Source organism: Mobula hypostoma, chromosome 7, assembly GCF_963921235.1.
Source record: "Mobula hypostoma chromosome 7, sMobHyp1.1, whole genome shotgun sequence".
Taxonomy (NCBI): Eukaryota; Metazoa; Chordata; class Chondrichthyes; order Myliobatiformes; family Myliobatidae; genus Mobula; species Mobula hypostoma.
The window spans coordinates 124,750,437-124,894,615 of record NC_086103.1 but is presented as its reverse complement, the minus strand read 5'-3'; the positions used below and the strand labels follow the sequence as shown (position 1 = coordinate 124,894,615).

Sequence of the window (144,179 nt, the reverse complement as noted above, 5' to 3'; positions counted from 1 at the left end):
GAGTCAATGAGAAACACCTCTAATTTCATAGTTATTGTTTATTTCAACCAACAAAATGCGACTTATTATTCAAGTGAGTCATCGAGGAATTATTCTACAGAGTTAATACAGTCGCATAAACAGTCAAATTCAAAGGAGAGTGTAATCTGGAGAAAGGCAATTGCTACTTTTTATTAATATTTAGGCCCATTTTAAATGAATATTGTCAAACCACAAAATGTGACTACACTGCCAAACTGTTTATCCATCCACCAACCACTGCCCCCTCTTCCATCCCGCCCTAAAAAAGATCTGGGACCAGCTTCAGGTGTTCACTTCTTGCGCATGGTTCACCTTGAGCAGGTACCACTTGTTTTCACATTGGAAACCTCTCGCTTTATTCTGTATACCTGTTTTTTTTTCGGTTGATTTCTTAGCTGGAGGCGCAAATACACATTCCCATATCAGTGGGAATTTTTCCCAGCTTGACAAGTATTATGGTTAGCCTTTGACGTACAGCCGTAAGGGTCTAAATAGAGTCTATTCTTCCCTCGCCTGAAAGGACGCTTTGTGCCAAGGATTCATTAAAACTCACCACACAGCTCCGTAAATGGTGCTAAATAATGAACAGTCGATTTAACTGAAAAAGCTTCTGGAGCTATTAAATTAAAGGAGAAATCCAGTTCGGGCTCAATCTGCCAGAAGAAAATTTGATCTTAAGGCGCTTCATTTTAATTTAATAGGAAATAGCTTTCAACCTAGAGAGAACATAATGTACAAGTTGGAAACTGTCGAAACAGATTCCAATGGAGGCATCGACTAAAGCACAGTAATGCGGTTCCAATCGCTTTAATGCTTATCTCCTATGGTGTTTAATGATAGCGCTGGGTAAAATCCTGTAAATGTGATCTAATCGCCAATAGCTACGACTTGGCAAGTGGCCGCTTCCCACCTGGTGATAACATTATATAAACAGCTCTATATTTTGGATAAAGCATCGATTTGTTTTTCCCAAAGGCCTAGGTATCCCTGCCAGTACATGGTAAGGTGATGCACTGAATTATTCACTGTGGAAGAAAGTAGTACATTTAAAGGGAAACAGCAACCTGCATAAACTGCCTTTATCATGTAAATGGAGGGAGAAAAAGGACAGTGAAACTGATAGCACTGATCTAATTATCTGAGCCCAATACAGAAAAGCTACTGAAAGAGACTCAGAGAAAGGCTGACCTTCGAGCACAAAAACTGTGAGAAAACAATAAGAACCTTAGCAACAGTAAAAAACGCGCTTCGTTTTCCTCCACAAAGGACGATTTTATGAGCGTTTTAGGTTCGCATTTGTATAGGCGATTTTTAGAGTGTGATTTATCATGACAAGCCGACTAAAATATGATAGTATTAATTTAGAATCAATTAATTTATTGTATTAACTGTTATTAAATTAAACGGCAAGGTTTAAAATAATTGACATATGTAAATGTGGTTTATTGGAGATTTTCTCACTCTCTCTCTCCCTCTGTGCAATTGATGATTGTGACACCCGTAAATAAATACGTATTGTTTATGCAAGAAGACTTGCAGTGAGCATCTTCTTCGTGGAAATAGTCTGTTTCGAATATTTTCTTGCCCGAAGAATAAATAAATTTCCTTTTTGTTTTATAGACTATGTAAAACATGTCTTTGCTGCTTGTTAGTGCCTTCCCATCAATTCTGACTGGTTAAAATGACATCATCAGCGAAATAGCTGACATTTTGGCAGCTCTAAATTCAAAGTATGCTCTGCATTGTACTGAAGGGCCAGAGGTGACTGACACTTACAGACAACTGCCAAATGCTACAGGAGGCATCAAGTTGTTTTCCAATTCAGAAAAGCGCGCTTTTAAGCAACTAGGAACATCATTTAAGGACAGAGGGGTCTTTTATAGTTGCCTTCAGGTACACGGTTTAAACCTCCTCCTCTTTTTATCAGGATCAGTGGTCATCTATCCAACCACCACTGCCCCCACCCCCACCTCACCACACGCAGTCTTCTTTACCTTAATTATGCAGGTTACCCTGCACCCCCGATCACATACCGTTCTTGCCACAGTTACAGATTCGCGAAATTAAAGGGTTAGAAAACGAGGAATTCGGGCAGATGTCCAACATTTGCAAAACATCAGCTCGAGTCCCGGTGTAAAGCAATCAATACATTAAAGTTGTCCGGTCCTTTGAAGTTAAGAAGCCGGCGTGAATAGTCTGTCATCGTAATCGTTCGGTTTAGGGAAAATCTTTCGAGTTTTGACTGTCAATTAATTCGAGACACGGAATAATAATGTTAATTTACCAAACAGCTCAGTCGGTCAAGTGCAAGGGCTGTGGTTAAGAAGAGAAGCAAACAGCTTATCAGAATCATTCAGAGAGGAAGGCTGAGCGAGTGGTTCACCGAGTAAAGAACGGGGCTTAGATCGACTTAAACGACATTGTAGAGCCGAGTTTAGGAGCTAACACTGGAAGCTGGTATCTTCCTTAGTGCAAGGTATCTGTGTGTTTATAGAGTGCATTGAGAATCAGCTGCAGAACTGACTGGTTGTAGAGGTTCCCCCATCCCCCTCCCAGCGCCCCTTGATATACAGACATAACGGATCCAATATTACTCGGGTCAGACCGGGGTGAACACGGCGGGAGGGCTCAATATTTGCATGATTCGAATGAGCGCTTTGGGACCAGTGTCTGATTCCCGCCAGACCGGTCAACGCTGGGTTTGGCCGGTGGACGCCCAGCTCGCTCAAAGTCTCCCTTCTCTGGCAAAACTTCTTTTTTTAATGTTGAGGCGGTGGACTGGGAATTCTCAGCCGCCTGTCTGTGGGACCAGACCACCGCTCACTGAGAGCAGGGGCTGTTATGTGTGATCAGATCTCCGGGACTGTAACCTGCGATTCGGCCGCTGGCTTCATTGTCCAGCACAGACAAAGTGCAGGAGGAACTCAGCAAGCCAGGCAGCATCTATAGAAGGGAAGGAATAGGCGGTGCTTCGGGCCGAGACTCCTCACCGGGACTGGAAAGGAGGGGGAAGAAGCAGAATACGAAGGTGAGGGGAGGGAGGAAGGAATATTATCCGGAAGGTGATAAAAGCCTCGGGTGCTCAAAGCCTGTGCCCCTCAGCTATGTGGAGTACTTCGCCATGTATTTAACATGAGCCTGAGGCTCCGGGGGGTTCCTGTACTGTGGAAGACGTCCTGCCTCGTCCCTGTGCCGAAGACGCCCCGCCCCAGCGGCCTCAATGACTACAGACCGGTGGCATTGACCTCCCACATTTTGAAGACCCTGTAGAGACTTGTTCTGGAGCTGCTCCGGCCTATGGTCAGGCCACACTTAGATCCCCTCCAGTTCGCCTACCAGCCCCGCCTAGGAGTTGAGGATGCCATCGTCTACCTGCTGAACCATGTCTACGCCCACCTGGACAAGCCAGCGAGCACTGTGAGGTTCATGTTTTTTGATTTCTCCAGTGCTTTCAACACCATCCGCCCTGCTCTGCTGGAGGAGAAGCTGACAGCGATGCAGGTGGATGCTTCCCTTGTATCATGGATTCTTGATTACCTGACTGGCAGCCCACAGTACGTGTACTTGCAACACTGTGTGTCCGACAGAGTGATCAGCAGCACTGGGGCTCCACAGGGGACTGTCTTGTCTCCCTTTCTCTTCACCATTTACACCTCGGACTTCAACTACTGCACAGACTCTTGTCATCTTCAGAAGTTTTCGGATGACTCTGCCATAGTTGGATGCATCAGCAAGGGAAATGAGGTTGAGTACAGGTCTACGGTAGGAAACTTTGTCAGATAGTGTGAGCAGAATTATCTGCAGCTTAATGTGAAAAAGACTAAGGAGCTAGTGGTTGACCTGAGGAGAGCGAAGGTACCGGTGACCCCTGTTTCCATCCAGGGGTCCGTGTGGACATGGTGGAGGATTACAAATACCTGGGGATACGAATTGACAATAAACTGGACTGGTCTAAGAACACTGAGGCTGTCTACAAGAAGGGTCAGAGCCATCTCTATTTCCTGAGGAGACTGAAGTCCTTTAACATCTGCCGGACGATGCTGAGGATTTTCTACAAGTCTGTGGTGGCCAGTGCTATCATGTTTGCTGTTGTGTGCTGGGGCAGCAGGCTGAGGATAGCAGACACCAACAGAATCAACAAACTCATTCGTAAGGCCAGTGATGTTGTGGGGATGGAACTGGACTCTCTGAAGGTGGTGTCTGAAAAGAGGATGCTGTCTAAATTGCATGCCATCTTGGTCAATGTCTCCCATCCACTACATAATGTACTGGGTAGGCACAGGAGTACATTCAGCCAGAGACTCATTCCTCCAAGATGCAGCACAGAGTGTCATAGGAAGTCATTCCTGCCTGTGGCCATCAAACTTTACAACTCCTCCCTTGGAGGGTCAGACACCCTGAGCCAATAGGCTGGTTCTGGACTTATTTCATAATTTACTGGCATAATTTACATATTACTATTTAACTATTTATGGTTAATTACTATTTATTATTTATGGTGCAACTGTAACGAAAACTAATTTCCCCCGGGATCAATAAAGTATGAATATGACTATAAATGAGACTGGCTGAGGCGAATAGTGAATGTGTGGGGGAGGGTGAAGTAAGAAGCTGGGAGTTGATAGGAGGAAAAGGTAAAGGGCTGATGAAGAAGGAATCTGATAGGAAAGCAGAGTGGACCATGGCAGAAAAGGAAGCAAGAGGAGAACCAGAGGGAGGTGATGGGCAAGTGAGAAGGAGGAGAAGGGTGAGAGAGGAACTAAAAGGGGAATGGGAAAAGAGGGGGGGGGGATAGATTATCGAAAGTTTGAGAAATTGATGTTTATGTCTTTAGGTTAGATACTACCCAGGCAGAATATGAGGCATTGCTCCTCCAACCTGAGTGTGGCCTCATCCTGTAGTGGACTGACATGAAATGGGAATGGAAAGTTGAATTGAACTGGGTGGCCACTAGTAAATCCCACCTTTTGTGGAGGACGGAGCAAAGGTGCTCGACGAAGTGGTTTCACAATCTACGTTGGGTCTCACCAATGTAGAGGAAGCCGCGTCGGGAGCACTGGATACAGCAGATGACCACGACAAACTCGCCAGTGAACTGCCGCCTCATCTGGAAAGGCTGTTTGGGACCCTGAATGGTGGTGAGGGAGGAGGTGTAGGGGCAAGTGTGGTACTTGTTCTGTTTGCAAGGTGCAGGGAAAGATGCGTTTGGTAGTAAGATCCTGTTGTAGATGGTGGAAGTTACGGAGAATGATGTGCTGGAAATGGAGACTCGTGGGGTGGTCGGTAACGACAAGAGGAACTCTGTCCCTGTTGTGGCGGCGGGAGGATGGGAAGAGGGTAGCTGTGCGGGAAATGGAGGAATGCGGCATCGATGGTGGTGGAAGGGAAACCCGTCCTGAGGACAACTCAGATGTTTTAGAATGGAAAGCATCGTCCTGAGTACAAATGCGGCAGAACTGAGGTAATAAGGAAGGGGGAGTGACGGTGGGATGGGTAGAGGTATATTCAATATTGTTTTGAGAGTCAGTAGGTTTATAAGAAATAATATCAGTGGGTGTTCTGTCACGAGAAATAGGGTTAAGGGCAGATGTCACTGAGACTACCAGATTACACATTAGACCTGACACTATCAATTATTTGAGAGACAAAAAATAACGAGTATAATTCTGAAAGAGTGTAAAAGTTTGCAAATGAAGCAAATCTTTGTTGAAGTTTAGATCTCATGTTCCGGCAAGGGCATAAGTAGTGATTTCTCACCATAATGTTGAGGATTACCACAGAGACTCAGGCCTAAATCTCGACTCAGCAAAGGAGTGTGCTGGCAGAGGTGGACTTCCCGGTTTAATAGTACAAGTTGAAGTCTAAGAATAAATGCCAGGGTTCTGATGAGAACTACCTTCAATGAACAAGGAGCACTTCTACTGTAGAGAGTGTACCCTGGGGAATGGATTGTTCCTTCCTTCATATTCCACACTGATGCTTCTGCTATCCAATTTGTGCTAGTAATATTTACATATCACACACCCAAATTATATGCGTGTTTTTTTGCCTTTAGCTCCAATAAGTTAAGACTCTCTTGTGATAGCCTCATCCCTATCATTATGTGGTGCTCTTTGAAGAGCAACATTATATATTAGCAACCAAGTCTGATTTTACCAACCTAAACACCACAATCACCTCTGGGTATATCTGTCTCCTGCTAGAAAGACTCTCACCTGTCCCACCATGATCATTTTTTTAAAATCATGGATATATCCTCTCTGACATCATTGCTGTTGTGCTGTGTCATCATACCAGCAGAGTGCAATCCGAGTCATTCTCAGACCAAAATCAAAATGATGTCTTTGACAGCAAGGATTACATTGAGGGAAAATCAATACTGATAGTTTGGTTCTGTTATTACATGTGTTCTCTCCTTCTGAACGAGAAGCGTCTCCACTCACTTTGGATCCTGCTACCACCCAAAGTACTAAAGACACTGAAATCTGAAATAAAAGCAGAAAATGCTCTATGGATTATTCGGAGCCAAGATCATATTGATTTCCAACATCTGAATTGCTTCAGGGTGTAAGGCTGCACTGCAGGCATGCTGAGAATTTCATGTTTTCCAACAGTCCATTACATGCTGCTAGAGGTCACTGCAATAGCACTCTGAATATTGTAGCTATAGTATCAAGTATTCATTGTAAATCCAATTAAACAGTCAATAATGTTTAATAATCCAATTATTCTAATCCTGCAGTTACAGTATTTAGTTTCTCATCTGTTAGGTGTCCAATTTGTTCAGTTTTAACAGAGGTTAATATTCTTTGTGTATACCTGTATAATTTCCCCTCTAATCCCACATTTCTCATTTACCGATGTTTTGGGAAATCCATTCCATTCAGTGATTTCTTCTGTTATCTACGGTTCCTGTTTCCATTTGGCACACATTATTTCAATAGCTCTTCACATTGACTTTTTCAAAATATGTCTTTGTTTGGTATGTAAGCTACCTGGATGCTTCGAAGATTTTTCAAAAAATGGGCAATATTCTTTCTTTTGTAATTGTCTGCAAAAAAAAAATTAGGCATACCAGTAACAGCAATAAATTACATCTAAAGAACACTTTTAAATTATTAAAATGACTTAACGTCATTTCATAAGGAACTTTGGTTCAACTTTGGTAGACTTCACTCTACAGATGCTTATTGGTTAGTCACTATTGAGATCAGTATTTCTCAGAAGACCACATATGGTTTCCTCAGCAGGCCACCTGCATTGCCTGATTGGCTTCTAATAATAGTTTCAATTTTTTTTGTTCCCTCCTTGAATTAGCTGAATTATTTTGTGTATCACAAAAAATAAATCCAATCTTAATTGACCAGCAAAAATATTTGAGGAACATAATTTAAAATAAAAAATACAAAAGATTCTCTTTCAGGGTTTACCAAAAATATAACATCATTCCTCAGTAATAATTCAAAGGTGATGAGCCCCCAATATGAAGTACTGTCATTGCAAAATCAGTTTTGCATAACTTAGCTCATGATGTTAATAATATACACTCTTGAAAAGATTGTAAAATTTCAGCCTTTATTTATCTGCATTTTCAGTTGCCAGAAAATGTTTTGAGTTCAGTGTCAGGGACTAGAGTCAGTGAGCTGTGTAAAATAAAAAAAATAGAAGTAGTGCTAGGATTAGCTTAATTTTCATTGATGTACAGACCACACAATCAATAAAGGAATGAACAATAAGTAAACTGCACTTGCCATAATGCCCCACATGAACTGGTTATTGTAGATTATATAATCATTCCTTGATGTTCTCTTGTGTTTTAAATCAGTGACTTGAGAATACTTCTAATATCGACTCATGCAATATTACATTGAAGAGGCAGTCTTAGAGTTTAAATCTCATATTTGGGACAGTCTTTCTATGTCTTGGTAATGTAAGACACATACTGTGATTAATAATATAGATGGGCAAAACTGAAAATAGAATCCTGTTAAAATTTGCTTGTTACTTCACGTGGATAGGCTCAGAATATTACATGATTAGAATTATACTATACTCAAAATGGGCACTTATAGTTTTGAATGTTACCTCAAGAAATGCAGATTTGGTTAGGACTTCTTTATAAGCAGGATTAAAAAGTGGCCATCCTTGAACATAGTTATATAAAAAAAGAAAAGTAAATAGAAAATAACAACACAAACAGAAAATGCTGGGGACAGCAAGCATATCTGGAAGCATTTGTTGAAGGAGAATCCATCAATATTTCTGGTCTGGGTCTCTTCAATAGAATTGCCAGAAGTGAACTGTTAACTATTTCTTCTTCTACAGACACTGCCTGTCTAGTCAAGTGTTTCCAGTAATTCTTGTTTCAGATTTCCGGCATCTTCAGTTTTTGATTTTCTTTTACTAAGGAAAGTAATGAGATATATTTATTCAGGAAGGTTATTGCCATGATAAAATATGTTTAAAAATATCCTTGTCCACTCTCATTCATCTTCATATCTTCATCATCTTCTGATGCTACCTTTGATTATCACGTCTTCATTTAATGTTGATTACATCAGTTATTTATTTCTTTTTGTTTGTTTTTTTCATCTATTGTCCATTAATTCATAATTTTTGTTACTTATAAAGCTGTGGATGCTTTATTCATTTATGGAGTGTGGGCATCGACGACAAGGCAACATCAGACCCAATAATAATGCATCTTTATCATATAGAAATCTAATAGGGATATTGCAAGTTCCTTTAAAGTTTTAATCTGAATGAGTTCAATAACATTTGGCTATTTTTAAATCTTGGAATCAAGCCTGACTGCTCTGTAAAAGGACAAATGAATCAGCCCAAATACAACAGTGGTCATGTTCGCCTTTGAAGTCCCTCTGTGGCTATTTGCAAAACTTGGTATTACAGGGGTGGCTTCTTCCCAAAATAGAAGTGGTGAGATCAGGAGCTTCCTTTAAAAGGGCCCTTTAAACGGGCAGAAGTCATTAATTAACTAACACATTATTCAGCTGACACTTCCATCAATCAGCTTTCTTATTAGTATTCTGCTGATCCCCTGACCCTGTGTCTCTGTACTGTCTGCATGAAGCTGCAGAAAACAGACCACACACCAGAGGAAGGAGATTATTCCTTATTTTATCCTGTATGGACAAGGGAATGAAGTAGAATGCATGGGGGAAGGGCAGACTGTATTTGTTTTTCATTGAACTCCAATGAGCATCAGCTAACAATTTCTTTTGCTTTCATTCTTAAAGTTTAAGGTTGCTGTTTAAAATCTGCTGCTTGTCTGATTTGCCATTGTGAATTTTATATTATAGAAGTTATAAACATTAATAGATGCATTCTGTTAAAGACCTATTCTTACAAAAAAACTCAAGCTTATACTGTAAGATGAGAGAAATCTCAGATATTCTTAAGAAAACTGATTTATCTTGTAAAAATAATTCTAGATTGAATTAACCAACAAATGTTTATCTCCTGACTCTAGTACCAGCCTGTTGTCTCCTGTAAACATTTAGCATTAAGCAATAATTGTTGAAACATTATACTTGATCCTTTTTGTTTTATTGTGATAGATGTGAAGAATAAAATTTTAGGCTATGAAAGGATAGCACTAGAGTGATTGGATGAAGACAGGTATCAAATACAGTTCAGTTCAGAAAATTATGAGATGTTGCATTTGTAGAGAGAAAGTAAGCAAGGGAATACATGATAAGTGGTAAAATACAACAATGTGCAAGGGAGCAACAGAATGGTGGAGTGTGTTTCCATATATTGCAGAAGGCATTAGTACAGACATTCAAGGTGGCTAGAGGAGAACATGTGTTACTTGTCTTTATTGGCTGAAGCACAGAATGATGACACTGTAGAAGATATATTAGAATTCTGTAAAAATTAGACGACAGCTAGATTATCCAAAATGAGTACAGGAGCAAAGGCATGCTTCATATCAGCTTGCTGTTCTCCACAAAGAGAGCATTACGGCAGTGTCTTTTTCTGATTAAGCAGACAGGAGCCGTCCATGAGCAGATCACTCTTCCTGAGGAGCAGCAATAGGCCTCTTCCCATTCACACACCACCACCCCTTGTCCTGCTCCAATAGTGCAGACAAAGGAAGATGTCAGAGCCTAAGTACCCATTTCTCAGGATCCATTAACTGATACAGCTATGGATCTGGAGAGTGGAAGGATAGTTATCAGGACTAGGTGCAGCTGACCAGCAGATCATTGTCTACCCAGACCCTATTAGGATACTGCACTCCCTGATTCTCAACCCCTTATGACATCAGCTTCTTAGGCAACTCCAGCATTCGCAGTCATCCCCATTGCCAGTTGTCCCAGACTGCCATCTCAATTGATCAGTCCAATTGCAGCAAGAGTGTACCATGTATCAGAAGGACATCTTTGTGCATCCAGGAAAAAGGATCCAACTTCCAACAGCTACAGATAGAGCATGTGAAGTAGCATCAGACCATCAAAGACAAAATTGAACGGCACAAGGAAAATTTACTTGAAATATAAACTTAAATTTTCATGTCAACATCATCTGATTTCACATTGTTATATATAATTTTCAGCATACATGTAGCTTTAAAAGGGGTCTGCATTTAGGACACATGATAGAGAGGGAAGTCACAGTGATCTAGCAGCTTTTGACATTAGTGCACAAATGATGATGCCTTACTTGGTGACAAATCGTAACTATGAAGTTCAGTTCACACATGATGTGATCGTATTTGACTTTTGCTCGTCATTGGGATTGGAATAGGTTTATTATTGCCACGTGTACTGAGATACAGCGAAAAGTTTGACTTGCATACTGTTCATACTGATCAAAGCATTACACAATGCATTGAGGTGGTACAAGGTAAAACAATAACTGAATGCAGAATAAAGTGCAACAGCTACAAGAAAGTGTAGTGCAGGTAGACCATAAGATGCAAGATTATATTAGTGTTGAAGCAACAGAGGTGCAGATTGTTTTCTAACTGGGGAGCAAATACAGAAATCAGAGGTACAAAGGGACTTGGGAGGCAGAAGACTGGAAATTATAAGCTGTTAAGCGTGACTTCAGTGGTTGGTAAAATTCTAGGATACATTTTAAGGATGTTGTTTCAGGATACATGAAAGCACATGATAAAATAGGCCAAATTCAACATAGTTCCCTTAAGGGGAGATCTTGCCTGACATTTCTGTTGAAATTCTTTGAGGCAATATAAGCAGGATAGACAAAGCAGTGTCAGCGAATGTTGTTTACTTGGCTGTTCAGAAGGCATTTGCCAAAGTGCTGAATGCTGTTTACTTGGATTTTCAGAAGGCTTTTGACAAAGTACTGAACACAAGACAGCTAAGCAAGCTAGGAGCCCACGGTATTGCAGGAAGGGTATGAGCATGTATAGAAGATTGGCTGACTGGCAGAAGGCAAAGAGTGGGAATAAAGGGGCCTTCTCTGCTTGGCTGCTGGTGACTAGTGGTGTTCAATGCATGTTGGTGTTGGAGCTGCTACTTTTCATGTTATATATTAATGATCTGGATGACAAAATTGATGGCTTTGTGGCCAAGTTAGTGGATGATTCAAAGACAGATGGAGATGCAGGTAGTGTTGAGGAAGCAGAAGAACTTAGATAGGTTGGAAGAATGGACAAGGATGTTCCAAATGGAATACAGTATATGGAAGTGTATGATCATGCACTTAGAAGGAATAAAGGTATAGACTTTTCTAAAAGGAGAGAGAATTCAGAAATAGGAAGTACAAAAGAACTTGAGCTAAATGGCTCAATTCTTCTCCTATGTCTTAAGGTATTATGATTGTAGTTTAAGGTTGTCAAACAGAATGTCAAAACTCCCAGTTAATGCAGCCTTTGAAAACTTGATCCCAAGAACACACTGGTCAGCAGAAAGTTGTGTCTCTAAGGACTGTGGTAATAATCTCTTCATCATGGGCATTGTTGTGCCTCCTGCCCTATGATACTCTTTTTACCCTTGAATCTGTTCAACAACAGCCATTTTTTTGAAACTTCGATCTCCAATTTAGATCAGAAGGGGTTGAAATATGTATGTGTTGTACAATGGCTGACAGCATTATGTATGATACTGGGGATATATCATCTTAAGTGAAATGCCATCAGAATTGCTCAGTCTAATTTCACGGTGCAGTTTCATATGGAAATAATCTCTTACATGATTTACTCCAGGTAAAATCATGTTTGTATCAAGTAAATCTGAAAAAGAACAGCAATTTTCAAACTCATCTGGAGGATCATTCCTCTGATTGTTTACTGTTTTCCAGGTCAGATTCACTTCTTGAACAAACTTCTTTGCAGTTGTTTCAGCTACATTCCACTTCCCTTTAGGATCTGCAGGCTAACCTTAGTTGGAGCTGGGTCCTTGGAAAATAGATCAGTTTCATCTAACCAGTCAACATGTGGTTAGCATTGGCTAAAGGTCAAATAATTAAAATGATTAAATCATCAAGTTGGTATGGTGCCTGCAATTAACAAGTGTAGGGCTAACATACATTATGATCACCTCAACTGTTTTAGGATTAGCAAAGTTAGCTTCTATTCATCCTTAATGAGGATCAACCATTGACGCCTCACCTTATTTACTTGTCAATGTTGGGACTTTCATCTTTAGGCACGCTGTTTGAAGGTTGACATTTCATCTTGGGCATAAAGTCTAGGATGATGCTTCATAGTGGAAGGGACAAATCTACACTGTTGGAAGTGCTTCACTTTGGACAAGGCAGTAAGCCAGATCTCACGTCTCCCCTCTGTAAGCAATTCATCCAAACCGTTGAAGAGCAAAGGGAGTTGCTTAATAACTTGATCCATATTTTTCTCTCATCAGCACTGGTAAAAATTTTGATTATCTGGTTATTTCCTTTATTGTTGTTTATGGATCGTCTTTCAGTATAAATTAGCTACAGTGTCCCTACATCAATAAACCTATTTCAAAAGTTTTTTTTAAGAAGGCCTGTAGGACTCCTAAAATCATGAAATAAACCGGATTGTAAAAGACTGAAGGAATAAACATGCAAATTAGACAGATATCTATTTAAGATTACAAGGCCTTCATAACTGCATTCCTGCAATGGGCTGGCACAAGTAAAAGGCTATATGAATCATATGGAAAGAAGGCATTCAGACATCTTACTTAAGAGTCAAAAGTTCCCAGATGTGGAAAAGCCTTGTCAGTAGACTTGCAGCATTCCTCAATTTTATTTCAACAAATGATTAGCCCATGCCTACATGCAACATATCCTAGACAACACTCAGGCACGAGCTGATGACATACAGACCTCAAAATTGATAGCAATAATCATCACCAACAGGAATTAATCTAATCACCTGCTCTTAATATTAGAATTACTGAGTTCCCAACATTAGAGTCATAGAGCACAGAAACAAGACCTTCAGCCCATCAAGTCCTTGCCAAACCTTCATTCTGCCTAATCCCATTAACCTGCATTCTCTATGCCCCTCTGATCTATGTACTTATCCAAATGTATCTGAAATGTTGCAATCAAACCCACATTCACTATTCCCACAATCAGCTTGTACCTCACTGGCACCACCCTCTATGTCAAGACCCTCCCCCCACCATGTTCCCCTTAACCATTTCATTGATCACCTTTAACCTACAGTATAACTTCTAGTTCTAGACTCACCCGACACAACGGAAAAAAGCCTGCTTGTCTATGCACCTCATGTCAGGAAATGTAGAGGAGACTTATCCAAATGCAGAGCAGCAGAGATGATTTAGTGGTGAGCAATAACTTTCACAATAAACTGGAAGATAACAAGCCACAAGGAGCCACAAAATGAGAGAATGAATTCTTAACAAAAAAGACAACAAGATAACTGAAGGCTAGGGACAACTAGTTGAAAAAGGTTGGCTCGATGGTTAAGCAATGACTGGATGAGAGCCAGGTTTAAATAGGCTGCAGGTGAGGATTTGAATAGAAGTTTCAGGAGACTATTAGCTGTGTGGAGACTGGGAGGGACCTGCCTGTGCAAGACCCCCACCCTCACAGCAATCCATTCAACAGCACAGGATGATCTGGGTGGGTCCGGTGAAATTACAATGAGCAATGCATCCAAGACAAAACTGAACTGTGCTTGACTTCTCCTCTGGGCTGTTTTCTTCTCAGTCAACCAGATAGTACACACCCTATCCACCGTGATGTGAATCTATCAACTGGTGAACTATGAACGTTCCACCATCCTATATTCCAGAGGTACAGGCTCAAGTGGGTTGTATGGTCCATGGTGTCATCCACAAATTTGCTGATCCAGTTAACCACATTATCATCCAAAATGTTTATATAGATGACAGACAATAATGGACCCAGCGCCATTCCCTACCGCACTCCTCTAGTCATAGGCCTCCAGTTAGAGAGGCAACCATCTGTACCACACTCTGGATTCTTCCATAAAGCCAATGTCAAATTCAATTTACTACATTATCCTGATTACCAAGCAACTGAAGCTTGTTGACCAGCCTCACATGAAGAACTTTGTCGAAGACCCTGCTAAAATCCATGTACACAACATCCACTGCCTTTTCTTCATCAACTTTCCTGGTAATCTCCTTGAAAACTCTATAGGATTGGTTAAACACCAACTACCATGCCCAAAGCCATGTTGACTCTCTGTAATCAGGCCCTGTCTATCCAATAACTTATATATCCTATCCCTAGAATACCTTCCACTAAGTTACCCACTACTGATGTCAGGCTGAAAGGCCTATAGTTTCCTGGCTTATTCCTAAAACCTTTCTTGAACAACAGAACAACATTAGCTGTCTTCCAGCCCTCTGTTACCTCATCTGTGGCTAAGAATTTTTAAATACCTCGACCAGAGCATGTACAATTTCTGCACTAACCTCCCACAAGGTCTGGTGGAACATCTTGTCAAGCCCTGTGGACTTACCCACCCTAATCTGGTTCAAGACAGCAAGCACCTCTAGTAATCAGGATACGGTCCATGCCATCACTACTGTTTTGCCTGTGTTACTAGACACTAGACTACTACAACACAGTACAGGCCCTTTGGCCCTCGATGTTGTGCCGAACCATATATTCCTTTAAAAAAAAGTACTAAACCCACACTACCCCGTAACCCTCTATTTTTCTTTCACCCATGTGCCTGTCCAAGAGACTCTTCAATACCCCTAATATTTGTCCTCCACCACCATCCCTGGCAAGTCATTCCAGGCACCCACAACCCTCTGTGTAAAAAACTTACCCTTGATGTCTCCCCTAAACTTCCCTCCCTTAACTTTGTACATATGCCCTCTGGTATTTGCTATTCATGCCCTGGGAAACAGGTACTGGCTATCCACCCTATCTATACCTCTCATAATCTTGTAGACCTCTATCAAGTCCCCTCTCATCCTTCTACGCTCCAAAGAGAAAAGTCCCAGCTCTGCTAACCTTGCCTCATAAGTCTTGTTTTCCAATCCGGGCAACATCCTAGTATATCTCCTCTGCACCCTCTCCATAGCTTCCATATCCTTCCTATAATGAGGTGACTAGAATTGAACACAATACTCTAAGTGTGGTCTCACCAGAGATTTGTAGAGTTGCAACATGACCTCTCTACTCTTGAACTCAATCCCCCTATTAATGAAGCCTAGCATCCCATAGGCCTTCTTAACTATCCTATCAACCTGTGCAGTGACCTTGAGGGATGTATGGATTTGAACCCCAAGGTCCCTCTGTTCATCCACACTCTTAAGTAAACAACCATTAACCTTGTACTCAGCCCTCTGATTCGTCCTTCCAAAATGCATCACCTCACACTTATCCAGATTGAACTCTATCTGCGACTTTTCTGCCCAACTCTGCATCCTGTCTATATCCTCTTGTAACCTTCGACAACCTACAGCTCCATCCACAACTCCTCCAATCTTCGTGTCATCTGCAAACTTGCTCACCTATCCTTCCGCCTCTTCATTCAGGTCATGTATAAAAATCACAAAGAGGAGGGATCCCAGGACAGATCCTTGCGGCACTCCACTAGTCACCGACCTCCAGGCAGAATACTTTCCTTCCACTACTACCCTCTGCTTTCTTCCTGTAAGCCAATTTTTTATCCAGACAGCCAAGGTTCCACTGATCCCATGCCTCATGACTTTCTGGATGAGTCTGTCATGGAGAACCTTGTCAAATGCCTTTCTAAAATCCATGTAGAACACAGCTACCACCCTACCCTCATCAATTTCTTTTGTTACCTCTTCAAAAAACTCAATTAGTCTCGTGAGGCACGACCTTCCCTATACAAAGCCATGTTGACTATCCTTGAGTAGACTATAAACTCTGTGCCCATCTCTCCCCAAGTAAGTTCTACAGACTCTGTGTGCATTTCCCAAGTATCTTTGAATCAACGTCAAACTGACACTCAACTGGGACTAAAGAACAGTGAAAGGGATGGGTACTGTATGACAAATGACTCATATCCTGAGGATCCAATGCCTTTCCACCATTTCAAGGCACAAGTATGCTGTAATAATCTCTGCTTACCTGGATGAGCTCATCTTCAACAATTCTGAAAAAGCCTAACACCTTCAAGGATAAGCAATACTGCTTCCCTCATTCAGCATCGTAAACAAACATTCCGTACATCATGGACACACGGTGTTTGCATTGTGTTCCATCTAAAAAATTCACTACAGTTATTGAGAATGGCTACTTCAACATCACCTCCCAAATCCATAATCTCTATCACCTGTTTTATACATTGGGATGGATGATAAATGCTGATCTTGCCTGCAAAGCCCAGAACCTGCAAACTGAATAAATAAATACCTGAAAATCTCCTGCAAGGCTGCAAATCATAGGCACTGAAGTTGGACTTGAAACGGTTTTGTTTTAAGACGAATAGAACAGCAATATCAATAAATTTAACAACAGGTCTGATTGGCCATCCATCATTTGCCTTTTGCATTGATAGGCTAACAGAAAAAAAAGAAATCCATAAATAAGTTTCAATAGCGCTGGATTGATAATTGACCATATGCGAAAGAAATTATTATTTCAGGATTGAATAAATAACTGTAGACCAATGAAATAGAAATAAATCTCAATTAATAGTCAGGCTTGATTGGCCTTGTCCACTCTCTTGTGGGTATTCATGAATGCTTCATTGTAGTTCCCTACGAACTGTAAATTAAGCTGCAGGACAATTGAGTCTAAGCTGTTTGTATCTGGAAGGCCATAAAAATAATTAATGGTGTATATCCTAGTATATTTAAATATGAATGTGTCACATACAGTTATAGGTATAACACACATATCATCTGCAACATCTGTGTATGTGCAAATACTAAATGCATTCCATTGCTAGGTCGTTATCACTTTCAAGATGATAATGCCAGTCAGTGTGCTAGTGCCAAGCTATTGATCCATTTGCTGGCTCAGTGAATTGTGTTCCTGCCCACAGTAATTCAATCCCCAATGACCGAACATACTTTGACATGTAATGCAAATTGTTTGATTGCCATGAAGTTTAAACTCCCAAACGTAAAAAAGATTGTGTCAATTATAAAATTTTATTTTGAAGTGTATTATTTGATGTTATAGAACGTACCCTACCACAAAGCAGAAAACGTATGACCAGTAAACATGCCATTTAATGGACTTACTTGCTTAAAAGGGGCTTTCACTCACATACTGATTCATTCCTCATAAATTCAATAATGCTCGCTTAATGGAAAACAAGAAAATTAGGAACGATGAAGAGAGAAATATTTTCTTGTTTGAAGGAGGGAAGTAACAGTTTCCACTATATGCTGATATTAATATTTGGTCTCACAAGTAGTCCTATACACTATTGTAAATGTTTTTATCCTATAATGCTGCTGTCAGTCACATACAGACTTCGACTTTTTTTTTAATACAAGGCAATGACGCTGATTGGCTGTGGCAGCAAGAAACACCCCAGCTGTTTATTCCAAGGTTCCTGCAGAGGCATCACTCCTTTGCTCAGCCACTATAAAAGGGAGAATTAAACAAGGATGATTTCTCAGCCACAATAATCCAATGCACATATTGTTATTGGTAAATTAGAAGTCATGGGAGCCCATACAAATTATCAATTTACAGAAGGCCAAATCATTTTGTGAGTATATTTAGATGCTCTGTTTTTGGAATGCTATTTCATGTAAATACAGGCAATATCACTGCAAAAAATTAACCTTTCCAAAGGTTGAGAAAACTCCCTGAAACCATTGTTTCCTGCTTCAACTAAAAGATGACACTGATAAGATTCAGGTTCACATGGAAAAATAAAACTCAGAATAGTTGGGTTTATCACAAATTTAAATGATAACATCTAAAATGCATGTGTGTATTATCAAGTGTATGTCTTTATTGAACTGATGGTGCCATAAACTTGTATTTTTCAAAGATTCAAAGATTCAAAAAACTTTGTTGTCATTCTAACCATACATCAGCTCTGCAGGGCAGAATGAGACAGCGTTTCTCAGGGGCAGTGCAATCATAACATAACAAACGCAACACTAAATAATAAACATAACAATAAATAGTAAAACACAACAGCCACATGTCAGTTAAAATCAGTTATAGGTGTCCAGTGCAAGTTAAAAGTGTCCAAAGCTGAGTCAGGTGGAGCAGCTAAGCATAATTGTGATATAGATGATTTTACTACAAAATTATATGACCACTGTAAACTTGCTGGTGTCCTGCCATATCCATATCCTCTGGAGGGAGGGAGAGAGAGAGAGAGAGAGAGTAGATTCCTCAATAGAAGGCACGAAATAAACCATTCTATCTGCTACAATAACTGAGGCAATAGGATTTCACCATGGGGCTATATAAAATAATCATTTTCCACATTTTCTGGTAAGAACTCTTGCTGAATCTTTCCAGTGTATGCTTTTATGATAACCTTTTCATGCAGTTAATACCATTTGCTCTTGAGGCATGGGCCATTCTCAACTTAAACAGCCTGACAGTACTTTTGATAATAATCATATCGGGAAGCACAAAACAAAGAACAAAATATTCAGCTCTGTTATGTTGCTCCCAATCCACCCTATTCCACCTTATGTATTTATTCTCTTGTGTAAAAGAATCATGGAGAAATTTTTGGAAATCTTTAGGAATTTAGAATGCCCTAAACCTTAAATTCTAGCAAATCTGTCATATTGAAGGGCCTTCTCCAAGGAGGCGCAGTTAATCCATGACCTTTGACCAAATGGCTGTCAGGCCAGTGGAGTGCTCCTCCTGCCAGGTGTGGGAAGTCAGAGAACCTCATGGTTTCCCTGATGTCTACACCTGCGGGATGTGCACCTTGCTGCAGCTTCTGACTGACCAGATCAAGGAACTGGAGGTGCAGCTGAATGTTCTCAGGATCGTCTGGGAGGGATGAGAGTTTTAGTAAGGTAGTCACTCCTCAAGTGTAGCCTGCTGGTAGGTGGGTGACCACCAGAAGAAGTAACGGGTGTGAGAAGCCTGTGCAAGATTCCCCTGTGGCCATTTTCCTCAGTTACAGGTATATCCTTTTGGGGGGTTGACCTTTTGGAGGCCAGAGCAGTAGCTAGGTTACTAGTGATACCCAGCTCTGAGGGAAAGAAGTGAGGCTGAACTGAGGAAGAGCGATAGTGATAGGGGACTCAAAAGAAAGTGGTGCAGGGAGACATTTATGTGGCCTCAATCAAGACTTCATGATGGGGTGTTGCCTCCCTGTTTCCAGTGTCAAGGATGTCTTGTAATGGATACAGGGCCTTCAGAGAGGGAAGGGTGAGCAGCCAGACATTGTGGTCTATAGAGGTACCAATGACATAGGCAGGAGCAGGGATGAGGTGCTGCAAAGGAATTTTATGGAGCTAGATATAAAGTTACAAAACAGGACTCCCAGGGTTTATAGTTTCAGGATTAATGCCCGTACTATGTGCTAGTGAAGTGAGAAATAGGTTCATAGTTCAACTCAATGCATGGCTGAAGAGTTTGTGCAGGATGGCAGGTTTCAGATTTATGGATCATTGGACTCTTTCTCCAGGACAGGTTGCAAAACAGTCTGCATATGAACGAGAGGGGAACCAATATCCTCACTGGGAGGTTTACTAGTGCTACTCAGGGGTGTTTGAGGGAGGGTGGGAACAGGGCTGTGGAGGGACATATAGGTGGAAAAATTGGGAAAAGGTGCAGAAACAACAGGATTGTTATACTGGGGAACTTTAACTTCATTGTTGAGTAGTTCTCTCTTACTACTAGAAGCTTTAATGGGGTAGGACTTTTTCAATTTATCCAAAAGAGGTTCTTGAAACAGTGCATGGCAAGTCCAACAAAAGGAGAAAACATACTAGACCTGCTTTTGGAAAATGAGCCAGGACATGTGAAAGATTTGATAGTGGGTAAACATGTTGGGGGCAGTGACTACAACTCATTTTTTTTTAAACAGGTAGTTATGAGCAAGGATAAAACTGGATCTTGCAAAAAGGTACTAAATTGGGGAGGACAAATTAAAAAGGAGTGTTGATTAGGAGAAGCTGCTGGTGGACAAACCCACGTATAACATGTGGAAGTCGTTTAAGGACCAGCGTATCAGAGTCCAGGAAAGGCACGTTTCTATAAGACCATAAGACCATATAGACCATAAGACAAAGGAGCAGAAGAAGGCCATTCGGCCCATCGAGTCTGCTCCGCCATCTTATCATGAGCTGATCCATTCTCCTATTTAGTCCTACTCCCTCGCCTTCTCACAATAACCTTTGATGCCCTGGCTACTCGGATACCTATCAATCTCTGCCTTAAATACACCCAATGACTTGGCCTCCACTCCTGCCCATGGCAACAAATTCCATAGATTCACCACCCTCTGACTAAAAAAATTTCTTCGCATTTCTGTTCTGAATGGGCACCATTCAATCCTTAAGTCATGCCCTCTCGTATTAGACTCCCCCATCATGGGAAACAACTTTGCCACATCCACTCTGTCCATGCCTTTTAACATTCAAAATGTTTCTATGAGGTCTCCCCTCATTCTTCTAAACTCCAAGGAATACAGTCCAAGAGCGGATGAACGTTCCTCATATGTTAACCCTCTCATTCCCGGAATCATTCTAGTGAATCTTCTCTGTACCCTCTCCAACGTCAGCACATCCTTTCTTAAATAAGGAGACGAAAACTGCCCACAGTACTCCAAGTGAGGTCTCACCAGCGCCTTATAGAGCCTCAACATCACATCCCTGCTCCTATACTCTATTCCTCTAGAAATGAATGCCAACATTGCATTCGCCTTCTTCACTACTGACTCAACCTGGAGGTTAACTTTAAGGGTATCCTGTACGAGGACTCCCAAGTCCCGTTGCATCTCAGAACTTTGAATTCTTTCCCCATTTAAATAATAGTCTGCCCGTTTATTTTTTCTGCCGAAGTGCATAACCATACACTTTCCAACATTGTACTTCATTTGCCACTTCTCTGCCCATTCTTCCAATCTATCCAAGTCTCTCTGCAGACTCTCCGTTTCCTCAGCACTACCGGCCCCTCCATCTATCTTCGTATCGTCAGCAAACTTAGCCACAAAGCCATCTATTCCATAATCCAAATCGTTGATGTACAATGTAAAAAGAAGCGGCCCCAACACTGATCCCTGTGGAACACCACTGGTAACCGGCAGCCAACCAGAATAGGATCCCTTTACTCCCACTCTCTGTTTCCTGCCAATCAACCAATGCTCTATCCACGTATGTAACTTTCCCATAATTCCATGGGCTCTTATCTTGTTAAGTAGCCTCATGTGTAGCACCTTGTCAGAGGCCTTCTGAAAATCTAAATATACAACATCCACTGCATCTCCCTTGTCCAGCCTACTGGTAATTTCCTCAAAAAATTGTAATAGGTTTGTCAGGCAGGATTTTCCTTTAAGGAATCCATGCTGAGTTCTGCCTATCTTGTCATATGCGTCCAGGTACTCTGTAACCTCATCCTTGACAATCGACTCCAACAACTTCCCAACCACCGATGTCAAGCTAACAGGTCTATAATTTCCTTTTTGCTTCCTTGCCCCCTTCTTAAATAGCGGAGTGACATTTGCAATCTTCCAGTCTTCCGGAACCATGCCAGAATCTATCGACTTTTGAAAGATCATCACTAATGCCTCCGCAATCTCCACAGCTACTTCCTTCAGAACACGAAGGTGCATTCCATCTGGTCCAGGAGATTTATCTACCTTTAGCCTATTCAGCTTCCTGAGTACTTTCTCTGTCGTAATTGTGACTGCGCACACTTCTCTTCCCTGCCACCCTTGAGTGCCCAGTATACTGCTGATGTCTTCCTCAGTGAAGACTGATGCAAAATACTCGTTCAGTTCCTCTGCCATCTCCTTATCTCCCATTACAATTTCTCCAGCATCATTTTCTATCGGTCCTATATCTACTCTCACCTGTCTTTTACTCTTTATATACTTGAAAAAGCTTTTAGTATCCTCTTTGATATTATTTGCTAGCTTCCTTTCATAGTTAATCTTTTCTCTCTTAATGACCTTCTTAGTTTCCTTTTGTAAGGTTTTGAAAACTCCCCAATCCTCTGTCTTCCCACTAATTTTTGCTTCCTTGTATGCCCTCTCCTTTGCTTTAACTTTGGCTTTGACTTCTCTTGTCAGACAGGGTTGCATCCTTTTTCCATTCAAAAATTTCTTCTTTTTTGGAATATACCTGTCTTGCACATTCCTCATTTCTCGCGTAAACTCCAGCCACTGCTGCTCTGCTGTCTTTCCCGCCGGTGTCCCTTTCCAGTCAACTTTGGTCAGTTCCTCTCTCACGCCACTGTAATTTCCTTTACTCCACTGAAATACCGACACATCAGATTTCGGCTTCTCTTTTTCTAATTTCACAGTGAACTCAATCATGTTATGATCACTGTCTCCTAAGGGTTCCTTCACCTCAATCTCTCTAACCACCTCCGGTTCATTACACAATACCCAATTCAGTACAGCCGATCCTCTAGTGGGCTCAACAACAAGCTGTTCTAAAAAGCCATCTCGCAGACATTCTACAAATTCTCTCTCTTGAGATCCAGTGCTGACCTGATTTTCCCAATCTACTCGCATGTTAAAATCCCCCACAATTATCATGACACTGCCCTTCTGACAAGCCTTTTCTATTTCCTGTTGTAATTTGTAGTCCACATCCCTGCAGCTGTTTGGAGGCCTATAAATAACTGCCATCAGGGTCCTTTTACCCCTGCTATTTCTTAGCTCAACCCATAAAGATTCTGCACCTTCCGATCCTATATCACCTCTTTCTAATGATTTAATATCATTTCTTACCAATAAAGCCACGCCTCCCCCTCTGCCTACCTTCCTATCCTTCCGATACATCGTGTATCCTTGGATGTTCAGCTCCCAGAGACATGCATCCTTTAGCCAGGTCTCAGTGATGGCCACTATATCATACCTGCCAATCTGTAGCTGTACGACAAGATCATCCACCTTATTCCTTATGCTGCGTGCATTTAAGTACAACACCTTAAGACCAGTATTTGATACTTTTTGATTTGATTTCACTGCAACTTTATTGCACTGCAACTCATCCCAGTGGCTACAAATTTGCCCCATCACCTGCCTGTCTTTCCTGACATCTTATCTGCTCACTATCTTAGATTTATTTCTGTTTTCCCCTTCCTCCGCTATATCATTCCGGTTCGCAACCCCCTGCCAAATTAGTTTAAACCCTCCCTAACAGCTCTATTAAACCTTCCTGCCAGGATATTGGTCCCCTTCGGGTTCAGGTGTAACCTATCCTTTTTGAACAGGTCACACTTCCCCCAGAAGAGATCCCAATTATCCAAGAATCTGAACCCCTGCCCCCTGCACCAGTCTCTCAGCCACGCATTCATCTGCCTGATCCGACTATTCTTGCCCTCACTAGCATGTGGCACAGGTAGCAATCCCGAGATTACTACCCTGGAGGTCCTGCTTCTCAGCTTCCTTCCTAACTCCTGGAAATCTCTCTTCAGGACCTCCTCCTATAAGGAGTAAGGAACAGGATTGTGAAGTAAGCGAACCCTGGATGACCTGAAAGGTCCTGAATTTAGCCAGAAAAGAAAAGGAAACATACATAAGGATAAAAAAGCTAAAATCGGAAAATCTGCTTATAGACTATAAATATAACAGAAAAGGTTCAAGCAGGCGACTAGCAAGGCCAAAAGGAGCCATGAAATGTTGTTGGTGAGCAGGATCAAAGAGCATTTTATGGATGTATTAAGAGGGTAACTAAGAAGAGGGCTGGTTCACTCAAGGATAGAGGGGGAAATGAGTGCAAGCAGCTGAGGTATTAAATGAGTGTTTAGTATTGGTAGTTACCAAGGAGAAGGATTTGGAGATAAGCGAAGGCAGAGTGGGGCATGCTAATGTGCACCTCTCAGTTTAAGGAGGAGATAGTACTGGGTCTTCTGAAAAGCATTAAGGTGGATAAATCCCCACAGCCTGATGGCATATTTCCCAGAATATTGAAAGAAGCAAGTGAGGAGATTGTTGAGGATTTGACAAAGATCTTTGTATGCTCATTAACAATAGACAAAGTCCCAGAGGACAGGGGAGTAGCAAGTGTTGCACCTTTGTTCAAGAAAAGAAATAGGGATAATCCAAGTAACTATAAACCAGCAAATGAAACCAGACAATTTGGTGGAGTTCAACAGGCTTCTAGATAGACACATCAATACGAAGGAAATAGAGGGATATAGATGATATACTGGGAGGAGGACTTTTAATATAAATGGCATTCAGTCTGCAGAACATCACAGCCTGTCTAGTGCAGTACTGCTCTATGTTTTGTGTTCTATTCTGCTTTACTGAGATTTTTGTCGTGTTTTGTTTATTTAGGTATAAAGCAGGGGACAAAGTGGACGAGTGAGATATATATGTTTAAGGTGGAAAGTGATGTGTGTAGCCTGTCAGTTTAACAAGGATTTTAACATGTACATTTCTATCTCATTGACTTCTTTTCTAATTAGCACCTCGTAACAGACAACATGATGAGTGGATGATTCCAACAAACCTTAGCATCGTGGAGTTGCCTTTGCACATTAAATAAGATTAAAAATATTCCATCCCAATGTTTTCTAAAGAGAAAGGAGCTCATCATGGGAAAGAACTGCACTTTGATTCAGACTGCCCGCTGGCTATTTTTATTCTCCCAACCTGATCTTTAACAGCCAGTGGCTGAAGTAAAAGGCAACAACGCAAAGTGCTGTGTATCCCACAGAGAATGCCTGAAATGGTAGTTATTGGCTGGCTGGTTTCACAAGTCCCTCACAATTGTACAAGTCATAAAGCCATGCAAGAGACCACCTAACATCTTTTAAAATACTTTCTCCCATCACGTTTTTCAGGATGTATTTTATACTTTCTGCACTTTCTTCATCTCCTGCTGACTGTAACTACATTATTAATATTACTCTCAGCAGGGCACCATACACCAAGGGGTCCAAACTTGTCTGGAAATAAACTTAATGACATTAGACAACTTCTGTAAATTGTTTTGTGACCCAAGGAATTCAGCAGGTTACCCATAGTTCCAGCATTTATTCCAGTTCATTGCTCCTGCCCCCTGCAGACCACTATACAATGGTCAAAGTCCAAATATAGAGCTTCATGCTTTTTATTGTTATTACTTCTCCTTACACATTTAGAACATGGAAAACTTGCTGCTCCTTGAAGATACGGATGAACTCTGAAAAATGTTTTCTGAAGGAAACTCATGGCACAAATTAGTGAGATTAATAAATGTTCTAGGAACATTACTGCTTAAGTAAACATATATAACTCACACAAAAGATAATCATTTAGTTTTTTAATGAAATATGAAGCAAGCTAGGAGATTTTCATGATGAACAAACTTGAGAAGATGTTTCTTCAAGTGCCATCAATATAAGTGTGTGGAATTTGTTTTAATTGGTTTGCTTTATATCAGAAACCTTCAGTCAAAATTTTCTTGTCACGAATGAGGTCTGATGCAAAATAAATAATCATTATTACTAGAAGGATTCAAAATACATTTTTTATCAAAGTATGTTTACAGTATACAACTCTGAGATTTATCTTCCCCACAGACAGACATGTAGCAAGGAAGAACCATGGAACCCATTCAAAGAAAAGAAATATTAACCCCAACCCCATGCACAAAAAACAACAAACTGTGCAAACAGCAACAAAAAATCAAGCAGAAACTCAGGATATAAAACAGAAAATCAAAAGACATAGCTCAGTTCAGCTCAATGTTCATTATCTGCAGGCCACCCCGATTCAAAATTGGCCAAAATAACAATGAAAAAAAGAGCTACCAGAAACTAGAACGTATTATAAAAGCGAATTAGAGGCCAAAATCAATCCACAACCACCTTGATTAAACCTTGCTCCGGCACCACCCTCCGACAGCATGGAGGGAGAAAGAGAGAGATCATTGGAATTGAAGGACTTTCCCTCAGGAGCAGTAAGCGAGAAGGAGAAAGAGGCAGTTATATGCAGACACTCTCCTCTGGCAGCAGTGAACAAGAGGTTAATAAGCAGTGTTGAACACTCGCTCGCCCGCTGCACCCGCCTTGATTATTTCAATCTTCCTCAGCACTTTAATTGGTGAGATTGGCAAGAAATGGAGTCAATCGTGGGCTCGGGCCCCATCTCCATTGTATTTATATCTTTCAACAAAGATGGAACAAGAAATTTTGCACACACCAGCATCATCATAAACTAAAACTATAACTAATGCTATAATTAATACAATTTATAAGATACTATTAATGAATCTCAAATGTACATCAGCACAATTCCTAGACTTATGAAAACATTATAAATAGGTGCTTGTAAATAACTGAATTCTCATGATTTTTGTATTTATGCAACACTTCCTCTTTCAATGCAAGTTCTCTAGTTTACCAAGTTCAAAATATAAAATACATGCACTGCAGTTTGTTACAACATCATAATGGCCTTTTGAAATAAATAGAAACTATCAATTTTGTAGCAATTGCTAAATTGTTGAGAGATGAAAGTGCAAAAGAAAAATAGAACACTCAATTGCAGAGTTTTGCATAAATTTCAAAGACTCTAATTGCAGAGCCAAAGGCAAAAGTGGCAAAGACTGTTAAGCAGCTATTCCCAAAGATTAATAGATGTTCCAACCCCATCAGTAGGACAGAAGCAATCAGTACACAGATTGAACTGTTATGCAATGGTTTTGGAAGCATGTTGGAAGCACAAAATGAAGAGTACAAAGAAAGTATCAAATTCATTGGATAAACAGAAGGAAAGGAATTACAAGCGTTCTTGTGGAGAGCAGAGGCACTTTGGAGCTGCAAGAGAGTTTCAAAAGAAAAAATGGCAAACAGCCTTATGAAGTTGAGCCAGAGATTCAAGGTTTGAAATTGCTTAATGTAATTTCTAGTACACAAATGTAAAGGAGAACAAAATAAATGTTACTCCACATCTGATGCAGCACAAAAAATACACAATACGTTAAAGAATACAATAACAATAATAATAACATGATAAATATAAGTACATTAATTATGATGAATATTATATGATAATGAACTACTGCATATGAATATATAAATACATGAACAAATCATTGAATTTTTCCCACAACCTGTGGACTCACTTTCAAGGACTCTTAACTCATGTTCTCAATTTTTTTTGTCTATTTATCATTATTATACTTTTTTGTATTTACAGTTAAATGTCTTTTGCACATTGGTTATTTGGCCCTCCTGTTGGGTGCAGTCTTTCATTGATTCCATTATGTTTCTTGGATTTACTGCGTATGCCCGCAAGAAAATAAATCTCAGGTTTGTATATGGTGACATATATGTACTTTGATAATAAATTTACTTTGAACTTTGAACAGAAGTTATTATATATGTATAGAGAGAGAGAGAGAGAGAGAGAGAGATTGATTGTATGTCCATAAATTGACACTAGTGCTGATGAACTCTGTTAACAGCAACATTTTAAAATATATATATATATTATTCATAATATCTTGCATTTTTATAGTAGCTTTAATATATAAAGACAGTTATGTTTTATCAAGCCATTATGCAGTAAGTAATAATATATTTGTCATCTCAAAATCAGGCAAGGCAACCAAATATTTGTCATGAGAGGTAGATTTTAAGAAGGAGAAAGTTATAGAGTTTGAGTTTTGGGTACAAGATTCCAGAGTTTCTGTGCAACATAGTTCGAAACAGTTATTGGGAGTTGAAAAATTCAAGTTGAGGGTGCAGGGAAAGGCATTGGTATGTGTGAATCTGTTGTGATTTACATTAATAGGAAGGAGGAAGATGAATAAGTGATCTGAAAACAAGGAAGATGATATTAAAACTGAGTTGATATGTTGGGAATTGGTGCAGATTCCCATGTACGTGCTGAAGAGAGAGCAAAATTTTGCAAGTTAAGCTACTGGTAGAAAAATTCTGGCATTATGAGATTATGTAGAATGTGTACAAGTATCGCCCAAAGGATCACTGGAATGGTTAAAATTCGAGGTAAGTAAGGCATGAATTAGGGTTTCAGCCACAGATATGCTGGAGTGGAGTTCGATATGGGTGATATTAGAATGATGAAAATCAGATCATTGTACAAAAGTGTGAATGTCAGGCTGAACTCGGAATCAAATAAGGGTTTATGTATCCAACGAGGTAGCAGGATGGTGACCATTGAATGGTTCAGGTGAGTTTGGGCTGGAGGGAAAGTGAAAGAAAGTGGTGAAAAAAGCTGAACATATCGTCTCAATATTTGATCCAGAAATTGTCCAGGAAATCCTATTCTGGAACTCATTTTGGAGGAGGCATGGGACGGATTTAAGATGGGGTGTCTGTGTAAAAAGGAGCCAGTGTCACCATTCTAGGATAACTTCTGAGCAGTGCAAGATTTTAGTAATACAAGATTGAGCCTAACAGTGCTACATGAGATCTGGCCAGATCTGGTGATGGAGGTATTTTTATAATTCCCACAAAAATATACAAATTGGCATCCCTTGGACTTCAGAGAGTGAAAAAGAATAAATAACATGAGTGAGCAAGATCAACAATTTTAAAATGGATAAGGTCAACAAAAGACAGTGAAATGAATGCAAATTAACACAAGAAAAACCATAAACCACTAACACAATAAGCAACCAACTACCATCATGTCATAAGGAAGTGGCTGGGAACGGACCCAAGTGCAAGACACAGACACTGAAGTACTAGGGACAGGACTAGGATACAGGCTGAGGGCAAGGACATGGACATGAAAACCGGGAACCCGGAACAGCACTGGACAAGAGAGCTAGGAGCCCGGACTTGGACTCCGAGCCAGAGACTGGACAAGGACCCAGCACCTGGGTCTTGCCTCTGGCTCGGACCCCAGAACTAGGCAAGGATGAGGCTTGGCAGGTAGGCAGGATGAGGCTGGAGTCTTCAGGCTAGAGGCGAGGCTTGGCAGGAGGCAGGAGGCTGGAGTCTTCAGGCTTGAGGCTAGAGGCTAGAGATGAGGCTTGGCAGGAGGCAGGAGGCTGGAGTCTTCAGGCGAGGCTAGAGGCTAGAGACGAGGCTTGGCAGGAGGCAGGAGGCTGGAGTCTTCAGGCTTGAGGCTAGAGACTTGAGGCGAGGCTTGGCAGGAGGTGGAGGCTGGAGACGAGGCGAGGCTTGGCAGGAGGCTAGAGGCTGGAGACTTGAGGCTTGAGGCTGGGGACTAGAGGCGAGGCTTGGCAGGAGGCAGGAGGCTGGAGTCCAGGCTTGAGGCTAGAGACATGAGGCAAGGCTTGGCAGGAGGCAGGAGGCTGGAGTCTTCAGGCTTGAGGCTGGAGACTAGAGGCGAGGCTTGGCAGGAGGCCGGAGGCTAGAGGCTCCTCCTGGGCAGGGCATGGTACTCCTGGGCAGGGCACGGATCACCACCTGACAGAGGCAAGGGACCAGAAGGGACAGAACCAACCGCAGGTAATGGCAAGACAGCCTGGCTTACCCGACGGAGGCAAGGGACAGGAAGGGACAGAACCAACCGCAGGTAACGGCAAGACGGCCTGGCTTACCTGGGCAGAGGCAAGGGACAGGAAGGGAGCTAGGTACAGGGTGGCTCCAGGAGAAGACTGCAGGCAAGACGAGGTGAGAGTTACCAGCAAGACAAGGCAAGGCTTCAGGCAATGCAAGGCAAGACGAGAACTTTAGGTGAGACGAGAGTTACCGGCAAGACAAGGCAAGGCTTCTGGCAAAGCAAGGCAAGACAAGAACCTCAGGTGAGGCGAGAGTTACCGGCAAGACAAGGCAGGGCTTCAGGCGAGGAAACAGAAGGTAGAGGAAGGGATACAAGGAGTAAGGACAAGAACAATCCAGCAGCCACGCCCTGGTTTCTGAAGGTATTTATGCAGCCAGCCCCAATGAGCATCAGCTGCCTCAAGTAGAGCTCAACAAGAACAGAAACAGGGTAGACAGGAAAACCCAGAGCAAGGGTCGATGGACCAGACCGTGAACCAGAATATGGACTTCAAGGACCGGACCATGACACATCTTGCCATCCAAGGACAACATCCCCAGGGTCAAGACTCTGATTACACATGGTGAGCTGCAATAGATGAACCGCATCATTCATAAATTTGGCATTGCACTTCAAGCTCTGTCTCACCCAGAGATTTCTAAGATGAAAAAGACAACACTTCAGTGATTCCTGATGAAGGATCTCAGCCGGAAACCTCAACTGTACACTTATCCATAGATGCTGCATGGCCTGCTGAGTTCCTCCAGCATTTTGTGTGTGTTACTTCAATGATTTTCTCAAAAAAGCCTTGACAGAAATGTAGTTCCCATAAATGAATGCATCTGGACAGTTAGGTCAACATCTCCTATCTCGGCTGTGACAGATCCCACAAAGACCTCATCAACCCACAAAGTAGGGTCACAAGCAAGACTCTAAGACTGGCTAAGAAGGAGCTGTGCACCATAATGAAATGTTGTATGGCACTAGATAGATTTGGAACAGACATCAAGATAGATCATTCTATTGGCTACCTGGTAGCTCGGTGCAGAAACTCAACCCAACCTCAACACTGGCGTCCACGTGTTCCAGACTTCCAGACCTGCTTCCCCAATGTGGAAGAATGGAGTACATTGCTTCTAGATGTGGGTTTATCTGACCTCCCATTTCACCCCTGTTCCCACCACTGTCTTCTTAGGGGTTCAGTTACACTGTGTATGTAGTCTTACATCAGCCGTTACTGAAACATCCCATGTGGCTGCAGCCATTTAAAATGGTTTGCAGGTTTTCATTAAAATGATAAGTTGGCTCAGTACTATTTTTACTTCTCTATATACTTATGGTTAATTAATCATAGTAGCTCAATATTTTAATGATTTTATGATTTATTGTTTCTATTCTAATTATTAAACATGGAGCATAGACATAAAACATAGAAAACCTACAGCACAATACAGGCCCTTCAGCCCACAATGCTGTGCCAAACATGCACTTACTTTAGAAATTACCTTGGGTTACCCATAGTCCCCTATTTTTCTAAGATCCAAGACTCTCCTAGAAGACCCTATTGTATCTGCCTCCACCACCGTCGCCACCAGCCCATTCCACGCACTTACCACTCTCTGTGTAAAAAACTTACCCTGATATCTCCTCTGTACCTGCTTCCAAGCACCTCAAAACTGTGCCCTCTCCTATTAGCCATTTCAGCCCTGGGAAAAAGCCTCTTACTATCCACACAATCAATGCCTCTCATCATCTTATACACCTCTATAAGGTCACCTCTCATCCTCCATCACTCCAAGAAGAAAAGGCCAAGTTCACTCATCCTATTCTCATAAGGCATGCTCCCCAATCCAGGCAACATCCTTGTAAATCTCCTCTTTCTATGGTTTCCACATCCTTCCTTTAGTGAGGTGACAAGAATTGAGCACAGTACTCCAGGTGGGGTCTGACCAGGGTCCCATACAGCTGTAACATTCCCTCCCGGCTCTTGAATTCAATCCCACGGTCGATGAAGGCCAATACACCGTATACCTTCTGAACCACAGTCAACCTGCGCAGCCTGTATTGTCTACAACAGACAATAGATTTAGCTTGATTACTGATGTTCAAATTGCCACAAAGGGATGAAAATTACTTTTGACTATATTGCCTCAGTGGCACTAAAAAATCTCGCATCCATTTACTTCCTATTTTATTCAAGGCAGTGATTAATTAATTACATGGAAATTAACCTTGTACAACTGCAATTTGCTGCCAGCAGTTAAATTGGCATTCTTTATCATCCAGCTACTATAGAAACTAATTTTCATTTCCATTCAAATTTGGATAGTTTTTATAATGATGATGATTCAAAACTTCAGGCTAACACTTGGGTAATACCTTGATGGTTAATAGAGCAAAGAGAGGCCTGAGCCCTGGATTCTAAAGCATTTGTGTATTTATACTTGCTGCAACAAATTCTATCCGATGGTGTTCGGAAACAAATTTACATATTTGGGTGCTCTCAGCGATGAGTCCCCACACTTTTAAAAATTTGTGGCTATCCTTGAGGGAAAAGGGGGAGGAATCAGTCACTCAAAAACATTATAAAGGAAAAAAGATCATGAAGTCACACACAAATTCTAAGTATTATTCTAATTCTGATGACTTGCAAATCAACTGGCTCTTCAGAAACATTTGTCTTAATAGTGTTTTGGTGGTAAGGGTTATGCAATATAAATATCATGTCTAGGAAACCCGTCAGAAGTTGCTAGTGTTGGTCAGAAGGGTCTTCATCAGATAGTTTCTATTAGTTGTTTGACAATTGCCCGAGTGTCAGAGACAGGAGTGATGTAGTCTAGTTTTGTTCCTTAAGTTGCACCCACAGCTGACTGATCCTGGTGCATGCAGTGGGCTGCTGATGGTTACAAAGAAAGCCAAGGTAATATTCTCGCCAGCTGAACAAAAATGTAATGACACACAGTCTGCAAAGAAAGCTGAGAATGGCGAAAAGCAAGAACTTGCGTTATCAGAATTAGTATAAATAGTGTTGATTTGAAAATATTTCTCATTAATAATATCACATTATCCTCCACAGTGTTCTAATTTAACTGATTCGCATTCCCCTAGTTTCACTTTGGCAAGATTCATATTTGTTCAGCCAAGTTCAGCTTCATTATTCATGTGGAATTAAATTATTCAGTTTGCTCAACACCGCTCATTTAAATCATGATAAAGAAACATAAATCAGATTCCAAAGCTGATGCTACCCTTTGAGATTAGCGTAACAAAGTTTGGAGAATGAATCTCTGATTAGTAAAAATAATCTTCTGCTTTAATTATACATAAGCACAAATGCTGCATAAATGTCTTCATAAAGCTAGCAATCAAGGAAAAGAAATCTACAAGCTTCCAATTTAATCAAGAGCTCCAGATTTTGCAGTCGCTGAAAAAAACTGAAGGGCTTTCTTCTTTTGGCTTATAATAAGAAGTCTCTATACAATGTTGTGCCAAAAGAGAAGGGAAACAAATCCTATAATTTTTAAAACTAAGCGCGATTGACTTTAAGCACAATGTCAGTCAAAAATAACAATGTATCTTTCCACATATATGGTTTATCAATAACATAAAAATCAAGTTGTAGTGCAAAGATGATCAGAATGTGAAAACATACTTTATAGCAACACACTGATGGCAGTCTTCCCAGCTGTGAGACGCTGCCAAGATAACTGAAAGTGTGTGTTGTCTAAATTGGCATTCAGTGGATCGTATTCATGAAGTCATCATAATTGCAACAGTCGGAGCTGAAAATTATGTTTTGGAAAAGAGAAGGGTTTCTGTCCTCTTCCGTCTGAATTGGTCATCCTGTTTATTTTTTTGACTTAAACCATTTTGCTTTTGATTTGATGACTCTTTAAAATCTCATGTTTTCAGAAGAAGAAGGTCATCAGGATTTTAAAACTTTCCCTTTGGAATCACCTTGGTAACCAAGGGGTGTTGGAAACTTGATGATTTACCTCTGCTGCCAACCAGAAGATTAGGTCACCATTGTTGTGAAAGAGAATTAAACCACCTGTAATTGTTTTTTAAAGTGTCAAATATTTCAGACAAGCAGATTATAGTATCTGCTTGTTATTGTAAAATAAGACAACACACTTAACACATTTCTCTAGTTGAGTTTTAAACATTCTTCTTTGACTAAAAGATAACACAAATTTTGGTGAATCTATCGAACTGAATAGCATGAGATCTTTCACACAAGCTTTAATAATATAGACCAGCCTGTGGAGTTTTTGACTTCTTGTTGCCAGCCTGCTGAGCAAGAGAAAAGACTGAGTTGAAAGCTGAAGGCATCCAGCCAAATATTGTAATGAACAAGGTAAAAAATCCAAGTTGAAGCAGTCAATGCCTATCGCTTAATATACTCAGTGCTCACTTATTTTTGCCCATAGCTGACTAGTTTTCTTGGCATTGAAGACATCCAGTCAATTCATTTTTGGGGAAAGTAAACAACGTAATACTTAAATCACATGACGTGACACCAATGCAATCATGCAAATTTTGATCATATTGCATTATCACACTCTTTCAACTGATTACTGACAGGACCTAATTTGCTCTTAGCTTTTTTGCTGGTCTTTATACCCATAATTATTTTCTCCTTCTTTGAATGTTTTGTTTTTTGATCTTGTTTTAAAATAACCTCACTTAAAAACAAATAAATATTTCCAGTTTTGAAAATAACATTTGACTTATTTAAATTGCATATTTGAATAAACATTTTCATCCCACTATTCAAACTTGATGGCTTGAGGTGCTAACAAGCATGTGGAACTAGATCAATCCTTATGGAAAGATTGTAGGGAATAACCATATTTCAGGGAGAAATGTGCTTTTGAACAAATTTGGAATCATGATTCTGAGCATTGGACAGATTACTGACAGGACCTGTTTTGTTGTTTTCTTTTTGGCTGGCCTTTATACCCATGATGCTTTTCTTCTTTTATGTACTGTATGTTTTGTTTTTTGATTTTACTTTTAAATAACCTCACTTAAAAGTAACAAAGAAACACAAAGCATGAATTAAAATGTTGTTCTTGCCCAGAATGCAATGCAACATTTGTATGGAGTGCTAGCTCTGGATGGTCTGGAGAGTTCCAGTAGGCACTGTGTAATCCATAGGAAGGCCTAGTTTTAGCATAACTTTAGGATGCATGAACTCTCCTGCCAATGATGGCTCACTGCCTGGACCTGTGAATGGCCAGCCAGAACACACTACCAAGGAAATTTCACCCCCCCCCCACTTCCACCATCAAATGTGAGATCAGGGAAGTAAGGCTTATCAGTAGCTGAAATATTAGAAGTCCCTTCCTGTATTCAAAGTGGGGCGGCAGCTTCTCACATTTTTTTACATATAATGCAGACTCAGCGAGGCATCATTAGTTACAAAGGGTCTGGAAATGTACAAACCTAGTTAATTATGTGGGACTTCTGCAGGAGAATTTATAAGCTTGAGTCCACTGACCAAGTGAGGATCAGTTTGGTCAGGACTGTTCCATAGTTCGAACCAGAGTGAGCAGGAGGACCCGGGCTGCCTCTCCGCTCAATCTGCTACCAATCCAGTCTGTCTCAATATACAATTACCTTGACAACCAGAGTTCCTTTCACAAGCGGCACACTGAATAAAGGTGACCATGTTTCAAATTCCAAATAGATCCTTCTAATAAAAGGTAACTCCCTCAGGACATGATCAGTGCTTGCCCACTGGAGCTGTGTGTCATCCTAAATTAATGCCTTGAAATAGAAAGTACATTGCCAGCAAACCTCCTGGCTTCTGTGGACAGATAGCTCTGCAGGGTTCAAAGGTAGACAGTCACAGCCTGAGAACTGTCAGGTTGCCCACAAGAACACTCTGGCGCCTGGGTCAGATTGCCCACAGTGTCAGTCTGGAGTCGGGGGGAGGGTTGTTGGGGAACACTCTATTGCCTCAATCAGATTGTCAGATTGCCTATAGTGTTACTCTGGGAGAGGGTGGGCAATACTCTGGCACCTGGGTCAGACTGCCCACAGTGTTAGTCTGGGGGATGGACTGCACTGGGAACACATTATCACCTGGGTCAGACTGCCCACAGTGTTAGTCTGGGGGATGGACTGCATTGGGAACACATTATCACCTGGGTCAGACTGCCCACAGTGTTAGTCTGGGGGATGGACTGCACTGGGAACACATTATCACCTGGGTCAGATTGCCCACAGTGTTAGTCTTGGGGGTGGGGGGTTGCTGTGGTGAGCAGTGACAGGCAGATGAAAGGAACAGCTTGCAGTCCTGGATATGGTTATCCACAGGACCAGGGACAGGCTGATGAGAGAACCAGCCTGAACCAGGAGTAACTTGAGCAACGTAAACACGAGGAAATCTGCAGATGCTGGAATTTCAAGCAACACACATAAAAAATACTGGTGAACACAGCAGGCCAGGCAGCATCTATAGGAAGAGGTACAGTCGATGTTTTGGGTCGAGACCCTTCGTCAGGACTAACTGAAAGAAGAGCTAGTAAGAGGTTTGAAAGTGGGAGGGGGAGAGGGAGATCCGAAATGATAGGAGAAGACAGGAGGGGGAGGGATGAAGCTAAGAGCTGGGCAGTTGATTGGCAAAAGGGATATGAGAGGATCATGGGACAGGAGGCCTAGGGAGAAAGAAAGGGGGAGGGGGAAAGCCCAGAGTATGGACAAGGAGTATGGTGAGAGGGACAGAGGGAGAAAAAGGAGAGCGAGTGAAAAAAAACTAATAATAATAAAAAATAAATAAATAACAGATGGAGTACGAAGGGGAGGTGTTCCGCCTAACTTGAGTTCCACTGTAACTTGAGCAAGTCTAGCATAATAAACATTTGATTGATTAGAGCAATGAACACTGGAGAGGTACTGGTTGAACTCCCGGGATCTGTTTTGAATCTAGCCTAAACTGAAGAGGTACAAATATCTTGAGTACAGAATGGAACCAAGTCTACCAAGCTGCCACCATGCCACCTCTGGTGAGCACAGCTCCACATAACAAAGGTTATCATAGTTTGGTAACTCAAAGATCACTACAGGACAGAGGATTTGAAAAATACGATGTCGTAATGCAGCATTTGCCACAGCTGAAAGGAACGAAAAAATTGTAATCATTGTCAAGTCATTTTTAATCTAACTTGAGAGATTCCATCCAGATTGACTGCCTATAAATAAAAGGAAACACAATGATGCTTCAATGTTTAATAAAACACAAAAAATAGTTCCGTTTTTTGGAATATTCACCTTAAGAAATGGTTGTTGTTTAAGTTCCTGGTCTATCAGGAACCATTAAAATCCTTGGCATAGGCAGCTGCAGAAAGAAGTCACACCACTGTAAATGAATCATTGTTCCAAGCCCATCCATGCTCCAGCACACTCCCAGCCAATCCTGTATGTCCATAGGAAAAAACAAACACAATAAGTAACGAAAGGGAAACATAAATACCAGATTTGCAATAGGTCTATGAAGGTTCGCAGTCATCCAGCTCATTGGATATTCACACCTCCATTCATGCAAAGATAAGACTAATGACCCTCTCATTACTTCTACGACTCTTAACGACCCTCCAACCCTCATGTGATTGCTATACCTTTAAACAGCTCACAGAGTTTATAAACTGGAAAACTAGCCACCATGGTTCAGAACTGAAGAAGCCTCAAGGATGAGTGGTGAAGCAGCTTTTAGACAACACAGCATGTCCAGTTGCTTTGACTTACTACTGCTTGATACAGATTTGCTATATTTTAATTGAAAATCACAAAAAAATCCTTTATTACCCCTCAACCATTAGACTCTTGACCAGAAGGGATAACTTCACTCATCTTCGTTCACCCTATCACTGAAGTCTTCCAACAAACTCTGGACTCCCTTTTAAGGACTCTTCATCTCATGTTCTCACTATTTATTGCTTATTTATTATTATTATTATTTCTTTTACAGCACTTGTCCCACTTCCATCAATGTTTGGGGCTGCACAGGTTTAACTGGGATATAACAATGAAGCCTCAAAAGTCCATCAGGATCAACAGACTCCAACATCACCCTTTCCAAATCTTTGTTCATTTGATGCTACGTGCAGTTTCAAAGTATGGAATACTGGCAACCTTAACCCAGATTCTGACATGAAATATTCATTCTTTTTCTCTTTCCACAAATGCTGCCTGACCTGCAGAGTGTTTCTAGCACTTCCTATTTTTCTTTCAGATTTCCAGCATCTGCATTATTTTTTCATTTTCATGACATGCACAACTTACACCCATGCACATCAAAAATCAATGCATAAACACAAATTTATAGCATGTGAAGAGAACATTCAGTCTGTAATTTCTATTGCACCCCAAACTGGATTACAAACATGAGTTACTATATATATGGTATACTTATGTATAACAGATATTGCCTAGTGGTAAGCGCAACACTTTACAGAACCAGTGGCCCGAGCTCAATTCCCGCTGCCTGTAAGGAGTTTGTACGTTTTCCCAGTGACTGTGTGTGTTTCCTCCGGGTGCTCCGGTTTCCTCCCACAGTCCAAAGACATAACGGTCAGTCATTGTAAATTTTAAATTATGAGGGGGATAGATAGAGTTGATGTGGATAGGCTTTTTCCATTGAGAGTGGGGGAGATTCAAATAGGAGGACAGGAGTTGAGAGTTAAAGGGCAAAAGTTTAGGGGTAACATGAGGGGGAACTTCTTTTACTGAGAGAGTGGTAGCTGTGTGGAACGAGCTTCCAGCAGAAGTAGTTGATGCAGGTTCGATGTTGTCATTTAAAGTTAAATTGGATAGTTATATGGACAGGAAAGGAATGGAGCGTTATGGGCTGAGTGCAGGTCGGTGGGACTAGGTGAGAGTAAGAGTTCAGCATGGACTAGAAAGGCCGAGATGACCTGTTTCTGTGCTGTAATTGTTATATGGTTAAACTGGGAGTTGCTGGCCAGCAGGGCCTATTCCACGCAGTATCCCAATAAATAAATTAAATAAATAGAAGGCCTGGATTAAAATGTAGATGGGTTAGATGGGTGGGTTAGTAAACTCACAGACGATACAAAAATTGATGATGTTGTGGATAGTGTAGAGTATTTCCACAAGTTACAGTGGACATAGATCAGTTGCAGATACAGGCAGAGAAATGGTAAATGGAGTTTAATCTGGTAAACTGTCAGGTATTGCGTTTTTGGGAGAGCAAATGTGAAGAGATAGAACCCTGTTAACGGCAGGATCCCTAACAGTGTTGATATAGAGAGGAATCTTGGGGTCCAAGTGCACAGCTCTCTGAAAATGTGTGCACAGGTTGATAGGGTGGCACGGCATGCTTACCTTTATTGCTTGAGGCCTTGCTGTCTGGAGTCAGGAAGTTACGTGGCAGCTTTATAAAACTCAAGTTAGACTGCATTTGGAATATTGCATTCAATTCTGGTCGCCCTGTTTCTGGAGGTACGTGGGGGGTTTTGGATACGGGACAGAAGAGGTTTATCAAGATGCTGTCAGGATTAGAGGGCATGTGTTATCAGGAGAAGTTGGACAACTTGGGTACTTTTCTTTGGATTGGTGGAGGTAGAGGAAAGATCTGATTGAGATTATGAGAGTAATAGGTAGAGTAGGCAGCTAGTATCTCTTCACAGGGTCAAAATGTCTAATACTGATGGGTACCCATTTAAGATGAGAGTGGGTAAGTTCAATGAACTGCACAGGTCAGGTTTTTTCCACACAGAGACTGCTGAGTGCCTGAAGTGCACTGCCGGGGATGCGGTGGAGGCAACTGTGATAGAGGCACTGAAGAGCTTTCACATAGGCTCATGGATGTGCAGAGAATGGGTGAATATGGACGTTGTGAGGGACGAAGGGATTAGTTTAGTTAAGTATTTAATAACTAGTTTAATTAGTTCAGCACAACATTGTGGACCAAATGGCCTATCCCTGTATTGTACTGTTCTATGTTCTATGTTCTAACCCCACTCCAATCCTGCCACTAATTTATATCTACAAATCCCATTTCCAAAAAAGTTGGGATATTTTCCAAAATGCAATAAAAACAAAAATATGTGATATGTTAATTCATGTGAACCTTTATTTAACTGACAAAAATACAAAGAAAAGATTTTCAATAGTTTTACTGACCAACTTAATTGTATTTTGTAAACATACACAAATTTAGAGTTTGATGGCTGCAACACACTCAACAAAAGTTGGGACAGAGGCATGTTTACCATTGTGTTACATCACCTTTCCTTTTAATAACACTTTTTAATCGTTTTGGAACTGAGGATACTAATTGTAGTAGATTTGCAATTGGAAATTTTGTCCATTCTTGCTTGATATAAGACTTCAGCTGCTCAACAGTCCATGGTCTCCGTTATCTGATTCTCCTCTTCATGATGCGCCATACATTTTCAATAGGAGATAGATCTGGACTGGCAGCAGGCCAGTCAAGCACACGCACTCTGTGTCTACAAAGCCATGCTGTTGTAGCCCGGCAGAATGTGGTCTGGCATTGTCCTGCTGAAATAAGCATGGACGTCCCAGGAAGAGACGTCGCCTTGATGGCAACATATGTCTCTCTAAAATCCTAATATACGCCTCAGAGTCAATGGTACCTTCACATACATGCAACTCACCCATGCCGTGGGCACTGATGCACCCCCATACCATCACAGATGCTGGCTTTTGCACCTTTCGCTGATAACAATCTGGATGGTCGTTTTCATCTTTGGCACGGAGAACCCGACGCCCATTTTTTCCGAAAACTAGCTGCAATGTGGACTCATCTGACCACAGCACACAGTTCCACAGTCTTTCGGTCCATCTGAGATGAGCTCGGGCCCAGAGAACTCGCCGGCGTTTCTGCATAGAGTTGATGTATGTCTTCCTCCTTGCGTAATACAGTTTCAAGTTGCATTTCTGGATGCCGCGACGGACTGTGTTGAGCGACAATGGTTTTCGGAAGTACTCCAGCACCCAGGTGGCTATAATTGTCACAGTAGCATGACGGTTTCTTAGGCAGTGCCGCCTGAGGGCTCGAAGATCACGCACATTCAACAGTGGTTTCCGACCTTGCCCTTTACACACTGAGATGTCTTTGAATTCTCTGAATCTTTTCACAATATTATGTACTGTAGATGTTGAAAGACCTAAATTCTCTGCAATCTTGCGTTGAGAAATGTTCCTTTTGAACTGACTAACAATTCTCTCACGAATTTTGGCACAAAGGGGTGAGCCATGACCCATCCTTGCTTGCAAAGACTGAACCTTTGTTGGACGCTACTTTTATACCCAGTCATGATACCTCACCCGCTACCAATTAGCCTGCTTAATGTGGAGTCTTCCAAACCAGTGTTACTTGAATATTCTGTGCACTTTTCAATCTTATTTTAACTCTGTCCCAACTTTTGTTGAGTGTGTTGCAGCCATCAAATTCTAATTTTGTATATGCTTACAAAATACAATTAAGTTGGTCAGTAAAACTATTGAAAATCTTTTCTTTGTACTTTTGTCAGTTAAATAGAGGTTCACATGAATTAACATATCACAGATTTTTGTTTTTATTGCATTTTGGAAAATATCCCAACTTTTCTGGAAATGGGGTTTATATATCCCCTAGTGATTGATGTTTGTACTGAGAGAAATATGTCCTTTTAGTTCAGCTTGCCTAAGCCTCTCCACTCTGGCGATCTCCTCAGCACACTTTCTGCATTGCTCCTGCACTGTGGTAATCACAGAATTCTAGCCATGGCCAGGCTAAATGGTTCACACAGTTCCATCACAACTTCTCTTGGATTCTGTATTTTGCCACCAAGAATCCCCTGCAATTTCTTAACCCTTTTATCTGCCTGCCCTGCTGCCTTCAAGAATTGGTGGACCTCTTTGTTCATCTATACAAAACCCTGTACCTGTATCATGATGAGTCTCGACTCTTCAACACTCATTAATACTAAACATTAGCTTTCTGGCATAGTTCCCAATGCATCAAGAAATTTTTTTTCTGGAAATTCATCACCTTTCTTCCACAGTTGGTCCTTATCCATGTCTTAGCTCCAGTGTGGCCAGCATTATGGGTAAGGGTTGATGAATCTAGAGCATGGATCAGTACATGGAACAACGATGTTGTAGCCATCACTGAAACTTGGTTGAGACGGGGGCAGGAATGGGTGATTAAGGTGCCAGGTTTTCGAAGTTTTTGAAAAGATAGAGGAGAAGGTAAATAAATGGGGGTGAGTTGCACTTCTAATCAGGGACAACATCACAGAGGGGACATAATGGGGGGGGTGATGGTCAGACACTGAGTCTATTTGGGTAGAACTCAGGAATAGGAATGGTGCAATCATACTGATGAGGATGTACAACAGACCCCCTAACAGCCACTGGGTCATTGAGGAACAGATATGTAATCAGATTAAGGTAATGAGTGAAAATAATAGGGTTGTTGTCATGGGGGATTTCAACTTTCCCAACATACACTGGGACTTTTAGTGCAAGGGGTTTATAATGGGCAGGATTTGTTACGTGTATCCAGGAAGGTTTCATAAATCAATATGTGGACCGTCCGAGAGGCGGGGCCGTACTGGATCTGGTGCTGCATAATGAGCCTGGCCAGGTGACTGACATTTCAATGGGTGAACAGTTAGGGAACTCCTTAACTTTCAGGATAGCTATTGATAAGGATAGGTATGGCTCTTGAGGGAGAGTTTTAAATTGGAGTGGGCCAAACTATGAGGGCATTTGGCAGGAACTAAGAGGCATAAATTAGGAATACTTTTTCTCTGACAAGTCCACATCAGACATGTGGCAGTTGTTTAAAGATCAATAACACAGAGTACAGGAAAGGTAAGTTCCTGTTAGAAGGAAGACAGGGATGGAAAGAAAGGAGAACCTTGGATGCCCAGAGAGGTAGTGAATTTAGTCAAGAAGCAAAATGGAAAGTATGTAAAGCTTTGAAAGTTAGGATCAAGTGAAGCACATGAGGAGTATAAAGAAGACAGAAAAGAAATAAAGAAGGGAATAGCAAAGCCAAGAGTGGCCATGAAAAATTAAGCTGAATCCCAAGATATTTTATACATACATCAAGAGCAAGAGGGAGAGGGTGGTAAAACTCGGGGATAAAGGGGCAACGTTTGCTTGGATGTGGAGAATGTGAGTGAAGTACATAATGAGAACTTTGCTTCAGTATTTACCAAGGAAATGGATAAGGAGGACCAGGAGATCAGTGCTAAGTGTATAAATACAAAAATACACAGTTTGGAGGTAGAACTAAGTTAAGATGGCACTAAATGGTGTCTCCTTTGCTTGCATCTTCAGAAACAGCTCTATTTCTATCTTTGATATCTCTCTTTTCCTTTTTCAGTGTTCTTTTGAAGACCCTGACCTGGAGTTACACTCTGACTTTGGTTCTCTGCAGGAATGAGACCCACTTTCAGGACCTCAGGACCGGCCGCTTTTTGATATCCCAAGGACAGGGCCTGGAAGACCAGTGCATCTTCAGGGTTCCGGATTTTCATGGCTCTGGAGATGGGCTGGTTCTAGGCCAGTGCCCCTGACTGAAGCGATGCAGGAGAACATGGAACATCGGGAGCAGCAAGTTAGCTGCCGGGGGTCGTGTGCCCGGAGAGATGCACCTTCCTGGTTCCGATTCTCTGGGCGCAGTGCTCGGAAAAAGTGAGTGCAACAGACTTCTAACATTGTAAATCAGCGAGTTGTTTGTTATGTCTCCCCTCTCACTGTGAAGTGGGGACATCCCTTTTCCCCTTATTAGGGAGAGGGAGAGAGCCTGCAAATTACCAGGTGAACAAGTAGTCTTTGGAGTACTGCAAGTCTGTGTCTTTATTGATGCTTTGCTGCATGCTTGAGTGCTCGGTGAAAGGTACTGATGCTTTCTTGTTGGTGGGGGAGGGGGGTCATTGCCTTGCTGCTGCTTGTGCGTGGGAGGGAGGGGGAGATGGGGGCAGCTTTGGGGTTCTAACATTTTAACTGTCAATCATTCTTTGGGGCACTCCTCTCTTTTTGTGGATGTTTGCGAAGAAAAAAATTTTCAGGATGAATATTGTATACATTTCTCTGACATTAAATGTACCTATTGAAACCTATTGAAACATTGGGACATTTAGAGGTCAAAGGAGCAAGTGTCGGGCCTCCTAATGAGTATTAAGATGGGTAAGTCCCCAGTGCCTGATGGGATTTACCCCAGGTTATCGAAGGAGGCAAGAGGTGAGACTGCCGGGGCCTTGACCAATAACTTCATGTCCTCTCTAGCCACAAGTGAGGTCCCAGAGGACTGGCAAGTGGCTAATGTTGTACCTCTCACGCCTTACCAACTTGATAGAGTTTTTTTGACAAGGTGACAAGAGAGATTGCTGACAATAGGGAAGTGGATGTTGTCTACATGGATTTTAGTAAGGTATTTGACTAAGTTCTTTGTGAGAGGCTAATCAAAAAGATTAAGTTGAATTGAGTCTGTGGCAGATTGGCGGTTTGGATTCAGAACTGGCTTGTGCATAGAAGACAGACAGCAGTAGTTGAAGTGACTTATTTGAGCTGGAGGTCTGTAATTAGTGGTGGGATCTCTGACGTTTGTATATAAATGACTTGGATGAATATGTAGATGAGTGGGTTAGTAAGTTTGCAGATGATACCAAGATTGGTGGAGCTGTGGATAGTGTAGAAGACTGGCAAAGAATACAGCACAATATAGATCAGTTGCAGATATGGCCCCAGAGAAATGGCAGATGGAGTTTAACCCAGATAAATGTGAGGTGTTGCACCCTGGTAGGGAAAATGCAAGGAGACCATTAAGAGTGTGGTGAGCAGAGAGATCTTTTGATCCAAGTTCATTGCTCCTTGAAAGTGGCTACACAGGTTGATAAGGTGATTAAGAAGGCTTATGGACTGCTTGCTTTTATTGGTTGAGGCACTGAGTACAAAAGTCAGGAGGTTGTGTTGTAACTTTATAAAACTTTGGTTAGGCCACATCTGGAGTATTGCATACAGTTCTGATTGCCCCTCTATTGGAAGGATGTTGAGGCTTTGGAGAGAGTGCAGAAGAGGTTTACCAGGATACTGCCTGGTTTAGAGAGAATGTACTATCAAAAGAGGCTGGATAAACTTTAGTTGTTTTCTCTGGAGCACTGGAGGCTGAGGGGATAGCTGAAAGTTTACAAGATTATGAGAGTCATAGATAGAGTGGACAGAGAGTGCCTGTTTCCTGAGTTTGAGATATCTAATACCAGAGGACATGTGTTGAATGTGAGAGAGGGTAGGTTCAAAGGGAATGTGAGAGGTAAGTTTTTTTTACTCAGAGTGTTGTGGATTCCTGGAAGGCACTGCTTGGAATGGTGGCAGAGGCAAATACATTAGAAGCTTTTAAGAGATGTTTGGATAGGCACATGGATGTAAGGAGGATGAAGGGTTATGGACATTATGTAGATAGAAGGGATTAGTGTTTGGGTGCTTTTTTGCTGGTTCAGCACATCATGGTGGGCCGAATTCCCTGTTTTTGTACTATACTATTCTACGTGATATTGCCCTTCATTGAACTGGTTCTTACATTACCGTTCCTCTTGCATCACTGCAAACCTCTTCCCCTATTTTCACACCATGTTCATGTTCTCAATCCCATTCTATCCTCTAAATCTTGTACAATGCACATGCCTGAGTTGATAGCTGCAGTGGTTTCATGCTCTTAAATTCCACCTGGCACTCTGGAACTGTGTACTTGGCTCTGCCAGACAATCATAGGGCAAAAACTGGAAAATTGCTTCATGGGATGCTTAGCTACAGATGATGCAGCTCCAGGTTGCTCCGAAACCATGAGCTGACAGCACCACTGAGCGAGCTGCCATCTGTCCCAGTTTGGGCAAACGTTCACTAATAACGTTATAGGTCTGGTGAGCAGGAACTCGCAGCAGCATGCCGGAGGTTACACCACTGTCAGACCTCCCTGCGGCCACTTTGGTGTGAAGTGCATTCTGAGCCAGGCTGAGAGGGGAGATGCAGACAAAAGAAAGGCAAGCAAAGAGAGACTATGATAAGTGAGTGAAGGTTAACATAAAAATAACTCTTCTATGGGCATGTAAATGGGTAGTAATATACAGGGTGGGGTCAGTTAAATTTAGAGATGAACTATGCAGAGCTGAAAGATCGATTGAGCCTGTTGGATTAGTTGTCAGGTAAGTGGGTGCAGCTAAGATCTCAGCAAACGAGGTGGTGGTGGAGATAATGGATGGGCTAAAAATTGCTAGGGGGTTACCAAATAGATTGTCTCTATTGGTCTGAAGAAGATGCTTGTCTGGTTGCTGAGGGAGATGAAGACTGCTGAAGGTCAGACTTTAATTTTTGAATTATTCTTGAATACAATAGAAGTACTACAAGATTAGAAAATGGCAAAAGTAACATCCTTGTTCAAAAAGGAATACAAGGACATGCCAGGCAATTACAGGCCAATTAGTAAAAGTACTAATGAGGGAAAAAAACAAAGAGAACAAATATAAAGCACATGGAAAAGTTTAAGGACAGCTACAATTAAGGGCAAATCATACTTGATTATCCTGACTGAATTTATTTATTGAGGTATCAGAGATAATTGATGAAGGAAATACAATAGATGGCACCTGAATGGATTTTTAAGGCATTTGATGAAAAAGAGCAGCCAGCAAAATATAACCCCAGGTAATTAAAGGACTGTTATCAGCATGGATAGGAAATTTGGTTTAAAAGTAGAAAGCAGAGAATAATGATAAATGGATGTTTGATAGATTGGAAGATGGCACACAGTGCTGTTCTCCAGCAGTCATTGCTGTAGTCACTTAGCTATTGGGATACAGGGTAAAATCTCCAAATTTGCATTGAGCACCAAACTTGAAAGTGTGCTAATGACGGGTGAGTTATTTTAATAATCCTTTTCAAGAAGACGAGATTAATAGGCAGACAGTGACAAATGAAATTTATTATGGAGAAGTTTGGATGATAAATTATAAGGACAGATTATATCAACTAAAATACACAATTCTAAAGGATGAAGAACAAAGGGATTGGAGTATATGTGTGCATAAATCCTTCAAAGTGGCATGCCACATTGAGGAAATGGTTAGTAAACTATATGGTTAGTCTCTTTTCTGGTTACAAGTTAAATCTCAGTAAGAGTGAACTTTTCCCGATTAATAAGCAACTTCCCTTGTATCATAACCTTCCATTTAAACTGATTAATAATTATTTTTCATATCTTGGGATTAAAATTACTTGTAAACACAAAGATCTATTTAAGACTAATTTTTTACCCTTAATTGATCATATTACTCAACCTTCATTTAAATGGTCTCCATTATATTTAACTTTGATCGGTCGTATTAATGCAGTTAAGATGTTTATTCTGCCAAAATTTTTATATATATTTCAGGCATTACTGATTTTTGTTCCAAAATCTTTTTTTGATAAAGTTGACTCTAAAATCTCTTCATTTATTTGGCAAAATAAAAACCCGAGACTGGGTAAAATACATTTACAGAAAGCTAAGAGAGATGGAGGTTTAGCATTACCTAACTTTAGATTCTATTATTGGGCAATTAATATTCGACACATGAAATTTTGGTTACTTGACCAGGATACACTATCCATTCCTAAATGGGTAGCATTGGAATTACAATCTGCTCAAGGTTATGCACTTGGCTCTATTTTAGGTTCTTCTCTTCCTTTTGATTTGAAACGCTACAAACAGGTCTGCAACCCGATAGTTAAATATACCTTACGTATTTGGTTTCAATTCAGAAAATTTTTTGATCTTAACCAATTTGGGCTAGCGATCCCTATTTTAGGTAACATATTTTTTCCTCCCTCTTTCACGGATCGTGCTTTTCAAATTTGGAAGACTAAGGGTATTTCACGGTTTTTGGATTTATTTTTAGATGGTTCCCTTATGTCTTTTGAACAATTATCTAATAAATGTAGTTTAACAAGAATACATTTTTTTAGATATCTCCAAGTTAGAGATTTCCTAAGTATTATACTTTCTTCCTTTCCAATGCTCCCTCCAACATATATTTTAGATACTATAATTAACCTTAATCCATGTCAGAAAGGTGCAACGGCTATTATTTATAATATTATTATGAAACTTAGGAAAGCTCTATTTGATAAGATTAGGTCAGATTGGGAACAGGAATTGGGTTTTATTATTTCCGTGGATGACTGGGGGCAGATTTTACAAATAGTCAATACTCCCTCTATCTGTGCTAAACATTCCCTAATTCAATTTAAAGTTGTCCACAGAGCACATATGTCCAAAGATAAATTAGCTCATTTCTATTCTCATATTAATCCTTTTTGTGATAGATGTCAGGGGCAGATAGCCTCTTTAACTCATATGTTTTGGTCCTGTCCTACTCTGGAAACTTTTTGGAGAGACAGTTTTAATATTATCTCAAAGGTATTGAATATAGATATCTCTCCTCATCCTATTGCTGCTATCTTTGGATTACCTAAATTTCTTTGGATTACCACCTTTTCTCCTTCAGCCCGTAGAATGATTGCATTTCTTACTTTAATGGCGAAAAGATGTATTTTACAACATTGGAAAGAGACTAATGCTCCAACTACGTTTTTTTGGTTTTCCCAGATGATATTATGTTTAAATTTGGAGAAAATTAGAAGTAATCTTTATGATTCTTCAGTTAAATTCGATCAGACCTGGAGATCTTTTATTCAACATTTTCATTTAATGTAATTTTTTTTCTCTCGGTCCATATTTATATTCCCTCCTTGTTTTTTTTTTAACTGTTTTTAAAGGAGGTCGGGTTTGAGGACGTGATTTTAAGTACTTTAACTCTACTTATTTCCTAGTTAGCCCATTGCTTTGCTTTGCTTTTTAGTTTAGTTGCACGGTGGGGTTTTTTTGTTTTCTTTTTCTATTGATTTATATAAAAATTAGTATACTATTATATTACCTTGTTATTTTATGTTTAAATTGCACTGTTTGTATTAATTTTTTTCTGTATTAATATTTCCTGTAATATATTATATTCTAACAGTGTATTAGTGCCTATATGGCTTACCTTCTGTGTACTTATTCAATAAAAAGATTTTTTAAAAAAAGAAACTATATGGCATCCTGGGATTCACAAATAGAAGTTTTGATCACAAAACCTGGTAATCTGTAAAAACAGTAGTTGATCGACAATTGGTGTATTGCATCCAACTATGGTCAGTAGCTTCAGAAAGAATGGGAGACCCAAGAAAGTGCATAGGATAAGTTCACTAAAATGGTTCCATGGATGAGAGATTTCAACAATAAGACTGAACTAGAGAAACTGGCGTTGATCACTCTGGAGCAAGGAAACGTGAATGGAGATTTGATAGGAACGTACAGCTCATGGTTCATTTAGATGAAGGAAACTGCTCACCTCAGTGAATATTTCGAAGATAAAATATATAGTCCTTGAAATTTATCTAATTCAGGGGCCGGTTGGTGGCGAAATTACATCGGCACCGGACCCAGGAGCGGAGGTTCCCGGGTGCGAAACTAGTCGGGTCCGCCCCCAAGTATGCTTTCCATCCGTGCCGGGTTGAGTGTCGAGATCGCAACTCGACGTCGTAAAATAAAGGGAAAATACTGCAAAAATGTCTGTGTGAGGAGTGGCCCGCCACGCAGTCTCTCTCTCGCTCCACGCCTTGTTAATGACATCATCACGGACGTATGCACGGATGCACGCACAGACACGCACGCACACACACGGACTCGCACGCAGGCAGGCACACGCCAAAAAAGAAGAAATTTATCTAATTCAGAAAGTAGTTATTTTGGGAATTCACTGTCAGCAAGGGTAGTTGAAACAAAATGTTTTGGAGACTTCATAAGCAAATTGGGTGGGCTCTTGAGAGAATGATTGACAGGGCTTTGGGGAAAGAGTGGTATAAATGACACCAATAGGATTGCTCCACTAGGGGCTGGCAAAGATGGCTAAGTGCCCTTCTGGTGTGCTGTAACAGTTCTCCACTCTGCAAGTTATGTGATGTGGGTGCATACTGAGCATAGGCAGTTTGAATGTCGAAGATTGCTGTTTAGTGAACAATGAATTCACTAAAGTCTGATTCACTTGCAAGGATATGACATTTAATGATCTTTACAACTCATGTGTAATCATTGAATTTCTGCTGGATCTGGATGCTCAACTCCTGCCATTCATATCCTAAAACGAATACACCTACTGAAATCTCCGTGCTTATGAAGAGGCTCCCAGGGCTTATTTACCCCACTCCCATTGTCTTTTTTCAAGTGTTTCAGCTAGGAGAGCAGCTGCCTTACAGCTCCAGTGACCCAGTTCAATCCTGGCTTACAGAGCTGTCTGTGTGCAGCTTGTGTTTTCTCTCTGTGACCACATGGGTGCTGTAGATTCCTTCCACATTGTAAAGCTGTGTGGTTTAGCAGGTTAATTAGCCAGTGTAAATTGCCTTAAGTGTGTAGGTGAGCTGTAGGAACTGGGGAGTGTAAAGGGAATGTGGGGAGAATGAAAGGGGTTCAGAGGAGTATTAGGTAAGTGGCATTTGATGGGTTGTGTCAAATTGATGGGACAAGGAGCTTGTTTCTGTGTTGTTTAACTCCAAAGTAGTGCCATGGAATATTTTATACCCATCTAAAACAGGCAAATAAGGCACTAGCTTAATGAGTCACCTAAGACAGAACCTCCAATGATGGAATATTGCTTCAGTACAACTGAGAATTGTAGAGGTATACAAATTATGACAGTGGGAGTTCGAAATGTCACTCTTCAGTACTTCAGACCCATCAGTTCTGTGTACAATCTGAGTTGCCTTAATTAACTAACAGTTATGTTAAGCCCAGGTATCATTTGTAAATTTAATTGCATTAAATTATATAAACTATGAACAATATTACACCTCACTATGTGGAAGCACATCCACCCAAAATGATCCAACCAGTGATCCCACGAGGATTGAATATGTTTTGTTCTATGGCTACTCAAATAAGGAAAAGGTGAGGTGTAAACTTATGTACCAGTGACCCTGAATTACGGTTGGCATGAGTATTAGCCATAACACGAAGTCATGTCATCAGAGCATCAAGCAATAAAAGCTGAAAAAAATTGTATTTACTTACTTATTTTTTTATATATTGCTGCAATTTTATATTGTATGTCAAATATTTGGCTAGTGAATTGTGAATGCTGTGAGGGCAAATTTCCATTATGGAACATGGGTGTGGCCTGTACTCCACTTTGCCCCAACAAGACAAACGGATTTTGGAACTAAGTAATAACAACATAGAAAGCAGATGATCAAATGATATAATCCTTAAAATGGTACAACCTAAAGAGAAGATTATGTATGATAAGAAGTAACAAGTGTTACAATTAAAATCTGACAAATGCAGTCAATGTGATTGGGATTGATACTGCTCTGTATACCTGGTAAAACTATTAACCTCCATGCTTTCTAGACCGAAAGTAATCCAGTTCTGGAGAGGATTGATATTTACTTGTATAATTAGCTTTGAGACATTCAATTCAGCACTTCATATTGGCTACTCAACCTGAAACATAAGAATTTAATTGAGAAATTGATCTTAACTAAAGTGATTTTGTACATTCTTATTAAAGATATCAGTAAACCTGGATGAAAACTAAAGAATACAAAAACAAAATAACATTCATCTTTGTTTCAGATAAATATAAGTACTCATTTACTAAGCACCTACTGAAAGTAAATAATATACAGTTTACTGGTGTTCTGTAAAAGCAAAGATGCAGTTTTGCATAATAAAATTAAATATTCTGGTTAAACAATGAAAAGAGCTACCAGGTCTTGGCAATATACCCAGTAGTATTTCATTGGGAAAATTCTAGGCCTCAAAGCCTCTCTCCGGAGCTTTTGTACTGCGTTGAAGAAAAAGGCCAATGGGTGACTAAAGCTGCAAATATTCCCTGCCTCCACAGACGAGTGATTTACACCATAAAACAGCAATTGCTCCTTGGAGCATCTTCCGCCCACATTAGAGAAGGGATTAAGCAGATACATTCAGTTCTGCCAACAGATTTCTCTGCTCTAAGCCCTCAATAGCCCTCTCATAGTCACTAAGATAATCACATTAGTTTTGTCATTAAAGAAGCTTCTCTGTTAGACGGTGTTTAAACGGCTTAAACCACCCATAGAGGTGGCATATATTAAAAATATAAATGAATATCTGTATTTTATACCAAGCAGCGTTCATTGCTACTTTCAAAAGTTCAAACTAATGTAACAAACAAACTATTTTAATTTCTGTTATTACTAACTTTGATTACATAATAGGATCAGAAAGTATATATTTTAATTGAGTATACAGAATTTCTCTTTCTTTTTCAATCTTTTTATTAGTTTCATAAAATATAAACATAACATAATAATAGTACAAAGTTATTGGGAATACATTGTTGCGCTTAACAAAATACACAGAATTTCTATCTCATCACGTCCCTCAATGTTACTGTTTTAGTGGGTAATTATGAATCTTGCACATTTTAAGGGATGAAGGTCCTTACTGATCAATAGATAATCTCTGATATAAAGTTACATTACCTAGACTTTCACAAAGCAATTAAAGTGAAATCATTGTCCTAGAAAATTGAAGTTATTGTTCGTGCTCGTCAACACAAAGTGCACTGCACATTTAACAGGGAAGCGGCAATGTGGATTAATTTATGTGTTGGGTTTATCAAGGAGTCATTCTTTTCTCCATTAGGTTGTAGAGATGGATTGCATAACTTCAAAAATCACATTTTACCAATGAAACAAACTCAAGTGGTCTTACCTGAATGACCTTTTCTCACAATTGTGACACATGTTGAAAATATACAGTGCCAAGGATTGTATTTATATTTACATTAAAATAGTTGAAGTTCCTTCAATTATCTGAATCAAAAACAAATGATTTCTGATAAATTAAAATTCAGCAGTGTTTGATGAAGACTTTGCAAAAAATATTTTCTGGTTACCTTTCCGAGGACAGGTTCCAGTTTAGTTCATGTATAAGTAGTCCCTGGTGTTTGAATAAATGATATTGCTACCTAAATGTGCCATTCTCTTGCTACCTATTGCCAGGAATAAATAGGAATAGAACTATATTCTTCTTAATAATGGAACATATCTAAGATAACATCTGAGGAATTATTAGTTAAAAAGTTTTAATGAAGGAATCTCCTACCTTCAATTAAGTCAAGTAGATGTTGAGATGAAGGGCTTAACAAACAATGTATGAAAACCACTGTGAATTATATATCATTTTATAGAGTCCACAAAAGCATCAGGAAAGAGACACGATTTGATTATTTTGTGTGATCTGCACAGAATCCATTTCTCTTACTTACGCCAGTCTTGATTTATGATTTGATTTCAGCTGCTTGCTAGTGATTGCAAAAACAGCAATTGTTAGAAATTTACAATTAACTCCCAAATATGTAACAAACCTTGTTTCAGGTGCTTCACAAAGACATAATCAGAAAATAAAGGATCAATGGCTGAAAATGTGATTTTAAGCTTAGTTAAAGTGAGTGTTGCTGTAATAGATTAACATGGAGGGACAGGGGGATTTAAGCAGGGAATTAAAGAAAATCAAGTTTAGTTAATTGAAGGCATGGCCATGAGAAGTAAAACAAAGAAAGGAAAGAATCACAAGGAAAAGTGTAATTAAACATACCACATAACAGCACACACTGTGTAAATGAACCAAAGTAGGTGCACATAGAGCATAGCTGCTCAAAAGTAAAACAGCATTTCATCTATAACAAAATATAATTGTCCTATTTATAACTACATGTACATAAGTGATGATGTGTACTTTGTGAAGAATCTCTCCACCCTGAAAATTTACAATTAAGTTACATTCTTCTTCTAATAGATATAATTGATCTTTCAGAAATTTGCTCTTCTCAATTAAAATATTCTACCAACTCTTAAACCATTACATGACAACTTGTGCATGTCTTTGAATACAGCTGTTCTGGGCTCTCCTCCATTGCCACATTAATGCAACCAGCTGCTACTCCTCACTAACTTCAATTCTAATTTTGGTTTGTATCTTACAGTAACTGGAGCCGTGGGATATCTGGAAAAATTGATAGGTGTATGGGGAGTTTTGTTCAAAATTCATCCATAGTATTTCCCTACAGTAAATCACTATATTGTCTTCACATATGGGCATAGCATATCTTCTCAGTTAGGTAAATATTCTGAAAAACTGAATTTTGAGATGTATTGAAAATTAATACAAACACTTTAGCTTAACATACTGTACCCCTGAAGCAAGAATCAATCTGCCATACACCTGTTAAAATGAAGAAGACGAGACTTAAAGATTAAGAAAAGAGAACTAATTACATCTTACCTAACATCTCAGTGGAAAAAAATACAGAGTCTCACAAATGATTCATGCATTGATGGTTAAGTACAATTATGTTCATGCTTAGTCCTGGCAGGTATTTACTCATGGGGCAATATCAAACCTGCACACCTTTATGTACTATTATTTCATATAATGACTTCAGATAAGGAAACACAAAAATAAGGCATGAAAATTATTTTGTGAACTGGTCATCTAAATAATTTTTAAAATCACAAATAAACTAATTTCATGCTTATTTTTGTCATTTCATGATGTAACAATGTTGTTATTACTTTCTTAAAGTTATAAACCCCTGGAAGGTTACAGATCTCAATCTGTAAGGATTTGTTGGTTGCACTTTGACTTATACATAAATGAATTGTCTATGAATTCTGTTTTTAAAAAGACGGTAATGCTGGAAATCTGAAACAAAAAGAGAAAATAATGGAAATTATCAGAAAGGTCTTCATCAGAACAAAAGGCTGAGATTTTCCATCATTTCTCTTTCTACAATCTCCAGTATCCTTGCACAACCCAGTACACTTGGGTTAGGGGCTAATTAGACAATGTAAATTGCCCAATTGTATTGGCGAACAGTAGAATCCTAAAACGGTTGATGAAAAAGTGATAAGATTAGGTCACAGGAAAATTAGACTGAGGAAATGGGATTGCTCTGAGAGTTAGTATAGTCTTGATGTAACCTCCCTCTACTTGTAAAAAAAGCATATTGCTTATTTGTAAATATTTATTTTTAACTTCTTGTTCCAAGCAGCTGTGATTGTTACTCTCCTCCAACTAGTTTTGTTATATGTTCAGTTGTGAAAACAACTGTGGCTTTCACGTAGCGATGAGCAGATTGGAAAAGGGCAGTATGTGTAAAATCCCGGCTGATGGGATACAATAAAAGTACCACAGACTGCACCTGAAGGAGATTATTCCAGATCAGAAAATCTAAAAGCTGTAAGTTTACAATTTTAATGGAACAGCTACACAGTTCTTAACAGCACGGTGATCCGTCCTGGAACAAGATGATTACAGCTGTATTCCAATGTGTGCTCTATCATGACAATTCACTGAACTGGTAAATCCAGAGAAATTCATTTTACTTACCCAACACACAAGATACATAAAAAAATTATCAGATTAAAAAATGCCATAACATACAGATTAGGTTAAAATATACAAAAAAAAGAGCAAATGAGTCATTCTCATTATATCCATTTGCTGCTAATTGTATTCAAAATTAGTTGAGCTTTTCCAATGTGGGAATTTGGTTTTAGAAAGATAAACAAGCATCTGAAATCATTCACACTTTCTATCATTCGTTGTTTTGTATGTGATTTTGACTCTGGGCTGTAACATGCCACCTAGCGGATTACCTGAGAGCCAGCAAGTGGTGGGGTGGATTTCGGAAACTTTTCAGTTCGTTCTAGAATCCAACAGCTGAATTATAACATTCCGGTGCATTGGAAAACTGGGTGGAGATTGAGGCGAAAGGGTGTGAGTTTCTTAATGGAAAAGGACCGAAGTTCCTGCTGCTCATCTGTCTCTGTCTTTTAGCCGTACAATGTGTACAGTATTCTGCGAATACATGGCTCCTCCGTAGAGAGAACTACGTACTCCAAGTTTCTGGAAGTTCACATCATGGATGATCTCAACCTGCGTCCTGACAATTTGCATCTCCATCCGGTATGGAAGCAGCCGAGCATCAGACCAGAAGTCCCTACAGAGAACTGTGAGAATAGCTGAGAGGATCATACGGGTTTCCCTTCGATTCATCGGGGGCGTTTATCAGGAGCGCTGCATACGCAGGGCGCTTAGTATTATTAAGGATTCCACCCACCCATCCGTCCAGCATCCTCCTTGACTTTCTACCATCAGGCAGGAGACTCCGACGCATCAAAACAAGAACAGTCGGGATGGGGAACAGTTTCCTGCGTCAGGACATTAGGCTTCTGTATTCCCTGTCGTTTTGCATTCGAAGTGTCACTGGTTAATCCCTTCCGTACCTTACAACATTTAATTTATGCACTTCAGTTTGTTATTTATGTGTAATTCATATGTAGATTGTATCCTTGCCTTCATAAGTTATCGTGTGTTATGTGCACTATTGTGCTTTACACCCTGGTTCGAAGAAACGTCTCGTTTCTATATTCATTATATGGTTATACAGTATACTGTATATAGTTAAATAAACTACTTAATTACATTACACTATATGTAGCTAGTTTTCCAGACTACTCTGGTTAGCTACATGTGATGACTCAATTTCCGTTTCACTATTTAAAGGGACACTGCCATTATGACATTCAGTATTTTTGTGATGTTAACTGTGCGGACAAAGAGAACAGAAAATGCAGACAAGCCATCTAGATGTAGTAACTCGACTGAGGACATCATGCAGAGTTAATAACATTTCCACAGAAAGAATCTTTATCTCTGCTATTGAGGTAAAAGATGGTGTGAACGCCACGACTTTTCTCATAAAGAACATATGACAGAACTAATTGGAGGAGAGTAACAATCACAGCTGTCTGGAACAAAAAGTTAAAAATAATGATTTTCTCACAGCTAGAGGGAGTCCACATGGGTCATCAAGACAATGCTGGCTCTCAGGGCAATCTCATTTCCCCCATTCTTATTTTCCTGATAACCTGTTCTCCTGGTTCCTTAAGGTTATCATAGCCAGGGAGGGATGAGTTGGGGGGTGGGGGTTGGGGGTAATGGGATGAGCTCCCACTACCAATTAAATGCGTCACAAATAGCCTGACCATCCTTGCTCCTGGGCTTAGCTACAAAGCCCAGCAGAACTGCTTCTATTGACAGGAGACAGGGCAAAGGCAGGTTACTTGTGTCTTAAAACCAGTCGATCTGGACAGATGGGGTTTGTCAGCGATGATTGGCAGCTCATCTAAGAGAAGAAAAACTCTGCTCTCAAACCTCAGCTGCCTTGTGGCTATACCCACCCATAGGGGCGGCTTTGGGAGTAAACCCCGAGGAAAAATCTGGAGCTGGAGTCCCAAAAGCAGTCCAATGCTAATTGGCAACTCCTGCTATGGTGCCAAGCTATATTGGTCTCTGCCATTCCTTTGGATTCATCAGCTGTGTGGAGTGGGAGGAGCCAGCTGCATGGGCAACAGCTTGCTCCCCATATCATACCGCCCAGGCAATCTAAGACAGAATATGCATAATCGACCTTTACAACAGAGAGCCTCCTGAAGGCCTCAGTCTCCTCACTTCCATCAACTCCCTTCAGATTTTCTGTGAAGTGAACAACCTATGGCTTTAGGCGGTTACAGGAACTGGAAATGGAAGCGGAGTTCCTTTATTGCTGTCACATATACTAAGATAGAGTGAAAGGTTTGTCTTGTATACGGTTCATACACTGAACGGCACAATAGCATAGCACGTTGTTTCACGGTGCCAACAACCGGTGTTCAATCCCTGCTGTTGTCTGTAAGGAATTCCTGTGTTCTTCCCATGACCACGTGAGTTTCCTCCGGTTTCCTCCCAAGTTCCAAAGACGTGTGGGGTTAGTAGGTTAATTGGTCACATCAGTGTAATTGGGCAGTGCAGCCTCGTTGGGCCGGAAGGGTCTGTTACTCTAAATAAATACCTTTACACAGTGCATTGAGATAAAACAATGACAATACAGGATAACGTGCAACAGGTACAGAGAATGTGCAGAGAATAAGGTGCAAGGTCATAGTAAGGTAGATTGTGAGGGCAAGAGTCCAATTTGGCATGCTGCGGAATTATATAATCGTCTTCTAACTGTTATGATTTGTAACTCCAAAACATAATCTGAATTGAAAGAAAAACACAGAGCTGGGGATAACTTGTGTGCTTTCATCTTATTTTTAGTGAGGAGCACACTTATGACATGGTGGCATGATGATGTACTCTATTCAAGTATTTTTATATGTGACCCATAATGAATTATGTAAACAAACAAAGAGTGTTTAATTAAACAATATATTTACAATATTACACAAATATTCCTGAAATATTGAATCACAGCACTCTTCTCTGCTTAGCTATAAACTCCAACTCAATATAGAATGTATCTCAATTCAAGTATGTAATGCATTGCTGTCTAGTTTATATATACCGCATACTATATAATACAGGAGATATCTCTTTCCTTCCAGTCCTGATGAAGGGTCTCGGACTAAAACATCGGCTGTTTACACTTTTCCATAGATGCTGCCTGGCCTGCTGAGTTCCTGCAGCATTTTGTGTGTGTTACGTAGTGAGGTGTTGGTTGTGGAGTGTGCTGCATTGCGATATGCAAGAAGGAAATTGGTGAGCTTCTGATTAAGCGTCAGCGTAGTGCACTATGCTGACATTGCTTCCAGTGCTTTCTTTAGATTCTGGACAAACCTTTCTGCCGAGAGATTTGTAGCTGGGTGGTACAGTTCCTTGTTCCATACATTCTCTGGAATGACTGAAACTGTTCCCGCGCAAACTGTAGTCCATTGTCACTGACTCAGCGTTCTGGAACACCAGTGCTTGAGAAGAAGCTTCTCAGCACATCAGCAGTGTGTGAGGCCACAGTGGAGGCTATTGGGAACGTTTCTGGCTACTTCATAGCTGCATCCACTGCTACCAAGAAATGTGTGCCCATGAATGGTCCAGCAAAATCCATATGAATCCTCTGCCAGGGCAACACAGGCCATTCCCAGGGATGGAGAAGCTTTCCTCTTGGCATCTTCTGGATATGTTGGCATCCCAAACAGTGCATGGCACTCTGCTCGATCTGCTGATCTAGTTCAATCCACCAGATAAAACTTTGAGCCAAAAGTTTCATTTTGACCACATCAAGATGACAGGAACGTATATCCTCCAACACTTCAGCTCTCAGTTTGGATGGTACAACATTTTGGGTTGCCATGTAGCTCTGAAACTGTGTGGTGTCTTTTCTGATTTCCAATTGGTTCATCTCAGCCGTAACAGGGAGAATTTTGATTTACTTTAGGGATAATACATTAGAGGAGTGTCTTAGCCAATCACCACACTCCTGCTTTTACTACATACAAGCCCAACATGGCTTGTTGGTTGTTGTATTTCATGCTACCAATATCATTCCCACAGGAATGATCTTTTCTACAGAATAAGTTTGATATCTGCAAACTTCAGATTCTCTGAAATGCTGTTCAAATGCATTTTGTGGAATGACTAAAACACCTGAGCCAGTGTCCCATTTCATTTTAATTAATTTGCTGTTCACTTCTGGTACAATCCATATTGCTTGTCTATTTAAAAAAGGAAACACGAGGAAATCTGCAGATGCTGGAATTTCAAGCAACACACATAAAAATTGCTGGTGAATGCAGCAGGTCAGGCAGCATCCCTAGGAAGAGGTACAGTCGACGTTTTGGGCCGAGACCCTTCATCAGGACTAACAGAAAGAAGAGATAGTAGGAGATTTGAAAGTGGGAGGGGGAGGGGGAGATCCAAAATGATAGGAGAAGACAGGAGGGAGAGGGATGGAGCTAAGAGTTGGAAAGTTGATTTGCAAAAGGGATATGAGAGGATCATGGGACGGGAGGCCTAGGGAGAAAGAAAAGGGGAGGGGGGAAGCCCAGAGGATGGGTAAAGAGTATAGTGAGAGGGACAGAGGGAGAAAAAGAAGATAGAAAAAAAATATATATATATATAAATAAATAAGGGATGGGGTACGAAGGGGAGGTGGGGCAGCAGTAACGGAAGTTAGAGAAGTCAATGTTCATGCCATCAGGTTGGAGGCTACCCAGACGGAATATAAGGTGTTGTTCCTCCAACCTGAGTGTGGCTTCACCTTGACAGTAGAGGAGGCCGTAGATAGACATATCAGAATGGGAATGGGACATGGAATTAAAATGTGTGGCCACTCGAAGATCCTGTTTTCTCTGGCGGACAGAGCGTAGGTGTTCAGCAAAACGGTCTCCCAGTCTGCGTCGGGTCTCACCAATATATAGAAGACCGCATCGGGAGCACCAGACACAGTATATCACCCCAGCCGACTCACAGGAGAAGTGTCGCCTCATCTGGAAGGACTGTCTGGGGCCCTTAATGGTGGTAAGGGAGGAAGTGTAAGGGCATGTGTAGCACTTGTTCCGCTTACACGGATAAGTGCTGGGAGGGAGATCTGCCATGCATCTGCCCACTCACCCAACCCGTCCAAGTCACCCTGCATTCTCATAACGTCCTCCTCACTTCTCACACTGCCACCCAGCTTTGTGTCATCAGCAAATTTGCTAATGTTACTTTTAATTCCCTCATCTAAATCATTAATGTATATTGTAAACAGCTGCAGTCCCAGAACTGAACCCTCCGGTGCCCCACTAGTCACCGCCTGCCATTCTGAAAGGGACCCGTTAATCACTACTCTTTGTTTTCTGTCAGCCAGCCAACTTTCAATCCATGTCAGTACTCTGCCCCCAATACCATGTGCCCTAATTTTGCCCACTAATGGGCCCCCTTTCCTTTTGATTCCATTTATGAAACCTAAAGCATTCTGGTTTGGTTGGAGCAGTGAAACCTCTAAGCAAACTGTTGTAGGAGTGGCAGCAAAAATCGACATGAATGTAATTACTTCTAACGTACACTTTATTCCTCCCACCAACAAATGGCAATGTCATGTATGTATGTATACTTATTTATTTATAAAAGAAAAAACACTGCCCCCAAAATGTAATAACATACAGTGTAACATATACCATACAAGGTGAACCTAGCCCTTAACATTCTGGGTGAATTCTGCCTAATGAAATTATGGAGTCCTTACACTGTATAGTTTTCCAACTGTTACACACAGCAAAACTGGCACTTGTTTTTCATTAGCTATTTCATTTACGTTAAAATACTGCTCAGTTTCTTCAGATACAGTACCCAGTTATCTCTTGTGCAATCAAACATATCTATCTTTCCAATATAGCCAGCCATTTTGGCTTTTGTTTTATTTGTGATTATTATCATCCAGTACTCACTGTCTATGAACCCATGAATTTCATCCATTTTCTGCCTTTTCTTTTAACTTGATCATCTTTCTCCTCCTTCTGAAGAAAAAACATGCTGCCATTTTTTATACTCTAATATCTCGATGCACTTCAACGGGTAGGTAGTCATCTCGGGTTTGTTTTAAAACTTACCTGTATTCTCTATTACGTTTTGCAACTCCAATACATAAAACTAATTGAAAGAAAACACAGAGCCGGGATATACATTCATGTACATTCAGTTTTATTTTTATTGAGCCACACACTTATGATGTGTGGCGTGTTGACGTATGCCATTCACATACTTTTACATATAACCCGTAATGTATTATTTAAACAACAGAGAATGAATAATCAAACAATATATTTATAATATTACTCAAATATTACTGAAATACTATACATGACAATATCAGTGAGGTAGAAGTTGTTCTTGAATCCTATGGTACATGCTTTTGTATCTTCTGCCTGATGGAAGAGGGGAAAAGACAGAAGGTTTAGGGTGGATGAGATCTTTGATAATGCTGATTGGTTTACTGATGCAGCGAGAGGTGTAGACAGAATACAAGGAGGGGAGGCTGGTTCCCTACCTTAGAAATAAGCAGAAGGCATCTAAATGCCATTGCAGGATTCAGTCCCACAATGACCTTATCAGATCATGAGTACAACAGCACTTTTCCCTACTCCAAACCCAATTAAACACTGTAAATGCCAATTCATGTTTCAGGTACAGACATCACTTTCTGTTAAAGCATTCCTTCACATCTTCATCATTCCTGCCAAAGTTCATACTCACTCTCTATGCAGAGGCAAGCCTCACTACGATCAGTAGTTTTATTCTATTCAACCACTCAACACATCATAATTTGCACCTGGATCGCTTTATTTTCCTCTTTTAAGGAGAAAACACAGAACACTGGGGAAAGGAAATTGGAGATTGCTCAATGCAGTTATCACCTCTTGTGCTGATAGAGTAGCCGCTCTGGAAAGCACAACAAGCGGATTCAAATGAGGGTGAAGGCCTGCACAGTAATGCACCTCCCAGTCTCCAACCAACAGGAATCACCTGTCGGTCGTTTCCAGTTCATCATCTGCATCCTATTTAAAACCAGCTCTCATCACAGTCCTTGTTCTCTTATATGAACCAGCCAGTTGCTCCGAGCCTTCAGTTACCTTGTTGTGTTAAAGTATCTATTCTTTCTTGCTTTGTGGCCCCTCGTAGCTTGTTATTCTGCAGGTTACTATTAAAGAGGTTGCTCACTGGTAAACATTTCCATTGCTCTGTGTTTAGGCCAAGCCTCCTCTACAATTTCTGACAGGATGAGTGAACCAGCAGAGTTTGCTCATCTAAAGAAAGTCATCTGCCAACATGATCCAGAAGCAGCAGAAAAGCATTGATCATCTGCTTGCCGCTCTCAACCAACTCTCCATCTCATACCAGCAACACCACTCCAATCAACCTCCTCCCTCAGAGCCACAGATTCTGATGCATGAACGTTTTGACAGATTCCTAAACTGATGCTGCAAATTCCTTTCCTTGCACTTGAAGTATCTTGCACTCGAGTTCAGGTCATCTCTGTATTTTACAGACTGAACCAAGATTGCCTTTGTCATCTCCCTCTTAACTGGGGTGGGCTCTGACCAGAGCCATCTCTAAGAGAGATAATAACTATTTTGTTATTATTTAACTATAACATTTGCAACAGATATAAGGATTTCACTGCTGAGATGGCTGGGTTTTTGACCATTCGGGAAGTGGAAGGGAGACAGTGAATCAGATATTTCACTTGCATCAAGGCTCACACTTGGTGCTGCATTACACCATGGAATTCAGAATCTTTGTGGCAGAACGTGGCTGGAATGTGGACATGCTGCTAGCCCATTACCATCAAGGCCTCACAGCGTGCTTGAAAGATGAGCAATCTACCCAGAGAGGCCCACCATTCATCATTCTGATGAAGCTTCATCATTCTGGCCCTCCATGTTGACAAGTGTCTTATGAAACAATCCTCCAGATCACCAGCCGGAGCAGTACTTCCAATCCCACAACCATTCCAGGCAACACCAACCTTATCAGCAATGCATCCAGAATCCTAAGGTGGACAACCTGTCATAGTAGTTTGGCCCAGCAGAAACAGAGATTAACACTCAGCCCATCATTCCATCCTTCCAGATCTTTGCCCTGATCATTCAGGATCTGGAGAACCAGATCCACCAGACCCTACAGCTCATACCTGCTCTGGACAACACACCTGACAACTGCATGTACATGCAGCTGTGCACTCTGAGGTACTCCAGGGGCCCATTCTTTACCCCTCTCCGTGCATCCAGGCACACGGCAGACTCTGGATTTCCTGCAACACCGGTTCTGATGGTCCACCATGATCATTGCTGCCTGCCCTCAATGTGCCCAGTCCATCTTCTCCAACCAGCAGCTGTTTGGGCTCTTGCCCTGTTGGTCCCTCAACGACCATGGTCCCACATCATCATAGATTTCATCACATGTTTGCCTCCTTCTGATGGGGCTATGGTGATGTGACAGTGGTGGACTGGTTCTCCAAGGTGACCCACTTCATTGCCCTCCCCAAACTTCAGTCAGCCACTGAGACAGTGGACCTGGTTCTCTAACATCCAGCACCCCCACAGTTTCCTCCAGGACATTGTGGTGGGCCAGGGCCCGCAATTCATCTCCCATTCTGGCAAGCCTTCTGCTCCCTCCTCCACACCTCAGCGAGCCTGTGCTCTAGATATCTTCTGCAGACCAGCGGTCAGTCAGTGGGAGAAATTTCTGCCATGCTTCACCATTTCTAACCCTTCCACGTGGAAGAAGTATCTGCTCTGAGCCCAAGCTGTCCCACCATCTACACAGCTCCTCTGCCAGTGATATATCACCCTTTGAAGTGCTTCATGGCTACTAAGCCCCACTGTTCCCTGCAGAGGAGACAATGGTAGAGGTCCTGTCCTCCAGGGCTATGATATGGGGTAACCAGAATGGTTGGAAGAGGGCACAGAGAGCCATCCTAGCTGCAAACCATGCCAACTGCCGCCATGCCAATTGCTGGCAGCACCAATTCTCCAGTGTAGGGACCATGTCTGGTTGTCCACCCGACATCCGCCCCTACGCACTGACTCCTGCAAGCTTCGTTTCAGTTCCTTCAAAATCACCCATTGCATCAATTCAGTCACTTATCATCTCCAGCTGCCACTGTCCCGCTGGATCACACCTACCTTCCACATGTCCTGCCTCAAGCCCATTGTCCAAGGACCATTCAACCCACCTGAGACTGCACCTCTGGAACCTGGGATGGTGGCAGGTAATCCAGTGTACACAGTCCACCGGTTGATGGATTCACGGCATCATGGATTGGCTGTGCAATACCTGGTCAACTGGGAAGGGTACAGCCCAGAGGAGAGGTCATAGATGCTGCCAATTTCATCTTGGGTTCTTCATTCATCGAAGAATTCCATCAGACACATCCTGATCCCCCTGGACCATTGAATGCCTACCGTAGGGGATGGGCTGTCAAATCTGCACAGGCAGGCACCTACCAGTCTCCACCCAGCTAACAGGAATCGCCTGTCACTCGTTCCCAAATCATCAGCTGCAACCTATTTAAACCCAGCTCTCATTCATGGTCCTTAGTCACTCATACTAACCAGCCATCCCTGGCCAGTTGCTCCCAGACTTCAGTTACCTTGTTGCCTTGTTGTGTTAAGTATCCATTCTCTCTTGCTTTGTGGCCCCTCGCGGCTTGTTATTTTGCAGGTTATTATTAAAAGGATTGCTCACTAATAAATGTGTCTCCGCTGCTCTGTGTTTGGGTCAGACCACTTCTACATTTCCTGACAGATACAGCAATGCCACCATGGTGGGGATGCATACAACACTGAGTTGGACTTGAAGACAATTGAGAATGGGAAATGAGTGTTTCAATAATTATAACTGTCATACTTCTGATTGATACAACAACATAAGATATGATCATAAGAGTAGACAGAGTAAGTCATTAGGTACCAAGTGCCTGATCCATGTTTAATAAGACTGTGCTTGATTTTCTACTTCAACAATGCTTTCTTGTACAAACTCCACATCCCTCAATGCTCTTAGTATTCGAACAGCTAGTTACAGTGAGTGTCTTGTGAAAGTATTCAGCCCCCAACCCCTGTTCACATAAATGAGTATTAGAACCAGGGATTTTGATCAATTTAACTGAGATTTTTATTTGTAAATCACATGCTCCTTTTTTCACAGTACAGCCCAAAAAGCAGGGAAAATTGTAAAATATGAAAATCTAAAAATTCAAAAACTGAAATGTCAGCAGTTTTAAAGTATTCACCCCCTTTGCTCAGTATGTAGTTGAAGTGTTTGTCACAGCTGTACAGCCGGTAGTCTTTTTGGATAAGTCTTTATTAGCTTTGCAGCATACAATGGCCATTCCCCCTGCAAAATGGCTCAAACTATGCCAGGTTAGCAGGTTAGTTGGGGAACAGTGGTTGGCAGCAATCTTGAGTCTTGGTGTTCGATCAGGTTAAGACTGGGACTCTAACTGGGCCAAGCAAGGACATCAGCTTTCTTCATCTGAAGCCACTCCGTAGTTGCTCTAGCAGTGTACTTTGGGGCGTTGTCCTACTGAAAGACAAACTTCCTCCTCAGTTTAAGCTTTCCGGCAGAGGCTAGCAGTTTTTTATCCAGGATCCTTCTGTATTTAGCAGAATTCATCTTCCCGTAAATCCAGACCCTGCTACTGTAAACATTCCCTTAGCATGATGCTACCTCCACCATGTTTTACAGTAGGGATGGTGTTACCTGGCTAATGTGTAGTATTAGATTTAAACCACACAAAACGGCTTAGTTTTGAGGCCAAAGAATTATATTTTAGTTTCATTCGATCATAAGAGCTTTACAGTATCTTCTAAGTGACACTTTGCAAAGTCTTTAAGTGCAAGGGCATGCTTTTTTTTAGTCAGGGCTTCTTCCTTGCCACTTTTCCATAAATACCCATATTGTGCATGGCCCTAGGGATTGTGAAGCCATGAAACTCCACTCCAGTTGCAGCCACTGACTTCTGGAGCTTACTCAGAATGACAGTTGGTGTCACAGTGAATTCTTTTACAAGTGCCATTGCTCGCTGGCAACTAAGATTAGAAGAACTTCCTGACCTAAGCTGTGATTTCATATTTTTTCTTTTTCACAATGGACTGCACTGAGTTCAGTGCCTTTGAGATGGTCTTGTCTTGTACCCTTTCCCCGATTTGTGCTTCCCTATTACATTTCCCTGACTAGTCTTGAATCTCATCTGTCTTCATTTTGGTTTGTTCTGTTGAAAATCTACCGCACTGTTGGACCTTACAAAGAGAGGGAGTATTTACAGTATTCTTAAGAATTCATTAAAAACAGTGATCCTCCAATTCTCTACATCAACAAATTGGGTGAGTTGGTAAGGTAATATGTTACTACTGAGGAAAGTTAGCGTAGTAATTACAAAGGGGATGAATACTTCCTCGGCCTCACAATTTTGTTTTTTTAATTTTTAGTAAATTGTTGACAGGCTTTGGAATCTTTTGATTTGACATGATGCAAAATGTTTTGTAGATTAGATAAAAAAAATCCATGTGACTATATTTTAAATTTAGAATATGAGACAGGAAAATGTGAAAATGGTTGTGGGGCTGAATACTTTTCCAAGGCACTGTATCTTTGACCTTGAACATAATTGTTGTTTAAGCCTCCACAGTCCTCTCACATACTGGAATGAAGAGAGGTGACAGCGTGATTCACTTAGAGTTTGTCAGCAGATATGTGGAAGCTCATGTATTTTTGACTGAGGAGCCACAGGTTGATGTGTAAGTGTGGAGAGAAGAACAGATTCATGGGTGAAAAAAAGGGAACAATGCAGGAATAGCAAGAGGAAACCATGACTGTCACTCTCTACCTTCAGCTGAATAACAACTGAATGTGACCTCAGGTGAAATGGGGATCAGGAGACACAAGAGACAACAAAGAGCAACATCCAAGATGCTGGAGGAACTTAATCAGGCACCATCTACAGAGGGAAAGGAGCAAGTTCCAGATGAAAGGTGGCATTCCAAAACATTAACTGCTCATTTTACTTCATAAATGTTCCCTTAGCAGTTTAGTTTCTCCAGTGTCTAAGTATGAGTGAGGTTAATGCTTTCACTGTATCCCACTGGTTCCAAACCTTTGTTTGTTAAATAAATTAAATTTTAAGACCCATAGATGCATAAAAGATTTGTTTGAATTAAGGTGGATACAACACTGCCACAGCTAGAATACCTTGACCTCAATTAACCACAATATCAAAGTGGCTAGGTTCAGAATGAAGACATAACCCCTACCATCCAAGCCATGCTCTCTTCTCTCTGCTGCCATCAGGAAGAAGGTACAGGAGTCTCAAGTCCCACACCATGTCAGGATCAGTTGTGACCCCTCAGCAATAAGGTTCTTGAACCAGAGGGAATAATTTCCCTCAACTTCATTCACCTCGACAATGAACTGTTTCCACAATCTATGGACTCATTCTTATGGATTCTACAAATCATGTTCTCAATATTTATTTCTTGTTATCATTTTTCTCTTTTTTATATTTGCACAGTTTGTTGTCTTTTGCACACTGGTTGTTTGTCCGTCTTTGTGTGTGGTTTTTCATTGATTTCATTGTGTTCCTTTTGTACCTACTGTAAATGTCTGTAAGAAATATGAATCTCAGGCGAATATATGGTAACATGCATATACTTTGATAATAAATTCTCTTTGACTTTGATAAAAGGCTGTTGGTGCTACAATCAGAGAAATAAAAACAAAATGTGCTGGAGAAACTCAGTGGGTCAGGCAACTTAATTGAGAGGAAAGAAATTGTTGACGCTTCAGATCAAAACCCTACATGAGGACCTAGAGTGGAGAAGCAAAGTGGCCAGCAGAGAGGAGAAGGGCAGCAGTAAGAAAGATATCTGGGGTGATTGGTGATTGGGTGCAAAATAGCAGGCAGGTCGTGTCAGGGATGGAGGTGAGCCGGTCTAGAGTTGGAAGACTGTGGCAGGTGAATGACAGACAGAGAAAGGGGAAATACAATAGATGGAGCAACTTGGGAGGGGAAGTGTGAAGATGGGAGATAGCTGCTGGCAGGAGATAAGCAGGAACATAAAGTGTGAGCAGAGCTGGATGTGGATAAATAAAAGAGGTGAGATGGGCATCATTAGGGGAGAGAAGAATAACATTTGGAATCAGATGGGGTGGGGGAGGGGTGATGGCTTGTAGGTGAATGGAGCCAGGAGGGGGAAGGGGATAAACATGGGTGAAGAAGGGCCATAGGACATGTGAGAAAAGAGACAAAAATGGGAGGTCCATAAAATCAGAAGGAGAGTGGAGGGGTGGGGGGGGGAGGGGGGGAAAGGAAAAAAATAGAAAAGGGGAGTGGTTACCTAAAACTGGAAAGCTCAATATTCATGCCATGTACATGTAGGCTACAAGCAGAATATGAGGTTTTGCTCCTTCAGTTTGCATTTGGTTTCATCCTGGCAGTAGAGAAGGCCAAGGATGGACAAGTCAGTGTGGGAACAGAAGGGGTGTTGCAGTGGTCTGCAAATGGTCTCACATCTTCACGCCCATTGGGAAGATCTCAAAGCCTTCCACTTCTTTCTACAGCAAAGATTCAACTAATTCCCCTCCACCAATACTCTCATCTGCCTGGCGGAACTTGTTGTTACCTTATATAACTTCTCTTTTGAATCGCTCCTTCCACTTTCTACAAATCTAAGGCGTAGTCATGGGCCTAGGCTTCAGCTACATCTGCCTTTTCATTGACTACATGGAACAGGGAAATGTAATCAAGGTGAGCACCTATGAGCACCCATGGGATCTTCTGGTAAGATGGAGATGCATTCGGATGTAGCATCCTCTTGGGTGCCAACCAAAGGTGTTTTGTCTTGTTTAAATGTCTTTTTTTATGATCACAGGACAATACTGGACATTAAGAACTTCAGGTACTGCAGATCTACCCCATCAGTGAGCTTCACATTGGTGGAGGAGCTGGACTTGGTACGGACCATGTTACTGCCTGCTACAGGAAGGCATTGGAGTTAGTTCGCGGTGTGTAGTCTAACTGTAAATGATTGTCTAGATGTTTCTCTTGCAGATCCTGATGGACACTGATAATGTAAAATGCTGCGGAGTCCACTTTCCTTGTTTATTGGTGAGACAGACAGTGGGGGTGGTACAGGGGGGGCAACGTGGCCTTGGCCGTAGCAAGGAATAGGCCTCAAGCCACGGATTTGTCTGTTGCAGCATTTCAGGAGCGGAGACACTGGAGGCGGTGTAGAGTGGCGTCCATTCTGATTGGGGATCAGGACTCTCCCATTGGTGCTGCCCTCCAGTGTTCGATCAGTGGAATGACAGGGTGGATTTCATGCACGCATGCATACATTTGTCTGTGGACTGCTGAGAACTGACTGCACTTGCCGTTAACATCAGTTTACAGGACATGTTACCCAGGGACTTGGGCTATAATACATATATATTTTTAGAGTGACTGTATGTTTTACTGCTATCATATACATGAGCAATATGTGCCTTGCGCCGTGCATGACTGCTGGTACTGAATTTTGCACCTTATTCCCAGAAGAACGCTGTTTTTGTTCAGCCATGTTCACGAGTGTTCATGTATGGTTGAATGACAATTAAACTTGAACTTGAGTTCTCATTAGATTTTCTCTGTCAGATTCTTTTGAAAAGGGGACAGTAGAAATTCCAGGAACCTTGACAGTGTTCATTGGCTACACAGCCATGACATATAACATAGGTTTGTGGATTACATTCTTTCCACAGGATATTTTGTTCCAGCTTGTTTAAGAGGACCACATACTGTAGATGCCACATATATGTGTCTTGGCTCCATGATTTAACCAGAGAGAGTAGAGGTTGTTCATGTCCAAACACCAATAGAGCAATCCCTTTCTCAACTATTTAATGACACTGACTAAAATAACTACATCCACAAAACACTTCTACCCACATACTATTCACTTTATCTTGGTTCAGAAAAGGGACCCATAGGACAATGTATAAACGTTTCTTCAGAAACAAAATATCAAGTTGATAAAAGCAAAACACACAAAATGCTGCAGAAACTTAGCAGATCAGGCAGCATCTATGGAAGTGAATAAACTGTCGACATTTCGGGCTGAGACCTTCTTCAGTACGAGAAAGGAAGAAAAGGTTAGGGTGAAAATAGCTCAAAGGTGATAGGTGAAGCCATATGGATAGGAAAGGCAAAGGGCTGGGGAGCAAGGAATCTGATAGGAGAGGAGAGTGGAACACAGGAGAAAGGGAAGGAGGGGGAGACCCTGGGAGAGGTGATAGGCTGATGAGAAGAGGCAAGAGGCCAGAGTGGGGAATACCAAAGGGGGTGGGGATTTTTTTACCAGAAGGAAAAATCAATGTTCATGCAATAAGGCTGGAGGCTACCTAGACAGAGGAGGATGGCCTCATCTTGACACAAAAGAAGATCATGGACCGACATGTAGGAATGGGAATTGGAATGAATGTGTTTGGCCACAATGAAGTTCCACTTTTGGTGGGTGGAGCAGAGGTGCTCAATGAAGCAGTCTCCCAATTTATGACGGGACTCACTAATGTAGAAGAGGCTGCATCGGGAGCACCGGACACAATTGAAGACCCCAGCAGATTCACAGGTGAAGTGTTGCCTCGCCTGGAAAGATTGTTTGGGGTCCTGAATGGAAGTGAGGGAGGAAGCGAATGGGCACATGTAGCACATTGGCGACTTGCAGGGATAAGTACCGGGAGGGAGATTAGTGGGGAGAGATGAACAGATGAGGGAACTATGGAGCGAGCAAGCTCTGTGGAGAGTGGGAGGGGGGAGGTAAAGGTATGTTTAGTGGTAGGATCCCTTTGGAGATGGTACAAGTAGCATAAGATGCTGTATTGGATGCAGAGGCTCATGGAGTGGTAGATAAGGACAAGAGGAACTCCATCACTGTTAAAGTGGTGGGAAGATGAGGTAAGTGCTGATGTTTGGGAAATGGAGGAAATGTGCGAGACAGCAGAATCAAGGATGGAGGAAGGGAAACCCCATTCTTTGAAGAAGGAGATCATCTTTGATGCTCTGGAAAGGAAAGCTGCATGCTGCGAACAGCTGCAGCAGAGATGAAGGAACTGAGAAAAGGTAATAGTATTTTCAAAGGAGACAGGGTAGGAAACATAGAAACAGAAAATAGGTGCAGGAGTAGGCCATTCGGCCCTTCGAGCCTGCACCGCCATTCAATATGATCATGGCTGATCATCCAACGCAAAACCCCGCCCCAGCCTTCCCTCCATACCCCCTGACCCCCGTAGCCACAAGGGCCATATCTAACTCCCTCTTAAATATAGGCAATGAACTGGCCTCAACTGTTTCCTGTGGCAGAGAATTCCACAGATTCACCACTCTCTGTGTGAAGAAGTTTTTCCTAATCTCGGTCCTAAAAGGCTTCCCCTTTATCCTCAAACTGTGACCCCTGGTTCTGGACTTCCCCAACATCGGGAACAATCTTCCTGCATCTAGCCTGTCCAATCCCTTTACGATTTTATAAGTTTCAATAAGATCCCCCCTCAATCTTCTAAATTCCAGCGAGTATAAGCCTAGTCGATCCAGTCTTTCATCATATGAAAGTCCTGCCATCCCAGGAATCAATCTGGTGAACTTTCTTTGTACTCCCTCTATGGCAAAGATGTCTTTCCTCAGATTAGGAAGAGTTATAGTCAAGATAACTGTGGGAATTGGTAGGTTTATTAAAGATGTTGGTCGACAGTTTGTCTCCAGAGACGGAGACTGAAAGATTGAGGAGAGGGACCGGTGTCAGTAAAGCACCGAGAGAATTTAATGGCAGAGTGGAAGTTGGAGGCAAAGTTGATGAAATTGACGAGCTCAGCATGGGTGCATAAAGCAGCACCAATGCAGTCGTCAGTGTAACGGAGGAAGAGTTGGGGAGCAGTGCCAGGGAAAGCTTGGAACAGGTACTGTTCTATATAACCAACAAAGAGGCAGGTATAGTTGGGGTCCATGGCTACCCGTCAAGTTCAGAGAAAGTGGGAGGAGCCGAAGGAAAAATTCCTGAGGACCAGATCTGTCAGATGGAGGAGAGTGGTGGTAGAGCGGAACTGATTGTTTCTTTTATTGAGAAAGAAGCTGAGACCTTTGTGGCCTTCTTGCTGGGGGATAGAGTGTATAGGAACTGGACATCCATGGTGAAAATGAGGCTGTCAGGGCCAGGGAATTGACAATGGTGGAGGAGATCGAGAGCATGAGAAGTGTCATGGACATAGGTGGAAAGAGACTGAACCAAGGGTGATAGAATGGAGTCGAGGTATGAGGACATAGGTTCATTAGAGCAGGAGCCGGCAGAGACAGTAGGCCTACCCGGACCGTCAGGTTTGTGGATTTTGAGTAGGAGGTAGTAGCGAGCAGTACAGGGTAAGGGAACTATGAGCTTGGAGATAGCGAATGAGAGTTTTCCCAAGTTGATGAAGTCTATGATGGTATCAGAGACAGTTTTATGATAATCTGGAGTGGGGTCCTCATCAAGATGTAGGTATGAGGGGGTGTATGAGAGTTACTAATAACACTTTCAAGACACTCTGATGCATACAATTCAAAATACATTCACACCGGCTAAAATCTTTTACACAACATATCCTAACAAAGAGAAATACAATAAATTCTCCTCTGACTCTTCCTCAGAAAGTCAAGCCCTGTTTTCCATCTATTTAAGCCTCAACCACAACTCACTCACCTACTCGCACTCCAAAGAGTTACTGCACTTGCACAAGTCCCTACAGTACACAAGTTTCTACATTACGTGCACTCTGAATTATTTAGTATGTTGCTAACTTGCTTCATTTTAGATTTTGCAGAAAAAAATTGTACTAAGTTTAACTATTTGAACAGCAAATTTAGCTACAGTTTTTGTTCAAATACTTTCTTAGAAGTTTGTGAAGATTCAGCATGTCATCCAAAACTTTGACAAGCTTCTATAGATGTGTGGTGGAGAGTATATTAACTAGTTGCAACACAGCCTGGTATAGGAACACCGAAGTCCTTGTACAGAAAACCCTACAAAAAGTAGTGGATATGGCTCACTCCATCACGGGTAAATCTTCCCCACCATTGAGCACTGTCACAGGAAAGTAGCATCCATCATCACAGACCTCCCACCATTCAGGCTATGCTCTCTTCTCACTGCTGTCATCAGGAAAAAGGAACTGGAACCTCAGGACCACACCACCAGATTCAGGAACAGTTATTACCCCTTGAGGTGCCGCACATGAGGCTGCTAAACGAGATAAGAACCTAGGGTATTACAAGAAAGAAACGCACAAGCACGGATAGAGTATTGGCTTATTGGCAGGAGGCAAAGAGTGAGAATAAAAGAATCCTTATCAGATTGGCTACTGTTGACTAGTGGCATTCCACAGGGTCTGTGTTCGGACCGCTTCTATGCATGTCAACAGTTTAGATGTTGGAATAGATGGCTTTGTTGCCAAGTTTGCAGATGATACGAAGATTGGCGGAGAGACAGGTAATGTTGGGGAAGCAGAGAGGCTGCAGAAGGACTTGGACAGATTAGGAAAATGGGCAAAGATGTGGCAGATGGAATACAGTGTCGGGAAGTGTATGGTCATGCACTTCGGTAGAAGGAATAAAAGCATAGGCTATTTTCTAAATGGTGCGTTTAGGATCATTATCCTGTTGAAGAAGCCATCCTCTTTTCATCTTCAGCTTTTTTACAGATGGTGTGATGTTTGCTTCCAGAATTTGCTGGTATTTAATTGAATTAATTCTTCCCTCTACCAGTGAAATATTCCCCATGCCACTGGCTGCAACACAAGCCCAAAGCATGATCAATCCACCCCTGTGCTTAACAGTTGGAGAGGTGTTCTTTTCATGAAATTCTGCACCCTTTTTCCTCCAAATATTCCTTTGCTCATTGCAGCCAAAAAGTTCTATTTTAACTTCATCAGTCCATATCTAAACAAGCCTGATGCATTTTGGAAACAAGTCCTGTGCCACATCTCAAAATCCATAATGGACTACCTCAAGAGGCGCAAGCTGAAGGTTTTGCCATGGCCCTCACAGTCCCCTGACCTAAACATCATTGAAAATCTATGGATAGACCTCAAAAGAGCAGTGCATGCAAGACAGCCCAAGAATCTCACGGAACTAGAAGCCTTTTGCAAGAAAGAATGGGCGAAAATCCCCCATACAAGAATTGAAAGACTCTTAGCTGGCTACAAAAAGCATTTACAAGCTCTGATACTTGCCAAAGGGGGTGCTACTAAGTACTGACCGTGCAAGGTGCCCAAACTTTTGCTTCAGGCCCTTTTCCTTTTTTGTTATTCTGAAACTGTAAAAGATGGAAATAAAAAAGTAATCTTGCTTAAAATATAAAAGAAATGTGTCATCTTTAACTTTCTGCCTTTTGGAAATCAAGTCATCTTTTACTTGCTTAGCTATTCACAGTAACATAAATTTTGACCGGGGGTGCCCAAACTTTTGCATGCCACTGTAGATGGACCAGGTGGGCTTTTTTTGGGGGGGGGGGGGAGGGACAAGGAGCTGGGATGAGTGGGATTAGTACCAGTGCCACTGAAAAGGAGCTGATGCTGACAGAATCTAATAGGAAAGGAAGTTGGACCACAGAATAAAGGAAGGGAGCCAAGGGATGGAGATGGGTGCAGAGGGGGAGAGGAACCAGTGGAAGGAACGTGGGTGATGGACAGGATGAAGGGGAAAGAGAATCTTGGCCTGGAAACACCCTCCCAGGTGAGGAAGTGTTTCAGATTAATCTGGTACTCCCGTTGTAGCCTCCTCTACATCAGTGAGACAGAATGCAAACTGGGCAACCATTTTATCGATCATCTTCCTCCATATGATGTGGACACTCCATCTCCTGGATGCCAGACATTTTAATTCTTCTTCCCATTACCACACAGACACGTCTACTCTCTGTCTCCTCCACTGATTGAGGTTAAATGCAATTCAGAGAAACAGGGCTTCAGATTCCATGCAGGTAGTCCACAACCCAGAACCATAAACATTGAATTCTTCTGGTAACTTCTGGTAACCAGCAACACCCCACCCCCCCCCAGCCCTTCTCTCTCTCTCTCTTCCTGATTTACCTGGCCCCCATCTTCTCCATCATCCTCTGGTTCCCCTCCCCCACTGTTCACCTCTGTTCTCCACAGCTCCCTTCATCTATCCCTTGCTTCACCTTCCTCTTCAGCCCTTTATCACCTGCACTTATCACGTTCCCCCCCCCCCCCGGTATCTGGCACTACTCTCAGACTTAGATCCTCACCCCCATATCACTGGATCCACCTAGCATCTGCCAGCTCTTGCTCCACCCCTTCCCATCCATTCCAGATTTCCAGTCAACTCTTATCATGTACTGCATAGCAACATTATGCTAGACCACAACATTTCTATGTTCAGTATCACAAAAGCACTGTAATTTAGGTTTTGCTCTCCCCTCCCCTATAGCAATCTCAGCATTTGCTTGGCACCCCAAGAATGTCATGGACTATTTCCCAATTGATTGGAAGAACGAAGCTACAGCTTCTCATGAAGTATTGGTTGTAGTTATGCTGCATCTCTGATGAGCAGTTCTACACCAGCACCTTTCAAACTCTCCTGGAAGAACTAAGTGAGAGGCACAAGGGAGCCTCACTGCCTGCAGATTTCTTCCGGATCACACAGCAGTTGCAAATATAAAACCTTCATTATTCAGCAATCCTAAACCAGCAGCCATGTGGGAGTCCCATCAACATACAATTCAAAAAGGCAACATACCAACATCTTTTCAAAATCATTTTAGAATGACCTTGTCAGCAACCGAAAATATAAAAATACTCCAACTGCAAATCGGATGATGCACAAGCTGCTTAGAAAATGTCGCAAAATTGAATGTGAAAGATATGAATGCAGCAAGCTGGACTAAATACATGACATGCAGAAACTGAATTTAATTTATTCAGAGGTACAGCATGGTATCAAAAGGACAAATGATAACAGGATAAATGTAACATTGAAAGGCACTGGGTAGAATATTAAAAATTATAATAGTAAAAGATGTGCATTTTGAGTTACAAGTCTTAAAATGGCAAGGTCTGAGCCACTGAAACTTGTTTTACATCATTTTCAGTTTTCAAACAATGGAAATGTTCACAAATCCAGCAAAATACAATTTAAATTTGAAATCAAGATCTGACCAGCAAACCACAATTCACGAAAGCAAATTAATACAAAATAATAATGAAACATGTTAATGGTTATATCGGCACATAAAAGGTAACAGATTAACAAAGCCCAAATGGGATTAAAAAAACTAGATTGATACTTCCTCTTGGTTTTAGACTAGTATCACTCAGTTATAGACACAATTACAAAATATAAAATTTCTTGTAAGGAATATCAGGATCCTGATAGGTGTAAATTACCCCACAGCAAACTCCAAAAAGGAACTATTGTAAATCAATTGAGAAATCAGCAAACTTTAAGAACTTTATTCCACGTTCATATAGAACTGTAGCTGCCATGTGATTGAAATTTTGCTTCTTTTATCCACTTTTTAAAATAATTAAGTTCCAGAGATCGTGCTTTTCGGACCGAGGAAGGATCCTGTTTATTACTGGAACGTAGATCTAAATGATGAGCTCCTTCAGGAATAAAAATAGCAGGCAAGGTACTGGAGATAGATTTAGTCACACCTCCACTTGACCAAGGATCCAAAGCACCATTGCTGTCAATAGAAATCAATGTTTACAGCTAGCATAGCTCAAATACGTACATTTAAATTTAACCTGTAAACTATGCTTCTCCTATGATGTGTGATAAATGTATCACTTTATTTTTGACCCCTTTCATTCAAAAAACATCAAGGCAAAAGTTTTTACATGGCTCAATTATATAAGAGCTGAGTTTTGATGACTAAGCTTTAAGATTATTGTTAAATAATTCTCTTTACTTAACCCAAATGTATAACTTTTGCCATGTGCTGGAAAACAAAAGTATCTAGACAAAAATAATTACTGAAATATTTTTGTCTTGTGAATAATCCACTAAGTGCGTTCTGATAAGAAACATTAAAATATTTGCAAATTCAAAAACCAACGACTGGTGATGTATGCAATTTATAATCCAAAAGTACGTGAAATGTATTAAATGAACATTATTTCAAATCAGAACAAGCAATAATAAAAAAGGCTTTTGTTTTATGTTGGTTTTTGCCATTAGATGGAAGAAACTAGCTGCTAAACATATAAACAACTCATTCTACAGAAGCATGAGATGGTCTTGGTGAGCAGGATTTAGATTAGACATGGCAAAGTTACTTCCCATGGTAGGGGAGTCTAGGACAAGCAGGCATGAATTGAAGGACATCCATTTAGAACAGAGATGTGGAGAAATTTCTTTAGTCAAAGGGTGGTAAATCTGTGGAATTTGTTGCCACAAGTGGCTGTGGAGGCCAAGTCATTGGGTGCATTTAAGGCAGAGATAGATAGGTTCTTGATTAGCCAGGGTATCAAAGGATAAGGGGAGAAGGCAGCAGAGTGGGGATGACTGGAAGAATTTAATCAGCCCATAATTGAATGGCAGACCAGATTCAATGGGCCAAATGGCCTATTTCAGCTCCTATATCTTATGGTCTTAAAACCTCCAAGGCATTCTACACTTACGTGAAGAACAGAAGCACGCCCAGAGTGAGGGTAGAACCAATCCAGGATATAAGAAGTAGTATGTGCTTGGGAGTCAGAGGAGGTAGGGGAGGTCGTTAATGAATGTTTTTCTTCAGTATTTGCCAGTGAGATGAACCTTGATGTCTGTGAAGGCCATGTAAAAGAGGCTGATATGCCTGGGCATGTCAACATTAAGAAAGCGAATATGCTAGAACTTTTGAAAAACAATAGGAGAGATAAATCCCAGGGGAAGGATGGGATGTGTCACCAGTTGCTACAGGAAGCAAAGAGAGAGACTGCAGCACCTCTGGCGATGATCTTTGCATCCTCACTGGCCATAGTAGTACTACCAGATAATTGAAAGGTAGCATATTTTATTCCTTTGTTCAAGAAAGGAAGTAAGCACAACTCTAGGATTATCACTAGTGAGGCTTAATTCAGTTGTGGACAAAATATTGGAGAAGGTTCTTAGCCACAGGGTTTACAAGCATTTGGAGAAGCATAGTCTGATTAGAGGCTTTGTGAGGGGCAGATCATGCCTAACGAGCCTGATTTTCTTTGAGGATGTGACAAAATACATTGAAGGTAGAGTAGTGGAAATGGTATATATGGATTTTAGTCAGATGTTTGATAAGGTTCCCCATCAAACATCTGACTAAATGGGAGGCTCATACAGAGAGTCAGGAGACATGGGATCTTAGGAAACTTGGCTGTGTGGATTATTTGGCTTGCCCATTAGAGGGTGATTTTAAACGGAGTTTATTTAGCGCAGAAGTTAGCAGCCAGTAGTGTTCCACAGGGATCTGTTCTGGGACCTCAGCTCATTGTGATTTTTATAAAGGGGAAGATCTGTGAGTAAGTTTGCAGGTGACATGAAGGTTGGCGGTGCTGTGGACAGTGTAGAAGGATACAACAGAACATTGGCAGGATGCAGAGCTAGACTGAGAAGTGACAGATGGAGTTCAGCCTGTTAAAGTGTGAAGTGATTCACTTTGGAAAGCCAAATTTAAGGTTAATGGTAGGATTCTTAACAGTGTGGAGAAACAGAGGGATCTTGTTCATTCATCAGGGGAATTGAGTTCAAAAGCTGCGAGTTAATGTTGCAGTTCTATAAAACTGTTGTTAGACCACACTTGGAATATTGTATTCAGTTCTGGTTGCCTCATTATATGAAGAATATGGAAGCATTAAAGAGGGTGTAGATGACATTTACCAGGATGCTACCTGGATTGGAGAGCATGTCTTATGAGGATAGGTCTTATAAGGACTTCTCTCTTTGGAGCAAAGGAGGATGAAAGGTGAGTTGATAGAGGTGTACAAGATATAGATGCACAGATTGAGTGGACAGCCAGAGATTTTTCCTCAGGGAGGAGATGGCTAATATGAGGGGTTTAATTTTAAGGTGTTTGGAGGAAAACATGGGGAGGATGTCAAAGGCAAGTTTTTTTTTTAAACAAAGTGTTGAGGTGTAGATCACATTGCCGGGGTGGAGGCAGAAGCAGATATGTTGGAGACATATTAGATAGGCACAGGGATGATAGAAAAATGGAGGGCTATGTGGGAGGGAAAGATTAGACTGATCCTAGAATAGGTTAAAAGGTCACCACAGCATAGTGGGCAAAACAGTTATGTTCTATGTTCTAAACAACCGTCTGTTCTGCATTTGCCAGAGTATATCTGTTCCCGATTTATGCTCCCAAATTCCTGCCTAATAACATAATTCTCCTTCCACAATTAAATGCAGTTTTATAAAAACTCACCTGAAGATAATATTGCTGTGTGAACTGATATTTTTCCCACCATAAACCGTGGTGATCCAGTTAGGTCTTGGGCGCACTCCCCAGGTCTTTTTGCAGATGTCAGAATACAATTTGAAATCCCATTCCATTGGTTCAAACATATCATTTACACCATCTGTACATAAAGGCATCACCATTTCTGTGCAACTCTAACAACAAAGAACAAGCAACTGTAAATCAGAGACAAAGGATATTTTCTTAAAATATTCATTTACAGTATTAGAATATTCAGACATCAGAGAATGAATGTTATCAAAATCTTTTTGGAAAAATATGCTTACCCTACTGGAACAGATAAACCTAAAGGTAAATCTAAAACATCATGGGTCTTTACATTACCACAAATGGAGAAATATGGATGACTTACAGAGAACTTTCTCTTAATTATACATATCCACATTGTATTGGAGAAAAAAAGACCTTACAATTAGAACAAGTTAATCAGGGTTGTTTATTAGAACAATTTACAGTTACAAATATTCTTCCTCAATAATGAACTTAATATTGCCATTTTTGAGCTTTCTTTAGTCATTTAATGGACTAAATTGGTTTAGTCAGCCATGACAAAATTTGGATAACGTTATTGCATTCTTTTGCTCAAGTCCCCAACTAGCACAAAAAAGTTGTCATGTGCACAAGATCCTACAACCAGCAATGAGATAAATTAATAGATATCCAATTTATGTTAATTGAAAGATAATACTTGCAAATTCACCAAATAAACTCCCAAATTCCTCAAAAAGTACAAGCTAAAATAGTGAAAAAAAGACCCTTAGGATTATACTTCAAACAAAAGGCAGCATCGCCCACAGTACAAAACTTTCGGTATTACTATACTTACCTCAAGATTGAGACACGATATTCCAACCTTCAGACTTGAAAAGCAAGGAGCAAAAGGCAAGAGTCCTACTACTATTGTTTAATCATTCACCTACATTATTTTAAATCACGTCAAACTCTACTGACTCAACCTTTGCTGTGTTTTGCCTGCAGTTGTCAAGTTGTAAATGCTATCAATATTCAGATCTTCTAAGCTAACATAGGACTAGAAGGGCCGGGAGATAACAGTTTCTCAATAGCAAAGACAATCTGAAACACTGAAAGTCTGTGTAAAATGGCAAAGCCAGGGGCTGGTTTTACTGACATTCAGAACTCCCCCACCCCCAAAAGAATGTTCAGGGTGGAACTTATTTTGATTGGTTCACAACATCCAATGGGGTCAGTCAAGACCTTGTCACCACTCAGCGATAACTGGCTTCAGGGCCACCACAACCAGCAAACAGCAAGAGAAGGAGAAAGCCACCTGGCTGTATGGCTTCCTTCCACACTGAAACAAAGAGAAATGAGATACAAACAAATGGCATGAAATGTAAAACGTATTTTTTAAAGTTAGAAATTCCTCAGAGATTGCTGCAAAGATGAAAGTCATAATGTCATAAAATTGTGTTCCAGTGTGTCTTACTCTTATCTATAAAAGGCTAATCTATACAAGGATTATGACAGAGAAAATAGTTTAAACTAATATTGATATAAGGTTCTGAAGATACATTTCAAATTTTCCCTTCATATTTCTTCTTTTTGTTCAAGATGTTGGAGAACTACAGCACAGAAACAGGCCCTTCAGCCCATCTGGTATGTGCTGAACTATTATTCTACCTAGTCCCTTCGACCTGCACCGACACCATAAGCTTCCACATCCCCCTTACCATCCATGATAGCTTTAGAGGTTATACCTTAATTTCTTGTAAAGGTCAGAATCACCTGATTTGAACACCAAAGTCATAGACTTTAGTAAGGACTGGATCTCCCAGTTTCCTGTTGGAAAATCCTGGACTGTCCACCTCAGTACACTATCTTCAACACACTTGCTAATAAAATCTGTGATGGTAGTGATATGCTCATATGCCCAGGTTGGCTGCTAGGTCTCTATACATGGACCAACTAGTCTATTGACGCAAAGCAGTAGTGTTCAAGCTTATCTATGTTCTCAGCATGGTCTTTTATACTGGCTGCCCACTTTCAGCTTGCTTGCATGCAGGGAGGTGGAGCTCAGCCTGGTGATCCGATTTACCAAAGTATGGGCAGGTGGACTCAGTAGGTGTGTTTGAAGATTGTATAGCCATGTTAGGGTGTTTGGATCCCCAGTAGGACAGCAGATATGTCAATAGTACTGTGGGAATACTCTTGGAAATTGGCCTGGTTAAAGTCACAGGCAATGATGAAAAGGTCTCAGAGTATCCTGTTTTAAGACTACTGACCACAGAGTACAGTTCATTGATTGCCGGCTTCACTTCTGCCTGGGATAGAATGTAGACTGCTGTCAGGATAACTAGAGTGAACTCCCATGATTTGCAGCATGGGAAAGATATTCAAAGCTGGTTGAGCAAGAGCTGGCCTGAACCATCATATCCAAGCACTCTGAGACATTGATTACGAAGCAGATCTCTCCACCTCCAACTTTGCCAAGGATGCCATTTGGTCCATCCAGTGAATAGTCAGGAGAAGCAGGTGTGAACCAAGTGAGACACAGCACAAGAATCCCTGGTTCTCTTTGGTGGGTCAGATAAAGGGATTTTTTCCCCCTCTCATGATAGTATATTAAGTTTTTCAATCAACACAAAAAGCTAATTCACAAAATAATCTATCTGCTGCTGAACTCCAGGGAAATCACGCCTATATAAATGTGGAAGAAGATAGAAAGGAATATGGATAGCAGGCTAAACATGTCTACAATGATCTTTCAGGTTAATTCATTTTTTAATTGAATAGTCAAATAAAGTTCCCGCATGCAATGGATACTATGTCATGGGACATAGGAAAGCCGAGGAAGAGAACTTAACTTAGAGTGGAGAAATGCAGCGAGTACAAGAAAGAAAAGCTCCTTACATATAAATTACTATTAGATGTCACTGCAGTACAGAAAACATTTTGTTACAATACATTTTTAAAATACTTCCATTGCACGGTGCACCAACTTCACATAATCTGCACATAACTGTATTCACCTGGTAATCCCAACCTTTATCATCAAGGGTGGAAGTTGAAGTCTGGGATATATTCAGACATTTAGCAGTGCCAGTGTAGTTATAATATATATTCACAGCCTGATAGATATTTTGGAGCAATGACTTCACAGGGAGTGAGGGTATCTTAAGAAAGCTGCAAACCACCTAAGGAATAAATTCAAAAGGTTATCAACATGTCCAACGTACATTAAAAATGTTTGCAGATACATCTTTGATAAGATTCCCATAATCCATGGATAAAGGAACAAACTTTAAAATTTGTCTACTTAAGCTCCTATGAGCCAGCTTTTCTACTGAGCTGTAAGATGCTAAATGATTTTAACCCTTCATTATCTAAAATTTGTTTTCTTTGGTTTTAAAGCTACTGAATTACCTCAGCTGCAATTAAGTGCACAGTTACATCTAAGCAACACACATCAAAGTTGCTGGTGAACGCAGCAGGCCAGGCAGCATCTCTAGGAAGAGGTGCAGTCGACGTTTCAGGCCGAGACCCTTCATCAGGACTAACTGAAGGAAGAGTGAGTAAGGGATTTGAAAGTTGGAGGGGGAGGGGGAGATCCAAAATGATAGGAGAAGACAGGAGGGGGAGGGATAGAGCCAAGAGCTGGACAGGTGATAGGCAAAAGGGATACGAGAGGATCATGGGACAGGAGGTCCGGGGAGAAAGACAACGGCGGGTGGGGAGACCCAGAGGATGGGCAAGGGGTATATTCAGAGGGATAAAGGAGAGTGAGAGAAAGAATGTGTGTATAAAAATAAGTAACAGATGGGGTACGAGGGGGAGGTGGGGCATTAGCGGAAGTTAGAGAAGTCGATGTTCATGCCATCAGGTTGGAGGCTACCCAGACGGAATATAAGGTGTTGTTCCTCCAACCTGAGTGTGGCTTCATCTTTACAGTAGAGGAAGCCGTGGATAGACATGTCAGAATGGGAATGGGATGTGGAGTTAAAATGTGTGGCCACTGGGAGATCCTGCTTTCTCTGGCGGACAGAGCGTAGGTGTTCAGCAAAGCAGTCTCCCAGTCTTTTAAATGTGGCCTTTTATATATTGGTGAGACCCGACGCAAAAATTGCAGATGCTGGAAATCCAAGCAACACACACAAAATGCTGGAGGAACACAGCAGGCCAGACACCATCGATGGAGAAGTGTAAACAGTTGATGCTTCAAGCTGAGATCCTGCATCAGGACTGGAGAAAAAAGCTGAAAAGTTAGTAAAAAAAAAGAGAGGGGGAGGGGTGAAGTAAAGAACTGGGGTGTCCACACACACACACAGAGTTAGAAAAAAAAAGTTTGTGAACCCTTTGCAATTACCTTGGTTTCTGCATTAATTACTCAAAAAGTGTGGACTGATCTTCACCTAAGTCACAATAATAGACAAACACAATCTGCCTAAACTAATAACACACAAACAATTGTACTTCTCATCAATATACACCACTTAAACAGTCACAGTCTAGGTTCAAAATAGTAGGTGAACATCTAGTGTTAGTGTGCAAAATTAGAGCAAATGGTATTGGGGTAAGGTACTGACTTGGATAGAAAATTGGTTGGCAGACAGGAAACAAAGAGTAGGGATTAACGGGCCCTTTTCAGAATGGCAGGCAGTGACTAGTGGGGTACCGCAAGGCTCGGTGCTGGGACCGCAGATATTTACAACATACATTAATGATTTAGATGAAGGGGTTAAAAGTAACTAGCAAATTTGCAGATGACACAAAGCTGGGTGGCAGTGTGAAATGTGAGGAGGATGTTATGAGAATGCAGGGTGACTTGGACAGGTTGGGTGAGTGGGCAGATGCATGACAGATGCAGTTTAATGTGAATAAATGCAAGGTTATCCACTTTGGTGGCAAGAACAGGAAGGCAGATTACTATCTGAATGGTGTCAAGTTAGGAAAAGGGGAAGTACAACGAGATCTATGTGTCCTTGTTCAACAGTCATTGAAAGTAGGCATGCAGGTACAGCAGGCAGTGAAGAAAGCTAATGGCATGCTGGCCTTCATAACAAGGGGAATTGAGGATAGGAGCAAAGAGGTCCTTCTGCAGTTGTAGAGGGCCCTGGTGAGACCACACCTGGAGTATTGTGTACAGTTTTGGTCTCCAAATTTGAGGAAGGACAATCTAGCTATTGAGGGAGTGCAGCGTAGGTTCACGAGGTTAATTCCCAGGATGGTGGGACTGTCATATGTTGAAAGATTGGAGCGACTGGGGTTGTACACACTGGAATTTAGAAGGATGAGAGGGGATCTGATTGAAACATATAAGATTATTAAGGGATTGGACACGCTAGAGGCAGGAAACATATTCCCGATGTTGGGGGAGTCCAGAACCAGAGGCCACAGTTTAAGAATAAGGGGTAGACAATTTAGAACGGAGTTGAGGAAAAACTTTTTCACACAGAGGGTTGTGGTTCTGTGGAATGCTCTGCCTCAGAAGGCAATGGAGGCCAATTCTCTGGATTCTTTCAAAAAAGAGATAGAGCTCTTAAAGATAGCGGAGTGAAGGGATATGGGGAGAAGGCAGGAAAAGGGTACTGATTGTGGATGATCAGCCATGATCACAGTGAATGGTGGTGCTGGCTCAAAGGGCTGAATGGCCTACTCCTGCACCTATTGTCTATCTGGGGTAACGCTTTCTACAAAAGTTTTTTTGGAGTCAGGCGTTTCAATCAATGCGATGAGATTGGAGGTGTGGGTTGTTGAGGTACTCCTCCCCTATAAAAAAGACACACAAGCTCAGGTTATGTATGAAGTTGGAAAAGGCTACAGAAGCACTTCTAAAGACCTGAGTGTTCATCAGTCCACAGTAAGAGAAATTGTCTACAAACAGAGGAAAATCAGTACTGTTACTACTCTCCCTAGGAGTGGGCATCCTGTAAAGATCACACCGAGAGCACAATGTGCAATGCTGAAGGAGGTGAAAAAGGACCCAAGGGTAACAGCAAAAGACCTGCAGTAATCTCTAGAACTTGCTAAAGTCTCTGTTCACGTGTCCACTATAAGAAGTATACTAAACAAGAATGGTGTTTTGTGGAAGGACACCAGAGGAAACTACTGCTCTCCAAAAAAAAACAAACAACATTGCTGCACATCTCAAATTTGCAAAAGACGACCTGGATGTTCCACAATGCTTATGGGACAATGCTCTGAGGACACAAGACAAAAATTGAACTTTTTGGCAGATATGCACACTGCTGTACTTGGAGGAAAAAGGGCAATGCACACCAACACCAAAGGCTCATCCCAACTTGAAGCACAGTGGCGTGGGGCTGCTTTGCTGCCTCGGGGCCTGAACTGCTTGCAATTGTTGAGAGAACCACGAATTCAAAATCGTATCAAGAGATTTTATAGGACAATGACAGGGTAGTGGTCTGTCACCTGAAGCTTAATAGAAGTTGGATCATGCAACAAGACAACGATCTGAAACACAAGAGCAAATGAACAGCAGAGTGGTTTGAAAAGAAGAAAATTTGTGTTTTGGAATGGCCAAGTCAGGGTCCAGACCTTAACCCAATTGAGATGCCGTGGCATGACCTGAAGAGGGTTGTTCATGCAAGGAATCCCAGAAATATTGATGAACTGAAAGAGTTTTGTATGGAGGAATGGTCTGAAATTCCTCCTTGTCATTGTGCAAGGCTGACCAGCAGCTACAGGAAATGTATGGTGGAGGTTATTGCTGCTAAAGGAAGTTCTACCAGACATACAAGGGTTCACATTTTTTCCAGCCTGGACTGTGAATGGTTAAACACTGTGTTCAATAAACTCATGAAAAGTACAATTGTTTGTGTGTTATTAGTTTAGGCAAATTGTGTTTGTGTACTATTGTGACTTAGATTAAAATCAGACCACATTTTATGAGCAATACAGAAAAACAGGTAATTGCAAAGGGTTGAAAATATATATCTCAATTCATTATGAAATCAGTTACGTACAAGTAGAATATTCATGTTTCAAAGTGCAAACTTTTCTTCAACTAGGAAAGTTCTAGAATATTTCTCCAGAATTGAGATTTACATCAATTACCTTAACAGGCCAGGCAGGAAGAGGTTCTAAAAAGTTGGCTTCATAAGGATAGTCCACCATGGCTAGATTAACCCAAGTTTCAATCAGCCACATTTTGAACAGAGCCACATCAGCTGCTTGTAATGGTGAACAAAGATGAAAAGTACTTGAAAGAAACTTCAATCCTTCTGCTAAAATAAACAAACACAAGTATTTAAATGTTACATGGATTGACATAATTATAGCTTTAATCATGAACTGATCTAATCTTCCAAGTTATTACTAGTTTGCCATTAAAATGTGTGGCTACAGGGTGAAGAAAATCAATTGGGACCTTAAAAGGGCCAACAGAAAAACCAGGAAACCCATCAACGAGGAGGAACCCATTGCTACCGCCTGTTTTTCCAATATTTCCATGGTTTCTGGAAGGACCACCAGGATCCTGAAGAAATAAGATATTAATACCATCCAACAAACCCATAAGGAAGCTCAAATCACCGTTTATGCAAGTCAAAGATGACCTAGGAATCAGGACGACTGGTGCAGAGCAACACATGTCAGCCAGGTGGAACACACGGTGTAGACACACATCAAGGAGCACAGGAGGTGTATCCATTTGGGTTACCCGGAGAAATTGGCAGTAGCGGAACACTGTATTCACAGCGACTATAGGGTTGACTTCAACGCCACAAAACTACTATGCCGCAAGCTACAACTACTATACGCAAGCTGGGACAGCAGAAACCTGATTGGATGCCGGCTAACCAATTAGGAGAGACAGACAACAGGGGTACTAATACCATCGGACTAGACACACCCAGGCATCATCCATGATGGAGATGGCAGAGTCCGTCATCGAGACACCAGTTAGAATCAATACCTGTACCCTGCTGGAGGCCCAAGAAGAGTTTATTCATCGTATACACTGGGAAAGCACTAGATCCTTTTTCACTTGTAAAAGACATTGCTGGCTAGTCTATAGCCTGAGATGGAGATATCCAGAAAGGGAACTAGTGATGGACCACAAATGTGAGAGCAGGGTAGAAACTAGAAGCAACAAATGATAAAAATGGAATTGTGTATCTAGAGAATGCAACCCTCATGCAATTGGAGAAAGATGTTGAGTGTGGTCCCAAATAAGCCTGCAGCAAAGATCGTTCCACATATCCAACCAAAAAACTGGCATAACTAGAGCAGGTTCTCATAGCTATACCACTACTCTGGAGAAAGTGAGTGGAGAAGGAAGTTGTTCACTGCAAGTCCAAGTTCCACAAATCAGAAAGATATTTCAGATGGTGAAGGGAAACAGGCTCATCACTTTTCAAGGAAGAAACAGGAACCTCAAGTGTTCCTGATTTAAAAGGGGTTCCCAACTTTTCTTTTTATGCCATTTACCAATGCCATTAAGTAAGGGGTCCACGGACCCCAGGTAGGAAACCCCTGGATAAAAGAGATTGAACAGAATGCCCCACTTAGATAGTGAGTTATGGGATTCTGACCCAATAATGTAGACATTTCCTGGTCAGGATGGCATGTGACTTGACAGGAGCCTGACCAATCTTGTCTTTCCCAGGAGTGTTTGCATGTTTAAGGGATGATACTAATAGGCCTGATGTTTAAGGGATGATACTGAATTGCTGCAATGAGCTGATTATGCACGCAGTAAATGTTTAATTGGGTGTTAATCAAGTTAATGAAACCAACTTAAAAAAAAAGATTTTTTTTCAGCATTGGCATGTTCTGGAAAGGAGGAAGGGGTAAGAACAGAGACTTGGATGGTGATGAAAGAAGTTTTCAGAAAGAGAGAAAGCATATGCAAGGTTAAAGAAGCTAAAAATCTAATGGGGTGCTTTAGAAATATAAAGCAGGGGATTAGGAGAGTCACAGGGGCCATGAAATGTCCTTAGCAAACTGAATTAAAGAGAATCCCAAAGCATTTCATATTACATTAAAAGCAAAAGGATAACTAAGGAGAGGGTATAGTCAGCCGAGGATAAAAGAGGGAATTTGAACATGGAGTCAGGAGGTGGGCTAGGTACTAAATAGGTATTTTGCTGGTTTTCACCAAGGAGAAAGTCATGGACAGTAGTGAGTACAGTATCAGGAATGCTAATGTACTAGGTCAGTCATTCCCAAAGTGGGCGATATTGCCCCCCAGGGGGCTGTGGGAATTTTGAGAGGGCAATAAAGATAAAGGCAGCGGGGGGTGGGAAGCAGAGGGATTACAGGCTCAAATTCTGAAATGAATTACTTATTATAAGCATTTGATCCTCAGTGCCTCATATTTGCTTACAATGATCACAAACCAACTCATCTCATGTTCTCTTAAAAACTTTGCTCGAAGTTCATTATAGTTGTTGAAAGGCAATGTGACACTTCTGTATATGGCATATCATGAGAAATCAGGTCTGAAGAAACAGTGTTATTTCCGGGCACATTATTGCCATTCACTACAGTAGTACAGTGTTAGCTAGTATGATCCCCATACTCTAACCACACAGTGAGCAATCCCAGCGAATTCAATGGGGTAAAGTTCAGAATCTGCCCTTTCGGATGGTCTTGACCATACTTCTCTAGCTCACAGTGCAGCTGAGATATCACTGCCCTACTTCAGGCAGAGTCAGTTTTCGACTGAGCTATGATAATGTCATAACTTATTCCTTTATTGTTCACAGTGCATGGGGTTGAACTAAAAACAAAAGGGATTGACCATGGTCATTAATCCATAACAAAAATAGCAGAAGCAGACCAAACAAAAAAAATTAGACGATGGTATAGTGTGGAGTATCTGAAATATGGATTTATACCAGCACTGAGCAACCAATGTCAGCCAATGTGTCTGTTGTGTCAAACAGCTTTTTTGAAATGAGGCAATGAAACCATAGATCGTCCTTGAACGTTACAAGAGAATACACTGATAAAGAAAACAAGAACTTGGCTTATTTTTAGTCACTTTGAAAACTTTCAGAAACAGAAAACACTTCAAAATATGTTTGCTAGCACTTCACAACAAAACAGTAATGGTTTGCGTGCTTCATACATTTCAGTGTTCATTGCCAAATCTGGAAAGCCCTAAACAATTTGAGGAGAACTGATTCTGCCAGCAGTAAGGGAATTTCTGAGTATAAATTTACATAAATCACCAGACCAGACAATTAAAGTGTTTCCACTCAGCGACTATTCAGTTCAAAGAAAATAGATGTAATATCTGAGAAAGTGGAAGGCACATTATGCAACATACTTAGGGCAACAGAATTTGCTCTGCAGTTGGATGAGTGAACTTTGCCAGGCAACGAATCTTTGCTTCCTCATTATGTTCAGTTCAGAAGAGATGAAAATATGGTTCGCGAGTTACTTGTTAAGAACTAAAAACAGATAAAGAGGGAGACTCAATATTTTGGGTTGTTGAGAAAATTTTCAAAGGACTTTCCACTCAACAACATTCTTGCTTATTCAACAGACAGGATGTCATCTTAAACTTTGACAAACTTCTATAGATCCACGGTGGACAGTATATTGACTGGTTGCATCAAGAGACTGGTATGGAAACACCAATGCCCTCAAATGGAAAAGCCTAGAAAAAGTAGTGGATACTGTCCAGTCCATCACGGAAAAGCCTTCCTCAACACTGAGCATGTTACACAGACAGCATCCACCATCAAGGACCCCCACCATCCAGGCTATGCTCTGTTCTCTCTGCTGCCATAAGGACGGAGCTGGAGGAGCCTCATCACCCATAACACCAGGTTCAGGAACAGTTATTACGCTCAACCATTAGGGCTTTTGAGCAGAAGCGATAACTCCACTCAGCCCATCACTGAACTGTTCCCATAACCTATGGACTCACTTTCAAGGACTCTTCATCTCACGTTCTCAATATTTATTGTTTAGTTATTTGTTTGTATTTGCATAGTTTGTTGTCTTTTACACAATGGTCAGCGGCAGTCTTACATTGATTCTATTGCATTTCTTGATTTACCGTGAATGCCCGCAAGAAAATGAATCTCAGGGGTCTATATGGTGACCTATATGTACTTTGATAATAAATTTATTTTGAACATTGAACTTCAACAAAAATGGTAGATTACAGAGCGTCAGTCATACAAGTAAAATATAACAACCATAATTGGGAAATGAACCTGGTCAGGTGGCAGGTCTCTCAGTGGGGGAGCATTTTGGAGATAGTGATCACAATTCAACCTCGTTTACCACAGCACTGAAGAGGGATAGGAGCAGACAAGTTAGGAAAATGTTTAATTGGAGTAAGGGGAAATATGAAGCTATTAGACAGGAACTTGGAAGTATAAATTGGGAGCAGATGTTCTCAGAGAAATGTATGGCAGAAATGTGGCAAATGTTCAAGGGATATTTGCGTGGTTTTCTGCATAGGTATATTTCAAAGAGACAGGAAAAGGATGGTAGGGTACAGGAACCATGGTGTACAACGGCTGTTGAAAATCTTGTCAAGAAGAAAAGCTTATGGAAGGTTCAAAAAACTAAGTAATGATAGAGATCCAGAAAATTATAAGGCTAGGAGGAAGGAGCTTAAGAATGAAATTAGGAGAGACAGAAGGGGCCATGAAAAGACCTTGGCAAGCAGGATTAAAGAAAACCCCCAAGGCATTCTACAAGTATGTGAAGAGCAAAAGGATAAGACGTGAGAGAATATGACCAGTCAAGTGTAACAGTGAAAAAGTGTGTATGGAACCGGAGGAGGTAGCAGAGTTACTGATTGAATACTTTGCTTCTGTATTCACTATGGAAAAGGACCATGGCAATTACAGGGATGACTTACAGTGGACTGAAAAGCTTGAGCATATAGACATTAAGAAAGAGAATATGCCAGAGCTTTTGGAAAGCATCAAGTTGGACAAGTCACCAGGACCGGACAAGATATACCCCAGGCTACTGTGGGAGGTGGGGGAGAAGACTGGCCATGATCTTTGCATTATCAGTGGGGACAGGCGATGTTCCGAAGAACTGTAGGGTTGCAAATATTCTTTCCTTATTCAAGAAGGGGAGTACAGATAGCCTAGGAAAACACAGACCAGTGAGTCTTACTTCAGTGGTCCTGAGAGGCAGGATATATGAATATTTGGAGAAGCACAATATGATTAGGAATAGTCAACATGGCTTTGTCAAAGGCAGGTTGTACCTCACGAGCCTGATTGAATTTTTTGAGGATGTGACTTAACATATTGATGAAGGTCGAGCAGTATATGTAGTGTATATGGATTTCAGCAAGGCATTTGATAAGGTACCCCATGCAAGACTTATTGAAAAAGTAAGGAGGCATGGGATCCAAGGGGTCCTTGCTTTGTGGATCCAGAATTGGCTTGCCCACAGAAGGCCAAGAGTGGTTGTAGACAGGTCATATTTTGCATGGAGGTCAGTGACCAGTGGTGTGCCCCAGGGATCTGTTCTGGGACCCGTTCTCTTCGTGATTTTTATAAATGACCTGGATGAGGAAGTGGAGGGACGGGTTAGTAAATTTGCTGATGACACAAGGTTGGAGGTGTTGTGGATAGTGTGGAGGGTTGTCAGAGGTTACAGCGGGACATCGATAGGATGCAAAACTGGGCTGAAAAGTGGCAAATGGACTTCAACCCAGATAAGTGTGAAGTGGTTCATTTTGGTAGGTCAAATTTGAAGACTGAATATAATATTAATGGTAAGACTCTTGCAGTGTGGAGAATCTGAGCGATCTTGGGGTTCGTATCCATGGGACACTCAAAGCTGCTGCACAGGTTGACAGTGTTGTTAAGAAGGCGTATGGTGTGTTGGCATTCATCAACCGTGGGATTGAGTCCAAGAGTTGGGAGGTAATGTAACAGCTATATAGGACCCTGGTCAGACCCCACTTGGAGTACTGTGCTCAGTTCTGGTCACCTCACTACAGGAAGGATGTGGAAACTATAGAAAGGGTGCAGAGGAGATTTACAAGGACGTTGCCTTGATTGGGAAGCATGCCTTATGAGAATATGTTGACTGAACTTGGCATTTTCTCCTTGGAGCGATGGGGGATGAGAGGTGACATGATAGAGGTGTATACGATGATGAGAGGCATTGATCATAGAAACATAGAAAATAGGTGCAGGAGTAGGCCATTCGGCCCTTCGAGCCTGCACCACCATGTATTATGATCATGGCTGATCATCCAACTCAGAACCCCGCCCCAGCCTTCCCTCCATACCCCCTGACCCCTGTAGCCACAAGGGCCATATCTAACTCCCTCTTAAACATAGCCAATGAACTGGCCTCAACAGTTTCCTGTGGCAGAGAATTCCACAGATTCACCACTCTCTGTGTGAAGAAGTTTTTCCTAATCTCGGTCCTAAAAGGCTTCCCCTCTATCCTCAAACTGTGACCCCTCGTTCTGGACTTCCCCAACATCGGGAACAGTCTTCCTGCATCTAGCCTGTCCAATCCCTTTAGGATCTTATACGTTTCAATCAGATCCCCCCGTCAATCTTCTAAATTCCAACGAGTACAAGCCCAGTTCATCCAGTCTTTCTTCATATGAAAGTCCTGCCATCCCAGGAATCAACCTGGTGAACCTTCTTTGTACTCCCTCTATGGCAAAGATGTCTTTCCTCAGATTAGGGGACCAAAACTGCACACAATACTCCAGGTGTGGTCTCACCAAGGCCTTGTACAACTGCAGTAGTACCTCCCTGCTCCTGTACTCGAATCCTCTCGCTATAAATGCCAGCATACCATTCGCCTTTTTCACCGCCTGCTGTACCTGCATGCCCACTTTCAATGACTGGTGTATAATGACACCCAGGTCTCGTTGCACCTCCCCTTTTCCTAATCGGCCACCATTCAGATAATAATCTGTTTTCCTATTTTTGCCACCAAAGTGGATAATTTCACATTTATCCACATTAAATTGCATCTGCCATGAGTTTGCCCACTCACCCAACCTATCCAAGTCACCCTGCATCCTCTTAGCATCCTCCTCACTGCTAACACTGCCACCCAGCTTCGTGTCATCCGCAAACTTGGAGATGCTGCATTTAATTCCCTCATCCAAGTCATTAATATATATTGTAAACAACTGGGGTCCCAGCACTGAGCCTTGCGGTACCCCACTAGTCACCGCCTGCCATTCTGAAAAGGTCCCGTTTATTCCCACTCTTTGCTTCCTGTCTGCTAACCAATTCTCCACCCACACCAATACCTTACCCCCAATACCGTGTGCTTTAAGTTTGCACACTAATCTCCTGTGTGGGACCTTGTCAAAAGCCTTTTGAAAATCCAAATATACCACATCCACTGGTTCTCCCCTATCCACTCTACTAGTTACATCCTCAAAAAATTCTATGAGATTCGTCAGACATGATTTTCCTTTCACAAATCCATGCTGACTTTGTCCGATCATTTCACCGCTTTCCAAATGTGCTGTTATCACATCCTTGATAACTGACTCCAGCAGTTTCCCCACCACCGACGTTAGGCTAACCGGTCTATAATTCCCCGGTTTCTCTCTCCCTCCTTTTTTAAAAAGTGGAGTTACATTAGCCATCCTCCAATCCTCAGGAACTAGTCCAGAATCTAACGAGTTTTGAAAAATTATCACTAATGCATCCACTATTTCTTGGGTTACTTCCTTAAGCACTCTAGGATGCAGACCATCTGGCCCTGGGGATTTATCTGCCTTCAATCCCTTCAATTTACCCAACACCACTTCCCTACTAACATGTATTTCACTCAGTTCCTCCATCTCACTGGACCCTCTGTCCCTTACTATTTCTGGAAGATTATTTATGTCCTCCTTAGTGAAGACAGAACCAAAGTAATTATTCAATTGGTCTGCCATGTCCTTGCTCCCCATAATCAATTCACCTGTTTCTGTCTGCAGGGGACCTACATTTGTCTTTACCAGTCTTTTCCTTTTTACATATCTATAAAAGCTTTTACAGTCCGTTTTTATGTTCCCTGCCAGTTTTCTCTCATAATCTTTTTTCCCCTTCCTAATTAAGCCCTTTGTCCTCCTCTTCTGAGCTCTGAATTTCTCCCAGTCCTCAGGTGAGCCACTTTCTCTGGCTAATTTGTATGCTGCTTCTTTGGAATTGATACTATCCCTAATTTCTCTTGTCAGCCACGGGTGCACTACCTTCCTTGATTTATTCTTTTGCCAAACTGGGATGAACAATTGTTGTAGTTCATCCATGCAACCTTTAAATGCTTGCCATTGCATATCCACCGTCAATTCTTTAAGTGTCATTTGCCAGTCTATCTTAGCTAATTCACGTCTCATACCTTCAAAGTTACCCCTCTTTAAGTTCCGAACCTTTGTTTCTGAATTAACTATGTCACTCTCCATCTTAATGAAGAATTCCACCATATTATGGTCACTCTTACCCAAGGGGCCTCTCACGACAAGATCGCTAATTAACCCTTCCTCATTGCTCAAAACCCAGTCCAGAATAGCCTGCTCTCTAGTTGGTTCCTCGACATGTTGGTTCAAAAAACCATCCCGCATACATTCCAAGAAATCCTCTTCCTCAGCACCTTTACCAATTTGGTTCACCCAGTCTACATGTAGATTGAAGTCACCCATTATAACTGCTGTTCCTTTATTGCACACATTTCTAATTTCCTGTTTAATACTATCTCCGACCTCACTACTACTGTTAGGTGGCCTGTACACAACTCCCACCAGCGTCTTCTGCCCCTTTGTGTTACGCAGCTCTACCCATATCGATTCCACATCTTCCCGGCTTATGTCCTTCCTTTCTATTGCGTTAATCTCTTCTTTAACCAGCAACGCCACCCCACCTCCCCTTCCTTCATGTCTATCCCTCCTGAATATTGAATATCCCTGAACGTTGAGCTCCCATCCCTGGTCACCCTGGAGCCAAGTCTCTGTGATCCCAACTATATCATAATCATTAATAACAATCTGCACTTTCAATTCATCCACCTTATTACGAATGCTCCTTGCATTGACACATAAAGCCTTCAGGCGCTCTTTTACAACTCTCTTAGCCCTTATACAATTATGTTGAAAAGTGGCCCTTTTTAATGCTTGCCCTGGATTTGTCGGCCTGCCACTTTTACTTTTCTCCTTTGTACTTTTTGCTTCTACGCTCACTTTACACCCCTCTGTCTCTCTGCACTGGTTCCCATCCCTCTGTTGTGAACTAATCTCCTCACGCCTAGCCTCTTTAATTTGATTCCCACCCCCCAACCATTCTAGTTTAAAGTCACCTCAGTAGCCCCGCTAATCTCCCTGCCAGGATATTGGTCCCCCTAGGATTCAAGTGTAACCCGTCCTTTTTGTACAGGTCACGCCTGCACCAAAAGAGGTCCCAATGATCCAAAAACTTGAATCCCTGCCCCCTGCTCCAATCCCTCAGCCACGCATTTATCCTCCACCTCATCGCATTCCTACTCTCACTGTCGCGTGGCACAGGCAGTAATCCCGAGAATACTACCTTTGCGGTCCTTTTTCTCAACTCCCTTCCTAGCTCCCTATATTCTCCTTTCAGGACCTCATCCCTTTTCCTACCTATGTCATTGGTACCTATATGTACCACTACCTCTGGCTCCTCACCCTCCCACTTCAGGATATCTTGGACACGATCAGAAATATCCCGGACCCTGGCACCAGGGAGGCAAACTACCATCCGGGTCTCAGGACTGCGTCCACAGAATCGCCTATCTGACCCCCTTACTATCGAGTCCCCTATCACAACTGCCCTCCTCTTCTTTGCCCTACCCTTCTGAGCTACAGGGCCAGACTCTGTGCCGGAGGCACGGCCACTGTCGCTTCCCCCGGGTAAGCTGTCCCCCCCAACAGTACTCAAACAGGAGTACCTGTTGTTAAGGGGCACAGCCACCGGGGTACTCCCCATCACCTGACTTTTCCCCTTCCCGCTCCTAACCGTGACCCACTTGTCTGCCTCCCGTGGTCCCGGCGTGACCACCTGCCTTCCACTCCTCTCTATCACCTCCTCGCTCTCCTTGACCAGACGAAGGTCATCGAGCTGCAGCTCCAGTTCCGTAACGCGGTCCCTTAGGAGCTGCATCTCGATGCACTTGGCGCAGATGTAGACGTCCGGGAGGCTTGGAGACTCCAGGGCCTCCCACATCCGACACCGAGAACAGCAAACTGCCCTCACAGTCATAATGCCCCTCTCCTCAAATAGCAACAGAAAATGAATGTCAAACCTTCCTCGCCTCGCCCGCTTCCGCCTAAGCCCGGTGAGCCGAAGCCCTTAAGTCTTCACTCTGCTCCCGGCTCACTCCGCCGCCCGCAAACTACGCTGCCCGCTCTATGAGGCTTTGTTCCTTCTAAATCTGCCGCGCTGCACTGCCCGACGTCACACGCCTGCGCAGTCCCGCCTCTCAGAAAGCCGTTGGAGAAAAAAATAACGAAAATTTCAAAAATGTCTTTCTCGGCACTCCCACTCAGACTCTCAGACTCCTTCTTCGAATCAAACCCGAAGCAGGATGTCTGCCCTTTTAAATCTGCCGCGCTGCACTGCCCGACGTCACACGCCTGCGCAGTCCCACCTCTCAGAAAGCCGTTGGAGAAAAAAAATAACGAAAATTTCAAAAATGTCTTTCTCGGCACTCCCACTCAGACTCTCAGACTCCTTCTTCGAATCATGTGGGTAGTCAGAGGTTTATTCCCAAGGCTGAAATGGCTAACACAAGAGGGCAGAGTTTTAAGGTGCTTGGAAGTAAGTACAAAGGAGATGTCAGGGGTAAGATTTTTTTTATGCTGAGAGTGGTAAGTGCGTGAAATGGGCTGTCAGCAACAGTGGTGGAGACCGATACAATAGAGTCTTTTAAGGGACTCTTGGATAGGTACATGGAGCTTAGAAAAATAGAGGGCTATGGGTAACCCTAGGTAATTTCTAAAGTAAGTACATGTTCTGCAGAGCATTGTGGGCCAAAGGGCCTGTATTGTGCTGTAGATTTTCTATGTTTCTATAATGTTATTTTGATTGACAATTGAGCCAACTACGGTATACGGTTCTTAAAAGAACACTCAAATGTATGAAGACATACCCAGTTACAAACACACAGTCTCATCAGTCATAGCTAACAACTACATTGCTGCAGGCATATAATTTTGTGCACAACTGGGCCTGTACTTTAATCAGTGAATTATAGTGATGTGTGTGTGTGTATATATATATATATATATACACACACATACATATAAATATTAATTTCTACAGAACTACAGCCCAAGGTGAGAAATTCCAAAGTAAAACAATTGAAAATCGCCATGAGAATATCTTAAACCAATAATCAATTACATTTTTTGTCAATTCTGGACAGAGCTTTATTACCTTCGGATGAGAGTTCATTTATCGCATCCCAAGAACGTCTGATGCTTTCAGCACAGCCTTTTCCACTCTTTGAGAAGTCTTTAGTTACAATAGCATAGAAAGTTTCACATGGGGTTAAATCTTCAAACAGCCATATTGGAGCAGAAGCAGCAAGAGCTCTGGTATATACACAAATAGATTAAAAGTTAATGGTGCACGCATTAAACACTGTTAGTGTTTTAACATTGAAATTGGCCACTATTTCAACAATGTGATAGTAAAACAAGAATTAAGTTAATAATTTAAAAAATGTTCAGAATCCAGCATAGAATGGGAAAATGTGATTTGATTACTAAAGTATGGTTCACATTAAGAGATATGTAGAAGCATAATTATGATTACCTCTGATTTAATATAACCTATACCATGGATTAATTAAAAATAAAATACTTGAAAAAAAATGTTATCTAAATTTACCATAAAGAAAACCAAAGGAAGTCAGTTACTTCTAAGTAATGCATTTAGAAATGAGATGAAGGTGTGATAACCCCAAATCACAGGTATGCTCACCACAAATTACTTTGTGTTATCTAATCTAATCCTCAAACTAATACTCACCCAACAACAAAATTTGGATACTTCATTCTAAACCAAGCTGCCAACATTCCTCCGTAGGAACCTCCAATTGCAATAACAGGACTATTCTGAGCTCCAGGAATGGTCTGTTTGAGATTTCTAACAAGGACTGCAAAGTCAGCTAAAGCTTGTTCTGAAGTGAAGTAGTTCAGATACTTGGGATTCTAAAACAGAAACATTGACAAAACACTTACAATGAAAAACTAAAAGTAACAAGCTAATGACCTTTGGTATTCCAATATGATGTTAACAGACTTCCATAAATTACTAAAAATTGTATAACTGAAACTAATAGAATCAATAAAAATGCATTCACGTTCTGCATGACACATTCACCAGACAGTGTTTGACAGTTTAGTAACACAACAGTATCAATGAAAAACCTTCTTTGGTAATGATTTAAAGATGTGTTTTGGTACACTGTATTCCACAAACAACAGGTCCACACCTAAAATCGTGCAGGCATTTCAAGCTGATTTGGAGCATTAACATGCAGGTCAATTGAGAAAATCAGGTTGGTAATGGATCTCAAGAGAGAGCTTGTTGAATGCTTAGTTTTTACACCAGTTTGTTGTTGAGCCTACTATAGTTGGGAATCAGCTATATTGGATTGAGTGTTTTTTAATAAACAGGAGGTGATTAGGGAGTTTAAGGTAAAAGAACCCTTAGGAGACAGTGACTACAATATGACTGAGTTCAACTTGAAATTTGATAGGGCGAAAATAAAGTCTGATGTAGCAGTATTTCTGTGGAGTAAAGGAAATCATAGTGGTATGAGAGAGGAGTTGGGCAAAGTAAACTGGAAGAAGATGCTAGCAGGGATGACAGCAGAGCAGCAAAGGCTTTGAGTTTCTGGGAAAAATTAGGAAGGAGCAGGACAGATGTATTCCAAAAACAAAGAAATACTCAAATGGCAAAATAGTACCACCGTGGCTGATATGGGAAATCAAAGCGAATATAAAAGCAAAAGAGAGGGCATACAACGAAGCAAAAATTAACAGCAAGGTAGAAGATCAGGAAGCTTTCAAAAACCTACAGAGAGCAACTAAAAGAATCAATCGGAAGTAAAAGATGATATATGAAAGAAAGCTAGCAAACAACATCGAAGTGAATAATAAAAGCTTTTCAAGTATGTCAAAAATAAAAGAGAGATGAGAGTAGATATAGGACTGCTACAAAATGAAGCCAGAGAAATAATAACAGGGGAAAAGGAGGTAGCAGATGAAATAAATGAGTATTTTGCATCAGTGTTCACTGTGGAAGGCACTAGCAGTGTGCCAGATGATGAAGGGTGTGAAGGAAGAGAAGTGAATGCAGTTACTACTACAACAGAGAAGATGCTCCAAAAGCTGAAAGACCCAAGGGTGCATAAGCCACCTGGACCAGATGAACTGCATTCCAGTGCTCTGAAACAGGTAGTGGGAGAGATTGTGGAGGCATTATTAATGATTTTTCAAAAATCACTGGAGTAACATGGTGCCAAAGGACTGGAAAATTGCAAATGTCACTCCACTCTTTAAGAAAGGAAATGATAGACTAGTTAGCCTGACCTCAGTGGTTGGAAGATGTTGGCGTCAATAGTTAAGGAAGAGGTTACTTGGTGACACAGAACAAAATAGGACAAAGTCAACATGGTTTCCTTAAGGGAAAACCTTGCCTGCCGAACCTGTTGGATTACTTGAGGGGATTACAATGAGGATAGGTAAAGGGGATGCAGTGGATGTTGTGTATTTGGATTTTCAGAAGGCCTTTAACAAGGTGTTACCCAAGGCTACGTACCAAGTTAAGAGCCCAGGGTATTACAGAAAAGTTACTGGCATGGTTAGAGCATTAGTGATTGGTAGGAGGCAGCAAGTGGAAACAAAAGGATCCTTCTCTGGTTGGCTGCCGGTGACTAGTGACGTTCCACAGGGCTCAATGTTGGGACCACTTATTTTTATGATGTATATCAATGGTTTAGATGATGGAATAGATGACTTTGTTGACAAGTTTGCAGATGATATGAAGATTGGTGGAGGGACGGGTAGTGATGAGGAAACAGATAGGCTGCAGAAGGACTTAAGATTAGGAGAATGGGCAAGAAAGTGTCAAGGGAAATACAATCAACACACATAAAAATTGCCGGTGAATGCAGCAAGCCAGGCAGCATCTCTAGGAAGCGGTACAGTCGACCTTTTGGGCGGAGAACCTTCGTCAGGACTAACTGAAAGAAGAGCTAGTATGAGATTTGAAAGTGGGAGGGGGAGGAGGAGATCCAAAATGATAGAAGACAGGAGGGGGAGGGATGGAGCCAAGAGCTGGACAGTTGATTGGCAAAAGGGGTATGAGAGGATCATGGGACAGGAGGTCCGGGGAGAAAGACAGGGGGAGGGGGGAAGCCCAGAGGCTACTCAGACGGAATATAAGGTGTTGTTCCTCCAACCTGAGTGTGGCTTCATCTTTACGGTAGAGGAGGCCGTGGATAGACATGTCAGAATAGGAATGGGACGTACTCTTTTTCTCTCTCTCCTTTTCCTCTCTCTGTCCCTCTCACTATACTTCTTGCCCATCCTCTGGGCTTCCCCCCTCCCCCTTTCTTTCTCCCTAGGCCTCCCTAGACTTGGGAATCCTTGTGCGGAACACCCTAAAGTTTAACTTTCATGTTGAGTCAGTGGTGAGGAAGGCAAATGCAATGTTAGTATTCATTTCAAGAGATCTAGAATACAATATCAGGGATACGATGCCGAGGCTTTGTAAGGCCCTGGTGAGGCCTCACCTTGAGTGTTGTGAAGAGTTCTGGGCTCCTTATCTAAGAAAAGATGTGCTGGCATTGCAGAAGGTTCAGAGGAGGTTCACAAGGATGATTCCGGGAACGAAGGGGTTTTCATACGAGAAAAGTTTGATGGCTTTGTGTCTGTACTGGCTGGAATTTAGAAGGATGGCCCGGGGGGGGAATCTCATTGAAACCTTTCGAATGTTGAAAGGCCTAGACAGAGTAAATGTGGAAAGGATGTTTCCCCTGGTGGGGGAGTCTGGGGTAAGAGGGCACAGTCTCAGGATAGAGGGGCGTCCATTTAAAACAGAAAAGTTGAGGGATTTCTTTAGCCAGAGGGTGGTGAATTTGTGGAATTTGTCACCACAAGCAGCTGCGGAGACTAGGTCATTGGGTGTATTTAAGGCAGAAACTGATAGGTTCTCAATTGGACATGGCATCAAAGGTTACGGGGAGAAGGCCAGAGAGTGGGGTTAATAAAAGGATCAGCCATGATTGAATGGCAGAGAAGACTCGATGAGCCAATTGGCCTACATCTGCTCCTATGTCTTATGGTCTAAAAAGGTATAAACATGAATTGGACCAAGCTGCAGCTCCACACTTATTGCCCATGCAACTCCAGCAGCTGAACTTCCTTTATCTGTCACCCCCGACAGATCCAGATGTATCCTACATCTCATGGTGTGCTGTTCCGTGAAGCTGGGCAGTCCTCGGACGGCAACCTGTAGCCAGGCAGAGGACCCCAAGGCCCTCTCCTTGGAGCACTCCAGCAAACCTGCTGAGCTCACTGCTGTCAAAGATCAAACCTTTTAAAAATTATTTTTAATCAGACACATTTAAAGATACTTGAAATAGAATTTTTTAGCTTAAAACATTTTAAATCAAAAATTAAAAATAACAAACTTGATTTTTTTGTGACAGAAATTAGAAGCATCCATATTAAGCAAACTAAAGAGGGAAAAGCAACCAGCCTGCAACTAGCTTTTCAATCAGGTCAGCAATTCATTCGATTGAAAAGCGTTGTGCTACATATGACAGTGACCATTAGGGTACAGCCAAATTATCAAATGTAAAATGTATCCAGATGCAGAGCTCCACACATGCAATTCAATACCTGGTTCTAGCACTCAGCCCAATGGCATAGCAGGTGGTTAAAATGTGCTGGTATCAGGTGTCCACCTCCCTCACAATAACTGTGTTACAATGCACAGGTGAGGAAGTCAGGAACAAGCTAACTGACACATTGCAATCTCTCAGGGGATCACTGTGAACTGTTAGCTAGTGAGTAGCATTATCCGGCAAAATTATAACAATTACCTTATAGTTACCTTCATTTTGCTCACCATTCTACATAAAATGTCAATTTTTGCTGCAGATTGAACTGATGAAATTAAAGCATTAATCTACACCTTCACCTTTATTTCACCTCCCAAATACTGAATGTGACTTCAAACATACCGTCATTATTTCAATATGCAAAAAATAAGTACCAAGTCAAAAGTTTATATCATGAAGGAGATAGAGACAGTGTTTTTCCATAGATGCTGCCTGGCCTGCTGAGTTCCTCCAGCATTTTGCGTGTGTTGCTCGGATCTGCAGATTTTCTCTTGTTAGAGACAGCATTTGATTAAACAAACTTGCATGGAATAAATGTCTCAATACGTGAATCATGGTGAGCCATGCATGCTTGCCACTGGCTGACAGGAAAGTTATCTTACCTTGTACTGATCAGCAGAGTCACTGTCAGAAAAACTCTTGCTCATTATTCACTACGTAATTTCGGAATTAGGTTTAATATCACTCACATATGTCAAGAAATGTATTGTTTTACAGCAGCAGTTGTGACCAGAGTACACATAGATTAAGATGTTAGCTGTCCTGTGCTGGCACCAGTGGGATCAGCAGTTGGTCTGCCACCTGTCTTCAGGAGAAAGAGAGATAAGGAAAACAATGGAGCAGCATTTGGAGATGTTAATGAAGGGACGGGAGAGTTTAACGGAAGGAGAGCTGTCAAGATCGGCTCCCCCTTTGAACCCTGAACTGTTTGAAGTGATAGACAGGCGATACCCCAGCAGGGGAATAAAAAGGGACAGGTTCGCTAAGGCAGACACACACGACACCACGAGGTAACGACACCATGGAAGCGGTGTGCCTCCCACAAGTCGGTGGGAGTTTTGGAGGGCTGGTCGCGGGACCAAGCCATAGACGCACAGGGTGGAAAGGTACGATCGGCGGGAACCTGGTGTGTGTCCGCCCTTGCCTGGGTGCCAGGTTCACTGCAGAGAAACGATCGTATCTGGAAACGGAGGGGTCACAGTCGGTGACCTCAGAAGACATCACAAAGGGCTCGCCCGAAAGCTGGCTGCGAAGAATATTGAAGGTCTGTGTGGAAGCCGTTTGAATATTCATTCGTTTTTGCTCTCTCTCTCTCTCTCTCCTTCCCCCCACTGTCCATTGCCACGGCAATGATTACTGTGAACTGAACTGAACTCAATTGAACTGAACTTTGCGTCACTTTGAAACTGGTCATTTACCCCTAGACGACGATAGAGCTTGATTGATCCTGTTATCCTAATTCTGTGTACATGTGTGTTTATCATTGCTGAACTGTTGCATTTATTATCCTTTTGATTAGAGTACTGTGTTGTTTGTTTCTTTAATAAAACTTTCTTAGTTCTAGTAATCCAGACTCCAACTGAGTGATCCATTTCTGCTGGTTTGGCAACCCAGTTACGGGGTACATAACATAAGTGGGGTTCTCGTCCGCGATTTTGAACGCTAAATTTGGGACGGAGTGAATTGATTGGGTTAAAGTTCCCGAAAGAAAGAAAAGACAAACAGCAGAAATGGAGATTGAGGAATTTATAAAGGCGCCGACCTTGGAGGCATTAGAGGATGCCAGGAAAGCGGAATTGGCAGCTGTGGCCAAACGGTTGAATCTTGTTAAGGGGAAGTTGACAATGAGGAGAGAGGAGACGCACAGAGCTATCGTAGAGCACTATGTATCTAAAGGTGTGTTTCCCCAAGGGGAGCTAGAGGTGGTGTCTATTGAAAATTCTGCTGGAGATGCGGTACAGGTGCAGCTTGAAAAACTGAGACTCGAGCACAAGTTCCGGGTACGGCAGCTGGAACACGAAGAGAAAGAGAGGCAATGGGAGTGAGAAGGGAAAGAGAAACAGTTAGAAAGGCAGGAGAGAGAGAGACAGTTGGAGCGAGAAGAAAGGCAGTTGGAGCGAGAGGAGAAACAGAGGGAAAGGGAATTTGAGCTGGAGAAGTTAAAGATAAAGGCAGAGCAGGGCCCGTGCCGAACCAAGGTGGAGGGTTCCGGGCGACCCAGGAGGTTAGGCTGGTTCCCCCATTTGACGATACCGACGTGGATCGGTACTTTCTCCATTTCGAAAAAGTTGCTACAAGTCAGGACTGGCTGAGGGATAAGTGGGCTGTTTTGCTTCAGTGTGTACTGAAAGGGAAAGCCCAACAAGCTTACTCAGCTTTGTCCGCGGAAGATGCCCAGAGGTATGAGGTGGTGAAAGAGGCCATCCTCAGGATTTATGAGTTGGTCCCGGAGGCATACCGGCAGAGGTTCCGGAATGCGAGGAAGCAGTGGGACCGCACGTATTTAGAGTTCGCCCGTGAGATGCAGACATATTGTGAGCATTGGTGCGCCTCGAAGGGGGTAGATGGGGATTATGACAGACTGCTACAGCTGATCCTGATTGAGCAGTTTAAAGGTTGTGTCCCTGAGGGTATGAGACCCTACCTAGATGAGAAAGAGGCAGCCACGTTAGCTGCAACTGCTAAGTTAGCGGATGAGTATGCGTTGACGCATAAAATGAAGTTTGCCCCGAGTAAAGGCTACCAGAAGGGTAGTCAGGACGGCGGGGAGAGTCCGCCAGAAAAGTCAGAAAGTAAGCCGGGGACTAGTGAGAAGGATAAGGTAGACCAGGAGCAGTCTGGTAGGAAGTCTCCTGGGGTCGCCTGTTATAATTGTGGAAAAGCCGGACACTTTGCGTCCAGGTGCTTTGCCCCAAAGGAGGAGACGGGAAAAGGGAAAATGGCGATTTTGACTGGCTGTATCGAGCTGGTAAACGAACCGCTAGGAGAGGAAAGGTCTGCCAAAGTTCAGGAAAGGCGCAAGAGGTTTATCTTGGCCGGATTGGTGTCAGTGAAGGAGGGATTAAACCCAGTTTCAGTGCGGATCTGGAGAGACACGGGAGCGTGTCAGTCATTAGTATTGAAGAGTGTATTAGAGTTTAGTTCAGAGACCCAGACTGGGGAGGTCAAGGTGAAAGTTACTGGGGGAGGGACAGAGGCAGTCCCTTTGCACCAGATACACCTACAAAGCAACTTGGTCTCTGGACTAGTCACGATCAGGGTGAGGCCCGAACTACCGATGAAAGGCGTGGAAGTCTTGCTCAGTAATGACCTCGCCGGGGGAATCGTGTTCCCAGCCGTGAGATTGACAGGTCAGCCTGCCAGCATTGAGGCCCTGCCCATGGACTCACAGGTTCATCCCGGGATTGCCGAAGTAAATTTAGCTGAGATGTACCAGGAGGAGGTAGAAAGTGAAAAGAAGGAGTGTAGTGAAACAAGAGGTAGTGAGGGAGCTGAGACAGACTTTGCATTAGCCAGGAAGGAAGTTGTGCAGGCGCAGGAGCGAGACGAGGGGCTGATGGTTTTGGCGGAGACAGCTCTCTCTGACGCAGAATTAAGAAGGGAGCCAGTAGACTATTGTGTGGAGGAGGAAGTGCTAAGGAAGGAAGGGAGACCAAGTACCGCAGATAAGGAATGGGGGATGGTGCAAAAAATCTCTGAGGATGAGATTTTTAACCTAGCCCACAAGGTACCCCTTGGTGGACATTTTGAGGTGCTGAAGGAAACAGTTGGTGGAATCATGAAAGAGGTTTACCGGCTGCACAGGAGGAAGGATGTTAGTGATTATGGCAGATGCGAACTGAGATGGTCACAGGCTTTTGATATGCTAACGAACCTAGTTGGTATTAGTGCGGAAATCAATGAAGCTAGGGTTCCCCCGATAAGAAAAAAGAACCATTTTGAAAAGATGAGTATGGTATCGACCAGATGGGAGAAGGCTATTGTTTTGGCCAGCTCTGCTGATAAGGTCTCTCCCTTAATCCCCGAACAAAGCAACTCTTTAGGAGAAGTAATTAAACGGCTCGCACACGTGTGTTTGATTGTCCCGAGGCGATGCAAAGAACTGGGACGTTGGGCGGCGTTTGTTACGCTAGGTCAGCCTAGTGAGCAACAGCCCTATAGAATGAGTAATTCAGTGATGAAAGGGCTAACGAACACAGAAGTGTGTACTGGCGATGTGATACGGCTGTCTGAAGCCAGCTTGATAGTGAACCTTGAAAAAAAATGAGTTCGGCCACACGAAGGTCACTTATCTGGGAAGTGTGGTAACACAGGGGCAGCTGGCAGCGATGCAAGCTAAAGTGCGGGCTATCTCTGACATCCCAACCCCGACAGACAAGAGGGCCCTCAGAAGGCTCTTGGAGATGGTGGGGTACTGTAGGAAGTTTTGCAATAACTCTGCAGTTACTACCCCTCCCCCTCCTACTAAGCCCTTGTGACAGAAAACTAAGTCGGAATGGGACGACCCTTGTTATTGTGGTCCGGGACGAAACCCAATGAGAGGTTACATTGATCGCAATTCATCAGTCTTTTCGGCCACTATGAAGTTTGCTAAGTTGGAGCCTGGGTTAAGGGATTATTAATAACACATATAAAAGGAACAGAAAATGTGACTGCTGACTGTCTGTCAGGTGTTGACAACTTAAAAATTCGCTGTATTAGCCAAATAGCTGATGAAGATGTATATTTGTGTGTATCAAATAATGTATTCATGTTTGTAATTTTTACCCCGGTAAAAATCCTTAAAGGTGAGGGGTGTGACGACAGTACACATAGATTAAGATGTTAGCTGTCCTGTGCTGGCACCAGTGGGATCAGCAGTTGGTCTGCCACCTGTCTTCAGGAGAAAGAGAGATAAGGAAAACAATGGAGCAGCATTTGGAGATGTTAATGAAGGGACGGGAGAGTTTAACGGAAGGAGAGCTGTCAAGATCGGCTCCCCCTTTGAACCCTGAACTGTTTGAAGTGATAGACAGGCAATACCCCAGCAGGGGAATAAAAAGGGACAGGTTCGCTAAGGCAGACACACACGACACCATGAGGTAACGACACCATGGAAGCGGTGTGCCTCCCACAAGTCGGTGGGAGTTTTGGAGGGCTGGTCGCGGGACCAAGCCATAGACGCACAGGGTGGAAAGGTACGATCGGCGGGAACCTGGTGTGTGTCCGCCCTTGCCTGGGTGCCAGGTTCACTGCAGAGAAACGATCGTATCTGGAAACGGAGGGGTCACAGTCGGTGACCTCAGAAGACATCACAAGGGGCTCGCCCGAAAGCTGGCTGCGAAGAATATCGAAGGTCTGTGTGGAAGCCGTTTGAATATTCATTCGTTTTTGCTCTCTCTCTCTCCTTCCCCCCACTGTCCATTGCCACGGCAATGATTACTGTGAACTGAACTGAACTCAATTGAACTGAACTTTGCGTCACTTTGAAACTGGTCATTTACCCCTAGACGACGATAGAGCTTGATTGATCCTGTTATCCTAATTCTGTGTACATGTGTGTTTATCATTGCTGAACTGTTGCATTTATTATCCTTTTGATTAGAGTACTGTGTTGCTTGTTTCTTTAATAAAACTTTCTTAGTTCTAGTAATCCAGACTCCAACTGAGTGATCCATTTCTGCTGGTTTGGCAACCCAGTTACGGGGTACGTAACACAGTACATATTAGTTTTATAAAATTATAAATTATAATAGGTATATACAGCAAATTCCAGTTAACTGGGACACATCGGGGATTTTGGCCCAATTAAGCGGCTGCCCCAGTTAGCTGAAGTTTCATGGAATTAGTTAAAGAGGAGCAAAAAAGTCAGAGTAACAAATTATATTTTTAAATGAAATATTGAACAAATTAGGACACTACCAAGAGCACTACAGGACTATAAAACTCTATTATTTCCTAATAATATTGACAGAGGAATTCATCCAGTGTACGTAATGAAATTCTTCATAGTTTGTAACATGTTGAAGTAATTAAGTCATTTCATTTTCATTCCCAGCCGTTTCTGGCATCTGCAATCCTGGATGCTTAAAACCATAGTGAGCAAAACAGTTCTGAATTGTCTTACTGCTTATTTCTTGCTATCAGTGACAAAAATCACTGTTTTTTTTTAATACAAGCCTTTCAGCATCTCCTGCCCCAATTCAACAGCATAGTGTCCCAAATAAACTAAGGGAATCCCGGCAATTTTCTCAATTAGCTTTTGTTCTTTAAGAGTCATCTCAAATACGTAGCTTCCCTGATTAGCCAATTGCCCAATGAACCTGAATCCAGAGCATGTGTGAGCGTGCGTGTACGTGCGAGAGAGCGTGTGTGTGTATCTACATAACAATGGGTGCTGCCTTTTTCAGCCATCGCATTTTGAAGGTGGGGGTTAGTGCCTGTGATGGAGCTAGCTGAGTTTACAACATTCTGCATCTTTAATTTGGTTTTCAATTCTCAATCAACATTTTCAGAATGCATGATCCTTAAGCAAAAGTTGATGATCAAGTCAAAAGCAAATGACAAAGCCCCTAGTGAAATTTATGAAATAATAAAACTTTAGAAACAGGAAATGTAGTCCGTACTTTGCACAACATGAATTCTGTAATACATGTTATTTCCAGTACCACTTCGTTTTCCTGTCAGTACTTGCAATCTTTTCCAAATCTCTAACTCAACGTTTTTGCTGGTTTTGATCAAAATAAAACTAAAAACTAACACACACAAAACAAAATGCTGAAGAACTCAGTAAGTCAGGCAGGTCCTGTGGAAGAAAATAAACAATCGAGATTTTGGTCCAAGACCCTTTATCAAGATTGAAAGGGGACAGAAACCAGAGTAAAAAGGTGGGTGGGTGGGGGAGGAGGAGAACTGGCTGGCAGTTGATAGTTAGATTAATTCATAACTGCAGAACTGACATGGTTAACTCAGAAGCAAACTCAATAAGAATGTGCATTTATATAGCACCATGTAACAGCAGCCAGAAATGAAGCCAAAGGCTATGTCTTGAATGCCAAATCTATTTACAATTCTCATAGTGTGGTCAGAAATGGACAGAGTGAGCAATTTCAAGTTCCTGGGTATCAATATCTCTGAGGACCTAACCTGGTCACAAGATATTGATGCAACTATAAAGAAGGTAAGATAGCGGCTATATTTCATGAGGAGTTTGAGGAGATCTGGTTTGTCACCTAAAACACTCAAAATCCTCTACAGATGTACCATGGAGAGCATTCTGACTGGCTACATCAGTTTGACGTGGTGGTGGTGGGGTGGGTAATACTGCACAAAATCAAAGTAAGTTGCAGAAAATTGTAAAATTAGTCAACTCCATCATGGGTACTAGCCTCCATAGTATCCAAAACATCTTCAAGGAACGGTGCCTCAGAAAAATGGCATCCATTATTAAGGACCCTCACCATAAAGGACATACCTCCTTCTCATTGTTACATCAGGAAGGAGGTACAGAAGCATAAAGACATACACTCAATGATTCAAGAACAGCTACTTCCTCTCTGCCATCCCATTTCTGAATGGACATTGAACGTTATTTATTCTTTTATTTCTGCTTTTACACTACTTATTTTAAGTTAACTACTTATATACACGTTTTTTCTATATTTATCATGTATCGCATTGTACTGCTGCCACAAAGTTAACAAATTTCACAACATATGCCAGTGACCTGATAAAACCTGATTCTGATTCTAGTGTTCAATATGCGCCATTAAATCTGATCTTTCTGCAGATTTCTAGTAACAACAGAAGAAAAAGATAGCAATGGCTGTGAAGTTTTCAAAAGAACTGAAAATATTTGTCTGTCAAGTATATAGTCGAAGTTTAGAAAGCATTTTTTTAACAACTTACACTGAATGCTTTTTTTCCAAAAGGTACAGACTCTCCATAATATCTATGTTCAGCAAACACCAACATGGCACCCAGTTCCTTAGAGATATCCCACATAAAACCCTAAAAAAAAAAGCATTTTTTATTTTAAAAAGCTGTAATTTCAACAGTAACCAAAAAATAAACCCTTTAAAAAAGTTGTGATGAAGTAAATTAAGCAAAAGGAAAAAAAAGCAAACCAGTTAACACTTCCAACCTTAGATATGGCCTAGCTTTCAACTAGAATTAGAGAATGATGGCATTTTTTTTCTATTTTAAGAGCCAAGAGAGATGGGAAAAATAGATAACCAATCAAGGGTAAAGACCATTTAAGACCTTCACATGTTTCTATTTGAATTTGGCTAGGTGATTGCCTTATCAAACCTTTTCTGTATATGCAAGTCAACAATGTAAAATAGATTTTTTTAAAAATGGGAGTTAAGCAAAAAATATTAGAATGAAAAATATAAAGAAGAAAGATAAAATTTTGAAAGAGTGTGATTCTGGAGCCTTTGACTGTACTCTATAGTACACTATCTGTATAGAGAGGAATAGAGTCGAGAGCAATGTTATCAAACTTATTTTACGTTGAAAAGAATTTCAAAGTGTCAAAGGTGGTGGCATAGCCAGATACACGAAAGACATTTAAGAAACTCATAGATGGCCACATGAAAGATAGAACAATGGAGGGCAACGTGGAAGGTAAGGATTGGATTGATCTTGGAGACCCTAAAAAGGTTGGCACATCGTGGGCCAAAGGGCCTGTACTGTTCTATGTTACTTTCGGTATCACTAGCTATCCTTTGATGGGTTGTTTGGGCTGCAGATGGGCATGACCAAACTGAAGAATCCATACATTCTTTGTTAATCTACCATCGGTTGGAGACAACAACATCTTGGATTTATATGCCATACTTATTACAGATAGCAGCTGTAGTATTTAAATCTGAAGCGCTGAGGAACAATAATCAGAAAAGCTTTAAGTTTGTCAAAAAAAACTCAGTTTACTTATCTCATTCAGGGAAGGAATTCTGCCATACAATTGGCTTTTATGTGACACACAACCTACTCCATGCGGTTGATTGCTGAAAGCCCTTTAAGTTTTCTTAGCAAGCCACTTAGTTGTACCATAACTACCACGTTCAAATGGAGTAGGGAAAAGAAAACAAGAAAGGCCACCGGTCTAGTTAACCTTGCCAAGCCTCCTTCATAAACATCTGCAATTGAGAGAGAAGTCCTGAAAAAAAATGCAACAGCCTGTATAAGCCATGCACCCTCTCTAGGGAGAGATGGGATCACTCAGCATAAAGGGGGAAATATTTGTTTGGATGCAGAGAATGTGAGTGAGGCACGTAATGAGAACTTTGCTTCAGTATTTACCAAGGAAAAGTATATGAGGACCAGGACATCAATGCTGAGTGTATAAATAAGTTAGGGTGTTTAGAGATCAAGGAGGAAGTGTGAAGCCTTCTAATGAGTATTAATGTGGATTAAGTCCCCAAGGCTTGATGGGATTTACACTAGGTTATTGAAGGATGCAAGGGACGAGATTGCTGGGACCTTGACAAGTATCTTAGTGTCTTCTCTAACCACAGGCGAGGTCCCAGCGGACTGGCAAGTGGCTAATGTTGTATCTCCAATTAAAAAGGAAAGCTTATGGCATGCTGGCCTTCATAACAAGGGGAATTGAGTATCAGAGCAAAGAGGTCCTTCTGCAGCTGTACAGGGCTCTGGTGAGACCACACCTGGAGTACAGTGTGCAGTTTTGGTCTCCAAATTTGAGGAAGGACATTCTTGCTATTGAGGGAGTGCAGCGTAGGTTCACAAGGTTAATTCCCCGGATGGCAGGACTGTCATAGTGATTGGACTTGTATACTCTGGAATTTAGAAGGCTGAGGGGGGATCTTATTGAAATATATAAGATTATTAAGGGATTGGACACGCTAGAGGCAGGAAGCATGTTCTCGCTGATGGGTGAGTCCAGAACCAGAGGCCACAGTTCGAGAATAAAGGGTAGGCCATTTAGAACGGAGTTGAGGAAAAACTTTTTCACCCAGAGAGTGGTGGATATATGGAATGCTCTGCCCTAAAAGGCTGTGGAGGCCAAGTCTCTGGATGCTTTCAAGAAAGAGATGGATAGAGCTCTTAAAGATAGCGGAATCAAAGGTTATGGGGATAAGGCAGGAACTGGATACTGATTGTGGATGATCAGCCATGATCACAGTGAATGGGGTGCTGGCTCGAAGGGCCGAATGGCCTACTCCTGCACCTATTGTCTATTGGAAACAAGGGAAAGTCCTGGGAACTATAAACCAGTGAGTCTCACATCAGTTTCAGGGAAATTCCTGGAAAAAATCCTTAGGGACAGGATATATGAGCCTTTGGAACCCCGTAGCCTAACTAGGGAGGGCCAGCATGGCTTTGTGCAGAGCAGGTTGTATCTTACCAACTTGATCGAGTTTTTTGACAAGGTGATGACAGAGATTGAGGAGGGTAGGGCAGTGGATGTTGTCTAGTAAGGCTTTTAACAAAGTCACTCATGGGAGGCGAATCCAGAAGATTAAAGTGCATGGGGTCTGCAGCTAATTGGCTGTTTGGATTCAGACTGGCTTGTGCGTAAGTGATACAGGGTGGTGGTCAAAGGGACTTATTTGAACTGGAGGTCTGTAGTTCGTGGTGTGCTGCAAGGTCCTATTCTGGGACCTCTGCTGTTTGTGATGTATATTAACGAGTTGGATGAAAATGTAAATGGGAGGGTTAGTAAGTTTGTGGATGATACCAAGACTGGTGTAGCTGTGGATAGAGTAGAAGACTGACAAACAATACAGCATGACATAGATCAGTTGCAGATGTGAGCAGAGAAACGGCAGATGGAGATTAACCCGGATAAATGTGAAGTGTTGCACTTAGGTAGAGCAAATGCAAGGAGACAGTACACTGTTAGGAGCAAACTCCTTAAAAGTGTTGATGAGCAGCGAGATCTTGGGATCGAAGTTCATAGCTACTTAAAAGTGGCTGCACAGGTTGATAAGGTGGCTAAGAAGGCTTAATGGAATGGGTGCTTTTATTAGCTGGGGCATTAAGTTCAAAAGTCAAGAGGGTATGTTGTAACTTTATAAAACTCTGATTAGGCCACATCTAGAATATTGCATACAGTTCTGGTCACCCCACTATAGGAAAGATGCTGGGGCTTTGGAGAGGGTGCAGAAGAGGTTTACCAGGATGCTGCCTGGTTTAGAGGGCACGTGCTACCATGAGAGGCCGGGTAAACCCGGGTTGTTTTCTCTAGAGCACCAGAGGCTTAGAGGAGAGCTGATAAAAGCTTTACAAGATTATAATAGGTATTGACAGAGCAGACACACAGTACCTGCTTCCCAGGTTTGAAATGTCTAATACCAGAGAGCTTGCATTGAAGGTGGGGGGGGGGGGAGATAGAGTCAAGGGTTATGTGAAAGGCAAGTTTTTTACTCAAGAGTCATGGCTGCCTGGAATGGTAGCAGAGGCAAATACATGAGAGGCTTTTAATAGAGGTTTGGATAGGCACATGGATGTAAGGATGTTGGAGGGATTTGGACATTGTGTAGGTAGGAGCAATTGGTGTTTAGATGTTTTTGATTTCCTTTTTCAGCTGGTTTGACAGAACATAGTAGGCCAAATGGTCTGTCCTGTGCTGTACTGTTCTATGTTCTATAAAGGTAGCCTGGTAGCACTATTGTAGCTGCCAAACTGAGAGTGCAGCAGTTAGTGAATGAACTACCACAAGGAATAAACCTACTCAAACCCACCCTCACCAATCTGTCTTCAGTAGATGCATCTGCTCCATGATAGCACGAGCAGTGGAGAAATAGTCCTATCTACACACCACAGGTATTATCCTGTGTTGTGTTGTACTGCAATTGTGCTGAACAGGATAGAATAGACAGACTGCTCAAAATAGAGTAATCTTGATCCTTGACCATCAGAAGAAGCAGAAATATACTTCACCATATCTGCATGCTGTCAGTGGCAACACACACACACAAAATGATGAGACAACAACCTAGGAAAGCTGCAAAGCAAAACTAAACTCAGAAACCAAGGTAATTATCTAAAGCTTTAGAGCACTGAGCAAAGCCCAATTTCTGCACTGCCTCCTATTCATGAATTTGTCCCATGATATCTCCACAACTTTTTTTCAGTCACTGAAGAAAAATTGTAAAAGTGAAAAATACAACAAAAATCAGTGAAAGCAATAGAGTAATCATAAAAGCAGGTGGCTAACAATAGTACGGAAGTTCATAGTCAGAGAAGCGGGTAAAAGCACAGGAAGAAACTTAAATAGAATTGTTGGAAACTGAAAGCACAGCAAAAGAAAACACAGCTTAACTGAGACAAACACAACTTTAGATTATCACAATAGGACACCAATTTTCAAAAAAATGTACGGCAGTGTCACAATTGTGTCAAATTAATAAACATTTTCACACCTGCAAAGAAGTGGTTTAGCAGATCTAAACATGGGAATTTGTAACTTCGTAAATATATTATCCTAACTACAAATAGAATATACAGAAACTTGTCTTTCAAATATTGCTGCAAAGCTGCCAGTAGGTGTTATAAATCTCATAATTGAGATACATTTTAGAATTATAAAATGGTAAAATCATTTTATAGTATCATTGCTTTTCTGTTTACAGGGGAAACCTTAAACTGACACCCAGAAACCTGAGTTATCCAAGCATAATAAAATTCAGATAAAAAGAGGATGTACTTTTACTCAGATATATGATATTTACCTCAAATGTAATATTATGCAGCAGAATACTAACCCTGCTCTTCCCTCTTCCCTTCCAGCTCATAAACTAAATAAGGCATAAAATTATTTCAAAACAAATGTCCAGGTAAAAGAAGAACTGTGGATTGAAACCATGTGTTGACATAATTCTTTCTTAATTACTATTCGGTAATCTATCTCCAAAATTCTCCAGCAGAGTCTGCTGAGGACAGGATAGGGCTCAGTAACACCAAAACTGCAGGCAATATGTTCTGAGTTCACAAGTATATTGGGGACAGATAAAACAACTATATCAAATACAGAACCCAAGGTAAATTTGTTTGAGAGAAAGGAAGGAAATCTTCCAAAGCAAATGGTTCTTACCGTATTATTACAGAACCATGTGATGTCGCCCTCGTTTCCTGTATAGAAAAGAATGGGGCCTCCATCCTGATTCCAATATGCATCAGTTATCAAGTACCTTTGTTTGAATGTGGAATCTTCAACAAATCCAAAGTGATCAATCTGTTAAAGCGATTAATTTACATATTTACGTACATAAGTATAATGTTCATTAACTGTAATTTAATGATGAGTTTATGGATACAATAACAATGGCATTGATCATTGGATTGGATTAAGATTTATTTCACTTCAAATTTAGACACCCACGCATGAAGTTTCTATTCCTTTTTAAGTCAGTGTAATGCAAAATATTTTATCACATGACTGAAAAACTATATGCATCACATGCTATGGTTATGAAATTCACGTGAGCAGCAGGGAAATTACATCATCTAAAGAATGATAGAAGAAAGTTTACATTTTTTTTCTAGAACGTTGAAGGTTTTACTTTGATTGCTTGTTAAGGCAAGCACTCAATGTCAACATAAATTTCCAACAATTTACATGACACGTGAGTAATCCTTTTAGATTTACCTAACAAATTATTGTTTTAATTTTGTGGTTACCTATACGACCACAAGGAATACCACGAAAAAAGTCACAGAAAACATTATTCTATTCAGTTCAGATCTGCAGAGATTTAAAAGTTCGATGCTTCTGCCCAATATTCTTTCGAGTTGGTTCTGGGCTTCTCACTGGGGCTAACTTTCGATAGGTTTATTTGGAGCTGCAGAGGGCATACATTCTCCGCGGTTGCGAAAGGAGTGAGTCGTCAAATCCTGACGAAGGGTCTCGGCCTGAAACGTCGACTGCACCTCTTCCTATAGATGCTGCTTGGCCTGCTGCGTTCACCAGCAACTTTGATGTATGTTGCTTGAATTTCCAGCATCTGCAGAATTCCTGTTGTTAGTCGTCAAATCTGTTGTCCGTTACTTGAACAATCAATCACAAGACTCACACCGTCATGGAAAGACCAACATGCTTCAAATTCGTTAATAGATTTACAGTCAAACGAGACCATCTAGATTGTTAACATGGTGCCAGGTAACAAATGAGATCCCTCCCAACAGCTTTTTTGGTTACTGTAGAGCAGAATGCAGGAAGTTAGAAACTGGGAGAAACACAATGAAGTACAAATCATTATGTTTCCTCTTGACTAGTCTGAGTGGATGTTCTGTTAATTTTTGGCAATAAAATATCAGGTATATTTTAAATATAATATTTATTTAGCTGATTATTTAAGTAACTTTTTAAAACAATGCAGTATGGGTTGGGAAGCGGCATCGTCCGGCAGGCGCCGAGCCAGGAGCTGCAGCTTGCCGCCCCCAGTCCGGTGCAGATCACGGGGGAAGATTGTCCTTCTCTGTCTATATGAACCCTGTATTAAATTCATTTCTCGCCTCAGGAACACGCCAAGGCGCTCACATACCTTCTGCACGAAGTACCGAGTCTTGTAATTGAACCGGCTCGGCTGCTCCGAGAGACGGTTCCGAGGCAAAGGCAGGGACACTCGAGCGGAGGTGGCGGGAGCCAGGGCCAGGCACAGGGCTGCCATCAGCATCGGGCCTACTGCCATCCTGCCTAAGAGAGAGGGAAGTAGTTGAATGAACGGAGGGGGAAGAGGGTAAGAGAGAGCAAGGCTGGGGAGAGGAGGAGGAGGAGGAGGAGCAGGGGTGTCTGGTGAAGAAGGCGGGGCTAGGTTGGGGGAAGGGCAGTGAAGTACTGTAGTAGCGGGAGGTCCATCGTTTAGCACCCACATCAGCTAGGACATAACTACCGTCGAGGAGGAGGTATGGGAGCCTGTGGGCGCACATTAAAATGTTTTAGGAACAACTTCTTCACCTCCGCCATTAGATTTCTGAGCGGACTGAAAACACTATCCTGTGTACGTAGCGACAAGATAGTATAGCGTTTAAAGCTACGATTTACAGTGGGAGACATCACCTACGGGGTTCGGTTCCCGCCGCTGTCTAGAAGGAGTTCGTACGTTCTCCGGTTTCCTCCCGAAGAGAATGGTAAGGGTTAGTGAGTTATCGGCATGTTATGTTGGCGACGGAAGCGTGGGGATACTTGCGGGCTACCCCAGCATAATCCTCGGATTGTGTTGGTGTTGATGCAAAGGGCGCATTTTACTATATGTTTTGATGTACATTTGACAAATAAAGCTATTTTGCCATCTGTTTGCACTGTTATGTTCATATTTCTTAGTGTAATCTCTAGTATTTTATCAGAATTAGATTTAATATCACTGGCATATGTCATGAAATTTGTTCAATTTATGGCAGCGATACGATGAAATATGATAAATATAGAGGGGAAAACTGAGTTACATGAAGTATGTCTATTAAATATTACGTTAAAATAAGTAGTGCAAAAATAACAAATTAAAATAAAGTCCTGCCGAAGGGTTTCAGCCCGAAACATCGACTGTGTTTTTCCATAAACGCTGCCTGACCTGCTGAGTTCCTCCAGTATTTTGTGTGTGTTGCTCGAAATTCCAGCATCTGCAGATTTTCTCTTGTTTAAAATAAAATGTAGTGGGGTAGTGTTCATGGGTTCAATGACCATTTAGAAATTGGATGGAAGAGGGGAAGAAGTTGTTCCTGAATCCCTGAGTGTGTGCCTTCAGATTTCTGTACCTCTTTCCCAACAGTAACTGTGAAGAGGGCAAGTCCTAGGTGGAGGGGATCCTTAATGATGGATGTCTCGGGGAAAGAAATGAAAGAGGTGAGAAATGGTAGAATGGTGCAAGATTAATAATCAGGTCATTACAAATACCTACTTTAAAAACCATCCAAGACGCTTGTGAACCTGGAAAAGTCCAGGTCATAATACTAGAAATCAAATTGACTTTATTACTATAAACCAAAGATTTAGAAACTCAGTGACTCAATGCAAAATATATCCAGGTGCAGACTGTAATAGTGACCATAACCCAGTAGTATGTCATGTAAAAGTAAAACTTAAAAATCTAAAGAAGCAAAAACCTGAACAATCCCTTGACTACTCACAATTAATTAAAGAAGAAAACTTAAGACAAAAATTTACAATTGAAGTAAGGAATAAATTTCAAAGTCTGGAAATAGAATCTGTTGAACATGATAGCAATCATGTAGAAATGAAGTTTAACTCTCTAAAGGATGCCTTGGTAGAAAGCAAAGTCAGTGATTCCTAAAAAAGAAAAAAAGCACAAAGAATAAATGGATGACAGATGAAATCAAAAATCTAATGGAAGAAAGGAGACAGAAGAAAGCAAATCCTATAGAATACAGGTATAAGTCCTTAGATAAAAAAGTTAAAAGTTTATGTCAAAAAGCCAAAGAATGGTTAAACTAGGAAAGTGAGCAAATAGAAAGAATCCCTATTACTCATCCAAAATGGTTACCTCAACAAATCAAGAATATCACTGATAAAAAGATGCGATTATGAACAGATGGACTGAGTATATTCAGGTATTGTTTGAAGAGGATCGAGGCAAAAAACAAGAAATTAAAAACATTGAAGGTCCAAGTACTTTAAAATCTGAAGTTCGTAATGCAATAAATAAGATGAAGAAAGGAAAGGCAGCAGGTCCTGATGAATTAGTAATAGAACAAATTATCACCCTTGAAGATTATGTAATTGAAAAACTTACTGATTTAATCAATGACATTTATGAGACTGGAATAATACCAAAAGAGAGGGAAAAAAATCAGTATTTATCACTCTTCCTAAGAAACCTGGAGCAATAGAATGTGAGTTACATAGGACCATAAGTTTAATGAGTCATCTCACCAAGATACTTCTAAGAATTTTGATGATGAGCTAAAAGTAAGATACAAGCTGAAATAGGATTTGTGAAAGGTACAAGAAACGCAATATTGATGTTAAGGATACTCTCAGAACGAGCTATTCAAGTGCAAAAGAATGTGTTTTATCAACTACACAAAAGCATTTGATAAAGTGAAGCACAATGAGTATTTGAAAAATTACATTATTTGAAGCACAGTAAGTTATTTGAAATATTACAGGAAACTCTAGATCTAGAAATCTGTACTGGGAACAAACTGCCACTCTAAGAATAGATGGAGGAGTGAGTCAGTATACAAAAAGACAAGGGTGTGTTTTCTCCTCTGATTTATTTAATGTGTACAGTGAAACAATATTACAAAAAATCAGAGACATGTTGTGAATCAAAGTTGGCAGTGAAAACATCAATATTTCAGATATGCGGATGACACTGTTAATTGCAAGTACAGAGGAAGAACTACAATACTTAATTGATACAGTTTTGAAGAAAGGCCCATTTTTGCACTATCTATCAATTGCAAAAAGACAGAATGTATGGTAATATCCAAAAAGATGGAGAATCTTATCTGCAGGCTGAGAATAAATGGGGAAGATATAAAACAAGTACAGAACTTTTGCTACTCAGGAAGCTGGGTGACATCAGATGGCAGGTGCGACATGGACATCAAAAGAAGAATAGGGATGGCAAAAGACACCTTTACGAGAATGAAGAGTATACTGACCAATACTAAACTAGGCATGACAACCCACCTCAGAGTGCTAAAATGTTACATTTATCCAGTTATGTTATATGTATGGCTCAGAATGTTAAGCAATATCTAGTAACATGAGGAAACGAACTGTAGCAGCAAAGATGTGGTTTTTGAGGAGGATGCAAAGAATATCATGGATGAAACGAGTATCTAACGAGGATGTCATGAACAGAGCAAACAAAAAGAGAAATAATGTATGAGATCATGAAAAGGCAACGTAACTTCCTTGGACATGTGATTAGGAAAGAGGAGTTAGAATGCATGGTAATTATGGAAAAGATTGAAGGGAGGAAAGCAAGAGGAAGACAAAGACAAATGATGATGCAGACAGCAGCCAGAGAAATGGAAATGAATACCAATGAATTGATCCACTTGACCCAAAACAGGAGTGTGTGGGCCATGGCAGTCAAAGCTCAAACTGGGCATGGCACCTGATGATGATGATGATGTCTCCTCCCTGAGGCCTGCACCTTGAAGATGCAACACACACAAAATGCTGGAGGAACAAAATGCCAGTCAGAATGCTCTTCACGGTAAGTTTGAAGAAGTTTAAGTGTTTTAGTTGACAAACCAGTTCTCCTCAAACTCCTAATGAACTATAGCCATTGTCTGGAAATCCTGTGGGGCAGATATTCAACATGATTTTGTGTAGTTTTCTACATGTTTCACATTTCTTTATATAATCTCCCCAGTTGTGTGCTCGGACCAGGCCACCACACGGATTGCCTTGCTCGTTGGCAACATTTTTCAATGCCTTGGATTTAACTGACTTTTCCTTGCAAAGAAGCAGGAATGATGAGTCTGGAGGCATTTAGCAGCAAACCATCTGGAATAAGTGTCTCTTTCAAACCAGTAAGGTCTGAATTGCTGAGCTCTTTTTGGAACAGCTGATCCGCTGTGATCACAGTATTGCATAACCTTGGTGCAGATTTGGTCCTTTTTTCAACTCAGCATGAACCTTGTCCAGCTTACTCTTGCATGGCATCCTCAACAGTGGTGTTCTGAAAAATTTGCCAAGGACGTTCAGTGTCATGATAGTATTGCATAAGCCTCATTCTGAATCTTTGCAGATGTAGAGATAAATCATCCAGCTGTTTTGAGTTGAGGCTGACAAGTAGCTCGTGGTCTTTTTCAAGTAGGAATTTAATGCCCATCAAGCTGAAGCGTTCACAGGCCCACATTATAGCCAGGGTCACGTTTTTGATTTGGGCATAATGCTGTTCAGTAGGAGTCAATGCTCTTGATCCATACGCCACCAGTTTCCGTACAGCATTTCCCTAAGGCTAAAGGAAGAAGTTTCTGCTGAGACCTTGGTTGCTTTATTTGGAGCAAAGAACGCCAATGCTGGCAGAGGGATGAGCTCTGCTGTTAGTGATGAGAATGACTTCTCCTGTGATGCGTCACAGGTCCAAACGTTTCTCTGAGAGAGGACGTCTCATAGTGGCTTTGGTTTCTCCACCAAATCTGTAATGAACTTTCCCAGCTGGTTTACCATGCCAAGGAAACAGCAGATCTCTGATACATTTGTAGTTTGTTCCATGTTCTGAACACTTGGCAGTTTTTTTGAATCTAGTTATACTCCCTCTAAGGACAGTTAGTGGCCTGAGAACTTCACCTCCAACTTTGCAAGCTCACGTTTCTTTTTGTTAGGTTGATTCTAGCTTGTTTCAGTTTCCCCAAGGAAGCTTCTACTCTTGTCATGTTCCTCACTTCAGTCCCTCCAAAATTTGATTCATTCTCATCTGAAAGAGTTCAGGGGCTGATGAGATCTGTTGAAGACATAGCGTCCATTTGATGTGGTAAAGGTTGCGAGCTTCTGTGACTCAGGACCTAAACAATCTGCTAGAACGCTGAGTTTACTTTGGAGAAGAACTTGGCTCCACCAACCATGCCCAGTGAGTTCTCAACAGAGGGCACAATAAACTTATCCCATTTCACTGCATTATTCAATTTTGTTAGATCAACACAGACCTTCACTGTGCCATCTGGCTTGGGAACAGCAACAATGCCCATACACCAGTTAGTAGGTCAATGCACTCTAGTTATGATGTCAAGCTCAACTTTGACTTCGCTCAAGTTCAGCTTTGACTTTGTTCATCAATGGGACTGGAATACGTCTCGCTGTGGGTAGAGAGTAGGGCATCACTCCTGGCCTTAGTTGGATAAAGTTCTTCTATTTCAGTACTCCCAAGCCTGTGAACAACTCCAGGTGCTTCTGCCACTGAACATTATTTAGCAAATCCAACCTTGCAGTGAGGTCCAGCATCCTGGTGGTATGTCATCCCAGTAGTGGTGAGAAGAGATTCTGAACTGTTTCTCATTTTTCCTTTCACACTGAGCTTGCTCCATGGGCACTTTTTTTTGGGGGGAGGAGGTTTAGTGTAATACCCATTTTCCTCGTCAGTGTTGTGAACAGATATTCAGAGATGGCTGACATCTGTGGCTGTGACTTCTGCCCTAGTGTTCATTTTGAACGTCACTGCCTCATTTTGCAACTAAACCATAGTACACCAGCCTTTTCTATTTGAATCTAGAGCCCAAAGTAAAGCTCACTCTTCATCTGAATCTTGTTCTTCTTTGACCTCCTGAAGAGCTGTTTTTGAGTGACACTAATGCATTAAATTCAAATGCATTGGTGGCATTTCACTTCTTTTGCTGGACAGAGCTCTTTGATGTGAAATAGAGACTTACTGCATCTGCTATTGTTGGACATTTTTCCTGCTCTTTGTTTATCTTGTCTGCTTTGTTTGAGCTGACCGCTTGTCAACTCTTTCTGTAGTCTTTCTGACTACACATTGTTTCCTCTCATATATCACTTCTACTTTCTTGTGAAATATTCTTTGAATTTGTCCTGCACTGTTTTGTATTCCTTTTCCTAAGCATGTCAGTCCTAATCCACCCAGGATGTCATCACTTTGTCACCCATGCACTATATTAGTGTGTTTACTCGATGCTCTCTGAAACCAGAGTGAGATTGCTAGCAACCCTAAATCTCTCAAAGCATCTGAGTCATCTCTCAGAATGGGAATGGGCATAGGAATAAAAATGGTTAGCCACCGGGAAATTCTGATGGCGGCAGATGGAACAGAGGTGCTTGCCAAAGTGGTCTCCCAATTTATGTTGAGTCTCACCAGTGTAGTGGACCACCAGATACAAAGGACAACCCCAACAAACTCACAGGTGAAGTGTTGCCCCAGCTGGAAGGACCATTAGGGGCCTTGAATGGAAGCAAGGGAGAAGGTAAATGGGCAAGTGTAGATAGAGTGGATGTGGAGATAATGTTTCCATTAATGGGTGACTACACAGCCTCAGAATAGAGGGATGTGCATTTAGAACAGAGGTAAGGAGGAATTTCTTTAGACAGGAGATAGTGAATCTGTAGTACTTCATTGCCACAGATGGCTGTGAAGGCCAAGTCATTGAGTATATTTGAAACAGAAGTTGATAGATTCCTGATTAGTCAGAGCATTCAAAGTTACGGGGAAAAGGCAGGAAAAAGGGGCACAGGAGTACATTCAGCCAGAGACTCATTCCACCGAGATGCAACACAGAGCGTCATAGGAAGTCATTCCTGCCTGTGGCCATCAAACTTTACAACTCCTCCCTTGGAGGGTCAGACACCCTGAGCCAATAGGCTGGTCCTGGACTTATTTCCTGGCATAATTTACATATTACTATTTAACTATTTATGGTTTTTTACTATTTAATTATTTATGGTGCAACTGTAACCAAAACCAGTTTCCCCCAGGATCAATAAAGTATGACTATGACTATACCTACTAACAAGCACCTTAAAACTATGTCCTCTCATGCTAGCCGTTTCAGCCCTGGGAAAAAGCCTCTGACTGTCCACGTGATCAATGCCTCTCATTATCTTGCACACCTCTATCAGGTCACCTCTCATCCTCCGTCGCTCCAAGGAAAAAAGCCAGAGTTTACTCGACCTATTCTCATAAGGCATGCTCCCCAATCCAGGCAACATCCTTGTAAATCTCCTTTGCACCCTTTCTATGGTTTCCACATCCTTCCTGTAGTGAGGCGACCAGAATTGAGCACAGTACACCAAGTCGGGTCTGACCAGGGTCCTATACAGCTGCAACATTACCTCTCAGCTCCTAAACTCAATCCCACGGTTGATGAAGGCCAATGCACCGTATGCCTTCTTAACCACAGAGTCAACCGGCAAAGCAACTTTGAGTATCCTATGGACTTGGACCCGAAGATCCCTCTGATCCTCCACGCTGCCAAGATTCTACCATTAATACTATATGCTGCTATCATATTTGACCTACCAAAATGAACCACCTCACACTTAACAACACACACAAAAATTGCTGGTGAACACAGCAGGTCAGGCAGCATCTATAGGAAGAAGTACAGTCGACGTTTCGGGCCGAGACCCTTCTTCAGGACTAACCTAAAGAAAAGGTAGTAAGGCATTTGAAAGTGGCAGGGGGAGATCCAAAATGATCACACTTCACCTCACACTTATCCGGGTTGACCCCCATCTGCCACTTCTCAGCCCAGTTTTGCATCCTATCAATATCCCGCTGTAACCTCTGACAGCTCTCCACACTATCCACAACACCCCCAACCTTTGTGTCATCAGTAAATTTACTAACCCATCCCTCCACTTCCTCATCCAGGTCATTTATAAAAATCACGAAGAGTAGGGGTCCCAGAACATATCCCTGAGGCACACCACTGGTCACCGAAGATCCCTGAGGCACGCCACTGGTCACCGATTTGCCCACTGGTCGACCTTATTAATTGCTAATTGCATCCTACATACAGTTAATTTGAAAAATTTCCCTCTGATCTATACAACTCCATCATCTGCAGAGTGATTTACCCACCCCACTGCCTATCTCAGAAAAAATATCATTAATCATAATATTAAACAATAAAGGGCTGCAAATACTGCTTTGTGGAGTCCCATTCTCTATCTAATAAAAGCCCGAATATACCTTTCCTACCCTACCTACATCGTCCGTCCAAATAGGAAACTACCCAGCTGTCTGAAGAGCCCCGGAACAGAAATAATCCGGACTGTTAGGGACGCGCCTGAACCTTCAGGGCCCAAAAGGCAGCGGACAATCGTGCAAACTCATGAGGTCACCACTTCCGGCGGGAATTTCAAAAGGAAAGAGTGACCCATAAGGAGCGCGAATTCTCGTTAAGACCGGCATCGAAAAGTAAAATATCTGCAGGTGATGAGCATCTGAAGTAGTAATAGGAAGTGCTGCAAAATCTCAAAAAGTTAGGTATCTTCTGTGGAAAAGCAGCGTTTTGGATTAATGGTCCTTTGTCAGAACTGAAAAAGTGAAGAAAACAAGAGTATTTTAGCTTCCAGAAAAGATAGGATTGGAAGGAATGTCTGTAATAGTTTGAAGACAAAATTGTCAAGGTAACTATCGCTTTAACTGTTTATAAATGTGAGACAGATGTTAAAAAGTAAGAAGGCAAATTGAAGCTGAAATATATAACAGAAAAGGCTACTGAGTGTGTTGAAACAAGTCCAGACGGAAAATGAAGCTGGTGCACGGTATCATTGAAACAGTGCCATAGCCCAAAATACAGTGGTCATGATGCCTGGGATTGAGATTTAAAAATGACTCTGTTTTCTTCTTCACTTCCCACCATACAGGCAAAGAAAACCAATTTCCCCCGGGATTAATAAAGTATGACTATGTAAATGAAATGGCAATTTATTTGCATTTCCAATTTAGTGTTTTCTCTTCAATGTTTACAATGTGGCAATCTCTGCATTGAAGAGATCAAATGCAGTGTGGATGAGTGTAGTACATCTCCGTTTTGTACACTGGTGCCTTCAGTCACCTGTTGTTTTAATTTTCGACCACACTCATTCTGATCTCAGTCTTTGGCCTGTTATGCTTGTCCAACCTCTTCCGCTGTTCAAATATAAATTCAGTCCTCAGGACTCCAATAATTTGGGGTAAATGGTCTTTTTTTTTCCCTCTTTTTGCTTGATGCTTTACTTTTTAATTATGGTTTGCCTTTCTTTCCCCCCACCCCCACCCCAACTACTGATATTAAAAATAACTTAAAGCTAGTCTGGACTCTATCACAGATATTTCCTTTGTTTTCTCCACCTGTCCCTTTCTCTCAATCTTCAAAACATGCTTGTTCTTTTCCGCACTTTCAGTTCTGATGAATTCCCTGAGACAATTATTCTGCTTTTCTTTTCATGGACCTGTTGAGTGCTTCTGACATTTTTTTTGGTATTGTTGAATTTCTGCAATCAGTGTAACATTCTGAATCAGCATAAAACTCTCAGAATTTTAGATGTAGGTGATTTGTACAAAAAAAACGCATTCAACTACTTGTGGATTTTGTTTAGCTGAATCAAATCTACATTACATTTTACCTTGAAATGACTTGATAATTTTTGGGCTAACATTCATTCATAACTGCTGTAATAATAGAGAAATTTCACAACGTTCATTGTATTTCAACGCTGTGCAGATATGAGACAGTAACTTTTAGATTTCCATCTTAAACTTTTCATCTGCTCTCACCTGGGATTATTGTTTCATTTGTACATAAATATACAGCAGCAAGTTGTTATTTTTATATATTTGCTTAGTTCTACTGCAAACTTGAGTTAGCAGTGTTGCTTCAATGCATACTGTAGGATTTTTGCTTTACTGTTTTTCTGTTGAGATCTTTTGTCTAAAAAGTAGACATAACAGAAGCCATGGGACTAAGGAACAGTATTTCAAGTACACAAAATCATTAATATATCACATTCTCTTTATGGATCATTGTAGTGAACCATCTGTTGGTTTATTTACTTATAAACAAGTATAACCATATTTATTTAGGATGTGAAAGATCATTGTAAAAGATGAGAGTTGTGCTTCTCTGCTTTTGCAATATATGTATTTAGTATGAATTGCTTTAGAAAATAATTTACTGATTTTTGAGAAAGCAGTTTGATTTTAAACAGATAAGATTGGAAACATTTCATGGTGTTGTCCCTGCTCCAGTTTCCATCTGCCAGTACATTGAACATTGGAGATTTATAATCAACATTCATATCCAGGTTGTCATCAGAAAATGTGCACAGCTATTAATGTGTTGTGAAAAACCATAAGAAATGTTATCCATGCAACACACACAAAATGCCGGAGGAACTCGGCAGGCCAGGCAGCATCTATGGGGGGGGGGGGGGGAGTACAGTCAACATTTCAGGCTGAGACCCTTCTCACTTAACTCCCGTCGAAGGGAAGATTTAAACTTCTTCAGGGTAGGCATCTTTGAAAGAGACTTCGCAGTGTAGCAATCAAATGACAAACGAGAAAATCTGCAGATGCTGGAAATCTGAGCAACACACACACAATGCTGGAGGAACGCCTGCTGAGTTCCTCCAGCACTGTGTGTGTGTTGTTTGGATTTCTAGCATCTGCAGATTTTCTCTTGTTTGATAAATGTTATCCATTCCGTTCAAGTTTAAGTATTTAACTAATTAATACACAAATTATTAATTATGATCTTTTGTTACATTCTTGTCTTAAGGAAACACATGAATGGGAAGAGATCTTTTGTTGCTGCATCAATATTGTGTCTTCATGACAACTGTTTTCTGTACCCAGCTTGTCAGAAATGTGGATCTCGGTTACTTATTAATCATGGCAAGTACGTACCAAAGATTGAAATAATGCAACAAAGTTAAAGAATTTGCTAATCTTGCTATTTTGTTTACTGCTACTTTTCCTCAGCCTCCATGTGTTTTAAAAAATATTTAAACACTTTTCCACTTTTTAAAAATCTTCATTTTCTTATTTTTAAGGTCTCTGCCATCATTTTAGAAATTTTGAGGATTCACAATACTTTTAGGCCTTTAGTAATGCTTGGCTTTATTATTTCTCACTTTTTCCTCATGACGGTTTACTGTGTGACAAATGAGGCCTTGTCTTTCATAAAAATAGAGCACAATGTTAGACCCTTGGATTGAATAATCAGTCTTTGCATGTGTGTGCCATGTTGGACAACGTACTATGACCTAGAGGCATAATCAATATTGCATAGCTAACCTAGTATATACAGAAACTGGAACATAAATCATTGCCAGTAGGATGGAGCCTCCCATCAATTATACAGCACATTTCCTAGGCTGACACATCAAGGTGTTGACTGAATGCTATTACCATAGATGGCATCTTTCAGATGAGATATTACATTAAGATAAATACTTGTTTGGTTGGATTGCTAAAATATTAAAACAAAAGTGTCTTTTTCTGACTGTCACAAATATTTATTATATTAAAGATACTGTATGTTGCAACCTGCCATTGTTGAATCAGTGGTTAAAGATAGGGAAAATGAGCTGATTTTTTCATCCTGTAGCTGCTAAGCATTTGCAGGTGCTTCTGTTTATATTTCAGGTTTGCATCATCCACTGTATTGTGAATACATGAGGTTCATAGCCAAGCCTTTACTTAAATTGTGCATTTGGCAGCATCAGGCCTCTATTGCAGCAGATCACATTGTTTGACGAAGTGCTGGAATCCTCTCAATCAATCTGGGATGCATAATCTCCCTCTCAGATGCTCAGGGTGGTTTCTGCTTGTTTATCTAATGCAAAATCTTGGACTCATTTGTTTCTATAGCAGGCACTACTGCCCATTATGTCACTGGATTGGATTTGGTTGATGGGTAATGAGTGAAGCAGCAAAGGTTTACGAATTGTAGAAGATGGCAGCTGGCCAAGAGAGTGTTGGAATAGTCGGTAGGAGATTTCAGACTGACGGTTTTATGGGGGTAAAGTGGGGGATATAGGGTCAGAGATATGCTCACTGTTAAACAGGAAGTTTGCAGTTGGCCTGGCAATTCATCTGAAGTATGGTTTCTAAGAATTTGCTATGTTGAACCACAAGTGATTTGAATATCTTTGCATATTATGTACTGTAGGATGTTCTGAAAATAAAGGTCAGAATGTAAATATCAGTATAATCATACTGCTGTAATCTTTGTTTGATTTTTGATTTGAATATACCACCTAAGATACAATGCATTAGGAAATATTTTAGTAGCTTTGATTTTATTTGCATTATATTCTGTAACACCATTTTTGTGGTCACAATGTTTGATTTTCATTTATGAAGTGATCTTCTGTAGTGTTGTAAAATAACAGACAAAGATCTTAGTACAATTTCATGTTATTTATGAAAATAAGTATTTCCTTGTAAGACATTTTTCAGAAACTGTAAAGGCAGATTTTTGTATCCAAACAGTTTCCTAGTTAGATATTATTTGGTAATGTTGGTGGGGTTGGAAGTAGAGGGGAAGCAAAGACCACTGGATGATTTCTACATTGGCCCTTGAAGGCAATTGTAGCACAGTCATCTTGCTGTCAAGCAATGACTATCATTCTTCACTTGCTGGAAAACAATCTGGCCAATCCACTCTGACATTAAAGGCTAGTATATGTTTTCACCAGAAATGAGATAAAACCTGCTCTCACCAAAGATTTGTATAACCTCTGAGACTTTTCTTCAAAACCCTCAGTAAAGGTCAGCATTTAATTTGCAGCCTAATCGACATATCTGAATATTTCTGTGAAGGCACTCAAACATGTCATTATTCTACATCACAATAAGTTTTACAGAAAACAATCTCGTTAATTTCATCAATTCTAATTAGAATTTCCAAAATCAAAAAAACAGGCTGGAATGTTATTTAATTCCAGTGCTGAAGCTCTCAAGTAAATCATAAATAGCTTAACTAGACTTTCTCTATACAACATTGACAACGAACACAAAGACTGAATTAAGCATAATACACCTACCAGGTTAAATATTGATTTCAGCAAACTCAGAAAGCTAGCAACATTGATTAACTACGTAATATTCAAATCTCCAGCATCCACAGTATTTTCCTTTTGTTATTTCAGATCACGATTCTGCTTCTCTCAATAACACCTATAGTAATCATTTGTTTTCTTTATTTGGCTTATCAACATTCTCTTTTATTTTGTGTTATTATTCTTGCCTTTTTTCTTTGCATCATTTAATCTGTTGTCTACAACCTGCACTAGTTTGAAAGGTGTTGGAATGAAATGTTAACCAGATTTCTTTCCTACAGGTGTTACCTGGCCTGCTGAGTGTTTACAGCATTTTGTCCTGTCTCCCCATATACATTGCCCTCCCACCCACCCCCAAGCTTTCAGCATTTACAGTACTTTGCTCTTAACCAAGTGTGTGATATACCACATTTGGCTTTGAGTAAAAATCCCATTTTATTATCTTTGGCATTTGTGAATGTATCCCTGTGTACCCAGTTCTCCATAGCTCACAACATAAGAAGTGGTTTTCAGGTTGAAATATGTTTTGTGAAACAACAGCATAATTCAGTCTGTTTTTTCCCCTGTAGGTTCCAGTGCCCAAAACAAAATTGTTTGTCAATAGTGCGGAATGTAAATTACAGATACAGACTTTCTGTAAAAGTTGCGGGAAAATGTGACATATTTAATATTACCGTCTTTGGAAGCTGTCTTGAACCCTATTTTGGAGCAGCAGCAGGATTTCTACACAGGTAAAACTTTACATCCGTGGAATACCATTTATGACCTTAAGTCTACCACATCTTATCCAAACTAAGTTGATTTATTGTTTTGAAAATTGCAGTGTAATCACCAGATTATTTAGTAATTGACCCAAAATAAAACGTAAAATATTTTAAATTCTGAACTAAGAGATTATTTTTCTTTGGGGTTCAGCTGAAATTTTCTATGGTTTAAAAACTAGAGTGGCAAAAATAAAGCTTTATCTTTAATAAGAAGATATTTCTTATTAAGCATATGCATTAAATCAGGAGTCGCATTAAATCCAGTGAATCTTTTGCCATATAAGTTAAGTGAAAGTCCTAATTAACCACTTGCCCGCAAGGGCATTAATATTTGGCAAACAGAGCAAACTAATTAGCTAAAGGTTCCTTATTGAACGTCATATGCACATATAATTTTATTACTGTTAAACTGGGCCTGTTTGATGTTGCCTACCTCAGCCTGCATTTGTGATTCTTGGGTCACCAGTGATTTAGGTTTGTATGATGATCTGTCATGTGTCACTGCCAAACCTTGCTTTGGACATGTATGTTGTAAATAATTAGCTGGTACTAAAATATTATAATAACAGGTTACATCTACATGATTGCATTCTTTGTTCTAAGGCAGACAGCTTCCAATATGTTTGTCCTGACCAACAATATAAGACTTGGTTATCAAGAACATTACCATGATCCTAGAATCATTTTTTTGAAAAGTACAAATTAATATTGATCAAACACAAGATAATACACAAGTCTCAGTAACTCCAAACTATATTTCAAAAATGTATTAGATAAAAGGAACATAATTATTGGTAAAATAATAAACTATTTTCAAGTAACTCTTATTACTGTTCCATAATAAATTGAGCAATAGTGCTTTGCTTAACAAAGTTTTAAGTTATCATTGTGCCCAGTGCTTTGTATGTCAAAGTGCCACAACCTGTTGTACATTTGAAACAGGGCAAAACATTTGTGAATGCGGTGAATTTGCAATTGGGACACATTGGGACCAGTATATTTTGGCCTAATTAAGCAGCTGCCCCAATTAGCTGAAGTTTCATGAAAATAGTTATGTATTTAGTTGAAATGCAGAACCTATTCGAACACTACCAATACCACTGGTGGCTGACGGTTGTATCCAACGATGACAGGAAACGCCGGGGGTAAGTTTTTAAAATGAAAAAGCCATTGCACTGGGGCAGTTCCATTCTCTCTATCTCAGAAGTCTGGGTCGGGCGATATGAGTAGACATCACAACTGGGGTCTTCCCTGGTTGCAGTGGATGACCATGACTACTTCTGTGCTTCGTCATGTTCTTCGCTCTCCACTTAGCCTTTCTGGCCATTGGATCTCACTGTAGATCTCATCTGCCCAGTCCATCAAAACTGACTTCACATGCTAGGACAGACATATCTCTATCTCAGTGGGGTATGAGACCTGCCAGCTACCCTCATCTTGTCCTCCATGAAAGCAATGCACTACAGTGCGGCCGCTGCTGCATGCAAACAGTTACCTGAAGCCACATGTGAGGGCTGAATGTTCGGAGGTTACCGAAGGTAACATTCAAGATGTTTGTCAATATTTTCAAATTCTTCTTAGTTTGAATTTGATGGAAGTAATGAAATTGTTTCATTTTCACTCTTGGCATTTCTAGCATCTCCAAGTCTAAATGCTTAAATTGCAGTGAGCAAAACAATTCTAAATTGACTTAACTGGTTTATTTCTCACCAACTATCAGTGACAAAAATCACTGCTTTTTGAATACAAACTCTCACAACCGCCACTATTAAAAACTGTTCACTCTAAGCATGGTGTAGTGTCTAACGGCCACACAAGCACACGTGAATGACGTTAGTTAGAAACTGGCAACAGTTTCCTATCGCAATGAAGCAGCACAGTGTTCCAAATAAATTAAGGGAATTCCAGCTTTTTTTCTGGATTAATTTATGTTCTTTAAGAGTTGTCCCAAATAATCAGCTGTCCCAATTAACCAATGGCCAAATTAATTGGAATCCACTGTATTTCAAAAGTTTTCACCTGATCACTGATAATATCCAGCTCTACATCTCTACCACTCCACTATCCTATCAGGCACTTTGTTCAACACTATTTTCCATTGTTATAAGGAAAAGAAAAGCCACGATCATAGCTGCTGCCACAAAATGTCCCTTTGTCATAATTAATTTTCCTTCTACAACTACTGCCTCCTGCTATGCCACCTTCTTTACACTCTCAAAGTCCAGTTCACTCTTGCATCATGATTCTTCTGTTTCATTCATCTTAACAACATTCCCCAGCTAATCTGTCACTGAAACCCTCATCTCCAACTTCAGTTCTCCTAACTAACCTATCAGTATCTTATTGAAAACTTTGCCTCCCTCTTGCTATCCCACTTGCTCTTTACCAATGTCTTTTGACCTTTGATTCCTGATTTTTCGAAGACTCAAACTGCAAAGGCTTTGCATTTTACTTGGTCCAGCATCAAAGTTGCATATCTTAAGCTCTTTCTCCAACTTTGACCTTCAGAAATACACTTGATCCCAGTTTGGGGAGTATGCTTTCAAACCAGGCTACCTGTTTTGGATTCCTTCCCAAAATCTTGTCTTTTATAGATGCAAAAGGCTTATTTTCCATTCATTCCATCCCGCCTAAATCTGTTAATTCAGCCAACCTTTCTTTTTTTACTATCTCCAAACTATGCCTCAGCACTTTATATAATACCTTTAATTGAATTTCTTTTCAAATGTGTAAGTAGCTACATGTATCCCTTTCCCTCTAAAACAGTTGTGTATTTGAATATCAAAAGGTAAGCAATAATTTGTTTTAATAAAAAGTTTGCACTGACAAAATGCCCATCCTGTTTGCAAGAACAGTAGATTTTTTTTTCCCCATAATGATCCTCAAATACTTACCATACCCCCTGGAATGAGGTAGTTATTAAATATATTGCCATGCATCAAGCACTGAGTACTCTAGCTATTAACATGTGTTCAGTTGTTTAGAGGAAGAGAAGGCCCATTTAATTGTTTCACTTTAAATAAGACCACTCCTGATCTGTGATCAAACACTATCATTAATTAATGCCTTTGGTTAATAAAAGGTAACACTTAATTGGCTTCAATGTTAGTTTCTGGAGAAGTTTCAAATTTCCTTCATCCTTTCTGAGCAGAAGTGTTTCACAGTTTAAATTCAGAAAGTATGTTTAGACACACCTACTTCCAGGTTCTGAAACCACTGGAAATAGTCATCTATTAATTCTCCTTTACCTTAACTTCAATTACCTTTTAATGTTACAATATTCAGGGAATAAAAATCTAGATTCTGTAAACTCTCATCATAACCCTTGGAGTCTAAGTGTCATTCTGGTTTATCAGAGTGACTCTCTTTTGAAGACCTTAATTTCCTTCCTTGGTTACGGAACGTGGAACCAGTTATCATATAAGTTTCTAAAACTGGATAGACCACACTTGGAGTATTTTGTTCAGTTCTGGTTGCCTCATTGGAAAGATGTGGAAGCTTTTTAGAGAGGATGCAGAGGAAATTTGCCAGAATGCTCTCTGGATTAGAGACCGTGTCTTATGGGGAAAGATTGATCAACCTAGGGCTTTTCTTTGCAGCAAAGGAGGATGAGAGGTGACTTGATAGATGTATATAAGATGATGAGAGGCAGAGATAGATTTACTTATCACATTCATGGAAATATACATTGAAATACATTGTTTGCATTAACAACCAACACACCCAAGGATATGCTCGGGGCAGCCCGCAAGTGTCGCCGCACATTCTGGTGCTAGCATAGCATGTCCAGAAAGCCTGGCAGATCAACACAGAACACAACACCCTTTCCACCCTCCCACACATGGATAGTAATCAACTCCAGGACTGTCCTCCATTCTCCAGGCTTTGGCCTTTGAGCTTTGATTTCTGGACTGCCAATGGACCTTCGGTCTTCGATATCAATCTCTGTACTAGCCAGTGCTGTTCAGCCGGTGTTGTTTCCCAAGGACAGAAATGGGTAATATGAGCTGGCTAATGTAAGAAGGGCCATTAAAATGATCTTGATGCATGTTAAAAGTTCAGCACAATATCATGGGCTGAAGGGATGTATTGTGCTGTGCTGTTCTATATCCTAGGTCTGGTCTAAATTTCACATTGTTGTGCTGCAAATCTCCAGTCACATTCACTGATTTTATATTGGCCTTTTGATTGTTTTCAGAATACATTTATGGTATTTTATGGACTTTATATTAATAGACTCCTTGTTTTTTTTTCCCCTCTGAAAATAAAATCTAATCAACATGTTCAATTCCTCATTAGAACAAAAGATGCACTTAATTTACAGTAAATGATGTAAAGTCTTTTCAGTTTTAATTATATTAGTGGAATGATGGTGTAGCGGTTTATGCATCATGTTACAGTGGGTTTCCTATGGGAGTTCTGGTTTCCTCCCACGTTCCAAAGACATTAGATTAGAATTAGTGAGTTGTAGGTATGCTGTGTTGGCCCCAAAAACATGAAGGCACTTGTATGTTGCTCATCATAATCCTTGTGGATTTGATGCAAATAACATATTTTACTGTATATTTTCATTTATATACAAACGTTTGTATAACAAATCTAATCTTTTTTCTAAACCATGTCACCTGAACTCCTAAGTTTTTTAACTTCATGATTGTCAATTAGCCCAAAATTTGTGTTAACTATTATAAAGGAGATCAAACATCTATGTCAGAAGTACATACTATACCTGCGCAGTTGTAATAGCAAAATCTGAAATTTTCCTTCCTGGCTTTGCAACCTTGTTAACCACACTTCTAGAAATTAATGAACTGTTGAGAATTTCAGATATTTCTAAACTATTCTATTATAAAAACTCTGAAAGTGTTGAAGAAGCAATGCCTAAGGTATGATTGGGCTTTTATTAGTGTACCTAACCAAAGTTGTTGTACAACCACTCTGGCCCTAATAAAAATATTATTAGTCTTCTAAATATCTTAATTTAAGAGAATTGCAATTTTTAAAAAAAGACTTGTTTCTACCTTAATCTGATGCAGATTCCAGTCTTTATTTAAAAGACTGGTTTCTGGAAAAATTAAGTTTCCTTTCTTTAAAATTGCATGTTTGGAAGAATCTTCAACAGAATTAATGACATCACTGTTGCTGGATGCCAGGGAATTTTGTGTGCTGAGGCCTGACAGTGAAAAGGGGCAGCACCCAACCACAGATCTCTGAATTTCTTGTATCACAGTGGTGAACAAGATTTATCAGTGACATATGATGTGAAATTTGTTTTGCAGCAGCAGTACAGTTGGAGACAAAAACTATAAATTACAAAAGCTAATCGTGTTTATAGACCATTCAGTAATCTGATGTTGGAAGTAAGATGCTGTTCCTAATTCATTGAGGGTGGGTCTTCAGGCTCTGGTAGGAATAAGAGTGTCCCAAGTGGTGAGGGTCCTTAATGATGGGTGGTACCTTAAGGCACTTTTTCTTGAAGAGGCCCTTCATGGCAGGGAGGGTTATATCTGTGATATAGACTCAGTCAGCTCTAACCCTTTGCAGTCTTTTGCAATCCTGTGCAATGGATGCTTCATATCAGGCTGTGATGCAACACGATCACGTCATCACAAAGTTCAAATCAACTTGTTAATATAACTTAATGACCTGACTGCACATAAATGGTATTTCATTCCAGTAAATCTCTAATCCTTCATCCTTGATGTTGGCATTTAGCTCTGGTATCAGGCTACTTGCTTGCAACTTATGTAGTATATTCAATTCCAATTAGATACTGTGAAGCTTTCAAGAAGGAACTTCAAGAACCAGAGGAAAAGAGAGTTCAGGATCTGTTGGTTCAAGCTGTGGAACACTGCTTTGTTGGGAGAAGTTTTATATTTGGAGTGAAGGTAATTGTTGGTTAAGTATATGCCAGTATGGCTGGACTTTCCCCCTCACCCCCACAGGAAGACTTATTGGGTGCATTTTGGCAAAAATGAAAAGCACATTATTTCATTCAGTGATCTGATAATAGTTCTGATCAACCCAAAAGATGTGCACTTGACTCTGTTTACAACTTACGTAAATTTGAAATTCATGAGCCAGTTTTAGATTATGGTTAGTTTTGTAAATGAACATATAATCACCATATTTGGACACAATAAAGTGATTTAACAAACACATGATTGAATACTTTACAGCACAATATACAGTACAATTTTGTTAGGGGTGGTTTCAGGAGTAGATCAATTTTCTGTAATGAATAGACAATAAGTTTTCCTCCAATGAATTTTACCTAAAAATAACTTTTGATATTGAAGAGCAACTTTTATGAATATTTGAATACTGAACAAAATTGCTCCTAGTTTTTCTTCTGTCTCCTCTTCACTGATAAAACATTTAAACAAGAATTGCTTGGTTTAAAAGAGCTGGAAGGCAGTCTTTAAAATGTTTTTTTTTAAATCAAGGATTCAGCAAGCTGGTAAACAAAGTGCTGATGAAAGATCTTTAATCTGAAACGATAACCCTTTCACTATCTAGCATTTTCTGTTTTTATTTTTGAATCTAGTATGCTGTTTTATATCCGTGTTTGTTATGTTGATCTTTTTGCTATTTATTCATACTTGGAACACGATACATGCAAGATTAGAGGATATCACATGTAAAATGGGGAAAATATTGGTCCTTTGGATGTCTATGTAATTGTAATGCTATATGCATTAAGTCATGAGATTCCCTATCTCATGGGATGTTGTGTATTCAGAAGTAAATACAGCATAAGCCCAAGACAATTGGAGAGAAAAAATAGAGACTAAATATTCTTGTACTCCCTCTTCAATCTAAAGTAACTATTAAACTCATGCAGCAGAACAGTCACCGTTAGTTTTATTATTTAGTTTATCTTGTGTCTTCTGTTCCCTTTAAGGTATGCAGGGTATCATTAGGAGTCAATTTATATAACTGATAAATGACTGAGAATAAACATCATTCTGACAAATATAACTTGTTAGAATGAAAAACCCCTTTTGTTTTTCAGTGATGTGAATCTTCTATAATATGTTCAATGTATATGTCTAAATTTTTGCAGCCAATTGGCCTCACATTGACTTCTTTTAAAATGGAACAGTCAGTTTTACAATTCGGGGTTATAATTTTTAAACAAGGAAGAATAATGAGTGAACTAGCAAATAATATAAGAACAATAGCTTCTACATGTGCAGTAAAACTCAGATAATCTGAAAGTTTGATAACTAGTTCACTCATTAGTACAATAAGTTCTCATTACTATCCTTGTGTTAATCAGTCTTGTGTTACTGGGAATGTAGAAAGGCACTCACAAGTCAAGGATGCAGGAGTTTGGGAGTAATATAGGCATAAATAGGTGATTGGCTAACCGGTAATGGGTCATTATCAATATGACGGTCAGTAACTAGTAGACTATCATAAAGATCAAGGCTGAGGTCTCTGAAGACAATCTGTTAGTGATTTGTATGAAAGAGTTGTCCATCTTTTCCATTGACAGAATGATATGTTATCAAATTCTAAGGAGTTCAAATCAGCAACGTGATAGATAGTGGATAAGAAGTTGGCAGACAGAATATGTGAGAAAATGTGAAGTAATCCACTTTGGAAGGAAGAGTGAAACACCAAATTATTATTAAATGAACTTGAATTGTGGTTCAAAGGGACCAGAGGGCCGTAGCGTATGAAGTATAGAAGGTTAGTACGCACATATAATGAGGAATGTTAATGGAATATTGGCCTTTAGTATATGGAGTACTGTAGAAAGGTAAGGTAGTTTTAATGCAGCTTTGCAGAGCATTAATGAAACTAGCTGCAGAATAATAAACATAACTTTTGTCTCCATACTTCAGATGACAGTCCTGAAATAGTTCATTAGGTTTCTGAGATGTTTGATACTTGAAGAAAGATTTGTCATTGGAATTTATATATTTAAAAAAAGAGGAGTGATCTTATTCTGTGTGGAGCCATGGGGGAATTTATTTTCTCATGCATTATGGGAGCTTGGCGATGGAGTCATTGATGATATTCAGTAGAGAGACTGATGGATATTTGAACTGTTGAAGTGTCAAGGAGAATGGTGCGTGAGTGATATTGAGACGAAGATTGATTAACCGTGATTTTATTAAATGGCAGAGTATATAAAAGTGGTTGGCTGGCCTGATACTGTTGTAACCACACAAAGAATACAAGAATGCTTTAAGGATGGAGCTTGCTCAATGTCATCCCCAGTGTCAGTTTAAAATCTTCAGATGCTGTACATTTGATATTTAATAATTTATCTAACAACCTGATTTTTTTTTTCTTTACAGACACCTAAATCCCAAACTGGTGTACTGTCATTTTCTCCGAGTCTCTTGCAATCTACCACCAGGAAAAATAAATGTAAAAAACACCTGATAGCTTGCCAAATTGCAGTGCCTAACACTACAGTCTATGGCTGCACTGTAATTAATTATTACAAGAAACTCTTGGATTCAATCTGTCCCAAAGATTTGTCTTCCACTTCAGTACTATCTGCTAGTCCATTTATTAGCATTGACCGATCTACTCCCAAGTTCAACAGTTTATCTGGTTCCACACAGCTAACTGGTGCTAGTCAACTGACAAATCCGTGGCAGCAAGATTTTGCACTAACTATCTTCTCTGGTGATTGTGCTACTGTTGAAGACCTTTCGATTGCAGGAACTAGCAGGGTTAGTTTGAAGAGGAGCATCTCCTCCCTTGAACATCAAGAGGGAACAACCTGTAGAAGGAAATGCAAAAAGCAAATCTTCGGAGCTTTTGCTGCTTCGCTTAGTCCAAATAGTAGTGACAGTACTGGATGCAATATAAATAGAATTGGCAGCCTCCCATCTTGTAGAGAATTACATAGGCTAACTGCTAATGAATGTACACATCAATATTATGATACCAGTTCTGAGTTAGTAGTGGACTATCTGGAGACCAGTTTTGATAACCAAATACTTTGCTTACAGAAATTAGAGGACCCGGTGTCCAATTGGAAAGGCAGTGTAATTTTGCCCTCTGACAAGAGTTGTCCACTTGATTGTGGTGATTCTTTATTATGGGATGAACTGCCTTTTTCAGAAAGTTTAGGTGAATTTATAGCAAAAGTTGAGGCAGATTTGGAGAGATGTGATGAAGAAAATGCACCTACCAAGGTGAATGATGTTGTCATCCATTCCTGTTCTTTAAATAAACCAGAAACTGATAAATATTCTGGAATGCCAGGACAGAAGAGGAGATCTGGAAAAAATTTTACCAAGTGCAAATTGCTGAAAGTTAGAAGAACTAAAAATAAGAGCTCCAAGGGTGATTCTCACAATCTGAATGATACTATAGTCCTTGCAGAGGGTTTCAAAAATGATGTCACTGAGATGCTGTTTTCTCCAGGAACACCACTCCTCTGGACAAGGGATGATACTTGTGCTGCACGTATTCCCAATCCAGTGGTAGCTGGAAAGATTTGCACTGTTTTGTTAAGCCCTATAAATGTAGATAACTGCAAAAAATATTGTGATTGGACAATCCAGACAAAGGTGCAGAGCCATCAAGACGACCAGGCAGGTGAATGTGTAACTTTTCCAACTGGTCATGCAGTTAAGGGACAAGATACAAATAATTCTTATGCACTAAGTAATGCTGATGTTCAAACACCATTGACTTCTTCCAAGAGGTTGCTAACAAAGGAGGAAAACTTTTATGGTCAAATTCAAGATCTAGAACACAACTCCAATAAATGTAACCAGGAACCTTTCTCTAGATCTCGGATGTTATCCATCTTTAAAAATGAAAATAGCTTGTTCCAAACTTTGTGCACCAGCACTGAAGAATATGATGTTTCTAGAGAACTCTTCAGTGATGTAGGAGGCTATGAAGAGGAAACACCATTATGTTTCAATAGAAACCCAAGTATTTTATCTCAGATAGCTGTATCTAAACCATGCAGTAAAACTGCCTGCAAGCCTAATGAGCAGCGGTGTAATATTTCCCTGCATTTTTCAGATACAGCCTCTGATACAATAATAAACCAAATCAACAATAGTTCTCCGGAAATTGATTCACAGAAACTAATTAAATGTGACTTTCCAGATTCACAAGACTATATTCCATTTTCTCAGTCTACACCTATTTCAAGAGTAAAGCATTTCAAGTGTTTTGGGGTGGATGAGAAAAAGGCTTTCAAAATGTCACCCTATGTTCAGACCTGCCCAAAGGAAGCTGTTTTTGAACAGAAGCAAGTAGTTTTTTTAAAAAATGATTTTCAGCAGCAGTCACTGCAAATTCCAAAAGTGTCTTTGAATAACCAAATCTCTATTTCATCAAAGTCTTCCTTGTTAGACAACAGACCAGTTAGCAAGTCCTATGTAAATGATGCTGATGAATGGATTCCACCTTCAACGATCAAAACACAACTAATATCTCGTTTTTCTTCATATGTCTCTGATGTATGCAATCCACAAGGCTTTGAATTATTTAAAAATGTGCCACACGCTGGTGCTGCTGCTGCTGCTGCTATGGAAACTACTGACTCAAAAATTACAACAGAGAGCAACAAAGGGAAAGACAGTAGCAAGCAGTTCAGAGGCCTCCTATTTATGAAAAGGACACCTGCAGGAAATTGTACCACACCATCATTACAACGAAAATTCATCAATTCAAAGGTTTCTCAAAAGAGAACAGAAAAATTGGGGCCACTTGTTTCAAAAAAAATTCAGATTGGGCAAGATTTAGAAATGAACAAAAGCATGTCAACTACTTCATTAGGTTGTTATTCACCAGAGCTATTTGCAGCAAGCACAGAATCTTTTGAAGATGAGAAATCATCATTTTAAAAGATTTGGACCATTGCTAAACAGTATAATTTTTAAGGGAAGATTAATTATGGCTCAATTTTTTTCAATAATACTGAATTTGGAGGTACATTTCTGCTGCATCTGATTGCCTGAAACACGAAAGAGCTGCAAAAGAATCTGGAGATGTGTATGCAGCCAGGTGTGACCATTACAGCAGAAATTTGCCTTGTCTTTCCTGTTTTTAATCTGTCCATTAATTGTTATTAAAAGAAATCTACAAATTGGTGAGATCTTAAGAATTGTTTTTAATGGTATATTGATTGAGCTGCAAAAGAACACTTTTGTACACTTTCATTATATTATTTCATTATTTATTTATATTTACTTCAAGATATTTGGAGGCACATGATAAAATAGGCCACAGTCAGCATGGTTTCCTCAAGAGAAAATCTTGCCAGACAAATCTATCGGAATTCTTTGAAGAAGTAACAAGCAGGATAGACAAATCGATGGATGTTGTATGCTTGGATTTTCAAGGCCTTTGACAGGGTGCCACACTTCAGTCTACTTGACAAGTTAAGGGTCTCTGGTATTACAGGAAAGATACTATCACGAATAAAGCAGTGGCTGATTAGTAGGAGGCAAAGAGTGGGAATAAAGGGAGCCTTTTTCAAGTTGGCTGCCAATGACTAGTTTTCCGCAGGAGGCTGTGTTGGGGCCACTTTTTACATTATATGTCACTGGCCTGGATGACAATATCGACGGCTTTGTGGCAAAGTTTGAGGATGATATGAAATTAGGGGCAGGTAGTTTTGAGGAATTATGGAGCCTACAAAAGGACTTGGATAGAATAGGAGAATGGGCAAAGAGGTGACAGATGGACTACAGTGTCAGGAAGTGTATGGTCATGCATTTCAGAAGGAAAATGGGTAGACTATTTTCTAAATGGAGAGAAAATTCAAAAATCTGAGATGCAAAGTGACTTAGGAGTCATTGTGCAGGATTCCCTAGAGATTGATTTGAAGGTTGAGTCAGTGATGAGGAAAGCAAATCTGATGTTAGCATTCATTTCAAGAGGATTAGAATATAAAAGCAAGAATGCATGTTGAAATTTTAATGAGCAATGGTGAAGCATCACTTGGAGTATTGTGAGCAGTTTTGGGCCCCCTTATCTAAGAAAGGATGTGCTGACTTTGCAGGGGGTTCTAAGGACATTCACAAAATGATTTTGGGATGGAAAGGTTTGTCATGAAGAGTGTTTATTGACTGCAGGCCTGTACTCACTGGAATTCAGAAGAATGAGTGGTAACCTCATCAACCTATCGAATGTTGAAAGGCCTCAGAGTGGATATGGAGAGGATGTTTCCTAGGGTGGGGGAGTCTAAGACTGGAGGACACAGCCTCAGAATCCTTTTAGAATGGAGGTGAGGAGGAATTTCTTTAGCCAGAGAGTGGTGAATCTGTGGAATTTGTTGACACAGGTGCCTTTGGAGGCCAAGTCTTTATGGATATTTAAAGCAGAGGTTGATAGAGCCCAATTAGTCAGGGCATGAATGGATACAGGGAGAAGGCAGGAGGTTGGGGCTGAGAGGGAAAATGGATCAGCCATAATGAAATTGCGGAGCCAACTTGATGTGCTGAATGGCCTAATTCTGCTCCTATATCTTATGGTCTTATCGTGAAGGTAGATCCTTGGGTGTCATTTGTGGCAGTTACTTTAAAACAAACCAAAATTGCTGAGAGACTTAACCAGGGTTTGACACTGTATAATACACTTCCAAAATAACAAAGTTCCAAAGTCGATAAAGGTACGCTCAATCCTTTGTTAATCTTTGCTGGTTTCATAATAATCTTGTGCTTTTAAAAAATAACAACTAACAAAACTAAGTTAGTGGTATAATGTTCAAATTAGCAAAATAACAAAGTTAGCAATTTAACTAACTTATTTAAGTGAACTTGGTGTTCCAATAATGTCCTAATTAGAGTAATTACACAGTTGAACTAAATTGGTGGTCAACAATGAAAAATATTCTCCATGGCTTAACCCCACTCCACTAGACTAAATTAACCAACTAACTAAGCATGAATGTGTGAAAGATTGCCATAAGCATGCCACAGAAAATAATACAGATAGAACATAGATACCTGGATCCTACATCCCAGCTGCTTAATTATCACACTATAATAATTACAAATACATAATACTAAAATAGGAGACATGAAATCTTCAAAGTCAAACATTGTAACATGAATACAAACTGTATCTTTTTCTTCTTCCAGTCAAGTCATATAACAGTCATCAAGGCCAGAGGTTACCAGCACTAGGCCCAGTAGAGAATTATCTTTACCACCACTCTGTCAAATCAAAGTCTTGAAGCTTCTAGAGCTGTAGCTCCTCAACCTCTGCCTCCTATAGGAGACAGATCTTGGTGATAGGCCTACCC

At 40.9% G+C, this 144,179-nt stretch overlaps 2 protein-coding genes across 6 annotated transcripts; one reads left to right on the top strand and one right to left on the bottom strand.

Annotated features, from left to right (window-relative positions):
* Positions 1-76,389: 76,389 nt before the first annotated feature.
* Positions 76,390-117,475, bottom strand: prcp (prolylcarboxypeptidase (angiotensinase C)). Its single transcript, XM_063053963.1, has 9 exons — positions 117,235-117,475; positions 115,785-115,925; positions 110,630-110,731; positions 98,857-99,038; positions 98,260-98,417; positions 86,969-87,138; positions 82,924-83,088; positions 79,880-80,067; positions 76,390-77,182 (listed from the first exon to the last, which is right to left on the bottom strand). The coding sequence occupies exons 1-9, from the start codon at positions 117,379-117,381 to the stop codon at positions 76,957-76,959; spliced, it is 1,479 nt and encodes a 492-aa protein (XP_062910033.1). The 5' UTR covers positions 117,382-117,475; the 3' UTR covers positions 76,390-76,956.
* On the top strand, positions 115,943-142,013 carry ddias (DNA damage-induced apoptosis suppressor). Of its 5 annotated transcripts, none has more exons than XM_063053960.1 (6): positions 115,943-116,849; positions 118,459-118,532; positions 127,886-128,005; positions 130,742-130,903; positions 136,707-136,824; positions 139,249-142,013. In XM_063053960.1, the coding sequence occupies exons 3-6, from the start codon at positions 127,893-127,895 to the stop codon at positions 141,772-141,774; spliced, it is 2,919 nt and encodes a 972-aa protein (XP_062910030.1). In that variant the 5' UTR covers positions 115,943-116,849; positions 118,459-118,532; positions 127,886-127,892; the 3' UTR covers positions 141,775-142,013. The 5 variants fall into 5 exon arrangements, with proteins under 5 accessions (XP_062910030.1, XP_062910031.1, XP_062910029.1 ...); XM_063053959.1 differs by lacking the exon at positions 115,943-116,849 and adding an exon at positions 117,547-117,820; XM_063053961.1 differs by lacking the exon at positions 118,459-118,532 and having other exon boundaries at positions 115,943-116,316.
* The last annotated feature ends 2,166 nt before the right edge of the window (positions 142,014-144,179 follow it).

Bases quoted from the DNA above. Each gene is read 5' to 3' on its own strand.
- ddias (XM_063053961.1), top strand. From the start codon at position 127,893: ATGAATGGGAAGAGATCTTTTGTTGCTGCATCAATATTGTGTCTTCAT. The intron at 128,006-130,741 runs GTACGTACCAAA...TTTCCCCTGTAG, and splicing joins TTACTTATTAATCATGGCAA to GTTCCAGTGCCCAAAACAAA. The intron at 130,904-136,706 runs GTAAAACTTTAC...AATTCCAATTAG, and splicing joins GCAGCAGGATTTCTACACAG to ATACTGTGAAGCTTTCAAGA.
- prcp (XM_063053963.1), bottom strand. From the start codon at position 117,381: ATGGCAGTAGGCCCGATGCTGATGGCAGCCCTGTGCCTGGCCCTGGCT. The intron at 115,926-117,234 runs GTATGTGAGCGC...TCGCTTTAACAG, and splicing joins CTCGGTACTTCGTGCAGAAG to ATTGATCACTTTGGATTTGT. The intron at 77,183-79,879 runs GTGAGTTTTTAT...TTCTATTGACAG, and splicing joins CACAGCAATATTATCTTCAG to CAATGGTGCTTTGGATCCTT.